The 134,528-nt window shown below is 42.5% G+C and overlaps 6 protein-coding genes and 2 long non-coding RNA genes across 10 annotated transcripts in view; 3 read left to right on the plus strand and 5 right to left on the minus strand.

Moving 5' to 3' along the window:
• Window positions 1-7,941, plus strand: part of RIMS3 (regulating synaptic membrane exocytosis 3) — a gene marked incomplete at its 3' end in the record, with an annotated part of 34,253 nt that extends 26,312 nt beyond the window's left edge. The window contains exons 4-8 of the mRNA XM_082677576.1: window positions 422-563; window positions 3,787-3,899; window positions 6,435-6,536; window positions 6,874-7,013; window positions 7,729-7,941. Of these exons, the coding sequence (XP_082533702.1) occupies window positions 422-563; window positions 3,787-3,899; window positions 6,435-6,536; window positions 6,874-7,013; window positions 7,729-7,941 (710 nt within the window). The remainder of the gene's footprint in view (window positions 1-421; window positions 564-3,786; window positions 3,900-6,434; window positions 6,537-6,873; window positions 7,014-7,728) is intronic.
• Window positions 7,942-35,127: 27,186 nt separating this feature from the next.
• On the plus strand, window positions 35,128-35,955 carry LOC309829441 (general transcription factor IIF subunit 2-like; the record flags this gene model as incomplete). Its single annotated transcript, XM_082665333.1, has 1 exon — window positions 35,128-35,955. One exon carries the CDS (start codon window positions 35,128-35,130, stop codon window positions 35,953-35,955), a length of 828 nt encoding a protein of 275 aa, XP_082521459.1.
• Window positions 35,956-47,912: 11,957 nt separating this feature from the next.
• Window positions 47,913-50,295, plus strand: LOC309832941 (metal-response element-binding transcription factor 2-like). The gene has a single exon (XM_082671002.1). It carries the CDS (start codon window positions 48,368-48,370, stop codon window positions 49,841-49,843), a length of 1,476 nt encoding a protein of 491 aa, XP_082527128.1. The 5' UTR covers window positions 47,913-48,367; the 3' UTR covers window positions 49,844-50,295.
• A 3,375-nt stretch (window positions 50,296-53,670) lies between these two features.
• LOC309832754 lies at window positions 53,671-73,525 on the minus strand. Its single transcript, XR_014297710.1, has 3 exons — window positions 73,414-73,525; window positions 72,348-72,403; window positions 53,671-53,827 (listed from the first exon to the last, which is right to left on the minus strand). It is a non-coding gene; the product is annotated as an uncharacterized lncRNA (long non-coding RNA).
• Window positions 73,526-84,776: 11,251 nt separating this feature from the next.
• LOC309832742 (uncharacterized protein) lies at window positions 84,777-90,558 on the minus strand. The gene is made up of 2 exons (XM_082670719.1): window positions 90,345-90,558; window positions 84,777-86,196 (listed from the first exon to the last, which is right to left on the minus strand). Exons 1-2 carry the CDS (start codon window positions 90,379-90,381, stop codon window positions 85,271-85,273), a joined length of 963 nt encoding a protein of 320 aa, XP_082526845.1. The 5' UTR covers window positions 90,382-90,558; the 3' UTR covers window positions 84,777-85,270.
• Window positions 90,559-90,790: 232 nt separating this feature from the next.
• LOC309832762 lies at window positions 90,791-96,066 on the minus strand. The gene is made up of 3 exons (XR_014297711.1): window positions 95,963-96,066; window positions 95,311-95,419; window positions 90,791-91,252 (listed from the first exon to the last, which is right to left on the minus strand). It is a non-coding gene; the product is annotated as an uncharacterized lncRNA (long non-coding RNA).
• Window positions 96,067-103,871: 7,805 nt separating this feature from the next.
• LOC309832725 (uncharacterized protein) lies at window positions 103,872-116,565 on the minus strand. 2 transcript variants are annotated; one of them, XM_082670709.1, is made up of 5 exons: window positions 116,441-116,565; window positions 115,004-115,041; window positions 109,610-109,736; window positions 109,190-109,285; window positions 103,872-105,026 (listed from the first exon to the last, which is right to left on the minus strand). In XM_082670709.1, the coding sequence occupies exons 2-5, from the start codon at window positions 115,016-115,018 to the stop codon at window positions 104,122-104,124; spliced, it is 1,143 nt and encodes a 380-aa protein (XP_082526835.1). In that variant the 5' UTR covers window positions 115,019-115,041; window positions 116,441-116,565; the 3' UTR covers window positions 103,872-104,121. The 2 variants fall into 2 exon arrangements, with proteins under 2 accessions (XP_082526835.1, XP_082526836.1); XM_082670710.1 differs by lacking the exon at window positions 109,610-109,736.
• Window positions 116,566-122,974: 6,409 nt separating this feature from the next.
• EXO5 (exonuclease 5) lies at window positions 122,975-130,120 on the minus strand. Of its 2 annotated transcripts, XM_082676040.1 has the most exons (4): window positions 129,987-130,120; window positions 129,267-129,437; window positions 129,106-129,162; window positions 122,975-124,426 (listed from the first exon to the last, which is right to left on the minus strand). In XM_082676040.1, exon 4 carries the CDS (start codon window positions 124,415-124,417, stop codon window positions 123,305-123,307), a length of 1,113 nt encoding a protein of 370 aa, XP_082532166.1. In that variant the 5' UTR covers window positions 124,418-124,426; window positions 129,106-129,162; window positions 129,267-129,437; window positions 129,987-130,120; the 3' UTR covers window positions 122,975-123,304. The 2 variants fall into 2 exon arrangements, with proteins under 2 accessions (XP_082532166.1, XP_082532167.1); XM_082676041.1 differs by lacking the exon at window positions 129,267-129,437.
• Window positions 130,121-134,528: the final 4,408 nt, after the last annotated feature.

The following is a 134,528-nucleotide window of genomic DNA, read 5'->3' on the forward strand; positions in this document are numbered from 1 at the left end:
ATTCCAGAGAAGGCAAACTTTCCAGAAGAAGAAACTTAACCCTTTGGGGCAAGGGCTGAAATTGAGTGGCAAGGTGTGGGTCAGGGGAGCCTGGCAGGAAGGAGACCGAGGGTGGAGGGCTGCAGGGCTGAGCGCTGCCTGCTGACTCCCCACCCGTAGCCCCACCATCTCCACTCTGCCTCCAGCCATCCTTCTAGTCTGCTTTGTCTGCGTCACTGCCCTGAGCAGGGCCAGGGGTCAGGCTGCAGACCGGCTCTAGAGGTCATCGCAGCAGTGGCCCTGCCTCCAGTCAGGGCCCTGCCTCCAGTCAGGGCCCTGCCTATCCTGCCCCCTCCCAAGAGGATGACTTTAGCAGTGATCTCGGAGAAGCCTCCTCAGTGATCTGACCTGTTCCTTCTCTGTGCTTCTGGGGGTGTCACAGAAGGGGCCACCAAGAAACTGCGCAGCAACATCCGGCGGAGCACGGAGACGGGTGTTGCCGTGGAGATGCGGAGTCGGATCCCTCGCCAGGGCAGCCGGGAGTCCACGGACGGGAGCACCAACAGCAATAGCTCCGATGGCACGTGCGTTCAGCCCACCCCCACCGTGTACCCACCCTCCACCGGGGTCCTCTGGTCACAGGCACAGGGCTGGAAAATCTGCTTGGGTTTCCAGCCCAGTTATCTGAGTTCCTCTGTATCCCCGCCTCCCTCTGTCCCCCTCCCCTGGACACCCGCTGTCTGGACCCCAGTCTTCCTATTGCTCTGGGCCTCTGTCTCCCATCAGGATACCCCAGTGGCCCAGGAGCAGTTCATCCCATCGGTATGTTTCATGCCTCCCACCTCCCAAGACCTCCATACCATCCTGCTCCAGAGGAAAGGGTTGGAAAAGAAAATGGGATCCTAAAATCTTTTAAATCTGAAACAGTTGTTACAGCTCAGCTGAATGGAGTTCTCACAGGTGGACTTGCTTGGAGCTTAGGGCAGGAGTTTGGACTAGATCACTTTTTCAAACTGGATGATGACTTACAGGCAGGAAGTAAAATCTGTTGAGTGGGTCAAAACCAGCATTAGAAAAGGAAATAGGAAATTCAAGTGTATCCCATGGAGGAAGGAAAAATTACCTTGTGAACTTTTCAACAGATAGATAGATAGATAGATGCACGTAGGTCTATGACGTTAAGTGTATTTCTTACATATGCATATGTGTTGCAGCCGAAAACTGGAAAGTCTCTGGGTTAGATATCCCCTTGGATCTCTTCTAAATCTATGAAATGATGGTTATATGATTAAGATTTTCTGAATCAGCTTCATCAAGGCCCAGTGATCTCAGGATTCTGTGGCTCTATTATTTAAATTCTATGATCACGTGTCTTGCTACTGAGCCTGCTCCTATGAATGTGAGTAGCTGCTAGGATTTACCGTATGCAGAATGGCACTTCAGATCAGTGCCTCTTACCCTGGGGTCTACCAGCCACTATCAGGCCAAAACCAGTGTCTCATTTAATACAACAACCCTGAGGGATGTTGGTACTACCATTATTTCCATTTTACAAGTGGAGAAACTGAGGCACAGGAAGAGGGTATGGTACCTTTCCAAGGTCACAGCTATTAAGTGGTGGTGGAGTTAGGATTTGAATTAAGGACATTTGACCCTAAAACCTTTTTTCACAATCTCCACACTCTCTATACTAAGCTCCTGAAATTCTGTGACCTCAAGAGTCTACGTTTCTTTTTGTTATAGTTGTTATCCTTTCTCTCTCTCTTTTTTTAATTGAAGTATAGCTGATTTACAATATTATGTTAGTTTCAGGTGTACAGGAAAGTGATTCGGTTATACGTATATATGTGTGTATATATATATTCTTTTGATTCTTTTCTATTAGAGTTTATTACAGGATATTGAATGTAGTTGCCTGTGCTATACAGTAGGTCCTTGTTGTTTATTTTTTAATATAGTAATACGTATCTATTAATCCCATATTCCCAATTTATCCCTCCTTTCCTCTCCTTTGGTAACCATAAGTTTGTTTTCTGTGTCTGTGAGTCTGTTTCTGTTTTGTAAATAAGTTTATTTGTACTATTTTTTAGATTCCACATATAAGTAATATGATATCATATTTGTCTTTCTCTGTCTGACTTACTTCACTTAGTATGATAATCTCCAGGTCCATCCATGTTGTGCTGCAAATGGCATTATTTCATTCTTTTTTATGGCTGAGTAATATTCCGTCATATTCATTCATATATATATATATAATGTCACATCTATATATATATGATATATATATATGTATCACATCTTCTTTATTGATTCATCTGTTGATAGACACTTAGTTTGCTTCCATATCTTGGCTATTCATTTAACCTTTTCAGATCCCATTATCCTAAAAATGTGATATTAGGCTATTGCAGACTGTGGCCAATAAAAATGGATGGGCCTTGAAGCCCCTTCCTGGGGTGTGAAGGTTGAGGCTGGTAGAGGAGAGACACATGTCCTTTCCAATAAGTGTATGTAGCCTGTCTCCCCTTCCTGCCTGTCTCTGGCCAAGAGGGACTCAGGCCAAATGGTCCAACAGGGGATTCGTTCTGGGACAACATTTTCTCTCTCTAGGCAGGAGCCTGGACTATTCTAGGAGATCTTAGAACTTTCTTTGGTCCATTGTAGCCTCTGGGCAGTTCTGGGCCAGCCCTCCCTCACCTGTCCTTTCTCTGCTGGCCTCCCCAGAACATAGGCTTGAGGACATGCAAAAGTAGCACATTTCCCGTGATGATCACACCAACAGCCGCAGTAACTACCGCTGATTGTTTCCTGTTTGTCTGGAGCTGCTCCTGCGCCATCTGCCCGAATCCTCACCATCACCCTGTATGAGTTGGGTTTTATCTCTGTTTTTGTTTTTTTTTTTTTTTTGGCGGTACGCGGGCCTCTCACTGTTGTGGCCTCTCCCGTTGCGGAGCACAGGCTCCGGACGCGCAGGTTCAGCGGCCATGGCTCACGGGCCCAGCCGCTCCGCGGCATGTGGGATCTTCCCGGACCGGGGCACGAACCCGTGTCCCCTGCATCGGCAGGCGGACTCTCAAACACTGCACCACCAGGGAAGCCCCCTCATCTCTGTTTTGTAGGCAAGGCAAGCCTCTTACCATTTGGAGCCTCTGTTGTCTCATCTGTAAAACTGGATAATAGCTCCTGCCACCACAGTGGTGGTAAGGGTTAAATGATACAGTGGAGCATTTAGTGTGCTGTTGGCATCTGGCCAAATTTCAATCACTGTCAGTTTTTCCTGTTACTATTTCCAGGCTCCCCACAGCCATGGGCCACCCACCATTGCTTGTCATTAATCTCAAACCTGTAATTGTGTTATTTTGGTCTCAGTTGCTGTTTGGGATACCACCTCACATTGTTGACTTGGATTTCAAACTTATAGTCAACTAAAACTCAGCTCTTAGAACTTGTTCCAGGCATTGAAATTTCTGGCCTTTGTCTCTGGTTCTTGGCATTAACACCCCCTGGTGAGGAGGCAAGTGTCCAGCAAGCCCTGCCTTTTCAGGGTCGCCTTAGAAATTCTGGCGCTTGAGGATTAAATACCATGATTATGTATGTTTATTAGTCTCTTTTCTCAAGTGGCATCAGAGTATTTTTCTTTAATGTGCAGAGATGAACAGTTCTGTTTGACCCCAGCCATAGTAGTACACTCGCACGTTGTAGAGGGGAGGTTGAGGCACAGAGGGAGTGCCCAGTGCCCCAGGGGCAGAACCACTGCGTCCCGCCATCCAGATGCCCTCAAGCATCTCATGCCTCCTTCTCCAGGTTCATATTCCCCACCACCCGGCTTGGAGGTGAAAGCCAGTTCAGCGATTTCCTGGATGGCCTGGGACCAGCCCAGATTGTTGGGCGACAGACGCTGGCAACGCCACCAATGGGTGAGTCTTCTCAAGGGCAGGGTGAGTGGGGCAACAGCAGCCATGCAGCAGGAAGGGTGAGCTCAGCGGGGGCCCTGCGTGATGCGATGCAAGCAGCAGAAAGGGGTCCTCGCTCAGGCTTTTGTGCCAGTGAGGAGGAGTCAGTATGCACACTCCTCAATCCCTCCCGCAACAGAGAGGAAAGGGTTCCAGCCTTTCTCCGCCAGCCGCCCTGCAGCAGCTTTTCCAGCACATTCCCTCCCTCGCATCACCACACACTCACCCACTCTCTCACCGCCTACTGTGTGCCCAGCTGTGCTAAGTGCCAGGCATAAAATGGTGAACAAAAATCATCATGGCATTAACATCCATGGAGTCTGCTCCATCACTGATTACCTGTGGGACCTTGGCCAAGTCACATCCCTTCTCTGAGCCTCAGTTTCCTCATCTGTAAGATGGGAATAATAATGCCTGCCATAGTTCTGCGATCTAAAGACAATGTATTGAGTCCCTATTTGATGCTTCGCATGAAATATTTCATTTACGCCTTAGGAACCGTGTCTGATTTGACTTGTTACTTCTAACAGTGCCTGGCACCTAGAAGACTTTTAGTAATTTTCTCATCCTTCTTCTCGGCAGCTAGGAAGTACTCCCTACAGTCTATTCTTGGTCCTTTTAGCTGCAGTTCTGGCTCCCTCCCTTTCTCTCTCCCTTAGATCCTGGCTGTGTTGGCTTCAAGCAGCAACTCCCAGGCTAGCTTCCCCAGAGATGCCTCCTCACCTCCACCCTTCCTTCCCCATCAGTCTGACCTCAGGATAGACAGTGTCTAACCTTTGACCTCACAGCAAATGAGGAAGTTGAGTGCAGACAGTGCCCTGCTGTGAACCATGCAGTGGAGCTGGCATTCCATTCCAAGCCAGGACTCCTCCCACTGTACTGCCCTGTCTTCCTCTAAACTGCTTACACAGGAGCCTTTGTCTGCTGGAAGAGGGGTCCACAGGGACCCTCATAGGGTGAATGTCAGCTCCCACTGGGCTCTTGGGTGGGATTTGGCTAATCCCCAGCCCTTGCTTTCAGACTTTTTTTTTTAATTAATTAATTTATTTATTTATTTTTGGCTGGGTCTTGGTTGCTGTGAAGGGGCTTTCTTCATTGTGGTGCGCAGGCTCCTCATTGTGGTGGCTTCTCTTGTTGCAGAGCACAGGCTCTAGGCACACGGGCTTCAGTAGTTGCAGCACGCAGTCTCAGTAGTTGTGTCTCATGGGCTCTAGAACGCAGGCTCCGTAGTTGTGGCACACGGGCTTAGTTGCTCCACGGCATGTGGAATCTTCCCGGACCAGGGCTCGAACCTGTGTACCCTGCACTGGCAGGCGGATTCTTAACCACTGCGCCACCAGGGAAGTCCGCTTTCAGGCTTTCAAGGGCTTGGATAGTCTGCTTTGGGCCAAGGGCTGGGAGGCAGTGAGAGGAACCAGCCGCTTCCACAAGGCTAATACGCCATCACAGCCTAGAACACTTGTGTGTGGTGCCCCCTGGTGTCCTAAACTGGGAAGGACAGGTTTGCCTTGGCTCACCTTGTTAGAGATGTTACAGTGAGACGTGGAGATTAATTCCTGAGACCTCCCCCTCCCTATTCCCCATGGGGAGCTCAGGAATAGCTAGAGGGAGAGGGATGAATTCCAGGATGTCTCCTGCAAGTCATAATTCTCCATCTTCCAAAGTGTGCAAATACAAACAGTTGCTGTTGCATGACGGCTCAGAGAATCTAAAACGGGTGGCTAAACCCAAAGTCTGGCCCATTTTAGTTTTTCTGCATCAGGCTTATGATTCTGCACCCCTTTGAAGGACGTCCCAAGTGACTAGTGCAGAATTGCAAATTCTGCTAACCTGTGTCAAACAAAGCCAAGAGTTCTAGAAGTCAGACGACTGATATGACTCCACACACAGAACTTGCCCCAGCTGGATAATCCATTTTGTGGGGCACAGAGAGGAGTTCTCACTCTGTGCTCCCGGGACATCTGCTGCCTTCCCCCCATCCTTTATCAAGGGTACGAGCAGGCCCTCATTTCCAGGACGTGCCTCATGTCCTGGGCAGGCTTGTATCTCAGCGTCTCTCCAAACTGATATCCTTTAAATATTTGTTTGATGTTTATTGAGGGGAGTGGCTGATGACCACTGTGCAGGAGGTGAAGAAGAGCTACTGAGCCCACAGCCTCCCCTCTGTCTTCCTGACACAGGAAGCTCTGTCCCCAAACTTGCTATTCTGCTCGGTGAAGCAGAACACCCCTCCACCGCCCATGACCAGGCTTACATTTGTTGTTCCCCAAACAGGCCCCTTGAGGGTCATGCCCCCATCCCACCGTAAGGGCCCTGTCAAAGCATTTCTCAGCTGCTTTAACGTGGTCTCCCGAGAGCAGCTCCGGCACGTACAGTTTTGTCCATCTTGTGCCCTTTCCAGCGCTGGAACATCCTCTGCAGACTGGCATGCTGCATGGTGGCTGGCCGGCCTGCCCCTTGGTCTGGCTCTGCCTGAACTGTCCCTCTTCTCCCTTGCAGGGGATGTGCACATTGCCATCATGGACCGGAGCAGCCAGCTGGAGGTGGAAGTGATTGAGGCTCGGGGCCTGACCCCCAAACCAGGCTCCAAATCGCTCCCAGGTGAAGCAGATCAGCTGGGAGAGGGATTTTGGAAACGAGGTCCTGCCAGGGAGGGATGTACAGCTGAGTTCTGGGTCTAGAGAGTCCCAGCTCCCCACTGGCCTAACCAGTATTCTCAACACTGGAGTCACGGATTGCCTGGAAGGCCAGTGAGTGGGGGGAGGGGGAGGGGAGGATGGAAGAGTCGGTGTTGAGCCCATCTCTCCACCTGCTGTCTGCTGGTCAGCTCAGCCAGCTCACCCTGCTCCCCTCCAGGATCACATGGAGGTTAGGGGATGGGCAGGCCACAGCAGTCTCCCCTGGACACCTCCCCATCCTGCTCTCTTCCATCCCTCAGCCACCTATATCAAGGTTTACCTACTTGAGAACGGGGCCTGCTTGGCCAAGAAGAAGACAAAGGTGGCCAAGAAGACCTGTGATCCCCTGTACCAGCAGGCTCTGCTCTTTGACGAGGGGCCCCAGGGCAAGGTGCTGCAGGTGAGTGTCATGGGGCCAGTGGGGCGGGGCAACTCTCAAAGACTGTAATTTAAAATTTGTCTTATTTATGATTTATCTTGTGCCAGACGCATTAAATATGCTTTACCCATTTTTTGTTACAACCTGGTGAAGGTGTTTTTCTCCCTGTCGATTCATAAGGACACCAAGGTTCGAGGGAATAACTCGGTTGCCCCCAGGTTGCACAGCTGGTAGGTAGAAGCAGGGTTTGACCACCATCTTCTTCCACCTGGTGCTAATGTTGATTGTCCCACTGTGATCCAGCAGCAGAGCGGGAGCTGTGATCCAGGTCCTGGACTCTCAGTCTGCTCCCCACTCAGGAAGGTTGTCATCTGGGATGCTGAGAAGCTCTGGAAGTCAGACCCAGGTTCTAATCCCAGCTATGCCACCAATTACTGTGTATCTTTGGGTTAGTTAATTAACCTCTCTGAGATACATTTCCTTTTTGTAGAAATAATAATACCTAGCACGTCTACCTAGATGGTTGTAACAGCTGAGATAACGTATATAAAGCCTGTAGGGTCGAGCCTGGCACATCTTAAGTGCTCGGTAAGTTGCTGCCCAAAGTCAGTGTGAGTTCTGCCTCTCTCTGTCCCATCTGTGCCCTGGCAAAACTTCTACATGGTTCCTGGACCCACTGCCCAGCCCTGGAGCTGGAGATGTGGCTCAGCTCCTCTCTCTTCCTCCCCACTGGCAGGTGATTGTCTGGGGAGACTATGGCCGCATGGACCACAAGTGCTTCATGGGCATGGCCCAGATCATGCTGGACGAGCTGGACCTGAGTGCCGCGGTCACCGGCTGGTACAAACTCTTCCCCACGTCCTCAGTGGCAGACTCTACGCTCGGCTCCCTCACCAGGCGCCTGTCCCAGTCCTCCCTGGAGAGTGCCACGAGCCCCTCAGGCTCCTAAGGGCCTCAGGAAGAGGCCTGGATGCAGTGTGGGAAGGGGTGCTGCCACCCCCCGTCTCCTCCCCTGTACATAGTCTTCACGTCTTTCTGGACCCCTTGCCTTGCTGCATGCCTGTTGGCTACTGGGCCTGTCCCAGCTGGCAGTGGAGACTCTAGTATGTGTGCGTGTGTGTCTGTGTGTGTGTCTGTGTGTGACCATGTTAGATCTGTTCATTTGTCTGGGTGTATTTGGTCTTAGTGACTATATGGGCTGAAATCCACGTCTCTCTGTGTCTCGTTGTGAAGAAACCCAAAGGAGAGTTGCGTGGACGGGACTCCATTTGAGTCCAGGGGTGGAAGTGGGAGACGCAGCCATTGGTCCATCCCACCTGGTCCTAGGCTCAGGGCAGAGCCTGCGTGTCCCCGCCTGTGCCTGTTCTTGGTGGTCCCTGCTTAGTTTTCTGTCTTGTTCTTTGTTCCACCTCTGCCTCTCCCAGCGCCTCTGCTCTTTTTTGAGGAATGTAGCGTCCACTGCAGCTGGCCACAGCGAGGCCCCTCTGGGAACCCTGACACCCCTCCTCTTCGCTGGGCACTCCGGCTGCTCTTCCCACCGAATGCATCCACAGCACGTAGCATCTCACCTAGCGCCCTGGCCAGGGCTCCGGGAGGCAGACGATGCCGGGGAGCTGAGGGCTTAAAGACCGCTTTCTCCCTCGGGCCGGCGCCACCTCCTTCCTACAAGTGAGATTGAAGGAGGTGTCAGTTCCCAGGGTTGCAGGCCAGGTACCTTGGAGGAAAGTGCTGGTACCTCCCTTAGAATTGTTCACCTCCTGTTTCCCTCCAAGCCTCCTCACTTGCGACATGCCAAAGGAGCTCTCCCAGCGGACCCCAGGTGGTGTGGAGTGGACGGTCTTGACATGCAAGAGGTTGGCCTCATAGGGACGTTACCTGCCAAAGTGGGCAGCCCCTGGCGGCACCTGTGTCCATCCCAGTTCCTGAGGGTGGCCCTGTGCCCCTCTGGGCTCGTCCTGGAGGGGCCTGGCTTGTTGAGGATGTGCCCAGGGCAGGGCTGCTGGCAGGAATGAGGAGGGCTGGGGCTGACTTGCTCTGTGAAGCCTGTCCGACCTTTGGGGATTAGCTGCATGAAGTTGATTATTGGGGGCTCTATTTTTTTTTTTTTTTTTTCTCTTTTCCAGACCAGGGTCCATGTCTGGGAGCTCAGATTCACTGAGGCTTCAGCCTCCTGGCTCCACGGACAGCTTGGCTGTAGACTCTAGACCATCACGGTCACCAGCTCTGTATAAGCAATACTCCCCCCTCTCGGCCTCCCTGCCCCCTGCCCTCTGCCGCTGCCCTCTGGAGGGTAGCCTGGCCTGCTCTAGACACCGCGCCTGCCTCTGCTTTCTTTCCACCCTTGTCTGGTTGGAGCTTCCCAAAGCCACTCAAACCCTGACCTGATTGGACAGCTGGGCCCTGGGGGTGGGCACCAGGGCCTGGACTGGACCTTGTGAGATGTCTGCTGGGAATCCTGAAGTCTGGCTCGGGAGTGCCCAAATCTGTCCCTCTCCTTCCTCAGGTCTAGCGTGAAAGGCAAGAGGTTGCCCAGGAGGTGGACACAGCAGCCCTTGGGTTCATGTCTGGTGGGGTGGAAAGAGGCAGCAGGAGGGGTCAAGGCCTGGGACAGGCTCGCGCTCTGCCTCTTCCCCAGATATCACCCCTGAGAGCTACACTGACTCTAACCTGCATACGTGGGGATCCGTGGAGAGGTGCTTGGACTCCATCCATAAGCGAAGCCAGACGGGCCTGGAGGTGGATTCCGGGGCAGGCAGGTGGAGACAGAGGCTGAGACAGAGCCATCCCCACCGAGGGGTCCTTTCTGGCAGGACCCACATTAGGCTGAAGCCAGGGCCTGGCCACCTCCCTCCCGTGAAAACCAGGGGGAGAAGCCGGGTCCCCACTGGTCCTGCCCACAGACAAAAAGTGGGTGAGGGCAGTAAGGACAAGATAAGCTGCTGGGCTCCTGACTCCTGCTGGAGACTCCATTCCTGTATTATCATGGCGGGAACGCTTGTGTGTGTGGAGAGAGAGACAGCTAGGCTGAGTTTTCTCTTTCTGCAGAGATTCTCTCCTAGGGTCAGACTGGGTAACGCATGCATTTCTCATGTTTCTAAAATAAGGCAAAGGGCTCTGTGCTCTTAGATCCTAGGGTGGGGAGTGGGGGTGGGAACTCGCTTGCTAAAGCGTGTTTCTGTGTCCTGTGGGTGACGCAGAGCAGCCACCCTCAGGATGGGTGAAAACCCTTGACGCCTTCGGGGTGGTGGGATGATTAGTGACCACAGGACGGCGTAGACATTTGCCGATGTGGCACTGAGTGGGCATACGCGGACCGTGCGGTTACCCCCAGGGAACGGGGGTATCAGTGAGGGGTGTCGCCCTCATTCCTCTAGAGGCGCAGGAAGACAGAAGGAGCTACCAGCAGAGGCTGCTGCTGGGGAGCTGAAGGCGGCTGGCCTCTTGCCTCTGAGGAAGGTTGGCTGGCACAGGGAAGGTTCTAGCCAGAGGTGGGGCCTGACCTGTCGGTGACTTGGGCTGACCTGCCTACGGCCCCCAGCTGCCAAGACTGCCCAAGAGCTGGGCCACGCCACTGTTGCACCTCGATAGTGGGAAGTCATGCCCCACACAAGTTGATGTCGGGGAATTATTTTTAACCCTTTGTACCAAATTAAGTTACTAATCCCCACCTGGATTTTTCTCCCATGAGGGTCAAGTCGAGTGAGACTCCACGTATGGGTGGTGGTGAGTGGCTGGATTTAAGGGTCTGTCTCTCAGCCTCGTGGATGCAGGGGCTTGTTTGAAAAGCTGTTCTGGAGCTAGCCTGTCCCAGGAGAGGAGGGAGCACACGTGTGACTGCTGCCCTTCCCTGGAGGGGGCAGCCTCTGTCCCTTGAAGAAGGCATGGCAGGGAGGGAAGGAACATGATCCCCCCAGACACTGTTAGATGCAGTGTCCTGACTCCACATGCCCTCTCCTCACCCCAGGGGACCCTGGGGCTGATGACAGGGTGGGCTCTTTGTCATTCCATCTTCCTCTGCTCAGGCAGGATTCGTGGAAGATGTGGCAGAGACAGCAGTGGTCCTGCAGCGATGCTGGGCTGAGGGCAGGAACCGTGACAGATGATTCAGAACATCTGTCTTCACGTTTCTGCTCTGTTCAATCTGTCCCACTTCCTTCATAGACTCCTTCCCTAAAGGGAAGTCTGTGATGGGCCTTTGGTATGAATCGGGCTCCAGCAAATGGGGCCAAGTCTTGGTTCTTCCCTGAAGAATCATATCCCCTTTGTCAAGCCATCTCCTAAACTACTCCCCACCCAGTCTCTCCCCCGACCCAGCACTCCTAGGAAAGGAGCCCTCAGGAGGCTGTCAGTATGCAGCAAGCCCAGGCACTGCCAGCATTTCAGGGGGCCGAGAGAGAGGGTGTCCCTCTAGCTCACCACTCGTGGGATCACTGGTTCTCCCAGGGGCCTGACCCCCACCAGGGCAAGCATGCCTGAGCTCTTCTTTACTGCCAGCCTTGAGGAGAGCAGAAGCCTCACACCCCTTTCAAAGACGCTAGAGCCCTCCAAGGGTACTCTTTTGGAGATGAAATGTAGCACAATCTTAGACTGCGTTACCAGGAGCCCTGGCACGCAACCAGGGTTCTTGCTCCACACCCTGCTGTCCAGGAGATGCTGTGCTCCTCCCCCGCCAGGGCTCCAGAGCTCCTGATACCTCCGGTTCCCCATCTTCAGCCCAGAAAGCATCAGGGCTTCAGGAAAGCTGCTCTTCCGCTTCTTTGATTACTTCCTGCACTGTGCGAAGCCCGTGCAAGCAGTTGCCGCCTTTGCTTGGTGGCGGAGACAGGTGGCGTGTTCTTCAGGGCCAGGCGGTGGTCCAGCAGGGTTTCTGCAGTGGCTGCAAGGAGAGGGAAAAGAAGAGGCCTGCTGCCCTGCCGACTGCTCCCTTTCTCTTCCTCTCCCCGGAGTTTTCTTCTCCAATATCCTGACACAGAAAGAGGTTCTCTAAAATGCTGCTTCCTATACTGGATTACCGTTCACTGAATGATCAGGAAGGAGATAGGAATGTAGACTCATCCCTTGCCTTCTCCTTCAAGTCTGCTTTTCACTCAGGTCAGAAGAAATTGGGTCAAAACAAAACAATCATGACTGAAGGGCAGGGGAACCCCGCCCGATCCAGTGAGGCCTGATGGGGGCTGGATAAGCCTAGTCTGGCTGGGAAAGGGTTATTTTGAAAGAGTGCCTGAGCATCTCAGAGCGACGTCAGTGATGCCAAAGAGAGCAACTTGGCCTCCTCGGGCACCAGCTCTGCCAGCTGAGCCGCACACGTGCAGCTCAGGTGTCAGCATGCCCGATGGTGGGACCTTGTTCTCTGACAAAGGGCTTAATCTTTCCATGTAGCAAAGCAACTTCCCCTCCCCCAAACCCTGAGCTCAGGCTTTTGTGGGCCCAGCAAGGCTGTGCCTGTGAAGGAAACTGGCATTCCCGCAGAGGCCCAGACTGGCTTGGGGAGGATGCTCGTCAAAAAGCGTGAGTGTTACTGCTCTGGGAAAACCTTCCCGGGCTCTGATTGGAAACTTGGCCAGTAAGGACAGGAGCCTTCGCCCTCCCTGGGAGCTCACACTGATGCCAGGAAGGGTCCTTGGGACTGGGTTCCAGAGAGCTTGGCAAAGAGAAATGGGCCCTGGGAATTCCAAAGGCAACAGAGCATCCGCCCCAATGGTCAGTGGCCTGGACAGCTGGCTACGGAGAATCAAAGGCTATTATATGCAGGCAAGACTTGTGCAAGACTCCTCACTTTTCTGGGCCTCAGCTTCCTCATGTGCAAAACCAGAGCATTTGCTAGTTACTCCACGTTTCCCTCCAGGTTTTAAGTCTAATCTGGAGTTGATGAGGGTCGTGAGCCTGGTGCACCCGGCACCTGGCTCCACAGGCTGGTTCCTTCCAGACCCGGGTGCCCAGGCTGGGTGCAGGTCCTCACCCGTCCATGCCCAGATGCTGCTTCTGACAAGAACTCTGGGAATCCTAACAGACTCTTCTTCCACCTCTTCCGGGTTTGTTGTTGTTTTCTTACGTAACGAGATAATTAAGGCTTGTCTACAATGGACTTTTCCCAAGGTGCTGATGTGATGTCACAACCTCAGATGCATCCTGCGTAGGTCAGTATCCCCACCAGCAGATGAGGCTGGGTTGGTCCTCATTTCTGCTTCTAGAATGAGACAACGGGAGAATTTTAAAGGGAGATGCTCTCTGATGGGAGGAGAGAGGTAACTTATTTCCCTTCAAAGTATTTTGCTTCTTGAAACAAAAAATGACTCTTCTCCAGAATGTCTTTTACCAGACACCATCTCAGCAGGCAGAGTGGCTGCTGCTTTCTTAGGAAAAGTTGGCCTGATTATTCCATCCACTCCTTTAGAATGTAAATTCATAGGAGGCAAGGACCCCTTTTTTAGAATTTCTAAATGCATCCTGCAAAGAGAGAGAGCAGATAGGGACTGAGAAGCACACTGTTTAGATAAGAAGCAATTAGCCTTTTCTATCTGTGCTCTATACATTTTCTATGCGCAGCATCTTTCCAAACTCGTTGTGGCTCCCAGGTGGCAGGTGGATGGATGGGAAGGACTGCCGGCTGTTTCTTACAACACTCTTGCCAATTCCCTTGAGGAGAAAATTCTTCACATGGCTTCTGCATGTACAGTATTTGGGCAGCAAAAAATGATTAAAGTCCGTTTGAAAATGGTTTCATGTGTTGCTTTCTGCAGATGGTTCTTAATTCTAGGAGAGAGAAAACAGGGTTCCAGGCTACTAAACAAGGAGGAAGAAGATGCCTTGTCTGAGAGGCAGAGAGAAGTACATTTCAGAAAAAGGCTGACCTGGGCTTCTGACTTCTGTTTGGGAAATCTGTTGCCGCAATGATGTCATTGGGCCACGGAATCTGACTGTTCCAGGCAGCTTCCTGGCTCTGTCTCCCAGGATCCCTGCTTACAAGCCCTCAAAGCCTTCTATTCCCACAGATTCCACAGAGGATGCCCAGAGCCAAATAGAGGGAAGGATAAGATGGAGCTAAGGCCACTGCTTTTGACCCACTGCTGCTTTCTGAGCTCTTGGGTCCAGTAGCTCTTCTCAGGCATGTGGCTGGGGTACCCTTGCTTATTTCAGCCACGCCTGATACAAGCAGTAAACACAGCTGTTGACCTCCAGTGCTGTGACACCTGGAACACCCCTTCCTCTCCCTCGAGGAGGGACACAGCCACTTCTGGGCAGTGCCATTGTCCTCCTAGGACTGGGTCTGGGAGTACAGAAGATGGACAAAGTATAGTAACGTCATAGCACATGCTTGCCGGGGGAAAGGCTGACATCTGCCATCCCAAGAGCCCTTCCGAGTGACCTCCACTGCTTTGGCTCTGGCCCTTGGCCTTGCAGTTCCAGTGGGCCCCACCTCTAGATGTAAGGCCCGTGAGACCTATATGTAAGCTCTGGTGCTCCCCAGGGTTCTGTCTTTACTTCTTTCCCACTTCTGCTCTCGGAGACATCTCATGCACTGTCATGAATTTAAGAACTTCTGTGCTTCTAGCCAGTAAAATTTTCAAAAAAAGGAAGAAAAGACAAGAGGGACAGACAACAAAAACTGAGATCCAGAGAAATTCTTCAAACAGAAGGAATATTGTACATACCGCATAGGGTTTTGGGGGGATTCAAGTGAGGTAATATGTTTAAGGTGCTCAGAAGATGCCTGGCACATAGCATTTATTATGTTTGCTATTATAAAGGAAATGGTGGAAAGGCTGAGATGTAAGAAAGAAAAGTGAGCAAAGAAATAAGATTAGTAAATATTAATATATACATTATAAAACTATAATAATGCTTACTTTTTAAAATTAAATATACTAAAATATTGGAGAATAGTAGCACATAAATTGGTCCTTGGAACGTTCTTGGAGGCTAAACACATTGAATAACTTCAATCTTCCTTAAGTATCCATTCTAAAATCTAGAGTAAGTACTGAGAAAATAGAAATAGAACCAAGTAGATTCAAAAATCCTAAATACAAACTATGAAGTCCAAGAGTGTACTAAAAAATGATACATCATGATCAACTGGTGTTAATCCCAGAAAACAGGGGTGGTTCATTAGAAAAATTCACTGTAATTCACCACGTCAATAGACTAAAGGAGAAAAATAATTATCCTAATGCAGAAAAAGCATTTTATAAGGTTTAATCCTATTTGTAATAAAACTACTGGCAAATAGAAGGTCACTTTCTTGATTCTATAAGAGACATGTACCAAAAAACCTGTAGTAAATATTATGTTAATGAAAACACTTAACATATTATAAGACCAATGCAAGGAGAATCAATGATGTTTCTTGGACCTGTCAGAGAACTGATGTTGCAAGGCAAACTGCTACCTTGAAATCTGGAAAGACAAGCATATACAGAGAATTAGAGCTAGTATATGCTTACCAGGAGAACCCACTGGAGCGAAACACTGATGGAACACTTAAATGTTAATATTAACTAATTGCTGGAGGCTGAGTGTGGACGAGTTTGAGAATGACAAACAACTGGAGGCTGGGAAGGGGTGCATATGTTGATGGACTTTTTCTCTAGGCACCTACAGTAAAGACCTGAGAAAGATCTAGTGGTTTTATCAGGGGGAGGGGAAAAGAAAAGTTCTGAAAAACATTCAGCGCCTCCTCCATGACAAAAGCCTCCTCTCCAGGGAAAACACTTAACCAGAGCCCACCCTACCGTGGAGAAGGGCATTTTCCCCATTCTAGGGCCCTCTAGATTTCCTGTCTCACCTAAGGGGAGAAGAAAAGCTAAGAAACACTTGTGAAAAAAATCACAACACAGGGAAATAGACCCATTAAAAGAGTGAGGTGCGGGCTTCCCTGGTGGCGCAGCGGTTGAGAGTCCGCCTGCCGATGCAGGGGACACGGGTTCGTGCCCTGGTCCGGGAAGAATCCCACATGTCGCGGAGCGGCTGGACCCGTGAGCCATGGCTGCTGAGCCTGCGCGTCCGGAGCCTGTGCTCTGCAACGGGAGAGGCCACAACAGTGAGAGGCCCGCCTACCGCAAAAAAAAAAAATAAATAAAAAATAAAAAAAAAAATTGAGGTGCAATCATATTATAGAATGCTTCCTCTGCCCCACAGCTTATCCCCATATGAACAGGGACCTAGTGGCTTACAGTTGAAATAGCTGTAAGACACAGCCTCTGAGAGAAGCCCCAGACACAGCCTCTGAGGGAAGCCCCAAATCAAGAGGTGGAAATAAAGGGGCTTCCCTGGTGGCACAGTGGTTAAGAATCTGCCTATCAATGCTGGGGACACGGGTTCGAGCCCTGATCTGGGAAGATCCTGCACGCCGCGGAGCAACTAATCCTGTGTGCCACAACTACTGAGCCTGTGCTCTAGAGCCCTCGAGCCACAACTACTGAAGCCCGAGTGCCTAGAGCCCCTGCTCCGCAACAAGAGAAGCCACCGCAATGAGAAGCCCATGCATCGCAACAAAGAGTAGCCCCTGCTTGCCGCAGCTAGAGAAAACCCACGTGTGGCAACAAAGACCCAACACAGCCAAAAATAAATAAAATAAAAATAAATAAATTTATTTTAAAAAAAGAGGGGAGATAAAAATAAGGTCACCAGAGGAATTTGAAATCTATGACATATATAGTTACACTAAATACAGCCCAGCTCCTAGCCAGACTAAAATAAAATCACACATTAAGGCCTATTTACTTTGGTTCCTGTTACCAATATCCTGTTACCCAATACATGATGTCCAGCTTTCAACAAAATATTAGACATACTAAAGGCAAGGAAAAAACCCAGCCTGAAAAGAAAAAGCTGCAGAACCAGAGTCAAATATTATACACAATGGGGAGTTGTCAGGCAGAGAATTTAAAATAGCTACGGTTAATAGCTATTGTTAATATATTAAGGGATCTAATGAAAAAGACAGCATGCAAGAACAGGTGAGTAATGCAAGCACAGAGAGGAAACCTCTAAAAACAAAAGACATGGTAAAAATAAAAATAAACTAGCAGAAATGAAGAACTCCCTTGATAGTCTCAAATGGGACGTGGTCAAGGAAAGAACTAGTGAGCTTGAAGATAAGGCAATAGAAACTTCCCATACTGGGAAAAAAAAAAAAGTGAAAATAACAGACTGGAACGTCCAAGAACTATTGGGGATTTCTAAAAAGTGTACCACGTACATATTGGGAATACCAGAAGGAGAAAAAGTGGAGCAGAAATATTTGAAATTTGTAATGGCCAAGAATTTTCCAAAATTAGTGACACCAAACCATAGATCTAGGAAGCTCAGAGAATATCAATTAGGATAAATACCAATAAGCCTATACCTAGGCATATCATATTTAGGGGGAAAAAAAGATCAATACAAGGAGGCCCATTATCATTATTACCATTTAAAATAGTTCTAGGAATCCTGTACAAAGCCACAAAGACAAAAAAAAGAGGCAAAGGATTGAAAAAGGGATGAAGCTATCATGTATAGGTAATTTGATTTCTACCTAAGTAAGAAAAAATTTTTAGAACTAATGAGAGCATTCAGCAAAGTTGCTGGATACAAGATCACTCTACAAAAATAAGTTGCATTTTTCTGTAACATCTATAACCAGCAAATATGAGATATTATCCACAAAAGCAATTTAAATTATTAAGTAATGATTACTTAAGAATATGTAAGACCTCTATGGAGAGAATTTTCAAACTCTAAGAGTTGATTATCTGAATAAATGAAGAGACATTCCCTATTCTTGGATAAGGCAGTTTAATATAAAGATATTAACTCTCCAAGTTAATCTGTAAGTTCAACATAATCTAAAAATTTCAGCTGGTATGTTAACTAAACTTACTCTACAACTTATGTGCAATAATATGAGTCTATGAATGGTTGGATCAACTTCTGTTCAAAGAAGAGAAAACTCTGAGATTGGCATGTGTATACCTAGGAAATTAACATATGACAAGAGGGGCACCTTAAAACAATGGGGAAAAGTGGATTGTTTAAAATATGTATTAGGAAAACTGGTTCACTATCCGGACAAAAAAAATCCCTACTGTTGGGCTGCACCCCACAGACTTTCAAGCCTTGTAGTTGCCTAGCCTTCAGAGGGAAGAAGAGCCTGGAGACAGTGCCAGAGGCCTCAACAGTTTATTGGACAGGGGATCTTACATGTCCAAAACAAAAGGTCCTGGAGTGACACCCCACTGTATATGACAGGCAGGACATGGCAGCAATCTTTGCTACTCGGGAGGAGACGGAGGCTACCATTTACGGGGGAATTGATGTCAGGTTGGCTCATCAGTTACCAGGGAAACCAGTGGCTGGGGCAGGAGGCAAGCACGTGGGCAGTTACTGACTAAGCCCTATAATTAAGAGGACTGGATAGTTATGTGAGTGAAGCAGGTCCTGGTTGAGCAGGGGATGTACAGAGAGCAAGACAACAGCCGTGGGTGGCCTGACTATACACTCCACCCCTATATACCCTGTACAATCCTTACAATCTTGGTCCACCCCTCTTCCATGATATCCCTGGGTATGTAGAGGCCAGGTATGTAGAGGTGCACTGCAACCAGATACCACAAATGCAATACAGCAGCAGCTAGAGAGTATCAGGTGTAAGATACCTACTACACCAAAAACAGGGATTTGCAGGACTTCCCTGGTGGTCCAGTGGTTAAGACTCTGTGCTTCCACTGCAGAGGGACACAGGTTCAATCCCTGGTCAGGGAGCTAAGATCTCACATGCCATGCGGTGGTTCATGTGGCCATAAAATAAAAGGGATTTGCCAAGAGGTGGGCGATTTTGGAGCCAGGCACTTGGTATGCAAGACAGGAGGAAGGCGAGAGTCTTCAGTTGCCCCTACGTGGGTTGTCACCCAGTCCGTGAACTGATTCCCTCCACTCGGGCTAGGATGAAATGTGAGATGTTTAACAGGCACCATGGGAGATCATGACCATCATGCAAAATCAAAGCAGTAAGAGCATTCTGAGCTAATACCACCCCTGCCTGTGGTTTTTGTCCTGGTCTGCCATATCACCTGTCCACCCTCTGTCCCCAAAGCCAGTGCCGAATACTGGAGAGGTGGTATAACAACGAACCACAGCGTTAGTATAATGATGTCTTTCTCTAGTATGGGGCCTGGGTTAATTACCTTAGTGGTCTTAGGTGGGGCTGGGTAGAAGACAGGTGAAATCTGTAAGTCCCTTTCTAATCCTGTTCCCCACGGGGCAGCAACCCCAAACCACCAGGGGCTTACCTGCCAGTCCCAGGGCCATTTTATAACATATTCCCCCACTATGGGTAGATCCTGTGATAAGGGCAAAAGTGACTGGGTCAGTTATTGTCCTGAGCAACAGTTGGCAATGGTCCTTCAGTCCTTCAGTGGTCAACAGTTGAACTCAGATGGTGTTGACTAGTTCCCTCTGGGTTAACGTGGCTTGGGCACTAGAATGATTGCTCCTGGGTTGTTAAGATCGTAGGACTTGAGTTAGCCTCCTGGTCCACATGTTGAGAGCAGGAATCCCGTCTCAATTGTTGTTTTAAGTAGTCAATTAGCCTGGCAGCAGTGGGCTTGTAGGGTAGGTGGAAATGCTAGCGTATGTCATTTTTATTGGCCCATTCCTGAACTTCATGGCCAGGAAAATGGGATCTTTGGTTGCTATCGATGTCACACACAGCTGTTCTAGACCCGGAACAGGTTGTTTTGCATCATTCAAAGACTTGGGTAGGCTTTTTATGATGTCCTCCACCTGTTGTAACACGCTGTAGACTGAACATAGCTGCTGTCTCATCACACTATACGGTGGCTCTGCACCCTTCCACAGCTGGGACCAGCAGTCCAAGGGTACTCTCATTATTTTGCCGTTGCCACAGGCCTTTACCAAACTCTTCTGAGTAACTGGCCACGTCCAATTCGCAAGCTTGTTCCTGAGTTAATATCCCTAAAGCCTGTGTCTGTAGTTGTTTAGGGGTGGTGGGTCAGGGTTATGCTTGTATTTTGTAGATAATCCAGGTCCTTGTGTTTTGTCTGTATTCACCAGCCGTCCCTGTGAAGTCAGATGAGTCACAAGCACGGGGCTGCTACTTTTAAACTGGAAAGAGACTCTGAGGTTAACAGAATATCATCAACATAATGGAAGAAAAAGACATCTCTCGTGGTAGTCAGCTGCCACAGGGCCCCACATGCTAGTGGACTGCCACCAGGATCACCCCCACAATGTTCCATTCCCCACCCTTATCTCCCGACATCCTGGCACTCACGGGTTTCATCAGCTTCCTGACTGGTTCACCAATTGTTGGGCTACGCCTCGCAGGCCTGTAAGCCTTGTAATTGTTTAGCCTTGAGATGGAAGAAGAGCCTGGGGACAGCGACAGAGACATCAATAGCTTATTGGAGGGGAATCTTACACGTCCGAAGCAAAAAGTCCTGGAGCAACACCCCACTATGGCAGGTACGCAGGCAGGCCATGACAGCAAACTTCGCTTCTCAGGGAAGAGGGAGGCTACCATTTACAGGGGAAATTGATGTCAGGTTGGCTCATCAGTTACCAGGGAAACCGGCGGCTGGAGCAAGGGACAAGCAGGTAGGCAGTTACTGATTAAGCCCTACTATTAAGTGGATTGGATAGTCACGTGAGTGAACAGGGACTGGTCGAGCAGGGGATTTACAGAGAGCAAGAGAACAGCCATCTTGAGGGAATTCCCTGGCGGTCCAGTGGTTAGGACTCTGCGCTTTCACTGCCAAGGGCGCAGTTTCAATCCCTGGTAGGGGAACTAAAATCCCCCAAGCCGTGTAGTGCGGCCAAAAAAATAAAAGAGAGAGAGAACAGCCATCTTGAGTGGCCTGATCATACACTCTCCTACACCAAGATGCAAAGATAAGCCCTAGATAGTTTATCTTAGACCCAAGATTGAAAGGTAAATGTAAAGTTTTTTTTAAGGAATAAGGCATAGAAGTTTTTCATTTGTTTTTTAATATTTATTTATTTGGTTGCACGGGGTCTTAGTTGCAGCAGGCAGGCTCCTTAGTTGCGGCTCATGGGGTCCTTGGTGGCGGCTTGTGGCTCCTTAGTTGCGGCACGTGGGCTCCCCATTTGTGGCATGTGAACTCTTAGTTGCGGCATGCATGTGGAATCTAGTTCCCTGACCAGGGATTGAACCTGGGCCCCCTGCCTTGGAGCACAGAGTCCTATCCACTGCACCACCAGTGAAGTCCCTAAAATATAAAGTTAATAAGAGAAAAATGTAGGGACTTCCCTGGCGGTCCAGTGGTTAAGACTCCAAGCTCCCAATGCAGGGGGTATGGGTTCAATACCTGGTCCGGGAACTAAGATCCTGCATGCTGAGAGGTGCAGCCATAAATAAATAAAAGAAAAATTTTAAAGAAATAGTTTTGTGAACTAAGGACAAGGAAGAACTTTTAGTATTTCAAAAGCACAAATCATACATTACAAACTGTGTAATGTGATTACATTAAAAGTAAGGATTTCTATTTAATGAATGGCATTATGGACAGAAGTGAATAACCAGATTACAGAATAGTGATTTACAATGTCAAAAATGGCAAGGAGGGCTTCCCTGGTGGCGCAGTGGTTGAGAGTCCGCCTGCCGATGCAGGGGACACGGGTTCGTGCCGCGGTCTGGGAGGATCCCACGTGCCGCAGAGCGGCTGGGCCCGTGAGCCATGGCCGCTGAGCCTGCGCGTCCGGAGCCCGTGCTTCGCGGCGGGAGAGGCCACGACAGTGAGAGGCCCACGTACCGCACAAAAAAAAAAAAAAAAAAAAAAGGACATGTACAAGGGATATTCATCGTAGCATTATTTGCGGTGAAGTGTGGCAGGCAGAATAACGAAGCCCCTGAAGATGCCCACACCCTAATGCCCAGAACATGTGAATATGTTAATACACGGCAAAAGAGACTTTGCAGATATGACTAAATTAAGGGCTTTGAGATAGGGAGATTATCCTGCATTATGTGAGCGGGCCCAATCTAATGATCTGGGTCTTTAAAAGTGGAAAACTTCCCAGCCGTGGTCAAAGGGAGATGTAATTGCAGAAGGATGGGCAGAGAGATGCAGTGTGACAGAAATTAAGGACCTGAACGTATGGAGATTTAATCATACCGGGCTCATGGATTGGAGGGCACACTATTGTTAAGATGTCAGTTCTTTCCAAATTTACCTTTAGACTCAATGCACTTTCAGTAAAAATCCCAGCAGGCTTCTTGAAGAAATTGGCATCTGATACTAAAATTTATTTGGAAATGCAAAGAACATTGAATAGCTAAAGCAATGTTGAAAAGGAAGAACCAAGTTGAAAGACTTATATTACCTGATTGCAAAACTGACTATAAAGTAACAATGGTATTGGCATAAGGATAGATCAGTGGAACAGAACACTGCAGAAATAATTAATTTTTGACAAAGGTGCCAAAGTCATTCAATAATCTTTTCAACAAGTGGTGCTGCAACAACTGGATATTTCAGTGGAAAAATATGAACCGTGACCCTTACTTCACATTATACAAAAAAATTAACTCAAAATGGATCATAGGCCTAAATATAAAAGTTAAAAACTTCTACAAGAAAATAGAAAAAAATCTTCACAACATTATGGTAGGCAGTGATTTCTTAGAACATAAAAATCACTAGCCCAGGGCTTCTCTGGTGGCGCAGTGGTTGAGAGTCCGCCTGCCGACGCAGGGGACACAGGTTCGTGCCCCGGTCCGGGAGGATCCCACATGCCGCGGAGCGGCTGGGCCTGTGAGCCATGGCCGCTGAGCCTGCGCGTCCGGAGCCTGTGCTCCGCAACGGGAGAGGCCCCAACAGTGAGAGGCCCGCGTATCGCAAAAAAAAAAAAAAAAAAAAAGCGCTAGCCCAAAAATAAAAAGATAAATTGAATTTCATCAAAGTTAAAATTTCTTCTCTCTGAAAGATACCATTATGACTCATAATAAGATGACAACTTAATAGGACAAAGAAAAAATGGGCAAAAGACTTAAACAGATGTGTCACGAAAGAAGATACACAATTGCCAATTTGATGGAAATGTAAAATAGTCTAATCACCTTGGAAAACTGTTTGGCAAGTTCTCATACACTTACCCCAAGACCCAGCAACTCCACTTCTAGCTGTTTATCAGGAAAAATGAAGGCCTATGTCCACCCAAAGACAAAAATGCTCATGGCAGCTTTATTCATAATAGCCCCAAATTGGAAACAATACAAATGTCTAATGCATCTGTGAGGGGTCAATCAAAATATAGAAACCACACAGTAATTTGAACAAGGAAATTTTTTTTTTACAATGGTGTGTTAGTTTCTGCTTTATAACAAAGTGAATCAGCTATACATATACATATATCCCCATATCTCCTCCCTCTTGCGTCTGCCTCCCTCCCACCCTCCCTATCCACCCTTCTAGGTGGTCACAAAGCACCGAACTGATCTCCCTGTGCTATGCGGCTGCTTCCCACTAGCTATCTATTTTACATTTGGTAGTGTATATATGTCCATGCCACTTTCTCACTTCGTCCTAGCTTACCCTTCCCACTCCCTGTGTCCTCAGGTCCATTCTCTACATCTGCGTCTTTATTCCTGTCCTGCCCCTACGTTCTTCAGAACCATCTTTTTTTTTAGATTCCTTATATATGTGTTAGCATATGGTATTTGTTTTTCTCTTTCTGACTTACTTCACTCTGCATGACAGTCTCTAGGTCCATCCACCTCACTACAAATAACTCAATTTTGTTTCTTTTTATGGCTAATATTCCATTTTATATATGTACCACATCTTCTTTATCCATTCATCTGTCAATGGACACTTAGGTTGCTTCCATGTCCTGGCTAAATAGAGCTGCAATGAACATTGTGGTACATGACTCTTTTTGAATTATGGTTTTCTCAGGGCATATGCCCAGTAGTGGGATTGCTGGGTCATAAGGTAGTTCTATGTTTAGTTTTTTTTTTTTTTTTTTTTTTGCGGTACGCGGGCCTCTCACCGTCGTGGTCTCTCCCGTTGCGGAGCACAGGCTCCGGACGCGCAGGCTCAGCGGCCATGGCTCACGGGCCCAGCCGCTCCGCGGCATGTGGGATCTTCCCGGACCGGGGCACGAACCCGTGTCCCCTGCATCGGCAGGCGGACTCCCAACCACTGCGCCACCAGGGAGGCCCTATGTTTAGTTTTTTAAGGAACCTGCATACTGTTCTCCATAGTGGCTGTATCAATTTACATCCCCACCAACAGTGCAAGAGGGTTCCCTTTCCTCCACACCCTCTCTGGCATTTATTATTTGTAGATGTTTTGATGATGCCCATTCTAACTGGTGTGAGGTGATACCTCATTGTAGTTTTGATTTGCATTTCTCTAATGATTAGTGATGTTGAGCACCCTTTCATGTGTTTGTTGGCAGTCTGTATATCTTCTTTGGAGAAATGTCTATCTAGGTCTTCTGCCCATTGTTGGATTGGGTTGTTTGTTTTTTTGATATGGAGCTGCATGAGCTGCTTGTAAATTATGGAGATTAATTCTTTGTCTGTTGCTTCATTGGCAAACATTTTCTCCCATTCTGAGGGTTGTCTTTTGGTCTTGTTTACGTTTTTCTTTGCTGTGCAAAAGCTTTTAAGCTTCATTAGGTCCCATTTGTTAATTTTTGTTTTTATTTCCATTTCTCTAGGAGGTGGGTCAAAAAGGATCTTGCTGTGATTTATGTCATAGAGTGTTCTGCCTATGTTTTCCTCTAAGAGTTTTATAGTGTCTGGCCTTATATTTAGGTCTTTAATCCATTTTGAGTTTATTTTTGTGTATGGTGTTAGGGAGTGTTCTAATTTCATTCTTTTACATGTAGCTGTCCAGTGAACAAGGAAATTTTAATGTTAAAAATTATCAACTCTATCACTGTAGAAGCTTTAAAGAGAAATCTACAGAATATTCTAAAGCTGAGGGAGTGTCCAAGGAAAGAACAGACTGGAAGGGGCCCTCTCCTTCAATCAGGAAATCAAACCTTGTTGAAAAATTTGTAATGCGATGTGAGGTGTGCCGGGAGCCCAAGCCAGGCCTGGTCCATAGCCTCCAGGCAATTAGGAAACATCCCTCTGTGGTACTGGCTGGCAGGGAGCACCTTGGGAGAGTCTGAGTCAGGAACCTACTTGCAGGCTGAATGATGAAGTCCTAGGATGTGTGTGCCCATGTCTGGAGGGTCACTGGAAACAGCCTTCCAGGGAGCTGGTGGTGGAGGCTGGCAGGTTGGTGCATAGGGAAATCAGAGGTCTGCTCACCAGCAGGACGGTGCCCGAGGTGCACAGAGTCCACCATGGGAAGCTCCAGCGAGGAGGACACGGGGCTAGGCCTGGGGCTGTGAGCTCACAGGCATGTTCTGAACACACAGCTGGGACATAACATTAATGGATGCTCCCATGGACATGCCTCTGGCAGCAGTGCAGGTGGAGGTAGAGAAGCAAACAGAAGCACACTTGATCCAGGAAAAGTTTCTTCTTCCTGCAGTGTCCCTCCACAGCGCCATCTACTGACACAGCTTAATATTGTACTCACTGAAAAGGAGAAACGCGAAAAGGGGGATATCCAACTATCCCAGAGCAGGTATTGGCGGGTAGGTTTGGAGTTGACAGGCAACAAATTGATAACTGTTGCAACAGGTGCAATGGAAAAGTAATTTGTGGAAGATTAGTGTAATGGGATACCACTCAGCACTAAATAGAAAGAACTACTGATATAGGCAACAGCACAGATGTATGGCAAAAATGGCACGTTGAACGAAAGAAACCAGACACAAGAGTAAATACTGTTGTATGAAATTCTAGACCACATGAGACTCATTTATAGGGAAAAATGTCAATCAGTGTTGCCTGAGGATTTGGGGTGGATGGTATTGACTGCAAAGGATCACAGAGGAATTTGGGGGAGATGATGGAAACATTCTAAATACATCTGGATTGTGGCAGTGGTTACATAGGTGTATGTGTTTATCAAAATACATCCAACTGTACCCTTAAAATGGATGCTTTTTTTTTGATTACCACAGTAAGTTTAATGAACATTCATCATCTCATATAGATACAAAAATAAAAGAAGAAGAAAAAAAATTTTTCCTTGTGATGAGAACTCAGGATTTGCTCTTGTAACAACTTTTATATGTAACATACACCAGTGTTGATTATATTAATCATGTTGAGGATGCATTTTATTTTATGAAAATTATACCTCAGTAGTGTCTATTTTTAAAATATCATCTATAAATCAGATACCTGTGCTTGTGTAGGATGTAGAATACCATTGCCTTCCAAACCCTGCTACCTTGTCAATTCCAGGATAAAGGCCTTTTGAGAAAATCACAGCTTTGATCCAAACACTGGAAACCTCCCTCTTCCTGCAGGAGGTGGATTCTCAGAGCGGAAAAGCCTTAGAGGTCATAGAGGATTATTCTGGATTATTCCTGGGAAACAGACGAGATGGTGGGCCTGGAAGGAAGTTGCCCAGGAAAGTCCAATCATGTTCTCTCTGGGGGTAGGCCCCCGCATTCTTCTCTAGCTCAGCCACCACTGGTCCTGCATCTTTCATGGTTTGGTCATAAGCACAGGTGGTGTGAGGGGACAATGACAAAGGGAGATGCCCTTCAAGACTGGCCAACCCACCAGGCAGGGATAAGGGATGCAGGAGGAGCAACTTGCCTAAAGAAAAGGAAACTCCCTAAAGATCCTGACAGCCTCTGACAGTGGGAGGCATCACGGATTGACATATAACAGTAACAACTGTGAATAGTAATACTGACAATTATGAGAACAAATTGTAGAGAAGTTGCAGAAGTCTGGCATGCAGCTCCTTTGTAAATGAGGCCTAATGATGGGTAGTGACCCAGTAGCTAATGTTTGCTGGTGCTGGTGGGCGAGTGGAGAGCCCACAGTCTTGATCTGTATGTGTGTACTTGCCTCAAAACTCCACAAATCTGTAAAATATGGACTGGTTATAAAAGCCTTCACCTCAGCAAAACCAAAAGAAATCTTGTGAGTTTGAGAATTTCAATTCCTAGGTCTCAGGCATATCAATGGCCCAGAGGGCGTGTACTGAACTTGCCTTATGAATATATGTATACAATGAACTATTTCTCCTCCTAACAAGAACACAATGTGAATAACGGAAGATTGACTAGAGCACCTTTTAACTCAGTGCTCCGAGTGCTGGGCACCCATCTCAGCGAGCTCCCACATGGTATCAAAGTTGGGCATGACCCCAATGTTCATAGCAGCACTATTCACAATAGCCAAGACATGGAAACAACCTAAACGTCCATTGACAGATGAATGGATAAAGAAGATGTGGTACATATATACAATGGAATATTACTCAGCCATAAAAAAGAATGAAATAATGCCACTTGTAGCAACATGGATGGACCTAAAGATTATCATACTAAGTGAAGTAAGAAAGACAAATATCATATGATATCACTTATATGTGGAAGTTAAAATATGACACAAATGAACTTATCTATGAAACAGAAACAGACTCACAGACATAGAGAACAGACATGTGGTTGCCAAGGGGGAGGAGAGGTGGGGGAGGGATGGAGTGGGGGTTGGGGGTTAGCAGATGCAAACTAGTATATATAGAATGCATAAATAACAAGGTCCTACTGTGTAGCACAGGGAACTATATTCAATATCCTGAGATAAACCATAATGGAAAAGAACATAAAAATGAATGTAGGGCTTCCCTGGTGGCGCAGTGGTTGAGAGTCCGCCTGCCGATACAGGGGACACTGGTTCGTGCCCCGGTCCGGGAACATCCCACATGCCGCGGAGCGGCTGGGCCCGTGAGCCATGGCCGCTGAGCCTGCGCGTCCGGAGCCTGTGCTCCGCAACGGAAGAGGCCACAACAGTGAGAGGCCCGCGTACCGCAAAAAAAAAAAAAAAAAAAAAAATGAATGTATATATATGTATAACTGAATCACTTTGCTGTACAGCGGAAATTAACACTACATTGTAAATCAACTATACTTCAATAAAAAAAGAAAGAAAAAAGTGAGCATGTGTAAGGATGGTCGTTTTGGAATTGTCCGCCATGGTGGAGAGTTGGAGGTAATCTAGGTAGCCATCTGTCTGGGGAAGTGGATGAGTATAACATGGAGGAGACACTCAGTGGGATACAGTGCAGAAGTTAGAAGCACAGATGACATAACACACACAGATAGATCTTAAAAATAGAGTGCTGGGTGAAAAGGCAGTCAACAGACTGAAGTCCAGCATATAATACCATGTATGAAAATTAAAAGTACAGCTCACAGGGACTTCCCTGGCGGTCCAGTGGTTAAGACTTCGCCTTCCAATGCAGGGGGTATGGTTTCGATCCCTGGTTGCGGAGCTAAGATCCCACATGCCTCCGGCCAAATACCCAAGACAAAACAGAAGCAATATTGTAACAAATTCAATAAAGACTTTAAAAAATGGTCTGCATCAAAAAAATCTTTAAAAACAAGTACAGCTCACAAAATAATACCACATATTTTGCAAGAATACATACACGTCAAAATATTTTGAGAGTTTTTTTTTTTAATAAGGGGAGTAGAAGTGAGAAATGGGCATAAAAGAGAGTATCTAAATGAACAAGAAAGGGACCTTGCCCAGGCAGATGATAAAAGCATGTTATGAACTGTGGCCAGATGGACCTCAACTGATTGACATGTTATAGAAGCAAACCGAGAGCTCCAAACCAAGAGTTTTGGACTGTATAAAAGGGCCGGGAGAACAGAATGTCTCAGGAGAATTCCACTCACACCATCCTCAGGCCAAAGCTGCCTCGTGCTACTGAGCTGATCTCCGTACAGGGTTAGGGCGACTGGGAACTGTTAGCGCAGGACAGCGTGTGTCTGCGTGTGTATCAGTGTCCATGACATCAGTGTTGAGATGCACATGGGTTAGAATTCAGAGTCCACTTGCAGTTTTCCCTAAGCTTTACTCCCTGTGGAGTCTTTTATATAAAAATAATACGATCTCTATTTATATTTGATGTAAGGAATGGGAATGGACACATGTGCTAAACTCAGGCAGCAAGATAACCAGGACATGGGAGTAGCTGAGAACCCCATCTTGAGAAAGAGACCCTTACCTGAGGGAGGTGCCCCTCCAGGTTGTATGCCTGCTGGTCACCATCCAGTACCCCCCATGTCCACCAAGTCACGAGGATGCTGCGTACCACATTCTCGGGAGTTCTGGGATGGGCCAGGTGCCCCACTGGTAGGGACACAAGGCCCCATAATGGAGGGTGGGAATCATCAGGCCTGGTGAGGACTGGTTGGGGCAGATGTCCTAGCAGGAGCAGGGGCGACTTATCTGGGCCCAAGGCCCGTGCAGGTTGGGGAAGAAGCAGGGTGAGGAGGAGGGGCAGGGGGACAGGCCAGGGTAGAGGTGACCCAGGCAGGGAGGTGGGAAGGGGCAAAACTGGTAAGAGGAGGGAGACAGTCTGGGCATGTGGTAGGAAGAGGACCAGTTTGGTCTGAGTTGCTGGTGACTGAGGCAGGCACAGGGTGAACAGACAGGGAAGTCATAGGGACAAGATGCAGGACAGGAGGAAGAAAGTGAGCTGAAAGCTGAGCTGGGGCAAGGGGAGAAGTATGACGAAGAGGAGGTTGGACAGGAATGAGACAGGGCAGCTTCTTCTTCATGGCTCTCCGTTGAGAAGTGATGGCCTCAGTGTTCTGCATTCTTTCTTTGCTTGATGCCATTATGACTCAGATTCCATCAATAGAGAGTCCAAAATTCTCCGACATTTTGACTTGGAAGATACCTTTGAGATCCATGAGTACAGCTTTCTCCATCTTATAAATTAAGAAACAAAGGCCCAGAGGATTGTCCAAAGTCACCCAATGGTCAGTTAGGGGCATAGTTTGGGTAGAATCCAATCCAGAGCTCATAAAAACAATCCCAGGCTGACCAGGGAGTGGGTCAAAGTGCAGGGCTCTCCAGCATGTAGAGGGGGCTCCTCTGCTCATTAGGGCCCACCCTGGATAGAGGCAATGGAGATGCCCACCCTCCATCCTTGAAAGGCACCTTCTATCCCTGTCTAGCCGTCGTCAGAACCTGCAAGAAGCCTCTTATCTTCCCACCATTGAAAAGCCCGCTGCATATGCACAGAAAAGGGACTGAACATGAAGGAAACACTAATGCTGACCGGTTCACCAAGCAATAACTGAGCTCAAACGGCCCTGGGGTATGGGCACTGGGGGAAGAAGGACCTGGAGCAGGGGGATGGGGATGGGTCAAGGAGAATTTAGAGCCTCCCTCTAGTCATTGCATTAGACGCTCCCACACGTTTCTCAATGTCTCATTAGACATTCACCAGACAGGGATGTTACCTCCATTTTAAGGAAGAAGAAACTATGCCCAGAGAGGCAAAGACACTTGCCCAGGGCACACAGCCTTGAGTAACAATACCAAGACCAGAATCCTGGCACCTGGTTCTGTGCTCTTTCCATTAAATGACTACACTGGGAAGTGGGATGGGAACACAAGGGGACAAGCCCCCGCACCAGAATGAGAATTTGGTTGAGTTTAGAATTTTAGGTTCCATGTTATTTTCTCTCAGAAATTTGAAGCTATTGCTTCACTGTATTTTTAGAATGAGTATTGTAAATTTTCATCTGAACTCTGAAGTCAACATGATGCACACTCCATTGATAGGGAATCTGTTTTCTTTGTGCTTTTAAGATTTTTTTCTTAATCCTTGGTTTCTGAAATTTCATTACAATCTCCCTTTTTCAGTTTATTCTGCCAAGTCCTTGGTGAGGTCTTTCCATTGAGGGTTTCACCAGTTCTGGGAAATCCCTTTGAGAATTGCTTGAGCGGTCTCTCTTCTCCAGTATCTTCTCTTCTTCTGGAACTCTTATTTGATGGATGTTGAAACTTCTGGACCTGTCTCTTAACTTTCCTTTAAAACATTTTCTATCTTTGTGTTTGGGGGATATCTTTTTTTTTTTTTTAATTTTTTTTTTCTTTCTGCGGTACGTGGGCCTCTCACTGTTGTGGCCTCTCCCGTTGCGGAGCACAGGCTCCGGACGCGCAGGCTCAGCGGCCATGGCTCACGGGGCCAGCCGCTCCGCGGCATGTGGGATCTTCCCGGACCGGGGCACGAACCCGCGTCCCCTGCATTGGCAGGCAGACTCTCAACCACTGCGCCACCAGGGAAGCCCAACAAATATCTTTTAAGCACGTATTTGATGCCAGACACTGTTTATATAATACAGCAGTAAACAAAACAAAACCCCTTACCATTATGGAACTGACACTCTAGTGGATAACAAGCTAACATTTACTGAGTCCTCACTATGTCACTCACTTTACTAAATCATTTAATCCTCGTAACAACCTTATAAGGTAGGTACTATACTATTATTATTCCCATTTTTCCGATGAGGAAGAGGAGGCATGGAGAGGTTAAGTGACACCTCCCCACCCCCAACCCAAGGCCACACAACCAGTAAGTGGCAGGGTCAGGGTTTGAACTTGGGCGTCCCATCTCCAGAGCATGTGCTTCAAGCCCTCACTACACTATGCTGTCTTCTTCCGTTGTCCAGAGGCGACATCTGTGAGGGTTCGGCTCTAGTTTCATACGGCCAAATAGTTTTCCAAAAAGGCAGTGCCAGTTTAGGATTCCATCAATCCTTCACTCATGCTACCAAGTTTTATTTAGCAACTCCTATGCTGACATTCATGAGGGACAAGACAGACACGATCTGTTGTCACAAAGTGATTACCATATAATGGGGACACAAATAAACAAAGGGTCCTTAGGAAAGATGTGCCCAGTGCTGACAGAGGAGACACTGTCAAGCACTAGGAGCGTACCTGTGTCAGACTTGGTGGTTCAGGAAAGAGAGAGCAAACTTCTCAGGTGACCTTCTAAGAAGAATGGCGTCGCGCGGGTCACGTGGCTGGGGAGGAACCTGTGCGGGAGTAGGGGTTGGGAAGAAGAATTAGCTGAGCCAGTGGGGTGGGGTTACTACGGCAGCAATGTCGGTGAAAGGAAATAATAACGAACACCTGGTGGCGAGAGAGAGCAATGAAGGTTTAATTGAGTTTACAAGCTCCTTACAAGCGGAGTTTTAGGGTGTTTCTGCAAGAGATTAAACTGAGCATCAGTCCCTTCTAGAAAGGCTTGGTAAGCCACCTGAAAGAGAATGGACTTCATTCTATGAAAGGTGGGGAGGCTCCGAAGGCTATTAAGAAAGAGAAAGAAATTTCTTTTTTAAAATTTTATTTATTTATTTATTTTTGGCTGTGTTGGGTCTTTGTTGCTGTGCGCGGGCTCTCTAATTGCGGCGAGCGGGGGCTGCTCTTCGTTGCGGAGTGCGGGCTTCTCATTGCAGTGGCTTCTGTTGTTGCGGAGCACGGGCTCTAGGCATGCGGGCTTCAGTAGTTGTGGCGCACGGGCTCAGTTGCTCCACGGCATGTGGGATCCTCCCGGACTAGGGCTCGGACCGGTGTCCCCTGCCTTGGCAGGAGGCTTCTTAAGCACTGCACCACCAGGGAAGGCAGAGAAAGACATATTTAGAATCACGTTTTAGGGACTTCCCTGGCGGTCCAGTGGTTAAGAATCTGCCTTCCAATGCAGGGGACGTGGGTTCGATCCCTGGTCAGGGAACTAAGATCCCACATGCCACAGGGCAACTAAGCCCGCGCGCTGCAACTACTGAGCCTGCACACTCTAGAGCCCACACGCCACAACTAGAGAGAAGCCTGCACGCTGCAACGAAAGATCCCTCATGCCTCAACGAAGATCCTATGTGCCTCAACTAAGATCCGATGCAGCCAAAATAAAATTTAAAAAAAAAAACACACCAGAATCATGTTTTAGAAACACTACTCTGACTCCAGTGTGTGCAATATAGCGACCAAGGAAGCAAATTCAGTGAAGAAGCTATTGCACTGAATCACGAGAGAAAAGTAGAGTGGCCTCAACTGGGCCAGGGATAGTGGGAGCAATTTGAGATGAATTAAGGAGGCAGAATGGGCAGAACTTGCTGGCTCATTGGAGCGAGATATGGGGAGAAGTAAGCTTAACACTCAAGTTTCTGGTTTAGGAAACAGGGTGGATGGGGAATACTGGAAGAGCAGGTTTGTTCGGGGGGAGAAGGCGTGAGAAGGTGATGGGTCCCGGTTTTGACCTATTAGGAATTGTGTGCATTGCAGGACATCAGTTGGCATTTGGGTGGTCTGCCAGAAGCTCAGGAGAGAGATCTGAACTATGGTTGCCCTTTTGAGAGGATTCTGCAGAAATATAATCTTCAAAAGGTGTGTAGAGTGAGAAGGGACAGCACCTGGGACCAAGGAACAGCAGTTATGGCCCAAGACACACTGAGGTGCCCACAAAGGAGACTGGAAATGGCAGTTCGAGAGGCAGGAGGAAACCCAGGAGCAGGGGGCATCATGGAACCCACGGGAAGAGAATGTTTCAAGATGAAGGGAGCAATCAGGAGGGGAAAAGAGGACTTTCTGCATTTAACCAGAAGATGGTGAGAGCAATTTTAATTCAGAGTCAAAGTGGCTGGTCAGGGACTAGGAATAACTCTTTAGAGTACCTGCATCTCCAGCCTTTCTAAAGATGCTGAAGCAAGCTGCCTTCCCTCGAACCCACCCTACACTGGAGAATTAAGGGAAGTGGGTTCAGTGGAGGAAATAATCCATTAAGCTATCTACCCTCAGGGGTATGCTTTAGGAGATTTGGGGAAAAACCCATAACTGAATCAAGGTGATTGGCTTTCCAGGGTGGTTGTAACCCAATCCCATCAAGGAACTCCCTAAAGGTGGCAATAAATAGAGCTGTGTAGAGGGAGTGGGTCCTTCCTTCCAGGCAGAGGCAGCCTGGGGCCTGAGTGAGCCCTTGCTCATCAGGGAGCACCCTTCCTTGTAAGCCTTGCTCAGCACAGCTTTCTGCCTGCTCTGGTGAGTCTCAGCCTGGTAGAAGGGGCTTCCTAACTGGCTTCCTTTTGTAAAATTATGCTCACTCTTTGCTCTCTATGCCTTAGGCATGAGGGCACCCAGAGAGGTTATCTTAAGAAATACAGCCTCTCGGCTCCTTCTCATTTAAATGGATTTGGATTGGAAGTTTTCCCCACTTAGGTCAGAGAGAATATGGCAGAGCAGAGGTTGTTGAAGCCACAGTGGTGGTGGTTGATACACGGTGGGCTTTAGGAGCTGTGAGGCAGGATTGCTCTGCCTGCAAGTCAGTTGCAGACGCCTGTGCTCTGGACCTCAAAATGCAGGTCTGGGGAAAAAAAAGAAGAAGAAGAAACAAAATATAGACCTGGAACCTGCTAACCTCTGTGGCCTCGATGTCTCTGCCAACAGCTGGTGTCAGGGTTTCTCCCTGTGCTCAGGCCAGGTTGGCAGGGAGGACGTGCCCCCAAGTCAAGGCCCTCCATGCCTCTTATTTTGTGTGGAGGCAGGAGGGCAAAGCAGGATATCTGAATTCTGGGTGGTGGGACCTGGGCGGGGCGCAGGGCGTGGTGTCCACCTCCACTCCATTTTTTCACAACAAACAAACCAATCAAATAAGACCTTTCATTCCTTCAAAAAAATAAAATAAAATTATTAAATGCCTACAGCACTGAAAGCCACAAACTCTACCCTCATGGTGCTTACAGTCTAGTAGGGAAGAGATACGATAATATAATAAATATACAAAATACAAATTATCTAGGATATTTCACGTTGACTGGTGCTCTGGAGAAAAATAAAGCAGGGGAGAGGGACAGGGAGAAACAGGGTGGTAGGGAAGGCGTTTAGGAGATGACTGTGTCTTAGAAAACTCTTCACATCAGTAGATAGGAGCTCCTGTAATTTTAATTGCTGAAGTACTTCATTTTCAGGATGTGCCACACTTGTTTATCAAACTCCCCACTTTTATGATGGTTTCCCATCTTCCCTTACTCTGAATCATTTGACAGTTGTTGTATAGCACTCATTAGATTCTAACAAGGATAACATTTCTGAAGTCAGCATGTGTTTTTTATTTCCTTGCTAGGTTCCTGGACTCCAGCAGCTGGTTCTGGTGTCCTGCTTTCCTCTTCATCCCTAGCTGGCCCACCCTCTGCACCCTCAGCTCAGGTGCACATGGCCTCCAGAGGCAGCAGACCCAAGCCCCAGAGCATTCCACTCAGCTTGGAGGGAATCCAACAGAACCAGCGGATGTGGTTGGTGAAGCTTCCTAAATACCTGTCACAGCAGTGGTCTGAAGCTTCTGGAAGCGGTGAAGTAGGGAAGCTGCAGATTGCCAAAAATCGGGGAAAGTCTGAAATCTCATTTATCTTGAATAAGGAACTTACAGACATTCGGGGTACAGATGGACAACCTGCCCCGGTCATTGCTCCCAGGGAGCATCAGCTTGTCTTGCAGGGGGTCAGAGGCCAGGTCCTCACAGTGCTGACTGAGCGTGCACCGGATCAGCTCTCCCTGGAAGGAACGGTGGTACATCGGGGAGAATGCAGACCTGCTCTGAGTGAAAACTACACGAGGCTGAAGAGAAAGCAAATAGAGGAGTCTTCCAAACCTGCCAGAACCGTGCAGAAACTGGAGAAGGTAGTCACGACCAATTATAAACCTGTTGCCAATCATCAGTACAATATTGAATATGAGAAGAAAAAGAAAGAAAATGGAAAGAGAGTGAAGGCTGATAAAGACCAAGTTTTAACCTTGCTATTTGCTGCCTTTGAGAAACACCAGTATTATAACATAAAGGACTTGGTTGGTATCACTATGCAACCTGTGGCGTACCTGAAGGAAATCTTGAATGAAATCGGTGTTCAGAATGTAAAAGGGCCCCACAAAAACACATGGGAGCTAAAAGCAGAGTACCGGTATTGTCCGGCAGCAGCTAAGAGTGAGCGAGACAGCCCTTTGTCAAGAAGCGTCAACATGAGCGGGACAATCTTCCGATGCTAAAAGTGATGTGAGGCTGTGTTATTGCTAAGAGATAGGGCGATTAAATATCTTTTTAAGTATTCACATTTAGATTGTAAAACAGGGAAATAAAAAAAGATGTAAACGGAGAAAATGTTGTCTGAGGACTGCCCGTCTTTGCTGCATCCCCAAAGAGCTCAGCTCCTCTCAGTCTAAAGAGAAGTGTCATCAGAAACTGGACAGGGGTGGGACCGGGGGTGGGCCTGGAGTGGAGGGCAGGGTTGGCTGGGGTAGGCGTGGAGGCCAGCAAATTCTACATTCTAAAATTACCGAAGAACACAGTTGTTTTTGAAATGTTTAAAACGTATGGTCCTTTCATATGCAGAAACATCAATGAAAAACTATTTAGAGTAAGAGAGTGAGATAATTAAAACTGGCAGTTGCAGGTAGAGGAGGATGGACTCCGACTGATGGAGTGGAAACGGGCTGCATTAGAGATCCTTTCCTTACTTCAAGGGAGTTGTGAGTTGTATCTTAAATTCGGATCCCTGATCGTTGCCTGAAACATCTTTTCAAGAGATTCCACTCCGGCAGCAAGCGCTGAAATGAAAATTGACAAGGATAATGGCAACAATGACAATAATAATGGCTAACATTTATGCACTTGGTGTAGGCTAGGTGCTGTGCTCAGGACTTGGTGTCATTTATTAGATAATTTTTTTCTTTCAGCAGCTCCACGAGGGAGATGTGGAGTCTCTCTTCTGCTCTCCCACCCCATCCTTCAAAGGCTGCTGAGGGACGTGGGGTTGAGGAATGGTTTTTTAATTTTTATTTATTTTGGCTGCGCCAGGTCTTAGTTAGACGTGGAAGTCTGGAGGCCAGAGGAGGTCTGTTTCACTGCGTTGTTCAGGGTGTTCTGCTGCACGGGGACCGGTCTCATTCTTGGAATGTGCCGCGACAAGGGGTACAAATGTTTCCTCTGGGCCGGGAGCTAGAGAGGGAGTTGGCGTGCTGTTATCCAGGGTCCAACGGGGCTGTCTGGAGGGGTGGAGAGACCTTGGTCGATGTAGGCTGAGAAGTGGCATCTGATGCCAGGGCTGCGGAAGGAATCATAAGCAGACACGTAGAGCAGAGGTGCCTTCCTCTGCGTCAGGCTTACTGAAGGAGAGACGTGTCAGTGATGGGAAACCTCCCAATAACCAGCTCGGCACCTGTGAGAGCACTGGCCTTCTTCATCCACCAGAGCCAACCAGAGCTGGCTTCCACCAGAGGGCTTGAAATCAGATCTCAGGAGTACCAGTTCACATTCTCCTTTCCTTTCTCCTCCATCCTTACACGTTGGCGGGTCCCAAACAGTGGTTCATGAATAGGTGAGGAGATAGCAGGAAGCGAGGAGGGAGCAGAGTGATGAAGCTGTTCCTACGTGGGGAAGGTGAGAGGGCTCAACACTGAGCCATGTCTGGGCATCCTTATCACTGTATCAAGACTGTTTGGGACCTAAAGTGACTGTAGGGCTATTTATTTCCTAGAGAAGAAAAGGCGGGTTTGCCAGAGTCTCTTCCAGGGAAGGAGGTTACTCCATAAATGAATGTTAAAGAGATGGTAAGAGGCAAAAAGAAAATTAGTTTGATTAAGTCTTGAATATTGCTTATTCAACTGGTGGGGGGAGTAACTCTAGTCAGGGGAGTAAGGTGAAGGCAGCCAATGTTGTGTGACTTTATTCCAACAACAATCAGCTGCTGAGTACAGGCCCAGAGTCAGAGTTGGGGTTATCAAGGGTTGGAGGTTTTCTAGATTAGTATGATGGGTGGAGAGAGGGGAGAGAGTTGAAGCTGTTTACAAAGATTTGTAATGATGGAAAGGTAGAAAGTGGAGACAGGAGGGGAGAGACAGATAGTGGAAAGTAAATAGCATCAAGTCCTGGGAGACCCCAGTGGGGTTGAAGAATTACTGGAATGTAGGTACCAGAGAACCTGAACAGGAAAGACGGGAGGTGGTGGTCAGTGATGTTAAGTAACTTCTGTGAAGTCATATAGCCACCAAGAGGGGAAATGGTGGCCTTCCATCAGTTAGACTGGTAGTCCCCAACTCATGCTCATTGTTTCTGTTCTATTACGAACGCTTGGAATAAATCTGACCTTTCCATCTTCATAACGTTCCCTCCTGGAAACCATGGTGTCAGCTTGAATGAATACTATATTTTCTACCATCAATTTTCTCCTTGTTTTCTATAGTTTTTCTAGGAAATAGCTCTTAGGTCCTCCCATATTCTCCCTTCCCATTTATGCTGAGCTAGGTCTCCATTTGTCACATACTTTCTTTTTTTTTTTTTTTCGGTACGCGGGCCTCTCACTGTTGTGGCCTCTCCCGTTGCGGAGCACAGGCTGCGACGCGCAGGCTCAGCAGCCATGGCTCATGGGCCCAGCCACTCCGCGGCATGTGGGATCTTCCCGGACCGGGTCACGAACCTGTGTCCCCTGCACTGGCAGGCGGACTCTCAACCACTGCACCACCAGGGAAGCCCTGTCACATTCTTTCTAAATAATGTCTCTGCCTGAAACAACCAGTTTTGTTTATTCCACACCTGGTATAAAACCTTAAGTGATTCCTTATTCACTGCTTCACGTCATAGATGTCTACCTAATTTTCTAGGCCATCCACACTTTCTCCTGCTATTACTGAGAGCCTTCCATGAAATCTGAGTTCCAGTTACTCATAGAAGATGAATAAAGGGAATCATGCTCTATGTGATCTCATCGATGTCCTCAAAAGTAACAATCCTTGGGCCTTCCCTGGTGGCGCAGTGGTTGAGAGTCTGCCTGCCGATGCAGGGGACACAGGTTCGTGACCCGGTCCGGGAAGATCCCACATGCTGCGGAGCGGCTGGGCCCGTGAGCCATGGCCGCTGAGCCTGCGCGTCCGGAGCCTGTGCTCCGCAACGGGAGAGGCCACAACAGTGAGAGGCCCGCGTACCACACACACACAAAAAAAGTAACAATTCTTATTGAAGTTCCAGAATGCTCTGAGTGACGCATGTAGTGCTAGCCAACCTGGGCTAGCTCCCAGAGAGGACACACGTTTTCAGTCCAACACAGAGGAGCACATGGAGGAGGAATGAGCAGACCAGCCTTTCCCATCAGATCTCGTGGCACAGGACTTGCACTCAATGCATTCTCCCTAAATGAGTGAATGGCTTTCAATGCACGAACATTTACTAAATCTATCCATCCAATTAGACTGCTAAGGACAATTCATGGTTGAATTTAAGTCAATTTGAATAGGAAGTGAAGCTCTGGAAATTTTAAAAGCAAGTGAGGAAAGCGGCTTCAAGGACTTTATGGCTATAGAAGGTTAACAGTATTTGGAATGAAATGAATATCAAAATCATACAAATTCATTTTGAGGATTGCAATTCATTTAACCAGAACAATATGACTAAATTAAGCAAAGCGTGGCTCTGTATCCCAGATGTAGAGAGGCGCTAACAATTATATTCAGAACTGGTAGAGAAGCAATTATACTCCAATAAAGATGTTAAAAAAAAAGGAAAGAAAAAACTGGTAGAGAGGGAGATTGAGAGACAGGGAGAGAGTACCAGCTACCTGGTACTACCAAAGCTACCTGCTTTGTACTAAATTCCTCTACTTATACCATTAAAATAAGAACTTATTTGATATATAAAATAGATAAACAACAAGGACCTACTGGGTAGTGCAGGGTAATAACCTAAAATGGAAAAGAATCTGAAAATGAATATATATATTATATAATCATACAAGTATTATATATATAATCAGTTTGCCGTACATCTGAAACTATAAAACATTGTAAACGAACTATACTTCAATTTAAGAAAAGAACTTATTCAATGCTTATTGATTTTTGTCTCCACTGAGAGTCTTTTAAATAAGTCATAGTCATACTTTCTTTTATTGAGGTATAATTGACATATATCATTATATTAATTTTAGGTATACAACATAATGATTCAATATTTGTATATACCGTAATATGATTATCACGGTAAGTCTAGTTAACATCTGTCACCATACATAGTTACAAAAACAGTTTTTTCTTGTGATGAAAACTTTTAAGATTTACGGTCTTAGTAACTTTCAAATGTGCAATAGAGTATCATTAACTGTAGTCACCATGCTGTACGTTATATCTCCAGGACTTATTCACTTTATGACTGGAAGTTGTGCCTTTTGATTCCCTTCACCCATTTCGCCCCCTACCCCTCTGGCAATTACCAATCTGTTCTCTATGGTATGAACCTGTTGTTGTTGTTTTTTTAAAAAATATTCCACACATAAGTGAGACCATAACGTATCTTTCTCTGTCTGACTTATTTCAATTAGCAAAATGCCCTCAAGGTCCATCCATATTGTCACAAACAACAAGATTTCCTTCTCTTATGGCTGAATAATATTCCCTTGTGTGTGTGTGTGCATGCGTGGGCATGCATGCATCACATTTTCTTTATCCATTTATCTATGGATGGACATTTAGGTTGTTTCCATATCTTGGCTATTGTAAATAATGCTGCAATAAACATGGGGGTGCAGACATCTTTTTGAATTAGTGTTTTCCTTTTCCTCAGATAAACACCTAAAAGTGGAATTGCTGGATCATATGATAGTTCTATTTTTAATTTTTTGAGGAAACTCCATACTGTTTTCCACTGTGGCTGTACCAGTTAAGCCATGGTCGTCCTTGATGTCTGAGTGAAAGAACTTGCAATCAGAATTCTGGGTGGTGAAGGGACTACACACAAGAAGCCCATCAAGGATTACCAAGAACTACACTCTTTAGAGATTATTTAGCAGCAGGATAGCCCTGGCCTAAGAGATGTTACTCCTTTCCAATTCTGAAGCTCAGCATGAAGGCAAAGGGCAGATGAGAAAGAGATCAAAAGTAAAGATGACAATCGTAGTCACCTGAGGGTAACATTTCCAAGATTTGGGGAATAGGGACAATGCGAGAGGAGAAAAGTAACTCCCTAAGTGAAACCTGATAGCCATTCCAGGACTTAGGCATTAATTTAACAAAGCTTAACACAAACCAAAACTTTAACGAAAATAACTATTTCCTATTTAAGAGGAAATTTTAAGTTGGGAGAAAGGCTTGACAAAGAAGTTGATTTAGCTGCTTATGGGTGAATTTGCCAAGGATGCTTTGGTGTTCCAGATAGCCCAGGTTAGCTGGAGGAATCAGAGGAGGTTAAGGGGAATGGTTTGTCTTTATCCTCCATAACGCACCCATGTAGACTGATCATATTAGTTGCTTAATAGTAGATTATTAAAATAAAGGCTTGAGCTGCAAGGCTATATTGTACAGCACATGGAATATAGCCAATATTTTATAATAACTTTAGAGTATAATTTATAAAAATATCGAATCACTATTTTGTACACCTGAAACTAACATAATATTGTAAATCAACTACACTTCAATTAAAAATAATAATAAAGCTAAATAACTCTCCTAAAGGGACTTCCCTGGTGGTCCAGTGGTAAAGAATCCACCTTCCAATGCAGGGAATGCGGGTTCCATCCCTGGTTGGGGAACTAAGATCCCACATGCCATGGGGCAACTAAGCCTGCGCACCACAACTACTGAGCTCACGCGCCTCAACTAGAGAGCCCGTGTGCTGCAAACTACAGAGCCCACGCTCTCTGGAGCCTGCACGCCACAACTAGAAAGAAGCCCACACACCACAACAAAGAGCCCCCTCGCCGCAACGAAAGATCCCACATGCCACAAGGAAGATCCCGTGTGTCACAACCAAGACCCGACATAGCCAAAAAACAAAACAAAACAAAAAAACCCCAAAACTCTCCTAAAAATAAATTTTAAAAAATAAAATAAAGGCTTATTTGTTAGGGTGCAGTGAACCCTCCAAAACATTGATTCCCCTCTATCTCTGCCCCCAAATTTCTCACCTTTAGTTCCAGATGAGTGTGCTGGCAAAGCACTTGGTGAGGAGGCTTCTCCTGACCATGGCTGGTCTCCTGAAGGGACCTCATCCTTAGCTGTTTGTTGATTTCAGGGAAGCCAAGGTGTTAAATGTCTTAAAATTTCATCAAAATAGGATGGACAGGGACTTCCCTGGTGGTGCAGTGGTTAAGAATCTGCCTGCCAATGCCGGGGACATGGGTTTGAGCCCTGGTCTGGGAAGATCCCATATGCCACAGAGCGACTAAGCCCATGCGTCACAACTACTGAGCCTGTGCTCTAGAGCCCAAGAGCCACAACTACTGAGTCCTCATGCCACAATTACTGAAGCCCACGCACCTAGAGCCCATGCTCCGCAACAAGAGAAGCTACCGCAATGAGAAGCCCATGCACTGCAACGAAGAGTAGCCCAAGCTCGCCACAACTAGAGAAAGCCTGCACATAGCAATGAAGACCCAATGCAGCCAAAAATAAATAAATAAAATATATAAATTAAAAATAAAAACAGGATGGACAGCACAGTAGCCCTGCCCTGACAACTGTTCAATCTTTTTTTATCTCTTTGCCCTTCCTCAGCCTGTTTTCAGAAGTAGATACCTGCTCCTTATTTAATGCTATGGAATGTCTCTGAAAAAGTATCAGAGCCCCATCTTAAGGTTTCTGTAGAGAACCTGGGAGTGGGTGCTTGGAGCTTATTGGTTCACTCACTCGTATGTACCATGTCAAAAAAGGGGGCTTATTTATTATAGGACTAACCGCTTCTTACTTATAGAGCAAAGTGTTCCAGTACCAGAAACATTTTTCAGTGAGGAATTGCTGATAAGTGCAAAATTATTTTTATACTCTTTAAACAGTACTTGAGGAACATATTCATTGGCCCTAAGGGTGGTCAGAGATTGCTTTGACAACTCGAATTGTGAAGCCCTCTTCCTGTGTGGTTCCTTTACTTCCCTGGATCATGACCCCAGTGAACTCTGTCAGCATCAGTACTTTAACAGGATGTTCCAGACCCCACCTTAGTTGCCACGACCAAGATTCTGAACCAGCCATCCTCTAGGAAGCCCATATTCCGTTTAGAAAAGGAGTATAAAGCAGCAGTTCCAAAACCTGGAACTTAGATGCTCAGTCAAACCATCTCACAGAAATGCTGAATCTCAGCCTCCTGGGGTGGAACCCAAGATAACTATATTTTTAACAAGCTGCAGTTGGTTCTGATGCCCAGGCACATTTGGGAACCACTGATACAGAATCAGATTAGGCTATAAATTGCATATTTATGCCACTCCATATGACTAATTACAGTAAATAGGCTGATGCCAGAGACAGCACAAATTATTTCAGTGACAGACTGACTTTATGCTGATGTGTCTAATTTAATCATCATTGTGCTAAAGATAATTTAACCGTTATCCTACTTGACTATAGGAATTTCTCAATCTGTTTATTTTTTTATATATAATAGACTCATACCAGATTCCCCTTATCAAGTTGTATGTTCCCACAGCAAACCATGTTTAACGCTCTTTGAAGCTTTAGAAATAACATCATTTAAAAGCCGAGTTGTGGCTGCTTGTCCCCATAAGTTTTCATTTACGGTCATCACCCATCTCATCATGGGTGATGTCAGAGAACCCTTTGTTAATATTTCCTTGGGCAGCCAATGAGCATTTTCAAGTCTCCTGAATTTTACCTCCTACTTCGATCAATTTATTGGTAGAAATTTCTGTATTCAGTAGGTTTAGCACACTAGTAAAATGCCACCTAAGATTTTGTTTCTTTTTTTAACTTTATGCAAACATCCCATAGAGCAGTAATTCTCCAACTTTGGTATACGTAATAATCACCTATAAGGGAAGGAGGAGCCTTTACAAATGCAAATCCTTGGTCCCCACACCTGTAGACTGATTAAGAAGGCATGGGTGAGGCCCAGGAATCTGCATTTTAACAAGTGCCCCCCCCCGCAAGATAATTATGTACACTGAAGTTTTTGTGCACTAAATACTAAGGTATTATCTACACTGTAGTACTCACCTTGAGTAATTCTGATATAGGTGATCTGCAAACCACACTGTGAGAAAAGAGGATACTCACATAAGAAATGGGAAAGTGGAAAATTTCACCTACCTCAAGACAAGATTTTAGACAATGCATAGGACATCATCACCCAGGAAGAGCAGCATTGTGGACCTACTTCCATGATTACTTACATTCTTGGCAGAATCTTGTACCACTGGACAAGTCATGGTATGAACCCAACTCTTCGTGAGGTTTTTTCAGTCTCATTATGGGTCCAGGATGTTCCATAATTTTTTTTCAACATTTTTTTATTGCTTCTTCATAAACAGAACCTTAAGGTGATTGCTTCTATATCTTGTAACATTAAAACACTTGACAGATAATATTTTCACTTAAGTTTCACTTAGGCTATTGGTATGGTTTATTTCTTATGTGTAACGTCATTATGAGTTTTAAAGTTCTAGGTGAACTTTCTTCCCCCCACGATTGTAATATTTGTAATAGGTGTCTCTGCTGCATGTCTGTAACTTACAGTTTTGACCGTCCTTATTATCACATCGATTATAGAGGATTTCTCTTCCACGTGGATTCTACTAAAGGTGAATATTTCCTTTCTGACTGAAGTCCGTATCACACTTGTTCATATCAATTTTTCTCTTGTGTGGATTCTCAGATGAATGTGAAGTGTTGAAGCCTGAGAGGAGCCTTACCACACTCATCACATTTATACGGTCTCTCTCCCCATGGGCTGTCTTATGAATGCCAAGTTTCACACTCAGAAAAATGCTTACCACACGTACCACACTGATATATTCCTCTCCCGAATGGGAATGGGGTGTATAATGGAGAGGAGTGGAGCACCTGGTGAAGCCCTTACTGTGCTCTTCATGTGGATCTGGTTTCTCTCCCATGTGGACTCTGATGACCTCTAAGATCAGCAGCTCTGTAATAACTCTCACCACCATTACCTCCTTTATAGGGTTTCTCTCCTGCATAGATGCTTTCATGATTGCAAATGTTTTTGTACTGGCTGATACCCTCAACCCACTCGGCACATTTGCAAGGCCCTTCTACTGTGTGAACTCCAAGGTTGTTAGAAGTTTTTATTTTAGCTCATCTAAAAAGGGTGTGTGCTGGACTTCCCTGGGGGCACAGTGGTTGAGAATCCGCCTGCCAATGCAGGCGACACCGGTTTGAGCCCTGGTCCGGGAAGATCCCACATGCTGCGGAGCAACTAAGCCCGTGCGCCACAACTATTGAGCCCACGCACAACTACTGAAGCCCGTGCGCCTAGAGCCTATGCTCCACAAGAGAGGCCACCACAATGAGAAGCCCGCGCACCACAACGTAGAGTAGCCCCCGCTTACTGCAACTAGAGAGAAGCCCATGTGCAGCAATGAAGACCCAATGCAGCCAAAAATAAATAAACAAATATGAATCTCATGCAAATAAATAAATAAATAAATAAATAAAAAGGGTGTGTGGTAGGAAGCTTCTGATATGGCTCCCATGATATTCATGCCTTCAGGTAATCACAGCCTCGGATAATTCCTTCCTCTTGAGTTCAGGCTGGACTTAACAACTTGCTTCTAACAAATAGAATAAGAAAAACTAACAATATTAATCTCCCTTTCATTTTCTTAAACTGAAATGATATGGTAATTGTGATGGGGATGCTACTTCTGTGATGAGGTTACGGATGACTGTGACTCTGTCTTGCTCGTCATCTCTTTCTGGCTCTTCTTGCATGTTTGCCTGATGGAGAGAGCTACCTGGCAAGGGACTAAGGGCAGTCTGCAGCCAACAGCAAGTAAGGAACTGAGGCACAAAATCCAACAGCCTCAAGTAACTGAGTCCTGCTAATAACCATGCTTGGAAGTGGATCCTTCCCCTGTTGAACCTTCACTTGGGACTGCTGCCCCAGCCAACACCTTGACTGAAGCCTTGTGAGAGACTGAAACAGATGACCCAGTGTAGCTGTGCCTGGACCCCTGACCCACAGAAACTGAGATAATAAGTCTATGTTGTCTTAAGCCACTAAGTTTTGGGGTAATTTGTTACGGAGCAATAGATAAATAATACAGCGTGTAGTGATATCTCATTGTAGGTTTTATTTATTTATTTATTTATTTTTGGCTGTGTCAGGTCTTAGTTGCAGCACACGGGATCTTTCGTTGCAGTGCGTGGGCTTCTCTCTAGTTGTGCCGCTTGGGGTCCAGAGCTTGCAGGCTCAGTAGTTGCGGCACACGGGCTTAGTTGCCCCCCGGCATGTGGGATCTTAGTTCCCCAACCAGGGATTGAACCAGCGTCCCCTGCACTGGAAGGCAGATTCTTAACCACTGGACCACCAGGGAAGTCCCTCTCAGTGTGGTTTTAATTTGCATTTCCTTAATGACTAATAATGTCGAGCATCTCTTCAGGTGCTTATTTACCATCTGTGTACCTTCTCTGGTGGACTATCCATTCATATCTTCTTTTAAATCGGGTTGTTTTCTTTCTTATTGTTGAATTTTGAGAGATTTTTAAAAGATATATTCTGGCATACTCCTTTGTCATACAAGTGTTTTCTCCTAGTCTGTGGTTTGTCTTTTTATTCCCTTAACAGAGTGCTTCACAAAGCAAAAGTTTTAAATTCCGATGAAATCAATTTTTTTTTCATGGATTTTGCTTTTGCTATCTTATCTAAGAACTCTGCTTAACTAGAAGTCATGAACATTTTCTCTTATGTTTTCTTCTAAGAGTTTTATAATCTTATGTTTTACATTTAGATCTCTGATCCACTTTTTTGAAAAACAGCTTTATTAAAGTATAATTCACATACCATACAATTCACCCATTTAATGTGTAAATTAAATGTTTTTTTAGCATATTCAGAGTTGTGCAACCATCACCACACCTAATTTTAGGACATCTTTATCCACACCCCCCCCCAAAAAAAACCCCATACCCATAAGCAATAAATCCCCTTTTCCACTTTCTACCTTTAGCCCCGAGCAACCATTAATCTACATTCCATCTCTTCAATCTTGCTTATTTTAAGCATTTTATATAACTTGAATCATACAATATGTAATATTTTGTGACTTCTTTCACTTAGCATATTTTCAAGGTCCATCCATGTTCTAACATGCATCAGTACTTCATTTATTATAGCTGAATAATAGTCCACTGTATGAATATACTATATTTTATTTACCCACTCACCAGTTGATGGACATTTGTTTCAGCTTTTTAGTTATTATGAACACTGCTGCTATGAACATTTGTGCACACATTTTTGTGTGGACAAATGTTTTCGTTTCTCTTGGGTGTACCCAGGAATAGAACTGCTGGGTCTTTTGGCAACTCTATGTTTAACTTTTTGGGGAACTGCCGAATTGTTTTCCAAAGTGGTTGCACCATTTTACAATTCCACCAGTAATATATGACAGTTCCAACCATCACTGCTTGTTACTGTCTTTTTGATTAGTGACATGCTAGTGAATGTGAAGTGGTATCTCACTGTGGTCTAGCTATGATCCATTTTGAGTTAATTTTTAACAGTGTAAATTGTAAATCAAGGTTCGTATTTCTGCATATAGACATCCAGTTCTAGCACCATTCATTGAAGACTTTCCTTTCTCTACTGAATTTCTATCGCACCTTGGTCAAAAATCAGTTCATCATATTTGTGAGTCTGTTTCTGGGATTTCTATTATGTCTCATTATTCTCTGTTATCCTTTTGCCCAGATTACACTGCCTTGACCACTGTAGATTTACAGTATGTCTTAAAATCAGGTATGAGTCCTCCAGACTTTGTTCTTCTTTTTCAAAATTGCCTTGGCTAGTCTAGTTCCTTTACCTTTCTATATAAATTTTTGTTTGGGATTGAAATAAATCTATAGGTCAATTTGGGCAGAACGGCCATCTTAACTATACTGAGTCTTCTAACCCATATGCGTATGTCTCTTCACTTTAGTTCTTTTTTTCACCTCTTTCCTTAGCACATAAAACCTCACATAGGGCAGTCCGCGGGAAACCAAAATGGCGAAGGGTTGTAGTGAAGTGGGCTGTGTTTGAGGCCGGTGTAAGAACGCTCACTCTCTCCCCCCCCAACCTTCGTCCCCAGGTCCTCGGTTTGTGCGTGTGTATGTGCGGGGTGCCTGGTGGGGCGGGTGCCCGGTAAGTGCTCGGACTCGCAGGGGAAGCGCCCACGGGGTCGTGATTGGTTGTTTTTTCCTGTATGAAGCGGTTGGCACCACTGAAGTGACCGAATGAGAGACTCTACAGGGGCAGGATGGACATAAAGTCAAAAAGCCAGCATGTAAATTTGAAGAGGGTCAGGATGTCCTAGCTAGATGGTCAGATGGCTTGTTTTATCTTGGAACTATCAAAAAGATAAACATATTGAAACAGAGCTGCTTCATCATATTTGAAGACAGTTCTAAATCCTGGGTTCTCTGGAAGGACATTCAAACAGGAGCCACTGGAAGTGGGGAAATGGTCTGTACAATATGTCAAGAAGAGTATTCAGAAGCTCCCAATGAAATGGTTATATGTGATAAGTGTGGCCAAGGATATCATCAGTTGTGTCACACACCTCATATTGATTCCAGTGTGATTGATTCAGATGAAAAATGGCTCTGTCGACAGTGTGTTTTTGCAACAACAACAAAGAGGGGTGGTGCGCTTAAGAAAGGACCAAATGCCAAAGCATTGCAAGTCATGAAGCAAACATTACCCTATAGTGTGGCAGACCTTGAATGGGATGCAGGTCATAAAACCAATGTCCAGCAATGTTACTGCTATTGTGGAGGCCCTGGAGACTGGTATTTAAAGATGCTACAGTGCTGCAAATGTAAACAGTGGTTTCATGAAGCTTGTGTGCAATGCCTTCAAAAGCCAATGCTATTTGGAGACAGGTTTTATACATTTATTTGCTCTGTCTGCAGTTCTGGACCAGAATACCTCAAACGTCTACCATTACAATGGGTAGATATAGCACACCTATGCCTTTACAACCTAAGTGTTATTCACAAGAAGAAATACTTTGATTCTGAACTTGAGCTTATGACATACATTAATGAAAACTGGGATAGATTGCACCCTGGAGAGCTGGCAGACACACCAAAATCTGAAAGATATGAGCATGTTCTGGAGGCATTAAATGATTACAAGACCATGTTTATGTCTGGGAAAGAAATAAAGAAGAAGAAGCATTTGTTTGGGTTGCGAATTCGTGTTCCTCCTGTGCCACCAAATGTGGCTTTCAAAGCAGAGAAAGAACCTGAAGGAACTTCCCATGAATTTAAAATTAAAGGCAGAAAGGCATCCAAACCTATATCTGATTCAAGGGAAGTAAGCAATGGCATAGAAAAAAAAGGAAAGAAAAAGTCTGTAGGTCGTCCACCTGGCCCATATACAAGAAAAATGATTCAGAAGACTGCTGAGCCACCTTTGGATAAGGAATCAATTTCAGAGAATCCTACTTTGGATTTACCTTGTTCTATAGGGAGAACTGAGGGAACTGCACATTCATCCAATACCTCAGATGTGGATTTCACGGGTGCTTCCAGTGCAAAAGAAACTACCTCGTCTAGTATTTCCAGGCATTATGGATTATCTGACTCCAGAAAAAGAACTCGTACAGGAAGATCTTGGCCTGCTGCAATACCACATTTACGGAGGAGAAGGGGTCGTCTTCCAAGAAGAGCACTCCAGACTCAGAACTCAGAAATTGTAAAGGATGATGAAGGCAAAGAAGATTACCAATTTGATGAACTCAACACAGAGATTTTGAATAACTTAGCAGATCAGGAGTTACAACTCAATCATCTAAAAAACTCCATTACCAGTTATTTTGGTGCTGCAGGTAGAATAGCATGTGGTGAAAAATACCGAGTATTGGCTCGTCGGGTGACACTTGATGGAAAGGTGCAGTATCTTGTGGAATGGGAAGGAGCAACTGCATCCTGACTGTAGGACTGAACATTATGTTCACTGCACTCTCATTTTCTGTAGGTACAGTTCAAAGCCCTAAAGGAGTCTGGCTTTTACTATCTTTCTTAAAAAAAAAAAAGGTAAAAAAAAAAAAGTCACTTAAGGAGATAATACTAGCCTTAACATGTACTTGTCAATGTTATGGATATTGTCATAAAAAGATATCTTTTAAAAATCAGAACAGAGACTTAATTTTTTAAATCTTAAGATTTGTAGAATGTTTCTAGGATAGGATATTAAAAATGATTCAAACCGATGCATGGTGTTAGATAATTTTTCTAATTATTCCATTGAGTCAGTTTTTGTGGTTAGTGGTTATCAGAGCAAACTTATCATGTAGATACATAGCACAAGTATTTGGAGAAACATTGTCTGTTTTGTTACCAAAATGTTGGAAAAAATTTATTTCAATACCTTTTAGAATTCATAAAGTGCAGTGTATATAATGCCTACTAAAAGACTGTAAAATATTGAAATTTTCTTTCAAAGTGTAAAAAATATATTGAGCCTGTAAATTGCTCTGTGACTAGAAAAAAAAAAAAAAAAAAAAAAAACCTCACATAATTTGTTATATTTATACTTAAGCATTTCTTTCTCCTTTGGAACTAATACAAATGGTACTGTTTTTTAAATTTGTGTTTCCAGTTGTTCATTGCTAATATATAGAAATACAACGGATTTTTGTATATTGATCTTGTATTCTGCAACCTTGCTAAACCTTTTAATTCTAAGAGCTTTTTAATAGATTCTTTGGGATATTTTACATAGACAATCATAACATCTGTGAATAGTTTTATTTCTTCCTTTTCAACTAGAATGCCTTTAGTTTTCTCCAGACTTATTGCATTTGCTAAGACTTCCACAGCAATATTCAATAGGAGTAATGACAGTAGACATTCTTGCATTAATTTCCAGTCTTAGGAGGAAAGCATTCCATCTTTCACCATTAAGTATGATGTTAGCTGTAGTTTTATTGCAGATGACCTTTACCAGACTGAAGAATTTCCCTTCTATTCCTAGTTTGCTGAATTTTAATTATGAATGAATGTTAATTTTTTTAAACTGCTTTTTCTGGACCTATTTATATGATCATGTAGTTTTTCTTAAATCTGTTAATGTGGAGAATTACATTGATTTTCAAGTGTTGAATCAGTCTTGTATTCCTGGAATGAACACCATTTGGTTATCTTTTTTATATTTTGCTGAATTTCACTTTCTAATATTTTGCTGAGGAATTTTTGCTTCTATATACGGAGGGCAGGGATATTGGTTTGTAGTTTTCTTGGATCTTTGCCTCGTTTCGATATGAGGTTACTGCTGGCTTTATTAAAATGAGCTGGGAAGTACTGCCTCTTTATCTTCTGGAAGAGATTGTGAAAAATTGTTGTTGTTTCTTCCTTAAATGTTTAGTAGAATTCACCAGTGAAATCATCTGGACCTAGAGTTTTCTTTTTTGGAAGCCATGAATTAGATTTCTTTAATAGGTATAGGACTATCCACTTTATTTCTCCTTGAATGAGTTTTGGTAATTTGTGTCTTTCAAGAAATTGGTCCATTTCATTTAAGTTGCTGCATATATGTGCACAGAGTTGTTCATGGTATTTCCTTATTATACTTTTAATATTTGTAGGGAGACTAGCGATGTCCCCTCCTTCATTCTTTATGTCAGGACTTTGTGCCTTCCCTCTTTTTATCTTGGTCAGTCTGGCTAGATATTTATCAACTTTACTGATTTTTTTCTTTAAGAATCAGCTTTTGGTTTCATTGATTTTCTCTATTTTTCTGTTTTTGATTTTATTAATTTCTGCTCTTATCTTTATTATCCCCTTCTGCTTGTTTTGAGTTTATTTTGCTCTTCTTTTTCTAGGTTATTTAGTGAATTACCCACTTTAGAGACTCCAGAACCATAGTAACAAATCCTGATTAAAATAGGCCAAAAAAAAAAAAAAAAAAAAAGGAAATCAGACAAATCTATAGATGCAAAAATTACACAGAAAACATTTTATTAAGATAATTAATCATAAAATAATTAATAGAGAAACCAATATTATGATATCAATAAATGCCAAAACGACATTGGATCTCATTCAGCATTATTTTAAAAATAGGTAGAATGTTCAGATCAAAACTACATTAAGGGGCTTCCCTGGTTGTGCAGTGGTTAAGAATCCACTTGTCAATGCAGGGAACATGGGGTCAAGCCCTGGTCTGGGAAGATCCCACATGCCGCGGAACAACTAAGCACATGTGCCACAACTACTGAGCCTGCGTGCCACAACTACTGAAGCCTGCACACCTAGAGCCTGGCTCTACAACAAGAGAAGCCACCACAATAAGAAGCCCGTGCACCGCAATGAAGAGTAGCCTCCACTTGTTGCAACTAGAGAAAGCCCACATGCAGCAACGAAGACCCAATGCAACCAAAAATAAATATTTTAAAAAACTACATTAAGAATACAAAAAGAAAAAAAGTACAGAAAATCCTCACCCTCACTCCTATCCCCCCAATTATTTTATTAGTCCCTTGTTTATCCTTCCAGTGTGACATTATGCAAATATAAGCAAATATGGATATATAGTCTCATTCTCCTCCTTACATAAAATTCATTATATATATATTTCTATAAAATATATATTTATATACACACATTGTTCTTCACCTTGCATTTTTCATTTAATAATATATCTTGGAGGTATTTCCATTTCAACAATTTTCCTTATTTTTTATTACAGCTGCATACCATTCCACTGTGTGGATATAGTTTATTAAACCAGTTCTCTGTTGGTGAACATTTGTGTTGTTTTCTACTTTTTACTATTGGAAACAATGCCAGATATTTGCAAAGCACATGTACAAGTGTATCTGTGGGATAGAGTCTCAGAAATAGAATATCTGGATCAAAAGGCAAATGTATCTACAGTGTCGGTAGATATTGTCAAATTCTTCTCCATAGGAGTTGTTCTATTTTGCAAGCCCCACGGCAATGTATGAAAATGCCTACTTCTGTATGCCTCATTAACAAGTTTTTTTTTTAATTTTCAATTTTTTGCTAATCTCATAGGTGAGAAATGGTATCTCAGCATGGTTTTGATATGCATTTCTCATATTATGAGAAAAGTCTGTCATCCTTCCATACATTTAAGGGTCACTTGTATTATGTCTGAACAGTCTCTTCACATTTTTTTGTGTGCTTTTTCTTCTTAATTAATTTATTTTTGGCTGCGTTGGGTCTTTGTTGCTGCATGCGGGCTTTCTCTAGTTGTGGCGAGTGGGGACTACTCTTCGTTGCGGTGCGCGGGCTTCTCATTGCGGTGGCTTCTCTTGTGGCGGAGCACGGGCTCTAGGTACACGGGCTTCAGTAGTTGTGGCCTGCAGGCTCTAGAGCGCAGGATCAGTAGTTGTGGCGCACGGGCTTAGTTGCTCCGCAGCATATGGGATCTTCCTGGACCAGGGCTCAAACCCGTGTCCCCTGCATTGGCAGGCGGATTCTTAACCACTGTACCACCAGGGAAGTCCCTGTGCTTTTTCTTCTTGATTTCTAAGAGCTCTTGATAAATAGGCAGATGAATCTCTTTGTCTGTGATATGGACTGGAAATATTTTCACCAGTTGTAATCTTTTATACAGTTTGTATTCTTCCTCAGGGAACTGGTGAGGAAAAGCCTTCCTTTCCTAAAGCCCTCCCTCAGTGTCTCTTTCCCACTCAGTACTCACTCATTCATTCATTCATTCATTCATGGGGATTCAACAGAATGGATGAAGGCAGAGCCTGGGGGGAAAAAGAACCATTTCATGATCTTATATACCCCACTGAGTTGACACTCCATGATTAAACCAGTTACACTTACTTTTGTTTCATAATGTTTTCATATTTTACAATAGGCACGTATCATTTTGTAATTAGAAGAGTTAATGCTGTTGTCAACAGGGATTGGGAAGCATTAGACTGCTTGCAAAATCCTGAAAAACATAAAATAGAAAATAAAAATCATCCATTGACACTATTAATATATTAGTATATTTCTTTCCAGTTTTTTCCTCTATGTATGTGTCTTTATATCTGCTATATTATGCAAATTTTCCTAAGTCATTAAAAATGATTCAAAAACATCACTTTTCTTGTTGGAGAATACTGCATCATAGAGATATACTATGATACATTATGACATCCTCTGGATTGTGAAGTAATCCTTTCCTTCTTTTAAAAAATGTAGGGCTTCCTTGGTGGTGCAGTTGTTAAGAGTCCGCCTGCCGATGTGGGGGACACGGGTTCGTACCCCGGTCTGGGAAGATCCCACATGCCACGGAGCAGTTAGGCCCGTGAGCCATGGCCGCTGAGCCTGCATGTCTGGAGCCTGTGCTCCGCAATGGGAGAGGCCACAACAGTGAGAGGCCCACGTATCACAAAAAAAAAAAAAAAAAAAAAAAAAGTAGAAATAACACATGCTAATGTATACCTTTTACACATAATTTATTTGATTATTCCCTTAACATAGATTCTTAGATGTAAAATATCTCAGTCAACTGGCATAAACATTTTAAAGCCTTTTGATACATACTGCCAAATTGCATACTGCAAGGGATGCTGCCAAAGTATTCAAGGGAAATTTAATTTCTAATAAATGCACTGAAATGCATTTATTAGAAAACAAGAAAGGCTAAAAATAAACTCTAACCATGTAACTCAAGACGCTAGGAAAAAAAAAAGATACACCCAATAGAAGTAGAAGGATATAATAAAGAATGAAAAATTAGCAAAAGAGAAAATAGCATGTAAAAGCTATTTTACATGCTACTGTCTTGATTAGGGAAAATACAAGTAAACCCACTCCTATATACATTTAGTAAAATGGCAGAACATGCTTCTGCTTTTCAGGATTTTGCAAATCCTAATTTTAAAACTAACCAGAGAGAAAAGTCAGGCTGTCTCAAAAGAAACAATAATTAGACTAATAACAGACTTTTAATAGCAGCACTAGAGGTTAAGGAATTACTGAGAAAAATTAAATTCCAATTTAGAATTCTATATCCAGCTATGCTATAATTCACAAGTAAGGGAGAAACAAAGAATTTACTACTCTCAGACATATCTGCTGAAAAACTACTGAAGGATTCATTTATTTTATTTACAAAAGAAATACTTTTACAAGACTTAGTATGTGCCTGGCACTATTTTAATCATTCTACAAATATTAATTCATTTGATCCTAATAACAACCCCATGAAGTAAATAATACTATCATCTCTCTTTTACAGATGGAGAAATTGAAGCACAAAGAAATTAAGTACTCTGCCCAGGGTCACATAGCTAGAGATCTAGAGAGCCAGATATCAAACCCAGGCAGGCTGACTGCAGAGCTGGTGCTTTTAACCACGATACAAGCTGCAACTGCTCTGGGAGGCTGAGGAAATGGAACTCAGAAGGAAGGAGGAAATGCAAGAACCAGTGGTAAGAAACTGGTAAATGTTCCGGTTAATTGAAACTTGGGTTGGCTATTTACAACATATAATAATAGTGATAAATCTGCGGTGTGTTAAAAACGTGATGAGGGCTTCCCTGGTGGTGCAGTGGTTGAGAGTCCGCCTGCCAATGCAGGGGACACGGGTTCGTACCCTGGTCCGGGAAGATCCCACATGCTGCAGAGCGGCCAGGCCCGTGAGCCATGGCCGCTGAGCCTGCGCGTCCGGAGCCTGTGCTCCGCAACAGGAGAGGCCACAACAGTGAGAGGTCTGCGTACCGCAAACCCCCCCCCCCAAAAAAAATGATGAAGTTAAAACCATGTATTGATACAACAATAACATGTAACATGAGAGGAGGAGTAGAGTTAGTGTTCTGTTCTATCTTGTTAAGGAGGGGCTTAATTTAACAGTTATGTAAGTTAACATAAAACAAAAGGAGATAAAATGTAAATACTAATCTTGTAGAGGTAAATAAAGGGAGAAGAAAACATAATCCAATGGAAAGAACAAAATGAGAGAAAATGAAACAAAACTCCCAAAATCCCAATCCAACAGATTTTTTCAAAAATTTTAGCAAGCTGATCCTACAATTTATATGAAAAAATAAAGGGTTTTAAATAGCTAAGACAGTTACTATAAAGCTATATTACTCAAAAATGTGTTACTGGCACAGGGATATACAAATAATCTATTGAAAAGAATACCTGTCTGATAGCTTAGAACACGATAGAAGTTAAAATCCATGACTTTGTTCTAAAACATTAGCATAAAAAAAATATCAGGGCTTCCCTGGTGGCGCAGTGGTTGAGAGTCCACCTGCCGATGCAGGGGACGGGGGTTCGTGCCCCAGTCCGGGAGGATTCCACATGCCGCAGAGCGGCTGGGCCCGTGAGCCATGGCCGCTGCTGAGCCTGCGTGTCCGGAGCCTGTGCTCCGCAACAGCAGAGGCCACGACAATGAGAGGCCCGTGTACCGCAAAAAAAAAAAAAAAAAAAAAAAAAAAAAAAAAAAATCAAAACTGTAATGTTTGGTGAATCAAGCAAATTGCAAAAAGATAACATACAAGATGATGTTATCTATGTAAAAATTTAAGATACCATGGACATACGGGTAATAAAAAAACCAAAAACATACAGAGGAACAACACATAGTAACTAAAGCATAATGGTTACCTCTGAGCAGAATTGAGAGAATAGAGCATGAGGCTTTAGTTGTATCTGTTGCTTTTTTTTTTTTCCATACCAAAAAAAAAAAAAACCCTGAAGCTCTTATGGCAAAAAATTTAACATCTACTTAATCTCAGTTGAGAAAATAGCTGTTACATTTTCTGAACTTTTCTGTATGTCTGAAATATTTTGTACTTCAAATATTTTTTAAATCTAAAAACAGAGAGAAAGAAAATAAAAGGGAAGAGACAGAGAGGAAAAAGAAAGAGGAAGAAGGAAAAGACACTAATATAAAACCTCAGTGTTGTGAGAATTTTATTAACATAACCTGCATTCAGTGGTATTTGGGTGCCATCACAGTCCTCAGGGATACCATCCCCTTTCCCAACTTAGGCCAGTGGTCCCTGGACAGCTCAACTGGCAGTCCTCCTAAAGAGCCCCAAAGCCTTTCTAACCCCCAAATGGCTGTTTAGTGGGGATGCAGAAAAATACATTGCTCTTAGGTGAAGGACTCAGTGGAAATGTTGACCAACTTTCTCTGTTCCCTACCCAGATTTAGAGATGACACTGGGTCACTGACCTTTTCATAACCTCCACTGGTCCAGGTCTTCCCTTTTCATTGCCAGACCCCCAGGCTGTTCTCTAGTTAATTTATGCCTCCTGAAGGGGGTCAAGCTTATTATTGCCTGCATATATGATCCTTCCTTCTATTGGAGGGATAATGGTCCCGCCTGACTTGGGCCACGTGGGGAAGTGATGGGGCATAGAGTTGCCTTCCAAGGGCCCTCACAGCAGCTCTTCCACCTCTGGCCCCAACTGGCCCTGATGCTACTGGGGTCCATCTCTACCCACTACAGACCACACTCTGGTTAGCATAGATCTCCAAGGAGAGCCCTGTACTGGAGGTTGAGACACTTGCTGGAGACTTAGGAGAAGCCTTGGGGCTTCCCACCCCTATGACCCCTCCCAACTACCTCCCAGGCACTGTTCTTTTCCTATTTCTTCTAATTATTCCCTACCATTTCAGACTTGCTTTCCTCTCCTCTAACTCCCCTCTGTAAACCCTGACCCAGCCCCCTTTTTTTTAGCTATCTCTTCTATAGACACTTACCCTGAACATGCCTCACCTGGGAATTTCTACAATCCATGGTGCAAAGCTCCCAGCAGCCTGATGACATGATGGGCAGGGAGACATTCAATCAGGGCCAGGAGGCTTCCAGCCTAGAAGGGCACTTTGCCAGGTAAGGGGCGTCTCTCCCAAAAGGAAGGCCTTGTTAATCCTTGGCCCTGGATAACTCATTGGTTATGTCTAACATAAACCTCTTTGAGATGAAATATAAAACAAAAGAAGAGCTACTGCTACCAGATTCTGGTGGAGTCCCCCTTACGCGGAGGTGGTCAGTCCAGAGCCTGACACATGACTTCATTAGGGTGTACACAGGATTTTTTTTTCCTGAATAGATACACATTTTAATGTATGAGTTTTGACTAAAGTATTTTCACAGCTGATACAGTTTTGGGGGTGTGGATTCTTATGCTGAAGACATGTATTTTTAAATTTACTACACTGATTTAATAATTTGATAATTTTTCTCTAAGTCCATTAGTATAATCATCAGGTTCACAGGATTTCTCTCCTGCAGGGATTAACTCATGACAAAACCCATGATCTGACTGTGAACACACTTTCTAAAAAGGCTTCAACATGTTGACCTTGAAGTCCTTACGCCACTATCACACAAACAGGGGTTCCCTCCCACATGGATTCTCATTCAACAAATATTTACTCGGTGGCTACTCCTGCCAGGCACTGTGCCAGGAGCTGGGGACACAACGGCGAGCAAAGCACACGCAGCTGCCCTCTCTTGGAGCTGCCAGAATCGTGGTAGAAACAGGCTCTCTGGGGAAGGGGGAGATATGCACATACCTACACCTGCATGGTTTTCTCCCACGTGGAGTCAAATGGATGTGAAGGCCTGACTCGCTTCTCACGCACACAGGGTCTCTACCGCGCATGGACTCTGATGTGCATGAAGGTTTGTGCTGTAACGGAAGCCCCAACCACAGACACTGAAATCAATGGTTTCTCCCCTGAGTAGACGCTCTGCAGAGAAGCTCTGTGCTCTCAAGAAACCCTTTACCACACTTGCACATTTGTAACATTGCTCTCCTGTGGGGACTTATGGAACTCAAGGTTAGTGCTCTTTCCAAAGCCCTTACTACACTTAGCACATATAAATGGGTTTTCTCCTGTATTAATTCTTAGATAAACTCGAAGATCTAAGCTCTAACTGAAGAAACCCTTATCACACACCCATCACATCTGCAGTTTCATTCTCTGGAGAATGTGAAGATTCACTGTGATCTAAATCCTTTCCACACTCCTCACACCTACAGGTTTCTCTCCTGTGTGGACTTTCTGATGAGCACGGAAGCTTGTGCTTTAAGGGTTTCACCATTGAAATGGTTTCCCTTGTGTGGACCCTCTGATGCTCTTGGAGGTCTACGTTCTGTCTGAAGCTCTCACAACACTTCTCACATTTGTACGGTTTTGCTCCAGCGTGGACTCTCCAGTGGATGCGAAGGTTGGGGCTCTGATGGAAGCCCTTGCCACACTCCTCGCACTTAAAAGGTTTCTCTCCTGTGTGGACCCTCTGATGCACGTGAAGATTCCTGTTATAACTGAAGGCTTTGCCACATGTATCACACACGAAAGGTTTCTTTCTCGTGTGGACTCTCTGGTGGATGTGAAGGTCTGTGCTCTGACTGAAGCTCTTGCCACACTCGGCACAGTCATAAAGTTTCTTTCCTGTGTGGGAAAGGGGATGATTTAAGAATGAGAAAATGTTTACAATGATGAAAAAATATGACCGTCAAGTTAAAAGACCTCAAGGGAGGTTGTAAGCAATAGAATATCAGACTGGAGAATGTAAGAAACTATGTTAGTGGATTAAAAGATCAACTTGAAGATGGGACTTCCTGGTGGCACAGTGGTTAAGAATCCACCTGCCAATGCAGGGGACACGGGTTCAAGCCCTGGTCTGGGAAGATCCCACATGCTGCAGAGCAACTAAGCCGGTACACCACAACTACTGATCCTGCACTCTAGAGCCTGCAACTACTGAGCCCACGCTGCACAACTACTGAAGCCTGCGTGCCCCAGAGCCTGTGCACTGCAACTACTGAGCCCGCGTGCTGCAACTACTGAAGCCCGCGAATCTAGAGTCCGTGCTCTGCAACAAGAGAAGCCACTGCAATGAGAAGCCTACACTGCAAGAAAGAGTAGCCCTTGCTCACCACAACTAGAGAATGCCTGTGTGTAGCAATGAAGATCCAATGCAGACAAAACTAAATAAAATTTTAATAAATAAATAAATACAAGTTCTTTAAAAAGAAAAAAGATCAACTTGAAGAGTTCTACTAGGACTCAGAGGAAAGGATTTTAAAAATGGAATTATGATCTCGAAGCTCCTATATATTACATGTATAAGAGATTCAGAAGGAGAGAAGAAAGGATATGAAATAATAATAATAATAATAATAAATAATGAGAATGTACTTAGTCTGAAAGAGAACTTGATTCTCTTAGATTGAAACTATTTTCCCAGGACCACTTAGGAGTGCTAAAAAAAAAAAGACAAACTAACATATACACCTACCAGGATGAAATTTATGAATTTCAAGGATCAAGAAAACATAAGCATACAAAACATTAAAAAAGCAAAACAAGTTACTCCTTTGAAAAGAGACTGAGACTGACCAAAGACAACAGTACAATATTTTCAGAGTCTTGAGGGAAAAAAGACTATCAGCAAGCAAGCTAAACCTAAACCAATGATTCCCCTACAAGGACAAAAGAAAGGAAAAAAAGGAGGGACAAAGATGTCCAAAATTTGTCAAAATAAAAACTCGTGAAAAGGGAAGACATGGAATATAAAAAGTAGAAATGAATAAATTAAAGCTTTTCCTCTTTTTCCCTCAACAAAATCTCATGAAATATCAAGGGAAAACTCCCCATGAGCTGAAGGCTTCAGAGATGAATGGGCTCAATGACAGGCAAATATAATTACGGGGTTGGGGGGTGGCGGGGAGGACTGCCTAGCTAGGCACATCTTGGTAAAACTCCTAAATTCCAAAGAAGGGAGGGACGAGAAAAACAGGTTAAACAAACAAAAATAAGATAAAATAAGACAGAGAAAATTACTAAACGAATGAATCAGATCAGACTCAGCAGTATCCGAGGCTTAAAAACAAAGATACAATGGCTAGAACATTCTCAGGGAAAATGATTTTGAATCTAAAGGTCTCTACTCAGTCAAACTACTATGAAAGGGACTTCCCTGGTGGTATAGTGCTTAAGAATTCGCCTGCCAACGCAGGGGACACAGGTTCAAGCCCTGGTCCGGGAGATCCCAAATGCCGCGGAGCAACTAAGCCCATGCGCCACAACTACTGAGCCTGCGCTCTAGAGCCCATGAGCCACAAATACTGAGCCCGCATGCCACAACTACTGAAGCCCGCGTGCCTAGAGCCTGTGCTCCGCAACAAGAGAAGCCACCGCAATGAGAAGCCCGTGCACTGCAACAAAGAGTAGCCCCTGCTCACTAGAGAAAGCCCACGTGCAGCAACAAAGACCCAACTCAGACAAAAATAAATAAATTAAAAAAAAATTAATTTCAGTATATCAATATATCATACAATGGAATATGATATAGCCAGTTAAAAGACTGAGATAGGTCTAAATATTTTGACATGTAAAGATATCTAACATATGTTACTAACTAAAAGGAAAGTTGCAGAACTAATTTTTATAACATAAACAGATAAATACACAAATAGAAACAAAACAAATATGTATCTGTGAGCTTATATATTTTCTGTCTGCTTATATGTAATATAAATAGAAAATAGTCTGAAAGATACTTTTTACTTTATATGCAATATATTTTGTTTTAATACCTTTCTAATTAAATAAGTAATTACAGGGAGGGGGGCATGGGGAGTGACTGCTTAATGGGTATGGGGTTTTCTTTTAGGGTGATGAAAATGTTCTGGAACTTGATAGAGGAGTTAGTTACACAACATTGTGATGTACTAAGTGCCACTGAATTGTACACTTTCAAATCGTTAATTTTATGTGAACTTCACCTCAAAAAAAAAAAAAGAAATATAAATGGCGGAGGGGGAACTCAAGTTTTTACTTAGTAGCAACATTTTTCTTTCTTCAATAGTGATTTGGACACTCTGATATTTGAATCTCAAGCCCTCACCTAGTTAAACACTTTAAGAGCTCACAGCTTTAAACAACCAAGGGAACAAAAATTCTCCAAAGAGCAGTTGTCCTCACCCACTAAGACCAGGTTGCCATAGATCTCCAGCATCACCTCTTTGTACAGGGCCCTCTGTGCGGAGTCCAGCTGCCCCCACTCCTCCTCGGTGAAGTCCACGGCCACATCCTTGAACGTAACGTGTTCTTAAGACACCAATGACCAGTAATTCCTCTTCAGTGAGCAAACATCTACACCAGCTTCCGTGGTACAAAGGGTACAAACTTGGCAACACTGAGAAAGGTAGACAGTATAAAGGGGACTTCAGAATTTTGTCCTAAGCTGTAAGAATAATTTAAAGAACAATAAAAAAATTTTAAAGATATGTATATCTTTTGCAGAGGCTCACCAACCCTAATAATATGAGGAGCTCTTAAAAATCAATTAAAAAAAAATAAAATGCTCCCGGTAAAAATGGACAAATGGTAAATAATCTGAGTGAGTAATTTCAAGAAGAAAAAAAAATTACCAATAAACACATAAAAAGACATGCTGCCTCACAAATTATCAAAGAAATGGGTATTCAGATAACGAGGCATTATTTTCCCCTATCCTTGGGGCAAAGATTAAGACTTATAATACCCACTACCAGTGACAGTATGAGAACACACATACCCCCATATACTGTTGGAAGGAGTATAAATTGGTATGAACTTTTTTGGAGAACAATTTGGCAGTATTTATCAAACATATCTTTTGATCCAGCATTTCCTATTCTAGAAATTCATCCTCATAAGATAACTAATGACTTCCCTGCTGATAAACCCAATGGAAAGTTTTCAATCCTTTTTATGCTTGACTCCTTGGCATTATTTGGCCCTGTTGACCACATGGTGTTCCTCAAAACTCCTCCGAGAGTCTGGATATCATAGTATCCTAACTCTCCTAACACTCTGGTCAATCTTTCTCAATTTCCTTCTCTCCAGGTCAATGTGCGGGTTTCCTGGGTTGGATCCTAGGCCTTCTTCTCACTCTCCCTATGTGATCTCATATATTCTGATAGCTTCAAATGCCAACTGAATGCTGACAACTCTCAAATGTACTTTGGCAGCCAAGACCTCAAGCTATACCTAGAGTTCCAGACCCAAATATCTCCTTGGTGAACATCCAGCGTGAAGCATAGTGCCTGATCTACAGTAGGTAATCAATCAATTTCTACCAAGTGAAAGAAATATCTATTTGGATGTCTTCCAAGACATCTAAATCAACATGCTCAGTTCTGACTTTATCTTCCTTTCCAAAACTGCTTCTCTCCCAGTGCTCTCTAACTCAGGAAACCCCACCTCCAACCACCCAGATGTTTAGGTCAGAAAAAAAGAGGTCATCCTTGACTTCCTCTCTCCCATCCCTCACATGATCCGTCACTAAATCTTTTTTTTTTTTTTTTTTTTTGCAGTTCGCGGGCCTCTCACTGTTGTGGCCTCTCCCGTTGCGGAGCACAGGCTCCGGACGCGCAGGCTCAGCGGCCATGGCTCACGGGCCCAGCTGCTCCGCGGCATAAGGGATCTTCCCAGACCGGGGCACGAACCCGTGTCCCCAGCATCGGCAGGCAAACTCTCAACCACTGCGCCACCAGGGAAGCCCACTAAATCTTTTAAAATCTCTCTTTTACCTCCACTGCCCCCACTTTATTCTGAGCCACCATGACCTCACCTCTGCCTCCTAATTGGTCTATACCATCCTGCCTTCCTGCAACATGATCTCTACTCTGGCTCCTCTTTTTGTGCCCATTCCTTAAATATTAATATTTGTGTTCCTCAAGATTCTTCTCTGGTTATCTTCGTTTTCTTCTCTTCTCACGTATCAGCTGGATGATCTCAACCAAGCCCATGACTTTAATGACCATATACATGGTGACAACTCATAAATTTGTATCTTTCACCTGGATCTGTCTCAGACCTTGATATCTACCTTCTAGACTTCTTTAATTGGATGTCCGACAGGTGCTTCAAACTGTCTTCTAACTCCCCTCTGCACACACAAACACACACAGAAACACAGAGGCTCCATCTCCTCTGTTCCTTATCTCAGTGAAGACTATCACCTTTCACCCAGTTGCCCAAAACTTGCATTTCAGCCTTAACTACTCCTGTTCCCTCACTCTCCACCAACATATACAGACCCACAGTGTTATGTATGTTTTAGATACGTACTTGGAAATGTCCATATTCTTTATATACTTATTTATCTACAAAGCCAAGTTCTATTCCATTTCATTTCAAAGTTATATTTCAACATAAAGTTCATCTGACGCTGGCTAATTAGCCAGGCTAACTGATACCTTTATTATTAAACAAATCCAAGGATTCTTTGATCTATCATTCTTTTTGGAAGCCCAGCACCTTTAAACATTTAATTAGGAAGATATCATTTCTATTTTCAAGCAAGCTTGTAGATTCTTAGACTATCTTAAAGACTAACCACCAAGTGTAAATATAGCTGCATCCACACCTGAACAGTGGCTAGGTATTAAAATGCCCTTGATAAGAATTGGCAGTTTTGGGAATAGACAGGAAGGTGTCCTATGAACTGAAAATGATTTTATGAGATTACTTAAAAGCTAGTGCTTTCCTTTCCAATCACTGCACTGTAAAGAAGTCTAATATGGGTACAGCCACTGTGGAAAACAGTGGTTCCTCAAAAAACTAAAAATAAAACTACCATATGATCCAGCAATCCCACTCCTGGGAATATATATCCAAAGAAAAGGAAAACACTAATTTGAAAAGATACATGCTCCCCAATGTTTATAGCAGCACTATTTACAATAGCCAAGATATGGAAGCAACCCAAGTATCCATCAACAGATGAATGGCTAAAGAAGATGTCACACAGACACACACACACACACACACACACACACACACACACAAAATGGAATATTACTCGGCCATAAAAAAGAATGCAATTTTGCCATTTGCAACAACATGGATGGACCTAGAGGGTATTACGCTTAGTGAAATAGTCAAACAGAGAAAGACAAGTACTGTATGTTACCACTTATATGTGGAATCTGAAAAAAAAAAACACAAACAAAAGCAAATGAATGAATATAACAAAACAGAAACAGACTCACAGATATAGAGAATCAACTAGTAGTTACCAGCAGGGAGAGGGAAGGGGGTAGGAGCAAAATAGGGGTAGGGGAGTAAGAGGCGCAAACTACTATGAATAAAATAAATAAGCTACAAGGATATATTGTACAGCACAGGGATATACCCAATATTTTATAACTTTAAATGGAATATAATCTATAAAAATTTTGAATCACTATGTTGTACACCTAAAACTAATACAATATTGTAATTCAACTATACCTCAACTTAAAAAAAAGTCTAATATGAATGAGGATGTGATAGATCTTTTAGTGTGGTTATTTGTATTTATTATGGTTCTAAGAAGAAAGATTAAGTTGTATTGTGGGAAAACTCTAAGAATGAAATTCAATGTCTTTTATAAAGCTTTGAAATAGTTTACTAGTGATCTGTCAGTATTGAAATTCAAACATCAACATCATTAATGCTTAGTCTACAATAACTGTAACTTATTTTCTAAGACTATATATTATGTGACTCAAAGGCACACTTAAGACTTATGTTCTGGATATCTATCCACTGTCTTAATTCCGTTTCTCAATCATCACAAACTTATTTCCTAGAGAGAGCATTCACTGCAATGCAGTCAAGTAACAGAAAATTTCTAAGTCTAGAAATACAGCAACTTCAGAAACAAAGTTGATGAAAATAAATTCCCAGTAATTAGGCATGTTCACACTGTAGTACTAATTTTCAATTCTTAATTATGAGAAGCTTTTGGGAACTGGCTGTAAAGGTGAAATATTCAAGTTGGTCTTGAATAAAGAGACACTGCTAATGTTTTGTTTATTTGACCCTAAGAATTTAGCCTGATAACAGCTGGCATTAGAAAATCTATTAACATACATAATCATAACAAGTAAAAAAGGAAAATCCATATGACCATCTCACAGGATGGCAAAACAGCATTTAATAAAATAAATCAAATTCTAATTTAAAAACACTTTTTTTTTTTTGGCTGCACCACGCGGCATGCGGGATCTCAGTTCCCCAGCCAGGGATTGAACCCGCGCCCCCTGCACTGGAAGCATGGGTTCTTAATCACTGGACCACCAGGGAAGTCCCTAAAAACACTTTTAAAGGACATTGGTCTAGGTAGTGAAATAAACAGACAAAACATAAACCCAGATGAGAATAACAGATTATCAATATGCAATGATAATATTTTGACTTGGTCTTAAATATTGGGAGATTGAAAATATTTGTAAAGGAGTCTGTTTTACAAATTTAACCAGATATGAATAATGAATGATCACATCAATTAAATTTTGTCATTTTTAAAAATTTATTCTTAAATACAGTAGAAATGTGTCATTATAAATGCCTAAAACCACAGTTTTTAATGCCCAACCCCAGGTTTTATTTCAGCTATTAAAGAAGCAATATCAAGTGTATTTAAGGCTGTATCACTACAGATTGTGCTGAAAAATCACTTGTAGTGTTGCAACGTCTCACATCTATAATGATCCTACACACGGTGAGTAAGTAGTACAGGCACACATAAATTAGCTGCTGATATAAATGAAACCTCTAAGCCTATGATCTATTTGATCTCATGTAAAGAAATACATTTTTTGGTTCTTCCTCATATTCCTTGTTTGTAAAATGTCTGCAATATGGCTGTACTATTTATCCACTTGGCTGAGGATTTTTTCTAAACAGTGCATACTCTTTTTATATAATATAAAAAATGCAGTGGCAACTTTGAGTCTCTAATCTAGCCCACTAGTTTGACGAAGTGCTGGCTTGTATGTCTAGGCTAGACACTTAAATTATAACTTTTTCCTAGGGTATGTACTGACATAATTAACCTTCATCTATGGAAAGAAAACTTGATGATAAAACAACACACATTTCAAATAACCCCCTCCCTCCCACTCTCGCAATGAGAATCACATTTCATTTGCTATTTTTTTCTGATAACAAAAGTGCTATTATGGAAGATAAGAGAAAACTACAAAAAAAATACAAAATATATAATCATATTGCCCCCAAATAACTACTATTTACATTTTGGCATATATATGTAAGTTTTAAAACTTGGGGATATTCTTTACAACTTTTTAAAACATTTTTCAATTAAAATATCATGAACATTTTCCCCTATTAGTAAATATTCTTCTATACCTTGTTAATGGCTATATAGTGGCTCTTCTCATGGTTATATCATAATTTAACAATCTCCCAGGACTTCCCTGGTGGCCCAGTGGTAAAGAATCTGCCTTCCAATGCAGGGGATGCGGGTTCGATCCCTAGTCAGAGAAGCAACTAAGCCCATGTGTCACAACTACTGAGCTCGTGGGCCTCAATTAGAGAGCCACAACTAAAGAGAAAACCTGCATGCCACAACTAGAGAGGAGCCCGCACGTCACAGCAAAGAGCCCACGCATTGCAACGAAAGATCCCGTGTGCCGCAACTAAGATCCAACACAGCCAAATAAATAAATAAATATTAAAAACAAAACAACAGGGGCTTCCCTAGTGGCGCAGTGGTTGAGAGTCCGCCTGCCGATGCAGGGGATACGGGTTCGTGCCCCGGTCCGGGAAGATCCCACATGCCGCGTAGTGGCTGGGCCCGTGAGCCATGGCCGCTGAGCCTGCGCGTCCGGAGCCTGTGCTCCGCAACGGGAGAGGCCACAACAGTGAGAGGCCCGCGTACCGCAAAAAACAAACAAATAAACAAACAAAAACCAACAACAACAAAATGTCCCTATATTGGACACTAAAGTTACTTACCACTTTTCATTATCATAATGATACTGCAAGTTATATCACTGTATTTAAATTATATGCACTTATCCACTCTTTTTCTCAGGGTAAATTCCTAAAAGTAGAATTGTTAGCTAAAAGACTTTTGTTAGGTTTGTTAGGTAAAGACTTCTGACACATATTTCCAAAGCCCTCCAAAAAGTTTGTAGCAAGATGACATTTAGTTTAAAAGTATTTGAGTGTCCTGGTTTTGCCAGTAAGTATTTTTAAAAAACACATCTCTGACAATTTGATAGGTGGCAAAAATGCCATTTCATTATATTATAACATTTCTTGGATTACTAGTTAAGTTGAAAAATAGTAAACCAGATGCTACAAATATTTATAAGATTTACAGGTCAATAATATCATGTCACAAAAATAAGGAATTTCACCTAACCGGAAACAAAGAAAAAGGACTACTCCTTTCCCCACAACTGAAAAGTTAAAATAAGACAAAACAACCCAGTGAGCTGAGAGCAGAGTGGCAGGCAGTTGGAAAGGACGGGCTGCCCTGCAGAGATGCCAATAGCAGCGCTGCTGTGGTATATGGAACCTTATGCCAGCTGCAGGGTGGGAAGCTTAGCCTGACCTGGGACCTCTGAGGAACTGGGACCATCCCATGTTAGTACCATCCTCTAAGCTCTGGCAGAAACAGAAGCATATTTCCCCTGGAGAAAAATTTCCCATAGGACTCAAATAAAGATCAATCAATGAGCTCATAATTAAACTCATCAAAGGGGAGAGTGAGCATAAAACAGATTTACACTACCAACAACTACAGATATTTAAACTATCAGATACAGAACCAGAACAGCAATACATGAATTATTTGAAAAAATAAAAGATGCAATTATAAGATGATAAAGCAAAGAAATTATCTGAAAATAACATGTAGTTGTGAAAAAAATAACAAATGGAATGTCTAAAGATGCATTAAAAAGGAACTTCTAGGAAGAATGTATTTCAGGAAAAAGAAAAGTGATCCCAGAAGGAAAGCCTGAGACAGAAGAAAGAATGGCAAGCAAATAAATGATAAACATATATGTAAATCCAAACAAACATTGTCTGTATAAAATAATAATTCTATAATATCTAATTTATTAAGAGGACAGAATTAAAATGCAAAAAACAGGGACTTCCCTGGCGGTCCAGTGGTTAGGGCTCTGCACTTCCAATGCAGGGGGCACAGGTTCGATCCCTGGTCGGGGAACTAAGATCCTGCAAGCTGCTCAGCAAGTCCGAAAAAATAAAAAATAAATAAAATGCAGAAAACAATAGCTTTTAAGTCAATGGGGGATGTGATCAGTAGTTCCTAAGTCCTTGCATTATTCTGAAAGAGGTTAACATATTGTTTAAACCTAGGCTTGCAAGTATGCACGATAAAATTTCAAGGGTAACCACCAAACGAATGTATATAAGTTATAAATTTCAAACATGTAAAGAGGAAAAAGAAAAAAAAGAAAAAAACCCTCTCCACTTAAAAAACAAACAAAAAAAAGAAAGGAGGGGAAAATACAGGAAAAATGGACAAATAAAATTAAAGTGCAAGACAGTACAAACACATCAAATATATCAATAACTACACTAAATGCAAACAGACTAAACTTGCTAGTTAAAAAGGTGCTGATTATCAGATTGAGGGGGGAGGAGACAGAATTCAGCTATAAGCAGTTAATGAGAGACATACCTAAAGCATAAGGCCCTGAAAAGGTTGAAATAATGGAAAAAGGTAAACCAGGTAAATAATAAACAAAAGAAAGCAGGAATAGCTATACTAATGTTGAACAAAATAGATTTCTAGACACAAAGTGATATAAAAGGTCACTACATAGGGATAAAAACTTTAATTCTCCATGAAGATATAACAACTCAACTTGTATGTACCTCATAAAACATCCTCAAAGTAATATATTTTTTTTAAAATGGAAGTACTACAGAGAGAAATTGACATATCTACTACTCAAAGAGATTCCACACACTTTTTTTCTCAATTCTTGATGGGTTAAGCAAACAAAAATAAATCAATAAAGATACAAAAATTTTAAACAAGTCAGATCTTATGGACACCTATAGACAGTTTTAAAAATTGTATAGAAGTATTAAAAATTAGGGGATGGGCTTCTCTGGTGGCGCAGTGGTTGAGAGTCCGCCTGCCGATGCAGGGGACACAGGTTCATGACCCGGTCCGGGAAGATCCCACATGCAGCGGAGCGGCTGGGCCCATGAGCCATGGCCGCTGACCCTGCGCGTCTGGAGCCTGTGCTCTGCAGCGGGAGAGGCCACAGCAGTAAGAGACCCGCGTACGGCAAAAAAAAAAAAAATAAATTAAAAAATAAATAAAATAAAAATTAGGGGAAAATGCTGTTTAGTAATTTCCAATCAACATTATCTATGACCTAGGCTGCTTAGCACCAGATTTCTGTTGGTAACAAGAAAGTTGAGATGCTCCTTTACCATGCTGACGAAAAGCCCTCAGACCCTCTCTGGTAGAAGAAAAAGAACACCCATAGCCCAGCCCAAGGGCCATCCTTGGATTTTAAAGAACACAAACCCTGGTCAATGAATAAATACACTCACTTTATTTGGGAGAATCCTGAGGCTTCAAGATATTTCTGAAGATAAGTGTTCCGTTATGGATATGGAAAGAGCACTACATATGAGGAGTAATAGGTGGGGGTTTAAGTTTTGTTTTTTCCAAAAGTAACCATCTGACATTGGATGAAGGTAAGGAGGATAAGGATGATAAAGATTTATTCAATAGATATTTATTGTACCTACAATGCATCAGATATTGTTCCTGACTCTGGGGATACATTAGTGAATAAAACAGACAAACACTGCCCCGGTGGAACTAGCTTACATTCTATCAGTATGTGACAGGGAAGAAACATAATACATAAGTATACTATATAGTAGGTTAGAGGGTGATATGAAGGTTAATTTTATATGTCAACTTGGCTGGGCCACATTGCCTAGATATTTGGTCAAACATTATTCTGGATGTTCCTGTGAGGGTTTTTTAGATGAGATGAACATTTAAATGGGTGGACTTTGAGTAAAGCAGATTACCCTCCTTAATGTGGGTTGTCCACATCCAATAAATTGAAGGTCTTAATGGAATAAAGACTAACCTCTCTAAAATGAGAATGAATTGTGCCAGCAGAAAGTCTAAAAAAAAAAAGTTGAGGGGCTTCCCTGGTGACACAGTGGTTGAGAGTCTGCCTGCCGATGCAGGGGACACGGGTTCGTGCCCTGGTCTGGGAAGATCCCACATGCCGCGGAGCGGCTGGGCCCGTGAGCCATGGCCGCTGAGCCTGCGCGTCCGGAGCCTGTGCTCCGCAACAGGAGAGGCCACAACAGTGAGAGGCCCACGTATCGCAAAAAAAAAAAAAAAAAAAAAAGTTGGTACCTACCCACTTACCTTTAGAGAATATACATTCTACTCAAGCACACATGAAACACTGTAAAAATTGATCATAAACTAGGCCATAAGGCAATTATAAACAACACAAAACGGTAAAGACTTGAAAGAGGTATGGAAGTTCATATACAGGTATCCTTGCTATCTGCCACTTCGCTTTCATGAAAGACCTACATTAAGACCTACATTAGCACCTGTTTTCGCTAACAGAAAGAAATCTGAAAAGCATTTTCACTTTCATGAAGAAAAACAAAAATCAAAAAAATCATTCAACACTTGTTTTGCAGAGTCATTACAGAGGCAGCACATACCCAGGGCTGCTAGAGTGGCACTGCCAAACTTCTTCCCCAGGAACTTCACTCAGCATCAAGTTTCCATAGCTTTGAACTGTGTCTGTGAGCATCTGTGCTTTATCTCGATTTATTTTGTGCGTCCATTAGCAAGATGTGTCCTAAAGTAATTGCTTCTTTCCACCATTTTGGCTTCAGAAAGGTTTCCTAGGAACACCCTACTTTCAGATAGCGGAGGAAACCTGTAGTACTCAAATTTTCTCTAGCTCACCTCCTTCAGTCTTCCTCAATCACCCCAGTGCACACTGATTTTTTTCCCTCCTCTAGCACTGTTATCACTGAGTGCAGTCTTCAAAGTGACACTTAAGAGTGGCTTCTTTTCATATTACTCATTGTATATGTGAGTAATAATCACTATTTTATACATGTACATATTAATCTCCCCCAAAGAAACCACACACTTTGAAGTAAGAATTGTATCTAAGTCAGTTTGTTTTGCTCTTACAAATAAATGAGCACAGAGCAGCCATGACAAAGTAGATAAATGAATGAGCAACATGTTAGGGAGAGAAGAGACCTAACCTAAAGAAGGGCACCAGGCAAGAAAGTGCATTCCTTTCAGAGTCCTTCATTTCACAGATTAGGCCCAGCCCTCAAGGTGTGCACAATTCAGGCTCAGTCCCTGGATGAGAAGACTTGTCCACTGACAACATGTACAGCATAGGCAATGGGCCTAAAGACAAATCTGGCTCCACCATTTCATAGCTTGGTGAACTTGACAGGTCTCTAAACCTCACTGAGCCAGCTGCTACATCTGCAAAATGGAAATAATGTCCACTTCTCACAACTGTTGTGAGTGTCAAAAGAAAAAGTCAATGTTGAGCATATCCAGCACATCCAAAATGTGTTTCCTTCTCCTTTTCTTCAAGAGTATGTATACCGGGACCGAGAAAGGAAATATGCATCTCACCTGGGAACCGGTCATCTCTTCTTCCTCAGCAAGGTCAAGGAGTTAAGGAGGAAAAGCTGGAAAAGAAAGGAGCCATGAGACAAGCCTGCCTTGCAGCCCCCAGAGTGGCCAGCCTCGCCTGAACCATTCCCTCAACCAGCCTGCCCTCCGTTGCCTTCTCCTCTCCACACTACAGACTGTTCACCACCTCAGGCAAGAGATGGGGAACAGTCTGTTCTAAGTTCACGGTCTCTCCCTGTTCTCTGAAGGTGTCACCTGACCCAAGCCTTGCTGAGGAACGTCCACAGCCTCAGCAGCTCCAGAACCACTTCCTCCTCCAGACCCTGGTCTTGGCTAGTAGTTTTGGCAGGAAGCCTCAGGTCACAGGTGTATCCTCTCAGGGGTCCAGCCGCCTGAAGAGTTGCGGTCTTCTTTCCTACCAGCATGGCTTGTTCCTGTGGGCTCAAGAACAGCAAGAGTGCCACAGTCGGAAATCCAGCCGGGCTCAAAGTTACACTAAGCGTCTCCCAGGATACATACGGAGGAACTCCGGCTAGGAACCTCTGGCCACCGGGACAGCAAAGCCGGCGGCCAAACACTTGAAGGAGAAACCCGAGACATCAGAGGGTGGAAGCGCCCGCACACACTGCTCTGGGAGAGATACGCGGCTGACCCGCCCCGCCGATATGCTGCGATCGTAGCCCCGACCTGGGGGCGCCCACAGCCGGGAGCAGCGGGGCACAGGGGGCTAAGCCAAGGCTGGAGTCTGAAGGAGAAGGGGATCCTGGAGCCACGGGGCGGAGGGGAGGAGGGTTCCACGAACGCTCCTGTCTGCGGTGAGCAGAGCCGGTGACTGTGCCTGCTTTAGAGAACCTGGTAGGATCTGACCCTCCACAGCCAAATCGCGGGTGACACACTCTTTCGGGGACCATCGCTCCCGGGGCCCCAGACTTGGGGCTTCAAGTCCCTCAAACCCACCCCTACTCTGGCCCTCTGATATCTATCTTCCCTTTGAACCTGAGTGCCCCTCTGAACCCCAGTCTTGCCGGAAGTAGCTCCTGCCGCTGCCAAGAGCCGCCGGACTCACCTGGCTCAAGCCGGGTCCCGCGTCTCTGGTTTCCCGGCTCGGGGCCAAGCCCGCTGAGGCTGTACTGCGCCTGCGCAGAGAGAGCCCGGCGTCTCCCACAAGACCCCGCGGCGCGCCGCCTCGGTCCCTGCCGCCGCTGTCTCCATCGCCTGTTCCCCTGGCTGTGGCGTGTGGAGGGTTCTCCTTCAGCCTTGCCAAGGGCTAGAAACGCCACTTTTTAGTTTCAGTTCCTGGGATCCTACAGTGGCAGTGCCATGTAGAAGCTTGCGACCTACTACGGAGGTTTGAGTGGGGAGGGGAGGGTGTGCAGGCTGGGTGAGACTGCGCGCTGGGACTTCTCCCCCTCACGCTTGGGAGCCTGGCTTTGTTGTCAAACCCAAGTTCATGTGCCCAGTCAATGCCCAGTGAGACCAGGGTTTGGAGCCAAGAAAACAGGCTGAGCAAGGAGAACAGGGCAACAGGGTGGCTCATGATCAAAAGACCTGCGATCCCTGATGACTTGGAGGAAGAGTGTTTATACGCAAACTTTCGGGGGGGGGAGGGGGAGTGCTTGCAGAGTGTGTGACCTTCCTCTGATTGGTTGGTGGGAGGTGTTCCAGGAATCTCAGTCATCAGCCTTCTGGTTCCAACCAGTTTGGGGTCTATGTGCTTATGCTTAGCATAAAGTTACCATCCTCTACCTGAGTGGAGCCCTTAGTTCCTGTAGAACTAAGAGATACAAGCTGCATTATTGTTTCTGTATTCCCTCACTCCCCTTATTAGTAACTGTTTGAATCTGCCCTTTGGAACTCAGGGAAGGTCTAAGAGGCTGCAACCTTTTTCCTACAAACAAAAAATGGGGGACACAGAAAGGCTTTCATGCTTGGGAGGGCCCCACGGGGTCCTGCTCAGTTTCAATCGCCCCTTTTCTTTGCTACTCCTCAATCATGAGGGGACCCAGGTGTTGGACAAAAAAGGGAATAACATTTTGGATAAAGAGATTAATCATAAACTCAGCAGAGGAACGTGTTTTTAGGGGGACTCAGTTTCAGTTTCTTGGGGTTGGGGGCTGAGAAGGGGAAAGAGACTGGCATCTTTCATTTGGCCAGTGGTCCTTTCCAGAATGTCACCTCATATGCACCTCTGGGCAGACAGGTGTTCTAAGGCAGGGTGGCGAGGGACCCCTCAGTGCGGCCCGCCCTCCTGCACGGTTCTCAGACGGGGAGGCCTGGCCCAGTGTGACATCTTCCTATCCTCTGCGTCCGTCCCCTATCCCCGGCTAATGTACTCAATATGGTGTTCTCTTGACGGCCCCTCTGCCCTGCTGTTTCTATACGGGCTTCACTCCTTGCAAGCAGCCCCAATCTACATGGGGGAATCTCTTGCAACCCTCTTCATGGTACCAACTCGGGTCCTTGGGCTCTTTAATTAATAGAAATGGATAAGAGGCCAGATGAGAAAATCAGGCAAGGCTTTATTGAGACTTGTGCTGCAGCATGAGGGAGGGAAAACAAGTGAAAGATTCCCTTGCTCGCTACCGGAGGAAGGGGGTGAGGCTGGGGGCAGATGGGGGGGTCGGCAGGAGGGGTGGCGGAGGTAATCTGCCCACCTCCTGGTGGTACTGAGCGCAGGGGGCATGCGCAGTGCCCTGCTTTTGCTCTCAGCACCTCAGGAGTGGCAGTTGGTTTTTGGCCTTTTTGTATCTTACTGTTCATAATTTGCCCCAACTGCGCATGCATGCAGTTATTTTTAGTCCCTTACAGTTTCTTTGTACCTTGTTGCTCAAGGAGACCTTTGTCCAGGTGCAAGCACTCCAGTAAAGTGTCCTGGGTCCCAGGTCCCAGCCTATCTCACTCACTTGATTTTTGTAGAGAAATGCCAGGGCAGTCTCTGTCAGGGCTGACTCATGACTCTGCTGACTCCCATCCCCACCCTCTGACCAATCTTCTGGTTACATGAGGTTGTAGGGGTTATGGGGCAGGTCTGAGAAGATGGTTGAGGATGGAAAAGTCGGTTTGGTCACCCTTTAAGTCCTGGAAGCAGAGAAGTTGTCTGACCCCCAATTATTTGTGCCTCTTTTTACAATGTGGGGTACTTGATGCCTCACCTGTAAATCCTAGTTTCTATCCTAGGCTAAAGGGCAAATCCCACTTAACATCTGTTAGAGTTACATAACATCCTGCACATGGTTGTATCAAAAATTTAAACTAGGGCTTCCCTGGTGGCGCAGTGGTTGGGAGTCCGCCTGCCGATGCAGGGGACGCGGGTTCGTGCCTCTGTCCGGGAGGATCCCACATGCTGCGGAGCAGCTGGGCCCGTGGGCCATGGCCGCTGGGCCTGCACGTCCGGAGCCTGTGCTCCGTGGTGGGAGAGGCTGCAGAGGTGAGAGGCCCGCATACCGCAAAAAAAAAAAAAAAAAAATTTAAACTATTCTCCCATTGTTGAACCTGAAGCTATGGTAGTCAGCCCTATTCACAAATATTCTGGGTTCCCTCTTCTTTCCAGTACATGGTAGGATTGCAATTTCCCATCCCTTGGAAGTTAGTGGTGACAATGTAACTTGTTTGGCTGCAAAATACGAGTAGAAGTAATGTGTGCCACCTCCAAAAGGAACCTCTGAAGAGCCAGCGCACAAATTGTCATGTTTCTTTTCCCTCTGCCCCAGAAATTGTAACGTTCATTGTGGCAAGCAGCCTCTAAAATGGCTCCCAATGATCCCCTTCTCCTGGTATTCAAGCCCTCATAATCCCCTCTCCTTGAATGTGCACTGAACCTGGTGACTTGCTTCTAATGAATAGAATATGACAAAAGTGATGGGATATCACTTCCAAGATTAGGTTACAAAAAGACTCTGGCTTCCATCACGCTTGGCCTCTACCCTCCACTGCTCCCTTAATCACTTTAAGAGCAGCCAGCTGCTTTGCTGTGAGATGTCCACGTGGTGCCTGCAGAGGGCTGTGTGGTAAAGAGCTGATGTATCCCGCCTGGTAGGACCTGAGGCCTGCCAGCAGCCACATGAGTTAAGTTTGGAAATGGATTTTCTGAGGCCTGCCAATCATCACATAAGTGAACTTGGAAGCACGTCCTTCCCCTGTTGAGGCTTGAGATGACTGTAGCCCCAGCAGACACCTTGACTGCAGTCTTTTTTCTGTGTTTAATGAAGTTTATTTATTTATCTAGGCCATGTAGCATGGCTTACAGGATTTTAGTTCCCCAACCAGAGATTGAACCTGAGCCCTCGGCGGTGAAAGCGTAGAGTCCTAACCACTGGACCGCCAGGGAATTCCCAATTGCAGTCTTAAACGCCAGAGGATCCAGTGAAGCTACGCCCAGATTCCTGACCCACAGAAATTGCGACAAAATAAATGTTTCTTGTTTTAAGCCACTAAGTTCTGGAGTAATTTGCTATGCAGCAGCAGATAACAAATACATTCAAAATGGTTCCAGAGTGGGGCAACATGGAGCTGAGGCCCCAGCCTTTCCAGCCTGGGCAGGTAATATGGCTGAGAAACAAATCTTTGTACTTACAAGCCACTAAGTAGATTGGGGGGTTGGTTTAGTACTACACTAACCTTTGCAAATGTAAATAACACAATGATAAACATCTTTGTACTGAAGTCATTTACTAAATTTCTAATCATTTGCTTAGGACAAATTCATAGAAATGGAATTGCTCATTTAAATGGTATGACAGGGACTTCCCTCGTGGCGCAGTGGTTAAGAATCTGCCTGCCAATGCAGGGGACACGGGTTCGGTCCCTGGTCCAGGAAGATCTCACATGCCGAGGAGCAACTAAGCCCGTGCGCCACGACTACTGAGCCTGTGCTCTAGAGCCTGCGAGCTACAACTACTGAGCCTGCATGCCACAACTACTGAAGCCTGCACACCTAGAGCCCATGCTCCGCAACAAGAGAAGCCACCACAATGAGAAGCCCGTGCACCACAACGAAGAGTAGCTCCCGCTCACCACAACTAGAGAAAGACCGCGCACAGCAACGAAGACCCAAGGCAGCTAAAAATAATAAATAAATTTATTAAGTAAATAAAAAAATAAGTAAACGGTTTGACATTTTAAGACTTTTAATGTACATTACGAACTAATGGTCCAAAAAGTTATGTTGATTTACATTTCCACCACTGAGGGGTAGTTTGATTCACCAAACCCTGACCAGTTTATTTACCTTTCAGTCATAACTTATGTGTCAATGAAAAAAAACCTGTTCATTACCTCCGCCAAATTATCTTTTAAATATAATAGTTTCTAGCTCCCGGTACCACAGTCTTGGTTCGGGCCTTCATCATTCCTTATGTGGCCTACTGCAGTATTCTACTCAATGGCCTTGCTTTCTGCAATCAGTGTGCCACTCAGCTTGCCTAAGTTATCCTTCAAAAAAATAGTAACCTGGTCATTAGTCTCCTTAAACTACTTCAATGCCAACCCGTGTATTAGTTATAATAGACTAAACTGCTATAACAAATAGATCTTACAGTGCACTGGCTCAGGAAAATAGAAGTCTGTCTCTTCCTCATTTCACAGTCTGGGTAGCTGGTCCATGTTGGTGGGTAGCTCTTTTCTGTGTGGTCAGTCAGCGACTGTCTTAGTCCATTCTGGCTGCTATAAAAAAATACCACAGACTAGGAGGCTTATAAACAAGAGAAATTTATTTCTCACAGTTCTGGGGGCTGGAAGTCTGAGATCAGGATGCCAGCATGGTCGGGTGAGGGCCCTCTTCAGGGTGGCAGACTCCTCCTTACATGGTGGAAGGGGCTAGTAAGCTCTGTGGGGCCTCTTTTTCTTTTTAAGGAAACATAAATAAGTGCACTGACATACCATATTCACAATGGAAAGTACCAATATTATAAAGATGGCAGCTGTGCCCACGTTAACTCCTAAATTCAGTTCTAATCAATAACTGAACAATGAAAACATTTTTCATCGCAGACATTTTCAAACTTCACAAAAAAGAATAGTGTAATGAACTCCATGTACCCATCAACCAGCTTTGACAGTTATCAACATTTTGGCAATCTTGTTATAATTACAGGGATTTAAGGGGAAATGTGTGTTATTTTCCTGGAGAATTTTAAATCAGGACCAGAAATCATCATGTCATTTTGCCTGTAATTACTATAGTTTGCATCACTAAGTACTTATTTATTAAAACCATAACCACTATTATCATACCTACACAAATGAATACTTATTCCTTAATATCATCTAACTTTCCATCCACATTCAGATTTCTCAGGTTGTATCCAAAGATGGCTTTTTACAGTTGGTGTATTTGAATCAGGATGTAAACAGTCCTTACGTTGCTTTTGTCCTTTAAGCCTCTTTGGCTGTGTAACAGCTTCCCTTCTTTTTATTTCCTGCAGTCTGTTTGTGCATGTGAAGGAAGGGATGTGGGTGGGTGCGTGTTCCAGTGGTATGTGTGTGGGGCCTCTTTTAAAAAGGCATTAATCCCAGTCATGAGGGCTCTACCCTTATGACCTAATCCATTCCCAAAGGCCACACCTTCTACTACTATCACCTTGGTTATTAGGTTTTCAACATATGAATTTGGGGGCGGTGGGACACAAACGTTCAGACCATAGCAGTGACCCAGACTGACAGTGGCTCTGCCCTTTTCAACACATTGCTTCCAAAGTTGACACATTCCAGCCCCTAGAAGAGCACCTCCACTACTAAAACACCATCCTCTGTGGTCTGGACTCCAAGGCAATTGCCTCTTAACTGGTCTCCCTATTTGCCCTGTTGCCATCTCTACTATCCATTTCCCACACACAGAACTTTCCAAAAATAAACCAGACTATACTACTCTTCTGCTAAAAATGTTCAAAATCTTCAAAACCTTCCCATCACATTCAGAAGGAAATTTCACATAATCTGGCACCTAATGCACAAAACTCACCTTCACTGTTCTGCTCCAGCCACACTGGACTTCTTGCTGATTCTCCACAGGCCAGGCCCACTCTTGCCTCTGGACCCGTGCACAATCTTTCCAAGGCTCCCTCCTTTGCTGCATTCAGGTCTCTATTTAAAAGTCTCCTCTTCTCAGAGGACTTCCTTGGCCACTCCACCTTAGTTTCCTATGAATTCAATCACCTGACAGGTGTTTGTTTTTTTTTAATGTTTTACTTATCAATACCTGGGGTTATTATATATTTGTTTGATTATTGTTGTTTGAGTTGAGTGCTGGCATCATGCCTTTTTTTGCTCACTGCTATATAATCAGTATACAGTCAGAACAGTGGTCAGCTCTGGTTTGCTGCCTGTTTTTTTCTTTTTTTTTGGCCGCACTGCACAGCATGAGGAATCTTATTTCCCCAATCAGGGATGGAACCCGTGCCCCTTGCAGTGGAAGCATGGAGTCTTGACCACTGGACTGCCAGGGAAGTCCCCTGCTCACTGTTTTTGTAAATAGTTTTATTAGAACACAACCACACTCGTTCATTTACGTGTCTATGGCTGCTTTCATGCTATAGCAAAGTAGTTGTAACAGAGACTGTATTGCCCACAAAAGCCTAAAATATTTAATATTTAGCCCTTTACAGAAAAAGTTTGCCAACTCCTGATCTATAGCAATTAATAAGGACGTATCAGCTTTCTATTATTTGCTCAGTGGATCTTGTTCCATTCCTTTATTTTCCATCCTTTCTGTATGATTCTGCTTCAGTCTTCTTGTATGCAGTTTATACCTGGATTTTAAAAAACAATCTGGTGGTCTCTGAAAAAGTATGGATTTTTAAGGCCTTTCTGGTTAAAAGAAGGAGGAATGAAGAGTATTTCTTTTACCATCTTGATTAAAATATAATGAAGACAGAGAACCCTGATGCAAGAGAAACAGCTACTCTGATCTTAAAGATAACTTTCTACTGCTGCTGTGCTCTACGAAACGTCTTGCTCAAAAATCAGACTAAATCCCATCTCTGTCCAAAAGAAAGCAGTAACTGTTATACTGATTAAACACATTTACTACCTTCCTAGCTAATTTCTAGACTTGAAAAAATTATTTGAAGAAATTTTTTTTTTTTTTTGCGGTACGCGGGCCTCTCACCGCTGTGGCCTCTCCCGTTGCGGAGCACAGGCTCCGGACGCGCAGGCTCAGCGGCCATGGCTCACGGGCCCAGCCGCTCCGCCGCATGTGGGATCTTCCCAGACCGGGGCACGAACCCGTGTCCCCTGCATCGGCAGGTGGACTCTCAACCACTGCGCCACCAGGGAAGCCCCATGAAGAAAACATTTTTTATAAGAGATAGTATTAGTTCATGAAATAATTTGACAATATCACCAATTTATCTTCTTTCTTCCTTCCTTTCTCCAGAAAGGCACCAGCTCTTTTGATTTGGGGTTAGGGATAGCACCTGATTATCTACCTTTTGCAATGTAAGTTATAAGGTGCTTCTGACATATTTATAAAAAAAAAAAAAAAGAACGTTATTATTCCTTAGGAAAGGTGATTTAATCCATTTGCATTTATTGTGATTAGTGATATACTTTGACACATTCCTGCTGTTTTATTTTTGCTTTCCATTTACCATGCCTTTCCTTCATTGCTTTGGTTTTTCTTTCCTGTTTTCTGTTGGAATTACAGCTCTCTTTTTCTCTCTAGTGATTTGCGGCCTAGTCTATTTCTTTCAGTGGTTAACCTTCAATTTTTAACATGCATATTCAACAAGGTATAAAGTTAGTATCTCTATCCTTTCCCAGATCAAGGATTTTATAACACTTTAGCCCTGATTCCTCCCACTTTTCCAACTTTATTCTCTAGAATATTCATTTTACCTTATTTCTAGCCCTCTCCCAAAGCAGTCATCATTTAAATTACTTACACCCAACATAAACTCAGCTTTACCAACTTGTTTACAACTTGTTTGTTCATCGATATTTCTTGCATCCTACTCTTCTCAGGTGGCTGATGTTAATGATGGTTTCTGAGGAAAATGAGATTTCAGGTGATATTTTCGTTGAGAGTTTTTTGGCCTTCTATATACATATACATATATATATATATTAATAAGCAGGTATTATAAAAGCATTAAAAAATAAACCTATCTTCAAACTGGAAAAAAATCAACCTAATGTCCGTGTATAAACACTTAAACAGAGAAAAAATAGCATATTTCAGTGTTCCTGTTAAAAGGAAAAAAGTCAAAGTAAAAATATCTCAAAGTGTAACATTCTTGAGGGAAGGTGGGTGTGAAAAAGGATAATCTGCTTACATTATGTATGACTATTTTCAAACATTTCGGACTAGACAAAGGCACAGGCTTCCAACGAAGAAAAATGGGCTTCTGGGGATTTGAGATCATATTTGACCTGAGTGTAAATAACATTTTGGTTTTCTTCCTGCCAAAATCATGTTCTGGGGTTGAGGTCACACAGGAAAAGAATGAAGTCAATGGTAGAAAGCTCCCCATGTAGCAATTTTTATGTGTCCAGTACTAGAGTCCAGGTGTCAAAGAAGTCTGGAAATGTGAGAAAATAACTTTTTATTGTTGTTTTTTCAGATAAATGGTCATATCTCTAGCTTTAAATATAGAAGTACTTTGCCCACAAACATGTCTGAGGTTGAAAGAAAACATGTTAAACATATTATTTGAAAACATAACTAGTTATTGTTTGAAATTTTTTCTTGCAGCATTATTTACGATAGCCAAGACATGGAAGTAACCTAAGTGTCAATTGATGGATGAATGGATAAAGAAAATGTGGTATATACACAATGGAATATTACTCAGCCATAAAAAAGAAGGAAATCCTGCCATTTGCAACTACATGGATAGACCTGGAGGGCATTTTGCTAAGTTAAATAAGTCAGACAGAGAAAGACAAATACCATGTAATCTCACTTATATGTAAAATAAACAAAACAAAACCCAAACCCACAGATTACAGAGAACAAATTGGTGGCTGCCAAGGGCTGGGAGTGGGGGCTGGGCAAAGTGGGAGAAGGGGGTCAAAAGGTACAAACTTTAAACTTTCAGTTATAAAATAAGTAATAGGGATGTAATGCACAGCATGGTTAATAATTAATAATACTGTGTTGCATATTTGAAAGTTGCTGAGAGAGTAGATCTTAAAAGTTGTCATCACAAGAAAAAAATTTTAGTAACTGTGTGTGGTGATGGATTTTAACTAGACTTGTGCAGAACATTTTGCAATGTATACAAATATTGACTCATGTTGTACACCTGAGGCAAACATGATGTTACATGTCAGTTATATCTCAACTTTTTAAAAAAGATAGGGAATTCCCTGGTGGTCCAGTGGTCAGGACTCTGCACTTTCACTTCTGAGGGCATGGGTTCGATCCCTGGTCGGGGAACTAAGATCCCACAAGCCACACACACACACCCCACAAAAAAAAAAAAAAAAGAAAGATAAATTGAGCAATATATTAAATATGTTCAAGAAAGTAAAACACTACAATAACTTGTGATCACAACAATCACCAACAACAGGGTCTTGGCAGATATAAGAGTCTTCCAATTATATGTAAATGTCTAGTACCCCTTATCCTATTTTATTCAATAAAAATATATATGTTTTATTAAAAGAACTTCAAATTCACTTGACTTTACATAAAAATAATTTGTATATTTGATTATTATTAGACATGAGTTTCTGCACATCTCACAAATGTGAGCTCTAGACCCATGAAATGCATTAGAATTAGTGAGATTCGTGATTTTGTTTTATTGCCTGACAATGACTTGGTTTAAATAGAAGAAAAAAATTTTTTCTTTGTTTCAACTTTTTAAACACCTATTTAATTTTGTTTCATTATGGTTCATACTTAGCTAATTATTTTACTCTATTAATTAAGAAAGGGAACAAATAGTTTAATTCAGAGCTCAGATCATAATACCAAATACTCATTCTAGCAGCAATGAGGCAGTTCCCACCCTTCAAGGGTGTCTGTCTTCTTGCTGCCTTAGACTTTACATTTGCTTAGATACTAACATTACTGCTAAAGTCAGGAGCTGAGAAAGAGCTAGGAGGGGAAGAGAAAATGTTAAATAAGGCAACGTGACAGCTTTAAAGGGAAGTGAGAGAAAAGGCAGTCAAAATTGAAAAAAGATCCCTGAGTTTATAATTAATTTACATATATACTTCTGTGGTTTGCCAAGTGATTTGGTGTGACTACCTAAGTTTAATTAGCATACAGTCTCAGAATGAAAACTCTGTAAGACAAGGCTTCACTTAGATTTGATGGATATTCAGAAAATCACTCTCATTAACGTCTTTGTCATCATCACCCTGCAAAAATGTTAATGAGGGAAAACAATTCCAAGTTCACACATATAATCCCAAAACTTATGCTTACAGGAGAAAACCTGATTTTGTGAATATAGGTTCAAGCTCAATGCAGTACCTAAGCTTCAACCAAGTCTGAAGAAAGGGTTTAAAGACTCATATTAGCAAGCAACACTTAAAGTGAAATACAGACTTTTCACTTAAATCATTGTGAGTTCATGTGTCTTTAAAGGGAATACACAGAATTTATGTAATGTCAAATTATAAAAGAACTGCTAAGAAGTTCAAGGAAGCAGAAACACTTTTCAATATAGCTTGATATGATACCTATGGTAGTCACCTGGAAATTTCCAAACAAGCCTGAGATATCTCTGAATTGATTTCCTAAACAAAAAGGTAATAATTGATTTTAATAATAATATAGACAATTTAATTTTATTTTAATCAACAATATTGATTTTAATAATTTCCTTCCAGAGGTCTCACAAAGTATTATGACACCTAATTTTTCTAAACTAAGTACCCCAGTTATATACTGCTTTAGGTTCACTCCTACTTATGTAGCCACTCCAGTAAAATAGGATGGATTTTATTTATGACTATTTATCTGGAGAAATGCCTCTTTCCCTATACTAAGTGCTTAGAGTAATACAGAACACAGCTGTTTTCTTTCTTCAGTGTCCAGTTAATCAGGATTAAATACACACACGCACATACACACACATGCACACACACACATTGTGCACAGAGAAGAAAACATATTACACAATGTCTTCAGCTGAGCAGAGCAGACGACTTCATAACTGTCCCTGACTATTATTTAAGAGGAGGCTCAAGAAGGCTCAGTAACAACTGCCGTAACTATTCATAAGTGCCACGAAATGGTTAGAGATCAAGTTCATAGCACTGACCTTCATCCTACATAATAAACCGTATTATTTCATTTATATTTGGCAATCTGGTTACGGTGATTTTAGGCTTTGAAGAGACAATGATGGTGTTTCCCAGAGATCTTAATAGATATAATTTTAGAAGGGGTTCAAGTTTTATTTATACATTTTTTATTGTATCAAAATATACAGAACATAAAATGTACTATCTAAACCATTTTTAAGTGTACAATTCATTGGCATTAAGTACGTTCACAATGTTATGCAACCATCGTTACAACAGATAAAATTTTGTATAATGTGCATAGCATATATTTCAAACCCATGGTTATACAAATTTCTTAAGCAATGCAGACATTTGTATAAATTGTGTAAAAATCATAAATCAGGGGCAGTGTACACATGCAATTATAGTCAGTCTGATGCCTTAATTATTCAATTTTTTCACAACTTCCTCAGTTTTACTGTAAAGTTGTCTGTAGCTCAAAATTTTCTGCAATCTTTTCAATAAAATTAGTAATATCACTTACAGAACATGAATTTCAGAACATGCTTTTCCACATTTATTCAACTGATAGGGTTTTTCTCATGATGAATTCTTTGCTGCTTCAGTAAAAGGCTAATTTTAAGTTTTCCCACATTTACAAAGCTCCCTTGTTTTTATGACTTCTTTGATGGAGAATAAGATGTGTCTTCTAGTTAAAAGATTTCGCACATGTGTTGCATTTATTTTGTTGCTCTGCTGTGAGTTGAGTAATGTTTAAGGAGATGTGATCTCTTGATGAAGGCTTTGCCACATTCAGTGCACCCGTGGGGTTTCTCGCCTGTATGAATTCTCTGATGCATGACCAACACTGATGAGTCTGCAAAGGCTTTGCCACATTCTCTGCATCGGTACGGTTTCTCGCCTGTATGGATTCTGGAGTGTTTATAAAGGGATGAACTGTACCTGAAGCTTTTCCCACACTCCTTACATTCAAATGAATTCTCGGGTGTGTGCGATTTCACATGCTGAGTAAAGGAAGAGTTCCAGGTGAATGATTTCCCACATTGACCACATTCATAAGGCTTCTCTCCAGTGTGGAGTCTCTGATGGACCACGAGTTGTGCTTTATGCGTAAAAGCTTTCCCACAATCACTGCACACAAAGGGTCTCTCTCCACTATGAATTTTTTGATGAGCTGTAAGGTGTCCCTTACTGTTAAAGGCTTTCCCACAGTCACTGCATTCAAAGGTTATTTTTTTCCTTGTATGCTTTTTTTCATGTCTAATGAGATGAGACTTCTTTTGGAAGGCTTTCCCACATTCACTGCACCCAAAGGTTTTTTTCCTTCTGTGCTTTTTTTCATGTCTAATAAGACACAACTTGTTTTTGAAGGCTTTTCCACATTCCTTGTATTCATGAGAGTTTTCTCTGATATAACTTTTATTATAACTAAGAAAGTATAAGTTAGGTTGCAAACACTTTCCATTTGATTCACATTTATGCTGTTTTTCTCTTGAAGAAATAAAATTTATATTCAGATTACAATTTTGGACTGTCTCATTGGTCAGTGTTTTCTTGAAGGTGAACATACCTTGGTTCAAAAAACTGTCTTTGCTTCCTTCTCCTTCCTGTCCCTCTAGCTCATCATCAAGTAAGCAGATAACTTCTAAAAAGGAGTAAAATGAAACATTCTCAGTTACTCCTTCCAATATCATGTAATAGAAAGAAATTTTTAAAGTCTATGTTTTAGGGCAAGGATGCCTATTCTGACCACTTCTAGTCAACATAGTACTAAAGTCCTAGCTAGACCAATTAGGTAAGAAAAAGAAAAAAAACATCCAAATGGGGAAGGAAGAAGTAAAAGAATCTCTGTTCATTGATGACATGATCTTGTATTCAGAAAACCCTAAAGATTCCATGAAAAAACTGTTAGAACTAATAAATTCACCAAAGTTGTAGGATACAAAATCAACATACAAAAATCAGTTGTCTTTCTATACCCTAAAAGCAAACAATCTGAAAAGGAAATTAAGAAAACAATCCATTTACAATAGCATCAAAAAGAATAAAATAAACTTAACCAAGGAGATGAAAGACCTGTACACTGACAACTACAAAACACTTCTGAAAGAGATTAAAGAAAACACAAATAAATGGAAAGACATTTTCCATTTTCTGTGTTCATGGACTATTGTTAAAATGTCCCAAATGTACCCAAATGTATCTACAGATTCAGTGCAAGCCCAGTGGAATTTTTTGCAGAATTTGAAAAAGCAATTCTAGGGGCCTTCCCTGGTGGTGCAATGGTTAAGAATCCGCCTGCCAACGCAGGGGACATGGGTTCAAACCCTGGTCTGGGAAGATCCCACATGCTGCGGAGCAACTAAGCCTGTGTGCCACAATTACTGAGCCTGCACTCTGGAGCCTGCGAGCCACAACTACTGAGCCCATGTGCCACAACTACTGAAGCCCATGTGCCTAGAGCCCATGCTCTGCAACAAGAGGAGACACCCCAATAAGAAGCCCGTGCACTGCAACGAAGAGTAGCCCCCGCTTGCCACAACTTGAGAAAGCCCGTGCACAGCAATGAAGACCCAATGCAGCCAAAAATCAATAAATAAAATAAATAAATTTATATATATATAAAAAAGAAGAATTCACCTGCCAATGCAGGGGACAAGGGTTCGAGCCCTTGTCTGGGCTCGCACAGCAACAAAGACCCAATGCAGCCAAAAATAAATTTAAAAATAAATTAATTAACTAAAAAAAAAAAAAAAAAGAAAGAAAAAGCAATTCTAAAATTCATATGGAACCATGAAGGACTCCCAAGAGCCAAAACAATCTTGAGAAAGAAAAATGCAGCAGGCCTCACATTTCCTGTCTTGAAACCACATCACAAAGTTACAGTAATCAAAACTGTACTTTATGGTACTGGCATAAAGACAGACATATAGACCAACAGAAAAGAATAGAGATCCCAGAAGTAAGCCCACACATATATGTTCTTCAAGAAGTGTGCCAAGACAACACAATGGGGAAAGAATAGTTTCTTCAACAAATAGTGCTGGGAAAACCAGATACCCACATGTAAAAGAGTGAAATTGGACCCCAATCTTACACGACAAACAAGAATCAACTCAAAATGTATTAACGACTTAAACATAAGATCTGAAACTATAAAACTCCTAGAAGAAAAGATAGGGGAAAACTTCAGAATATTGGTGCTCACAATGATTTCTTGGATAGGGAACCAAAAGCACTGACAACAAGAGCAAAAATAGACAAGTGGTACTACAGTAAACTAAAAAGTTTCCATCAAGAAAAGGAAACAATTAATAGAGTGAAAAGGCAACCTACAGAATGGGAAAAATTATTTTAAAAACATATATTGGATAAGTCGTTAATATCCAAAATATATAAGGAACACTTACAACTCAATAGCAAAAAACGGGCAAAGAACTTTAATGGACATTTCTCCAAAGGAGACATACAAATGGTCAACAGGTATATGAAAAGATGCTCAACATCACTAATCATCAGGAAATTGCAATTCAAAACCACAATAAGATATCACCTCACACCTGTTAGGATGTCCATTATTAAAAAAATAATAATAACAAGTGTTGGCAAGAATGTGGAGAAATTAGAACTCTGGTACACTGTTGGTGTGCATGTAAAATGGTACAGCCACTATGGAAAATGGTATGGAGTTTCCTCAAAATATCAAAAATTGAACCACCATATGATCCAGCAATCCCACTTCTGGGTATTTATCAAAAAAATTGAAAACAGGATTTCCTAGAGATATTAGCACTCCTGTGCTCACTGCAGCATTATTTGCAATAGCCAAGAGTTGGAAACAATCTAAATGTCCACTGACAGATGAATGGATAAAGGAAATATGGTATATACATACTTTAAAAAAGAAGGAAATCCTTCATATGATACAACATGGATGAACCTCAAGGACATTAAGCTAAGTGAAATCAGCTAGTCACAGAAGGACAAAAACTGCATGATAGCACTTACATAAGGTATTTAAAATAGTCAAACCTATATAAGCAGAAAGTAGAGTAGTGGTTGCCAGGGGCAGCGAGGAGTGGGAAATGGCGAGTTGTTCAATGGGTTTAGAATTTCAGTCCTGCAAGATGAGGAAGTTCTAGAGATCCCCTGTACACCAATGTGCATACAGTTAACCATATTGTACTATACACTTAAAAGTTTGCCAATGAGGGTAAGTTTCATATTATGCATTTTTTTCTACCACACACATGCAAAAAGTCTCTGGTTTCAGGTCTAGTCTCCCATTCTGGACTACAAAACGAAAAAGAGATCTGTATTTGTCCTGCCCTGGGCATTAAGAAGAAACTGCTGAAATGGAGGCTTCTGGAAAACAATAATGAGAACAAGTAGCTTTTTCTATTTATAAATATGACTTTCCATTCTGTGAAAAATGGTAAAACAGGTACAAAGTAATGTTATAACAGTGACAAAGAAAGTTAAAAAGGGCTCTTAACAAGGATGCAGAGTAGCTCTGAGAATGGGGAGAGCCATTTCAGAGGAATGAATGAGGAGGGTAACCAGGGGAACAAGGAGATAAAGGCATTCTGAGAAATGAGAAGAGCTAGACTGGGTTGGGGAAATTTGACCAAGTCAAAATCTACAACATCTAAGAATTAAGTTATCCTGTTAGGATGCTCCCGAGTCTCCTTCACACACTTCTCCTTCTCCTTCCTCATCCTGCACACAACCACCAAAGAACTGTCAAGCCATTAACTCCCTTTTACCTATAGGCACTTTCCTATATCCTCTCTAGCCACCCAAGCCACAGTTGAGGACTATTTGTAGAAAGTTCTCCAACTCCACTTCTAGCTAGGATTCATTCTCCAATGCCTACACATACCCAGGAACACAGAGGCTCAGCAGAACGTTGAAAAGAGACCAGATGTCAATTCTTTTGCTTCTATCATCAGTTATTTCTACTACTTGATAAGAATTTTTCCTGAAAAATAATCCTATTTTTTTTATAACCTCTTTCAACCTTCCAGATGTACTAGCCTCCAAAACTCTGCTTTGCCCCTGACACCACACTCTTTAACTCAAATTTCACATTTTGGTTTCCACACATACAGATTCCATTATTTCTGGGGATCTGAACCATAAGACTGCTAGGCTTTACCAACTTTTGCCTTTATATACTGTGTGGTTAAGAAAGTTAACTCTGACTACTGTTACCATGGTGCCACACCGTGTCCAAAACAACATAATCACTGCTCAAAACCCTACAAATGCTAAGTCCACTGATATAATAATGTTAGGGAAAATGGAGGAGAAGGCAATTCTTCACTGTTTCTGAGATTGCCTTCCATCAAGGGAGAACCTTATTAGTGTAACAATTGGACTCTTACCTCATTCCTTATTTCTCAAATAAACACAATCTGATTACATTATTAGAAACAGATGTATGGAAAGATCTGCCACCATGTTGAGGAGGGAAGAAGAATGAGGATTCTAGGGACTGAGAGAACCAACAAGCACTTCGATGGAACAGGCAGCGCGAGGAGCCAGAGCGGAGAGGAAGGACATCCTCCCACACAAGAGCTGAGAAACAGAAAGAGCGGCCACGTGGAAGAGTGGAAGTGAAAGTGTCACCTGGGGATCTGAGGATGTTGTGTCAGGTGTACCCAGTCACTTTCAAAGGTGTGTGGTTTTAAGACGTGCTTCCTGAAAAGTATTTCAGAGGTGCCTGTCCCTCACTCACCAACTGGGATCTCAGTTCCAGAGACTCCCATCTACCTGCTTTCTCTGACTCACCTGGAGAGCGCCAACGTGGGTTCTCTCCCTCCACCATCCATGGCTCTTGTCCTTGCTCCACCTTGAAGATCACTTTTGTTTTGGTGACTGGACACCCTGTTCATGGGAAACAACACAGAACTGGGGACAAAGTGCTAGGAACAAACGACTACCTCACAATTTGGGTTTGCCTCCTGGAGTCTTAGGGCCTGTGAAGATAACATGCTTTAGAACAGAAAAGACCCTTCTTCATTTGGGAGGCAGAAACATTAAACATACTACCTGATCCCCAAAGGGGATTATGAATCTTTGACCGGACTAAGCTGATGGCGCAGTGGTTAAGAATCCGCCTGCCAATGCAGGGGACAAGGGTTCGAGCCCCAGTCCGGGAAGATCCCACATGCCGAGAAGCAATGAGGCCCGTGCACCACAACTACCAAGCCTGCTCTCTAGAGCTCGCAGCCGTAACTACTGAGCCCATGTGCCACAACTACTGAAGCCCACGCGCCTAGAGTCCGTGCTCCGCAACAAGAGAAGCCACCACAATGAGAAGCCCACGCACGGCAACGAAGAGAAGCCCCTGCTCGCCACACTAGAGAAATGGAAAGCCCGCACGCAGCAAAGAAGACCCAACACGGCCATAAATAGACAAACAGAAATAGCAAAAACAAAGAAAAAGATTCTTTGACCACTAAATTCAGGGTCAAACTTACTAATGCTTCAGAATGTTCACAGGTTTCTCAAGTCTTAAAGGAAGGGTACTATTAGTATATCCTGAGTTACACAGGGAAGTTGTCCTTACCCACTGAGATGAGGTTTCTAAAGTTCTCCAGCAACACATCCCAATACAGCTTCCTCTGAGAATATCCCAGCAGCTGCCACTCCTCCAGGGTGAAGTCCACGGCCACATCCTGGAATGTCACTGATCCCTGTAATAGTACATTCATCTTCGACCTGAAGTGAGCACCACTGGGGCACGTGGAGGAGATTCTGACCAATTCCTCTAATTATGTTCATATGTTCAGAGTTTGCAGTAAGTTACCTAGAATAACTAAAAACTATGTACTTGATTTAGAATTAAAATTTGTGATAGAAGAAAATCATATTAAAACTGTCCCACTGGGCTTCCCTGGTGGCGCAGTGGTTGAGAGTCCGCCTGCCGATGCAGGGGACACAGGTTCGTGCCCCGGTCTGGGAAGATCCCGCGTGCCGCAGAGCAGCTGGGCCTGTGAGCCATGGCCGCTGAGCCTGCGCGTCCGGAGCCTGTGCTCCGCAACGGGAGAGGCCACAACAGTGAGAGGCCCGCGTACCGCAAAAAAAAAAAAAAAAACTGTCCCACTATATACATATACACACATACGTATATATACATACGTATACGTACATATATATGGAGAGAGGGAGAGGAAGAGAAGGAATAAGATAATACTAAGTTCACTGAGCATTGTCTTGGCCTCATGTATTCTGCTTATACAAAGGGACACTGAAAAACAGTCATATGAAAACGGCTACTCATTTATGATAAATCATCAAATTTTTTTCTTTCACGATAAGTTCCAAGAAAATCTTTATCTATGGAATTGTTATACCTTATTCTCTAGGTCATGGCCAATAACTTCACTGATTGGGTATCCTGTTTTTATGAGTGCCAAGATTAAGCATAAATTTGCATCTCAACATTACAAAGTATGTGCAGACCCTATGGCCTCTATATCAATTTTCTAATTTTTCTTCAATTTAAATTTCAATCTATATTTTTCCCATTTATATTCTTACCTATTAATACTTTTCCACTTTAATATATGGAGCTTTACAAGTCACTTCAAATTCACCAGAAAGCAAAGTGGAATTTGAATGAATAAATGGATGGATAGACGTATGGATGGATGGATATCTTGCCTGGAAGTAGGTCGCTTTCTGTGGCTCATGAGAAAGGACACCGATCTACGAAAACAAAACAGGGGGAGTCCCCTGCCTTTCCAGCCTATAAATAAGTACCTATGTGCCAGCTACAAAAAAGGCTACTGGGGGAAGAATGACCTGTCAAACAAGCAGGGAAGTCCATGTTATATAGAAAGACCAACTTGTCCACTTTTAATCCTGATATGATCACAGGAAACTTGGATAAGGATGGTCTCTCTTGGGTAGATGTATACATTTCTGCCCATTGATCTATTACAATTTATTGTTAATTTCTGATCTAGTGATTTCTTTTCTCCCAGAAACTTATCCCAAAGAAATAAAAATTGATGGATATGAAGATTAAAAGCCTGAGTTCTAGAGCCAGGCAACCGAGTTCAAATTCAGCTACTCCACTTACTAGCAGCAATGACCCTCAGAAAGTCACTTAACTACTCTATACCTCAGTTTTCTTATCCGCAAAATGCTGATGATAATAGTACACACATCATAGGATTTTTATGAGGATTAAATAAGTGAATACATGGAAACCACTCAGAACAATATGTGGTAAGCACTCAATAAGACTGTGACTATTTTTAAAAATAAAAAAGGGGAGAAAGGGAGAGATGAAAAATGTTTTTATATCATTGCTTATAATATGAAAACACAGACAATAGCTTAAATGTCCATTAACAGTATTGATTAAAAAAAAAGATGCTGTAGAAAGATATTGCTTTGGAAAGAGGTTCCATTTATATTTGTAGGTGAAAAAAGTACGTTAAAATATATAACATGGGGGCTTCCCTGGTGGCGCAGTGGTTGAGAGTCCGCCTGCCAATGCAGGGGACACGGGTTCGTGCCCCGGTCCGGGAAGATCCCACATGCCGCAGAGCAGCTGGGCCCGTGAGCCATGGCCGCTGAGCCTGCATGTCTGGAGCCTGTGCTCCGCAATGGGAGAGGCCACAACAGTGAGAGGCCTGCGTATCGCAAAAAAAAAAAAAAAAAAAAATATATATATATATATATATATATATATAACATGATCCTCCCCTCCCCTTTTAAAAGAATATGTATGCAGATACAGAGACACACAAGCTTGGTGGTCTCTGCAAATAAATAATAGCTATTTACCAAAATGTAAATAATTGTTATTTAGGGTTGTAAAGACAGCAGAATCATATGTAACTTCTATTTTATTTTTTTACATATTTGTACTTTCTAAGTGTTTACACTGTATTATTTTTTCAAATACATACATATACACATACATGTAAATATATACAGTTTAAAAATATACATGTAAAATTTAAACAAAGGTCTATAATGCCCTACAACATCTTGGTTCCACCTCCTCTAACCTCATCTGCTTCAATCCTTCAAGCACCCTCCTATAGTCACTCTGATCAGACATTCAGCTTTCTTGCTCTTCCTCCAAAATACCAAGGATGATTACTCAGGATTTCTGCACATCTCTTCTGCCTGGGCTGTTCTCCCACAGGGAAAAATCGAGATACTGCACAGCTCACTCTCTAAATTCCTTCAGGTCTCTGCTTACAGGTCACTTAGCAGTGAGGCTTTTCTTGACAACCTCAGATAAAAGAGCTTCCTTGCTCATGGTCACCACCACTCTGTACACCCTTACTCTGTCTTTTTCTCCATTGCACCTACTATCAAATGACAGATTGTGTATCTGTTTGATTTTTGTTTCTCTACCTCCATGAAAAACATAGATTCTATTTTGCTCACTGTGGAGCACCAAGTAGCAGAATGGTGTTTGGTCCACAACAGACACTCAGCAAACATTTGCTGAATGACTCAAACTCCTTGTTACATGTTTTCAAAAGAAACTTATTAAGCAACTTTGGCCCAGCTGAACTGTGATGCAGAGGACTTCCCTGGCAGGCGAGTGGTTAAGACTCCACACTTCCACTTCAGGGGGCACCCGTTCAATCCCTGGGCAGGGAACTAAGATCCTGCATGCCGCTGCGGTGCGGCAAAACTTTTAAAAATTTTTATTATTTTTATTTTTGGCTGCACTAGGTCTTTGTTGCTGCCCGTGGGCTTTCTCTAGTTGTGGCAAGTGGGGGCTACTCTTCATTGCAGTGCACGGGCTTCTCATTGCGGTGGCTTTTCTTGTTGCAGAGCACGGGCTCTAGGCACGCAGGCTTCAGTAGTTGTGGCACAGGGACTCAGTAGTTGTGGCACACGGGTTTAGTTGCTCCGCGGCATGTGGGATCTTCCCGGACCAGGGCTCGAACCCGTGTACCCTGTATTGGCAGGCGGATTCTTAACCACTGCACCACCAGGTAAGACCCGTGGCAAAACTTCTGAACTGTGATGCAGGAAAAAGAACAGTCTGGGAATTGAAGACTGGATTTCAGGCCTGACTCAGCCACTAACAAGCTGTGGGACTCTAGCACTCAATTGCCATCTCCTTAAAATGAAGAAGCAGAACCAGAAGACTCCGAAAAGTCCTTCTAGCATCTTGAGGCTGTCATTACTCTGTAAACTAGTTCTGCATTTAGGTAAGGGGAGAAAGGGAATCAGCATAACCCCAAAGGGCAAATATGACAACTAAAATAGTTAAGGAGCCAGCTTAATTGTGAAGGAAGCAATGAGGAAGGAAACGCACTGGTGTGAATGTGTGTTTGTGAGAGCCTGAGAGAGAGAGAAAGAGAGAGGGGGACTGAATAAATGTGTTTAGGAAAGCAGCAGAATTTCTTCTGTAGTAGCTCTTGATTCTTCTTTCCCTTGACCATACCCTCATTCTCCTCCTGTGAGTTTCATTTTCCTGTGGAGCCTGACCACATAAAGCCATACTTCATTTTCTGTAATTCTCACCTCTTTCCTCAAACATTTGGGACAACACCTCCATAAACACAGTCCTTGATGGTACTTACATGTAATGCCATGAGTCAAGCCCTACTCTCACTAGATAGTAGAGACAGAAGTTGATTCTTGTCTCAACTGAAATGGGGTAAAAATGTCACAGGTCAGGAGAGCCTCTTCCCGGGGTTAATCTGATGGAGAAGCAACACTCCTTCAACAGGAACCTTCACGTTGGGCCGCGATTCTTTAAACTCACCATCCTGTGGCCCTAGGTTGGCTTTTTGTAGATTTTAACCAGGGCCGCTGGAAACTGAAACAGGCAGGAATACGCAAGAGGGACCCTCAGGTTCAATTACACAGTCTTCCTGCAGAGACACCAAGAGTTCTCTCAATAACAATGATCACAAGTTGAAGTTCATTTAGCATTCACTCCTCAAGAAGAATACAAACTAACTCTTTGTTTTAGGCAAAGTACTATGTTGCAAAAATAATGAAATTTGGGTAAAATGGCACTGAGTTTGAATACTCGCTCCTCCACTAACTAGCTGTGTGATTTGAAGCAGCTTCATACCTCCCTGTAAAACGATGAGTACACTTACAAAGTCATCGTGATAAACAAATGCCAATACTTTAAAATAATGTGCTTAACAGTGTCTGGCACTGGCTGTATTGATTCTCTTCCCCGCCGCTTTGAAGGGGTCTACCGCCTTCGGCGAGTCAAAAATCTTGTGGAATGAGATGAGTTACGGTTCAACGCACAGGCGGGGGCTCCCTACGCGGGCCGCACTACCTACAGCACAGCAACGCAGATTGGCCCGCCACGCCCCAGCCAGACCTGAGCAGAAAGGAGCCCAGCCCTTACTCGGCTTCCTCTGAGCCAAATGCCCCCGCGCATAGGAGTTACCTACAATTTTGCTTTCTTCACATGAACTGAGAAGCCGGTCTCTGCTCTCCACCTGTCCCTCAAGCCCTTCTAGCTCACCCGCCGCTCAGTACTGAAACACATGGAGGAACGAAAACACTTCCTGAGGTCCCCACTGCGCGTGTGCGGAAGTAGCGACCCACCCAGACCCTCCCCCCAGGGTTCTCTGAGGAAATCCACCAGAGACTACATTTCCCATAAGGCTCCTGGAGTTTATGTCCGTAAGGCCTCAGGGACTTCCTCTTCATCTAGCGGAGATTTCTAGTTTGATGTAGTTTGGGCTTCATGGAGAATCATATTGAAAGGAAAAGTGTACGTAATTTTTACTGATTAATATAAACGTGACATATAGAAAACATATGCCATATAGACGTGGTAAATAGAAAACAGTAATTTATTTAAAGGAAGAGTTTCTTCTTTCATTTTATTTTTAAAAAGAATTAAACTTAGTAACACTGTAATGACATATCATCTGTAAATAGTTTTAAAATCTAAACTATGTAAATTAATATATTAGATCCCTGTTAAAAAGGTTTTTAGTTTCAGACAGCTTAGTTATGAGTATATTTCAAAGCTTTATTACAATCTAGCTGTAAGGGAACAGCAAGACGGCAATTTCAAGTTTCACTCAGGGAAAAGAGTTTATATAGGAAAAGAGAAGGGTTACATAATCGTTGGCGAGCTATAAAAATGAGAGTGTATCTAACAGGCATCAGGTTGGGTGGATAACTAGTTTCTATAACAAGTCTTAATTCCATTAAAGTCATTTAGAAATTGCTTATCAGGAATGATCATTTTTTCCCAGAAGGAAGTAATGAATTATAGTATGCAAAAAAAAAAAAACCCTTTCCCCAGACGAGGTTTGGGACAATTTCTCTTCTATAGGTTTCTTCAGACCTCTCTCCTCCACCCCTCAGCTCTCTCTCTCTCTTTTTTTAAAAAATTATTTATTAATTTATTTATGGCTGCATAGGGTCTTAGTTGCGGCACATGCGATCTTTCGTTGCGGCATTCGGGCTTCTCTCTAGTTGTGGCCCACAGGCTCAGTAGTTGTGGCACATGGGCTTAGTGGCCCTGTGGCATGTGGGATCTTAGTTCCCTGACCAGGGATCGAACTCACGTCCCCTGCATTGGAAGGCAGATTTTTAACCACTGGACCACCAGAGAAGTCCCTTTTTTTTCTTTTTTTTTTTTAATGTGTGTATACTGTCAGGCCTTATCGTAAGCATATATCTAATATTCATTCAACAAAAACATGTTGCCTGAGTTCCTGTTATATACCAGACATTGATCTGGGTATGGAGTAGTGAGCAAAACAGACAAAAATGCCTGCCTTGTGGACCTAATGTTCTATTTTATTAGATATTGATAAATGCTATGGAGAAAAATAGTGCAATGAAAGGGGATAGGCAGCAGTGGAGGGCTGCAGTTTTAAACAGAGTAGTCCAGGAAGGCCCCTCTTAGGAGATATTTGAGCAAAGACCTGAAGGAAATGAAGTTGCAAACTCATGCCAGATGAAAAAGGGTTTTAGGTAGAGAAAACAGCAAGAGCAAAGACCTGAAGCAGGAAGTGCCAAACACATTTAAGGAACAGCAAGGAGGGCCATGTACCTGGAGAAGGGAGAATAATAAAGAGGTAAGGAGGGGTGAGGGCCCAGACTGTGGAGGGACTTGTAATCAATGTAAGCACTTTAGCTTTTCCTCTGAGTGAAAATAGAGGCTTCTGGAGAATTTTGAGCAGAGGAGTGGCATGGTCTGACTCAAGTTTTAATATGATCACTCTGGCTGCTGTGTGGAGAATAAACTGGAGGAAAGCCAGGGTACAACCAGTTAGGAGGTCATTAGAATAATCAAGAAGTGAGATGATGGTGGATCAGACCAAGTAGTAGCAGAAGAGCTAGTGAGAAGTAGTTGCATTCAAGGTCTAGTTTGAAGGCAGACTCAATATTGATTTACTGTAGATCATATATAAGTTATGAGAGAAAAAGGAAACTCAAGGATGATTCCCACGTTCCAGATGTGAGCAAGTGAAAGGACGGAATTGCCATCAGATGAGATGGAGAAGGCTGCAAGAGGAGCATATCTAGGGAGAAGGAGAGAGAGCAGGACCTGTTTTGAACGTGTTTAGTTTGAGATGCCGATTAGAGAAAACCAGGTGGTGAAGTTGGACAAATACGCTTGAATTCAGGAGAGATGTCTATAAGAAATACATTTGGGAGATATCATTATATAGATAGACTTTGAAACCATCAGACAAATGGGGCTACCAATGAAGAGCATATAGAGAGAGAAGAGAAGAGGTCTGAGGATAGAGCCCTGGGATATTCCCAAGTTGAGAGTTTGTAGAGATGAGAAGGACTCAGCAGGGAGACTGAGAAGGAAAAATCAGTGAAGCAGGAGGAGAACCAGGAGAATGTGGCTGCTGTAAGCAACGTGGAAATAAATGCTTCACAGAGAACCGAGAGCTACATCGCGTCCTAAGCTGTTAATAATTAAGGCCGACGACTTGGTCATTGGATACAGCAAGTAGAATTTTATCGGTGACCTTTACCAGAACAGTTTCAGCAGAGTGGTGTAGGGGAAAGCCTATTTGGAATGAGTTTAAGAGAACATGACCTGAAAAGTCTAGATTGGGGAAATTTCAGTGAGACAAAGAGATGGTTTCTGTGGAAAAAAAAAAAATTCAAGAAGGAAAAGCAAAAGACGGAAGGGGAATGGGTAGCTTAACAGAGTGCTAAAACTAGCACTTTGGTGAAAGTTTGATGAGGAACAGGATATTATTTCCCCTGAAAATTACTTAATTACCATTTTTCCCTTTGTAATTAAGTAATTAATTAAGGGAAAAATGGTAATTTTACAATGTAGAAATGTGGTGGATGCCACCCTAACCAAGTAATTAAAGTGACCAGTAATGGGAATTCCCTGGTGGCGCAGTGGTTAAGAATCCACCTGCCAATGCAGGGGACACGGGTTTGAGCCCTGGTCCGGGAAGATGCCACGAAGCAACTAAGCCTGTGGGCCACAACTACTGAGCCTGCGCTCTAGAGCCCGTGAGCCACAACCACTGAGCCCGCATACCACAACTACTGAAGCCTGTGCACCTAGAGCCTGTGCTCCTCAACAAGAGGAGCCACCACGATGAGAGGCCTGTGCACCGCAATGAAGAGTAGCCCCTGTTCTCCACAACTAGAGAAAGCCTGCGTGCAACAGCGAAGACCCACCTCAGCCAAATAAGTAAATAAATAAATAAAATTTTAAAATAAAATTTAAAAAAAGTAAGATCACCAGTAATAAGTTTGACATTGTGCCTCCTGACATGAAATACTAAGAATATCACTTACATGATATACTTGCCCAAATGCATAACTTGAATCTAATCATGAGGAATCATCAGACCAACCAAAACTGAGGGGCACTCTACAAAATAACTGGCCTGTACTCTCCAAAAATATCAATGTCATGAAAGACGTTGAAAGGCTGAGGAATTGTTCCAGATTAAAGGAGTCTGAAGACATATGACAACTAAATACAATGGGTAATCCTGGTTTGGATCCTGGAGCAGAAAAAAAAAATTAAGAAAAACATTATTGGTTTAAATGCAATGTGGTATCTTGGATTGGATCCTAGATCAGAAAAAGGACATTTATTGAAAAACTAGTGAAATATGAATAAAATCTGGAATTTAGTTAATTGTGATAAACTGGTGTTGGCTTCTTAGTTGTGCTCTGGTAATAAAAGTTGTTAACTTTAGGGGCAATAGGTGAAGGATATATGGGAACTCTCGGTACTAGATTTGAAACTTTTCTGTAAACCTAAAATTATTCCAAAATTAAAAATTTCTTTAAAAAAGAACAGTATTGAGACAATTGGGGAATTTTATGGATGATAGATTATAGTATTATACCAGTGGTAAATTTTTTTTTATTTTGATCATTGAACTGTGGTCATATAACAGAATGTCCATGTTCAAAGGGGTGAAATGTTACTGGACATCTTCTCAGCCTCACTTCTTCCTTTTTTTTTTTTCTGCCCACAGCATGCAGCTTGCAGGATCTCAGTTCTCCAACCAGGGATTGAACCCAGGCCACTGCAGTGAAAGCCCAGAATCCTAACCACTAGGCACCAGGGAACTTCCTCTTCTTCCTTCTTTTGGTAACAGTCCCTATTTTTCTTTTGGGGGACTACTCTGCTCCTATTACATGAGATCTTGGTGGTAATGTAAATCAAGGTTTTCTGTGGTATCAATCTGTCTTTTCAGTGGTATGCACTAGCTCACTAGAAATAATACGCTTTTAGTTTTGCAAAGGAAATTACTAAAAGACTAAAGTGCTTCTAAAAAAATAAGAGACCATTGTTTCTTCCTCATCATAGGTGAGTTTAACACATTTGCAATTAATATTATTATTGATATGCTTTTATTTATTTCTACTTTTTTTTTTTGCTTTCTATTTATTATATCGTTTTCTGCAACTTTCACCTTTCCTGCTCTGTTGGATTTATGAAGTTTTCATTATTGCCCTCTTCAGATTTTTAAGTTACACATTATATTTCTAAGCTTTTCTAGTTACCCTTACTTTTTTTACACCTTTATAAAGCCTAACTCTCTTTTTCCAGAACTCAAGGACTCCTAAACTTAGATCTGCCTTTCTCACTTTTTCTGTTTCTTCTTTTCATTATACTTTTTGTATTTCATTCTTAAAAATTAGCATATATGATATAATCAGAAAAAAATGAAGTTTCATTGGGGGAGAAAACGCCCTATCTTCCATCTGTGTATAAATAAAAGAGAAAGAAGGTATTTTTCAGTGATCTTTTTATAAAGTAAAAAAGGAAAGAAAATCTCAAGGTATGACAGACTCAGAGGTGGGAAAAATCGAGGGAGTTCTCGTTTAGATTGTGTATGGCTGTTTCAGCCACAGAATACAAACAGACTAGGGAGTTCTGGGAATCTGAGATGTTTGGATGGAACTAAGCACAGTTTTGGTTTTCTTCTTGCCAAAATCTCGTATGGCCTAAGCCAATGAGCTCAGTGACAAAAACTCTCAAGGTGGCAGTTTATATTTGTCCAGTAAGGAAGTATATATATATATATATATATATATATATATATATATATATATTTTTTTTTAATTTTTGGCTGCATTGGGTCTTTGTTCCTGAGCGTGGGCTTTCTCTAGTTGCAGCAAGTGGAGGTTATTCTTCGTTGTGAACAGGCTTCTCATTGCGGTGGCTTCTCTTGCTGCAGAGCACAGGCTCTAGGCGCGTGGGCTTCAGTAGTTGTGGCACATGGGCTCAGTAATTGTGGCTTGTGGGCTCTAGAGCGCAGGTTCGGCAGTTATGGTGCATGGGCTTAGTTGCTACGCGGCATGTGGGATCTTCCTGGACCAGGGCTTGAACCCGTGTCCCCTGCATTGGCAGGTGGATTCTTAACCACTGCGCCACCAGGGAAGCCCAAGGAAGTATATTTTAACTTGCTCTACTGTATTCCTTCTTCCACTTAAGGGAGTGAATTAATTTATGGAACCTAGATAACATACTTCCTGACATATTACAATTAAAATTCCCTTGTTTTATTCGCAGACCATCGCACACCTCTTGCCACCTCGACCTACACAGCTGCTCTTCCAAGGGGACCTCACATAATGCCGACAACAGTAGAGCTCCCTACTGCCTCCTAATATGTGTCCTCTTCCTGTAGCCTTACATAGTTTTGAGTTTCTCAGATGAGAAGCATGGGCATGGGAAGGGGAGATAGGATGGCAATGGAAAGCACTGAGTAGGGTAAAACAAGGATTTCATGTAGGAAATGAGAGAAAACTGTTGGGCTGCAAAAAAAAAAGGCAAGTCCCGTGACTATACATACCTAAAGAATTCCCTGTGTGGCTGACAAATGGATTCTGAAGACAATTCCAAAAGAAAGAAGGTAACAGAAAATTTTGAAACTGCAAGAGTGTAACTAGTATGCCACCTCCTAAAACAACTGGGAAAGTGTTAAAGAAAAAAGGTATTCAGTGACATTTGTTAAAGATGACAAATGACAAGACAGACTTTACTCAGAACCAGTGTGATAGGTATAGGGACCACTGCCATGGGATTTTAGTTGGGGAGAGACTGCGCTCAACTCTGAATACACCATACACAAGTAGGAATTTATAGCTAAGGAGTAGGGTAGGGGGTCAGTGGTGGAAAATTACTAAGAGAAAACGGGTAAGGAGGGTTCTGGCTGAATCCGCCTAACAAGATTCCTGCTGAAGACAGGCCAGGGTGATCAGACATCACCTGAAGGATGATGGAGGATGAGGAACCTGATCAGATATTGAGGGTGGAGGGTTCTGGTTAAAATGACTTAGCAGGGTTCTTGCTAAAACTAGATTTTACAAGTAAGTGTGCAAGTGGGCCTTGGAAAGGTTCAGGAGCCTGACTAAGGTTTGGTTAAGCAACAAAGTCAGTAAATAATTTAGATCCTTAAGTGCTAGTATGCTTGTTCAAAAAAAAGCACTGTCATTCATTTATAATCATTACTCAGCATTACTCTTCAAAAAATGGACAATGAGGGCTTCCCTGGTGGCACAATGGTTGGGAGTCCGCCTGCCGATGCAGGGGACGCGGGTTCGTGCCCCGGTCTGGGAGGATCCCACATGCCACGGAGCGGCTGGGCCCGTGAGCCATGGCTGCTGAGCCTGTGCATCCAGAGCCTGTGCTCCGCAACAGGAGAGGCCGCAGCGGTGAGAGGCCGGCGTACCGCAAAAAAAAAAAAAAAAGGCCAATGAGAGAAAAACAATGTAATATAGTTGTAACTGAGCTTAAACTTGAAAAGGCTTGATTTCTGAATTTAGGTTCAAGCTGTTTTGTCACAACTCAAGAAAAGGCATAAAAGTTTTTTGACATTATCAAAGAATATTGTGAACAGCAGTAAAAACTGTAGCTTAAATAATGGTTGGGGCTTCCCTAGTGGCACAGTGGTTGAGAGTCCGCCTGCCGATGTAGGGGACATGGGCTCGTGCCCCGGTCCGGGAGGATCCCACATGCCGCGGAGTGGCTGGGCCCGTGAGCCATGACTGCTGAGCGTGCGCGTCTGGAGCCTGTGCAACGGGAGAGGCCACAACAGTGAGAGGCCAGCGTACCACAAAAAACAAAAAAAAAAAGGTTGCTTCATCCTTTTAAGGGAATATGTGGAACTTATAAAATGTCACGTTCCAAAGTGAAGTTGCTGAGCAAAAAAAAAGTGCTCTTTTCAACTCGATTAATGCTGCCTGTGCTGTCACATGGTAAATTCCAGGCACCCCTAGGAGCAAAACCTGTATCAATTTCTTACAAGAAAACAAAAAATAGACCCCAAAGCTCACTCCCTGAAAGTTGCAAAGTATCATGACACTCTAGTTTATTAAAATGAAATGTAGATGATACCCTAGTTAACTACTACTTGAGCTATACTTATACCTTAGGTAAATACATCAATGAAAAAGAACAGGAATATTTGAAGGGCAAATGTTTTATTTACACACTTATTTAAATACTTCTTTTCCTCAACTGAGTACTTACTGTAATACAGAATACAACTGCTTTCCCCCTCTCAATTGGTATCTTGTTAAATTATACATATGTGTAATTCTATACATCTTTATAACAAGTTTGAGAATGAGATTCAGTAACACTGCCATACCCCTCAAAAGTGCCAGCAAATGGGTGCAAATATTACTGAAATTCATACTACATATTAAACCACATGTTTTCACTTGCATGTTACTGTTAGGATTGGAAGAAAAAAATGGTGAAATTTACTGCAGAAACTCTTAATAGATATAATTTAATATAATATAAACATTTTTTACTCACACTTGCATAATTGTATAATTTGTTATAAGAATTAAAAATCAGAGATGGTAAATGTAGTTTTCACTGATTCCTTGATTGTTTAATTTATGCTTACTTTCCAAGCTCTATGTGCATTTATAAATTAACTTTTTCTGTGATCTTTTCTCTAAAAACTTTATTATCACTTGCAGAACATGATTGGCATTGTTTTTTTTAATGGGAATTTATTCTTCCAATTCATTCAGATTGGTGGATTTCTCCTCACCATAAATTCTCTACTTAATAAGGTTTATCAAATATTTAAAGTTTTCTCAGATTCATAAGTGAATATTACATATGAATTTTCTGATGTAAAATAAGATTTGACTTCTGGGAAAATGCTTTCCTACATTTGCTACATTCATAGGGCTTTTCTCCTGTATGAATTATCTGATGTCTGAGGAGGTGACACTTCTTGATGAAGGCTTTGCCACATTCAATACATCCATAAGGTTTCTCTCCTGTGTGAATTCTTTGATGAGTAACAAGCACAGAAGTGTTGCCAAAGGCTTTGCCACACACGATGCATCGATAGGGTTTCTCTCCTGTATGAAATCTAGAGTGTTTATAAAGGGATGAACTATACCTGAAGGTTTTCCCACATTCCTTACATTCAAATGAGTTCTCAAGTGTATGTGATTTCACGTGTTGAGTAAAGGAGGAGTTCCAGGTGAATGATTTTCCGCATTGACCGCATTCATAAGGTTTCTCTCCAGTGTGGAGTCTCTGATGGACCATGAGTTGTGCTTTATGTGTAAATGCTTTCCCACAATCACTGCACACAAAGGGTCTCTCTCCATTATGTATTTTCTGATGAGTTGCAAGGTGAGCCTTCCTGCTATAGGCTCTCCCACAGTCGTTGCATTCAAAGGGTTTTTTTCTTGTATGATTTTTTTCATGTCTAATAAAATGAAACTTCGTTTTGAAGGCTTTCCCACATTCACTGCATTCATAAGAGTTTTCTCCAGTATAACACCTATTACAATTAAGTAAGTCTGAAGTAGGTTGCAAACTCTTCCTATATGACTTACATTTATGTGATATTTTTCTTGTAGGATTAAGACTTGTGCTCATATTATAGCCATGAAGTCTCTTCACAGTCAGAATTTTATTGAACATGAACAAAACTGAATTCAAAAAATTGTCTTTGCTTTCCTGGTGCTTGTCTGATTCATCAATAAGTGGGCAGTCAGCTTCTAAAAAGGAGTACAGTGAAACATTCCTAGTTAATCTTTGCCATCAATGGTTATAGAAACATATATGACTCCAAATCTAGTCTCTCATTCTGAAACAAATCTGTATTTGCCTTGATCCTGAGCTTTAAGAATAAAACTGCTAAAGAGGAAATGGGAGCATAGAATGACAATGAGAACAGATGGCTTAACTTGTGACCTGAGGAAAGATAGTAAAATAGCACAAGGTACAGTAAGGAGGGTACAAAGGAAATCAAAAAGTTGCTCAATTGCTCAACAAGGGCATATGGTTAGCTCACAGAATGATGAGAGCCCACTGTGGAGATGTGATCAATGGACCAGGTAGCCAGGGGAACAAGAGACAAGGGAGTTAAGGGAAAATATCAGAGGGAAAACTAGATTTGGAGAAGGGAGATCAGAATCAGTGTCCTTACTACCTAATTCCTAGATTACCCAGGTAGAATAGCTCCTTATTTCCCTCATTCATATCTCTTTTTCCTATTGATCATCTGGCACAATGTCATTTCCCTTCAGGAACATTTTTCTATCTCCAACCCTCTAACCTCATCCAAACCATGGCTGAGACATATCTGTAGACAGGGCTCCAACACTACTACAGCTGGGATTCATTCTTACACGTACTTGTAGGCCCAGGAACACAAAGGTCTAGCAGGTCATTCGAGGGTGTGCTATTCTTAGCCCAAGCACAGATTCTATCTGCTTGTTACCATTTTTATTCAGGCTAAGTTTTGATATATGACAAGTACTGCTTTTACATCCTCTTTCAATCTGCCTAACAAACTAGTCCCCAGAAAGCCTCTTTGCCCCTGAAGTCACATTTTTAACTCCTAATCTCAAAACCCTATAAATCCCCAATCCACTGTTCCATTAAAAACAAAAAAAAAAAAAAATTAGGGAGGGGGTTATAATTCCCCACTCGTGAATTTCCTTCCATGTGAAGTTACTACAATACCCCTAGCCTTTTGCTTCATGCCTTATCCTCTGTGGAGCTGGCTGAGTAGTGGGCTATAGCCATTAATACACATTTCTTTATTGAGTGGTTCTAAATGTGGGGACTCGGTTCCTGTCTTCTTTCCTCTCTACTTCAACCAATGAGAAGCAGCATCCTGTGTTACCTTGGCCAACAATAACCAACTGAAAAATCCAGGGTAATCAGCCTGGTGAACAAAAATATGCAATACAATGAATTCACTCATGGTATCTAAGCATGCACTACTCTAGCCCTCAACAAATACCTACTTCTGTTCCAAGGATTCTAGATTCTAAATAGCTACAATCATTTGCTCATGTTCCTTCCCCACCTTAACTTGCCCTCCTTCATCCTCTCTCATCCTATGTAGTATTTAGATATCCTTTAGGGAGGAGCCATTGTTCCATGATCTTAAAAAAAAGGCTCCTCCAGTCTTTGCCTACTTTAAACTTTAGGCTCCATTTTCTCTGAACTTCTAAGACAGTCATCACTGCTGCCTAAACCATTTATTTTGACAACTAACTAGATTAAAACCACAATGTTACTGTGCATTGAACAAATGTTCCACATTCATCAAATTTTAAAATATATGGCTATGTTTTGCCTTTTCAACTACAATTTACACACCTGGAAAAACAATTTTTTTTTCTTTATTTGAATCCTTCTCAGGAAACATTAAAAAGCCTTGTTGAATGAAAGGATGAGAAACATCCCTACAATCCCTGACTTTACAAAAATGAATTAATTAAATATTCATTGAATGTCCATGATGTGCTCAGCTATGGTGTGAAGAAAAAAAATGATATTGGACTTTCTCTTCAGGGAGTAATCATGAGAAAACATGCCTTAAAGCCACAGGTTTGTTTTTTTTTTAAAAAAAAGTCTTAAAAGCCACAGGATTAAAAAAAATCTAAGATAGTATATGTCAAGTTTTCGTTGACAGAGCCATAGTAGAGTTGGGATGGGAATTCAAAGAAGGCAGAGATCAATGTAGGCTAAAGTTACCATGAAAGAGGAGAAAACTGAACTTAGACTTCATAGCATGCTGGTTTTGAAACCGAGTGGGGTCTTGAGGGGCTCCCAGGCACTGAAACCATGAGGCCTGAGCGCTGAGGCCTCCTTTTGTCCACCATTTCTTCCAGGCAAGACTCCAGCCTCCATGACCATCCCTGAGTTCCAAAGGGTGGATTTGAACAGTTGCTAATCAAGGGAGGAGCAGCTAAGAAACCACCTGAGGAAGGATTAAAGGGACCAGAGAAGCTCAACAAGATTAAGAGAAGACAATCTGAGACTGAGGGAGTGCAAGCCCTGTTCACACCCTAATCTTGTCAGGACCCCACCTTTGAACCCCTGTTATAAAGCCCTTAATCAAATCCTCTGGGGGAGAGACACATAGTTTTTCAAGGCTGAAGCCCAGTGTGTCTCCCTTTGCCTGGCAAAGCAATAAAGCTATCCTCTTCTACTTCACCCAAAACTCTGTGATTTGATTCAGCATTGCTGTACAGAGAGGCCGAGCTTTCGGTAACGGTTTTAGTTAGATGGAGCACATCAGAATCAAAAGGACTAAGGCAGAAAAGAAAACTGTGTACAGAGGATGCTAAAGAGTCTAATTGCATGGAATAGGGAAAAGATGGACAATTCTGGATAAACATGGGATCACATACAGAGGGATAAGCCATTTAAATACCATAATACAGGTGATACAGGAATAACATGTTTGTCAGAAGAGTGACAAGCAAAATGAAATAATTCAGATAAATCTTGCAAGAACATCTAAGATAAACCAGAAAGTAGGCTGGAATTGGCAATATAAGTATTTACATAAACAGCCAAGATACCATATCAGGAGTTAAAATTCATTTGTTTTATGCCAGTAGTAATTGGGGTTCCAGGGAATCTAAAACACATTTAATTGGTATCTTAATCATTTGAAACATACTTCTTTTATGGACTCTGTGCAAAGGGAAGATTTTATTTTGAGTCAGTCTTGGATAAACTAATAGTTGAAATTATAGGTAATAAGTCCCAATAGTATTTAAGGAGAAATTCTTAAGAGAAAAAGCCAAATTGCTTACCACAGTGATTTTGTGACTACAGACCAGGAGACCAGTCACTACCTTTTATTGTAAGGATAAAGGTAAAGTGTTGAAGAATATTAAAAATTGGTTCCTATGATAAAACAGACAATAAGGCCAGGTAGGGTAAAATTAAGGGAATGGAAAGCTGGTGAGGCAAAGATGCTGGAGATGGCACAAAAGAAATAACTGTAGTCTTTAGAGTGATGAAGTTTCTGAGGGAGTTCCTGTGGACAGAATTTCAGAAGATGGAAGAGAAGTCAAACAGCAAAGGGTGAATAAGCTGTGAGAAAGGGTGAGGGCAGATTAGTGAGGAATTAATTCAAATAAAGTTGGAGGACAATTTCCGAAAGATATCAATATTATCAAGTGAAGCAGAAAGACGCACTAGAAGGTAGATACCCCAAGTTAGCCGTAAGACTAAAGATGAGCAAGGTAGGGTACACAGGGGGAGTATATGCTGCAAGAAAAGGAACGAGTTTTTTTAAAAAAGGAAAAAAAATTAGGAAGAACATGTTACGAAAGTTTTGAAATAAAAACAACTAACATATGCTGAACACTTACTGTCTGCCACTATATGAAGGGTTTTGCTTGTATTAACTCATATAATCTTTACAAAAACCTGAGGTAAAGTCATATTATCCCTATTTTATAAATAAAGTTGTGCTACAAAATAATTAGGTTAGACAGAGGTTGGTGGAATAAGACTTCAAATCCACATAATCTGACTACATTATTAGAAACAGATGTATGGAAAGATCTGCCACCATGTTGAGGAGGGAAGAAGAATGAGGATTCTAGGGACTGAGAGAACCAACAAGCACCTCGATGGAACAGGCAGCGCAAGGAGCCAGAGCGGAGAGGAAGGACATCCTCCCACACAAGAGCTGAGAAACAGAAAGAGCGGCCACGTGGAAGAGTGGAAGTGAAGGTGTCACCTGGGGATCTGAGGATGTTGTGTCAGGTGTACCCAGTCACTTTCAAAGGTGTGTGGTTTTAAGACGTGCTTCCTGAAAAGTATTTCAGAGGTGCCTGTCCCTCACTCACCAACTGGGATCTCAGTTCCAGAGACTCCCATCTACCTGCTTTCTCTGACTCACCTGGAGAGCGCCAACGTGGGTTCTCTCCCTCCACCATCCATGGCTCTTGTCCTTGCTCCACCTTGAAGATCACTATTGTTTTGGTGACTGGACACCCTGTTCATGGGAAACAACACAGAACTGGGGACAAAGTGCTAGGAACAAACGACTACCTCACAATTCGGGTTTGCCTCCTGGAGTCTTAGGGCCTGTGAAGATGACAGACAAGCTTTAGACAGAAAAGACCCTTCTTCATTTGGGAGGCAGAAACATTAAACAAATTATCTGATCCCCAAAGGGGATTAAGAATCTTTGACCACTAAAATTCAGAGACAAACTTACTAATGCTTCAGAATGTTCACAGCTTTCGCAGGTCTTAAAGGAAGGGCACTATTAAAACATAATGAGTTACACTGAAAAGTTACCACCCACTGTCCTTACCCATTGAGATGAGGTTTCTAAAGTTCTCCAACATCACATCCCAATACAAGGTTCTCTGATCACAGTCAAGCAGCTGCCACTCCTCTGGGGTGAATTCCACAGCCACATCCTGGAGTGTCACTGATCCCTGTAATAGTACATGGATCTTCAAACTAAAGTGTGCATCATTTGGGGACTTGTAAGAGAATCATGGCAGCCTCTTAGGATCATATCATTTTCATTGCTGAGTTTTCAGAAAGTAATGTATGATAACTACTGTACACCTGATTCAGAAATATACTTTGTGATAGAAACAAAAATTATATTAAAAATATTCAACTAGTGCCAGGATAATTCAATGGGGGAAAGAATGGTCTTTTAAACAAATGGTGTTGGACCAACTGGATCTCCACACGCAAAAAAATGAAGTTGGACTCCCCTCAACACACACACCTCACATCATATATAAAAATGAACTAAAAATGGATCAGAGACCTATGTGTAAGAGTTAAAACTAGAGGTGACCCTTGAACAACTTGGGGGTTAGGGGTGCCAACCTCTCCACAGTTAAAAATCCACATAACTTTACAGCCCTCCATATCCGTGGTTCCACAACCACGAATTCAACGAACCACAGGTCATGTAGTACTGTAGTATGTATGTATTGAAAAAAATCTACACATAAGTGGACCCACACGGTTCAAACCCGTGTTGCTCAAGGGTCAACTGTATATAATTCTTAGATGAAAACAAGGGAGTAAATCTTTATGACCTGGGATTAGGCAATGGTTTCTTACACATGACAGAAAAAGTGTAAGTGACAAAAGAAAAAAAATAGATAAATTGGAATTCACCAAAATTAAACATTTTTAAGCTTCAAAGGATACCATGAAGAAAGTGAAAAAGACAATTCACAAAATAGGAGGAAATATTTGTAAATCATATATCTAAAAAGAAATTTGCATCTAAATTATAAAAAGAATTCTTACAACACACAATAAAAAGAAAACCCAATTTAAAAATGGACAAAGGATTTGAACAGACATTTTTCCAAAAACAGATATGGTCCATAAGCACATGAAAAGATGTTCAACATCATTAGTAAATACAAATTAAAACCACAATGAGGTATCACTTTATACCCACTAGGATGGCTAAAATCAAAGGCAGACAATGATAAGTGTTAATAAGGATAGGGAGAAACTGGAACTCTCATACATTGATGGTAGAACTGTAAAATGGTGCAGCAACTATGGAAAACAGTTCAGGAGTTCCTCAAAATGTCAAACATAGAGTCACCATATGACCCAGCAATTTTTCCTAGGTATATACGCAAAAGAATTGAAATCATACATCCCCCCGCCAAAGAAAAAACCATACACAAATGCCCATAGCAGAATTATTCATAATAGGCAAAAGTGGCAATATGGGTATCCATCAACTAATAAATAGATAAACAAAATGAGGTACATCCATATGATCCAATATTATTCAGCAATAAAAAGGACTCTACAACATAGATGATCCTTGAAAATTTTGTGCTGGGTGAGAGAAGCCAGTCACAAGAAATCACATATTGTATGGTTCCATTTGTATGAAATGCTCAGAATAGGCAAATACATATAAACATAAAGTAATTCAGGGCTGGGGGAAGGAAGGAATGGGGAGTGACTGCTAATGGATATGGGGTTTCTTTTGAGAGTAATGAAAATGTTCTGAGATTAGTGGTGATGGTTTCACAATTACGATAATATACTAAAAAACCCCCCACTAAATTGTATACATTTTAAAGGGGTCAATTTGTAATATGTGAATTATGTCTAAAAATTATTTTAAAATATTACTTATATGTTCTTCATTCATCCACTCATACAATATTCAATGAGGACATACCAAGTACAGTACTAGAGATAACAAAAAATAAAATTATTACTGCCCTCAGAGATCTTACAATCTATTAGACACTGCAAAACAAACATGTAAAGGTAATAAGATGTTAGAGGGGCTATAAGGTTAATACGCCAGACTCACATAAGCATAATAAAATAGAAAAATACAGACTTTTTTTTTTCTGCAGTACGCGGGCCTCTCACTGTTGTGGCCTCTCCTGTTGCAGAGCACAGGCTCCAGATGCACACGCTCAGCGGCCATGGCTCACGGGCCTAGCCGCTCCGCAGCATGTGGGATCTTCCCGGACCAGGGCACGAACCCGTGTCCCCTGCATCAGCAGGGGGACTCTCAACCACTGCGCCACCAGGGAAGCCCCCAGATTTTTTAATATGATAAAATACATCCTCTCAACCATAAAGTCAAAATCATGTTTAACTTAAACTGAAATTAAAAAGGCATGTGGTAACATGCCTACTGCAAAGAGATAGTTAAGACCATATAAAGCAGGTGTCAGCAAACTACCACCCACAGGTTGACCGCCTGTGTTTGTAAATAAAATGTAACTGGAACATAGTTATGTCCATTTGTTTACTTCAACTACAAGAGCAGAGTTGAGTAGTTGCCACAGAGATTATATGGCCTTCAAGCCTAAAATATTTACTATCTGTCCCTTTAAAAAGTTAAGAGAGGGACTTCCCTGGTGGTCCAGTGGTTAAGACTCCTTGCTCCCTAAGCAGGGGGCCTGGGTTCAGTCCCTGGTCAGGGAACTAGATTCACATGCTGCAACTAAAAAAGCCTGCATGACACAGCTAAAGATCCTGCACACGGCAACAAAGATACCACATGCCACAACTAAGACCTGGTGCAGCCAAATAAATAAATAAATATTAAAAAATAATAAAGTTAAGAGACTAGGCAGGGTTTACCCCAGGAATGCACAGATAGTTCAATATTGGGAAATGTATTAGAAATTCTTTAAACTGTTATATTAAAGAAAAAATATATTATTTTATTGACAGGTATAAAAAAAAATGATATGAGAAAAAAAGTTCCCAATTTATGAAAACAATCTCAACAAGCTAAAAATCCTTAACTTGATTTAAAAAACAAAACAAAACAAAAAAACAACTATCGACCAGATTACAAGAGGAAACAGTATGACACTGGAAGCATTCCCACTAAAACTGGAACAAAAAAGATTTTGGTTAGAAATTACATTCAAAATTATAGTTACTAGAAGTCCTGTCCATTGACATAAGACAAGGAAAAAATATGGAGCCTACATATTAGGCAATAAGGGACAAAACTCCATTTGAAGAGTATATGATGGTCTATCTAGAAAATCTAAGAATCAACTAAAAAACTCTTGGACTTAGTAAGAGTTCTGTAAGTTGACATAAAGTCAATTAGATAAATCCATACTTTCCTCTACACCAGAATAGCCGATTAGAAAATATAATGAAAAAAGATCCATTCCATTCTCAATAGCAACTTAAACCATATGTAAGAATAAACATCATAAGAAATGTAAAAGAATTACCATAATAAACCTATAAAACTGTAATGAAGGACCAAAAAACAATGAATAAAATGAAGAACTCACAAATAACAAATGCTGGAGAGGGTGTGGAGAAAAGGGAACCCTCCTACACTGTTGGTGGGAATGTAAGTTGGTACAGCCACTATGGAGAACAGTATAGAGGTCCCTCAGAAAACTAAAAATAGAATTACCATATGATCCAGCAATCCCACTCCTGGGAATGTACCCAGACAAAACTATAATTCAAAAAGATACATGCACCCCTATGTTCACAGCAGCACTATTCACAATAGCCAAAACATGGAAACAACCTAAATGTCCATCGACAGATGAAAGGATAAAGAAGATGTGGTACATATATACAATGGAATATTACTCAGCCATAAAAAAGAATGAAATAATGCCATTGGCATCAACATGGATGCAACTAGAGATCATACTAAGTGAAGTAAGTCAGAAAGAGAAAGACTAATACTATATGGTATCACTTATATGTGGAATCTAAAATATGGCACAAATGAACCTATCTACAAATCAGAAACTGACTCACAGACATAGAGAACAGACATGTGGTTGCCAACAGGGAGGAGGGGAGGGAGAGGGATGGACTGGTAGTTTGTGGTTGATAGATGCAAACTATTACATTTAGAATGGATACACAACAAGGTCCTAACGTATAGCACAGGGAACTATATTCAATATCCTGTGATAAACCAAAATGGAAAAGAATATGAAAAAAGCATGTCTCTATGTGTATAACTGAGTCACTGTGCTGTACAGCAGACATTAGCACAACATGGTAAATCAACCTACTTCAATTTTAAAAAATGGAGAACTCACTATTGAAAAGTTATGAATTCTCTCCAAATTAATCTAAAAGCATAATGCAATCACAATAAAAATACGTAACATACCCCCTTATGGACCTTGACAAGCTGATTTTTAAATTCACATGGAAGAGAAAATGCTCAAGAATTGCTGAAGACTCTGGAAAAGGAGCAAGGTTTACTTATGGATCCAGGTGAATATTAAAAAGGATATGTACCTGGACTTACAAATTGAGTTCATATAGCACTTCTTGGCACTATGTTCTCTGCTTATTCTAGGGAACACTCTAAGAAAGTCACAGGAGGGACTTCCCTGGTGGCACACTGGTTAGGACTCCACGCTCCCAGTGCAGGGAGCCTGGATTCAATCCCCAGTCAGGGAACTAGATCCCAAATGCATGCCTCAACTAAGAGCTTGCATGCCACAACTAAGGAGCCCGCCAGCTGCAACTAAGACCTGGTGCAACGAAATAAATAAATAAATAAAAATTTATAAAAAGAAAGTCATAGGAAAACTGATGTTATATTCATCACAGGATTGTTACTGTCAATATTGTTTCCAACACTATCTCTATGAAAACCCATTGTGGGAATCCCCTGGTGGGCCAGTGGTTAGGACTCGGCACTCTCACTGCTGGGTCGTGGGTTCAATCCCTGGTTGGGGAAGTAAGATTCCACAAGCCTCGGGGTGCGGCAAAAAAAAAAAAAGAAAAAAGAAAAGAAAACCCATTGTAAGATATTTTCTTTGGAGAATTGTGCCAAGAAAAAATTTACTTATCCGGGGAATTGTTCTGCTTTATTCTCAAGGACAAAGCCAGTATTTTAAAAGGTTGGCTATCCATTTTCTATGATCACCAGAAAGACTGGGTATACATATGCAGCTCCAGCTAAGTGCAGACCCTATAATCTGGATATCAACTTAGCACTTGTGGACCTGATCTATTCAATTTACGTTTTCCCTGACTATACATTTCCTTTTTATTATGTGGATTTTTTTTTTTTTTGGCTGCGCCGCACGACATGCAGGATCTTAGTTCCTCGATGGAACCCGCGTCCCCCCCCTGCAGTGGAAGCACGGAGTCTTAACCACTGGACCGCCAGGGAAGTCCTTATATGGATTTTTTAAGAGATTTAAATAGCAATAAATGGATGCCTTACCTCTAAGTTGACCATTTTTGCAGCTCTTACACAGAGATCTATGAAAGTAGAAATGGGGAAGAGAGTAAAGACATGAGAAACACCAGGACTGCAGTGTAGAACCCTGCTCTGTGAAAACAGAAGCACACATACTGCAGTCTCAGAAAATGCCACCCAGTGGGAGAACGACATTTCTAGCAAGTCAGAAAAGTCTATATTTTATAAGCAATGATCTCTGTGTTATTAATATATGGAGCTTAGATAAGTATCTTGTACATTTCTGTCCTACAGACCTAACAGCAAGTCGTTAACCTTTAAACCAGTGACTTTTTTTTTCTCCCAGAAACGTATCCTAAGTAAATACAAATACTTGTATCCTAAGTAAATAATGAATGAGTTAAAAGGATAACTAAAAGCCTGACCTCCGAAGCTCATTATCTTTAGAAGTCATTCCTTCCTGTGATTCTCTGGTCTCTGTTCTGTAGCTGGAGTAAGAGATCTCAAATAGGTTTCTTGAGAAGGCCGGATCCAGGGACCAGGCGGGGAGAGGGGGGAGGTGAGGATTTTTTTTAAGCTGGAGTCTTCAGTTTAGACTCTAAATCTGTCTCTCCCTCTCCCTCCTCCTCCCCCTCGGAATTCACCATCTCCTATGAGCCCAGTCTAGGCTTTTGAAATTCCAACCAGCACTGCTAGGGCCCTAGAAAGGCTAAAATGTGCAAGATGGACCGCCAGCTTTATTTCGTCTTCACTGGAAAAATCTGAAGATTCACCAAGAGATCCTTAAAAAAAAAAAAAAAAAAAGACACACCGAATTTTACTCAGCATACATTACTCAAATATTTCAAAAGGAAAATATGTCCAACGCTTTGTTTTGCAGGTTGTTTTCATCTTGCGAAAAAAATGAAATTTGAAGAAAACTCATCTGGATTTGAATCTCAGATCTTCTATTATACTAAACTGTTTGAGTCTAGGCAAGTTAACTTCACCTCTCTCAGCTTCAGTTAATTCATATGCAAAATTCGGATGATTGTTGTGATAATACCCTAAGAGTGCATCGAAGTTTCTCTAGAATCACTTTATTCCTAGATCCCTTAACATGGTTTAATTTTAAACCATTGTAAATGGTTTTAAATGGTTCTGGTAGGACCAACTGTGCTCCTGTAATCAGGGAAGGTGTAGTTTGATGCACAGACTTCTACATAGTGTCCTTTACTTACAAGGGCAGGAATGCAAACTGAGCTTGCTCTAGCCCCACCCGGGATCTAGGAATCCTCTGAGTGGCGGTCGGGCCCTTCTCTTGCTTTCTCTGAACTACTCCAGAATTGGACAGGACCCACACACCCAAACACGAAGTCACCGCACGTGAGAGTTTTAAGGTTTTTCAGTTCAGTAAGCCAATAAACCGGTCCCTTTCTTCCCGCCCTTCCCTTATGTCCCCCAAGTTCTGCAGAGTCATACCTGCCAGTCTTTCACTGCCACACTCCCAGCTCCGACTCTAAGCTGGAGATCAGTTTACAGAGATCTCCCAGATCTGGGCGAAACCCCGACTCTCACTTCATACAGTGCTGGTTGGAAAATTACAGACTACAGGCTACTGCCCCACTGCGCGTGTGCGGAAGTAACTGCCCACCCAGAGATTCCCAAGTTCCCCCGCGGTGCAGGCTATTCATCGGGCACTACATTTCCCATAAGGCCCATGGAGCTCGTTTCCGGAATGCGTCACGTGCTCCTGCCTCTTTAGGGGGAGATTCCTGGGTTAGTATCTCTGGGGCCGTTTGGAGAGACAGGGTCATTTATAAAAGGGAGATGTATATATCCTTTTTGTTTAAAATGAAAGACATCAGCTTTTTTTTTGGAAATTTTATTGTTTTATACAGTAGGTTCTTATTACTTATCTATTTTATACATATTAGTGTGTATATGTCAATCCCAATCTCCCAATTCATCCCACCACCACTCCCCACCTCCCGCTTTCCCCCCTTGGTGTCCATACGTTTGTTCTCTACATCTCTGTCTCTATTTCTGCCATGCAAACCGGTTAATCTGTACCATTTTTCTAGGTTCCACATATATGTGTTAATACATGATATTTGTTCTTCGCTTTCTGACTTACTTCACTCTGTATGACAGTCTCTAGATCCATCCACGTCTCTACAAATGACCCAATTTCGTTCCTTTTTTATGGCTGAGTAATATTCCATTGTATATATGTACCACATCTTCTTTATCCATTCATCTGTTGATGGGCATTTAGGTTGCTTCCATGACCTGGATATTGTAATCAGAGCTGCAATGAACATTGGGGTGCATGTGTCTTTTTGAATGATGGTTTTCTCATGGTATATGCCCAGTAGTGGGATTGCTGGGTCATATGGTAATTCTATTTTTAGTTTTTTAAGGAACCTCTACACTGTTCTCCATAGTGGCTGTATCAATTTACATTCCCACCAACAGTGCAAGAGGGTTCCCTTTTCTCCACACCCTCTCCAGCATTTGTTGTTTTTAGATTTTCTGATGATGCCCATTCTAACTGGTGTGAGGTGATACCTCATTGTAGTTTTGATTTGCATTTCTCTAATAATTAGTGATGTTGAGCAGCTTTTCATGTACCTCTTGGCCATCTGTATAGACACCAGAATTTTAAAATACTGGAAAATCTAAATCAGCAGTATGCTAAAGAGAATAATTTACCCTTAGTTCAGTTTCTTCTAGCCATACACTAGCTTAGGTCAGGGAGATGAAAAGAACCCAACAAAGTAGACTGAGATGGAATAATCCGTGAGACAGGTGGAAAAGAAGGAGGGTTTGAATCTGCAAAATCAAGGGAAGAAAATGTTCCAAGAAGGAAGGAGTGATCCACTGCATTAAATGCTGCTGATAGGTCAGGTAGGATGTGAACTAATAATTGGCTAGTGGATTGAGCAGTGTGGGAGTTGTTGAAACATGCCCTTTTGGTGTAGTGATGGAAGTTTGATAAAGTCTGATAAGAGTTAGGTAAGGGTGGGATGAAACAATGGGAGAAAGCAAATACATATAGACAACTTCTTCAGTTTTGCTTTTTTAAGATGAGTAGAAAAATAAAGCTGTCCTCTGCATATGGAATTGGGGTCCAGAATTTTTTTTTAAGATGGAAGAAATTAGTGTTTGTATCCTAATTAAAATGATACAGTGGAGAGGGGGAAATGGACAATACAGGAAAGACGACAGTTGCAGGAGGAAAGTCCTTGAGGAAAGAAGGGATGTAATCCAGCACATAATCGGGGGGATCAGTTCTAAGCAAGAGTATGGACAATTTATTAATTGAAATAAAAGGGGAGGCATACAGGGAGGAGGAAGGGTAAGCTGGGACAAAGTGAGAGAGTGGCATGGACATATATACACTACCAAATGTAAAACAGATAGCTAGTGGGAAGCAGCTGCATAGCACAGGGAGGTCAGCTTGGTGCTCTGTGACCACCTAGAGGGGTGGGATAGGGAGGGTGGGAGGGAGACGCAAGAGGGAGGAGATATGGGGATATATGTATACATATAGCTGATTCATTTTGTTATACAGCAGAAACTAACACAGCATTGTAAAGCAATTATACTCCAATAAAGATGTTTATAAAAAGGGGGGGGAGAGGCAGAGTCGATAGGTACAGATGCAGACACGTGGACAGATTTGGTGGTGGGAGAATGAGGATATCCTCACCTGAGTGCTTCTATTTTCTCAGTGAAATAGGAAGCTCAAAGTGAAGATAGGGAGAAGGTATTACAGGTTTGAGGAAAGAAAATAGTGTATTACATTTATTCTAATACTTTTTCATATTTCAACATCTGTGAAATTGCTCTTACAAATGATGGCATGCCATAGTTGAATTGGCAGCATATTTTTTCTTTCTTAGTAATATGTAAAATAATGATGTATCTTATAATCAATGGCATCTGAGATCCTAATGTTATTTAGGAATGGTGAGAGTGAATGGATTACAGAAATGTGGTACTATTGCCTGGCATCATTAAGAGCCCGCTTGATATTAGTAGCCCTTAACTTTACTGGCATTTTCAATGTCATAAAGACATATTTTTATATCTAATCTTTAAAAAGTCCTTTCTTGACATGTAGCTCACTTGAGCAATTGCTCTATTTCCTAGCTTTCTTTCATAGAATAATTTTCTCTGAGTTGTTTCTTGTTGCTGTCTATATTTTCTCACTTCCAACTGTCTCCTCAGTCCATTCTAATTGGCTTCTTGACCATAACTACACTCCTAAAACTGCTCTTGTCAAGTTACCAATGAAATTTCAGTTGAAAAATTAAATGGACTTTCTTAGTCCTCATCATATTTGACCTCAACGGCATTTAAGAAAATTGAAATACTTCCTTATTTTGGCTTCTAGAACATCTCACAAAAGATCATTTCTCCCACCTCACTAACACTACTTCTTTATTTTCTTTACTGAATACTCTCCCTCTGTCCTGCCTCCAAATGTTGGAATATTCAAGGGTTTGGCCTTGGGCCTTTTCTTTCTGAAGTTTTCCTCAAATGGTCTCATTCAGTCTCATGGCTTTAAATACCATTTATTTGACGTTGACTGAGCAATCTATATCTCCAGCCCTCATCTCTCCCCTGAATTTCTGACCCCTAATTCCTTATGCCTACCTGAAATCTCCCCTTCGAGAGGCTTAAAAGCCACCTCCAACTTCACATGTTCAAATCAAATATTTAGGAGCCATCCTTGATTTCTCTTCTTCCTTTTTCCTGTCTTTCTCTCATAGTATATATGTTCTATGAGGGCATATATTTTATTCGTTTTTGTGATATTGTGATTTATAAGAAGAAATATGTATTTGGCCTTCATCCCCAATTCTGGCTCAGAGCTCCTAAAACTCTTGGAATTCCCTAAGTGATGAGAATGAGCATGGTGTCTTTTGTTATGTTAATGAGGCGACTTTTGGACTGCACCTAAGGATGGGGGCTGATTGCCAGGAAAACCAAATCATGTGATTAGAGGGTTGGAACTTTCAGTCCCATGCCTCCTAACCTCTGGGGAGGCGAGAGAGGCTGGAGGTTGAATCAATAGCCAATGGCCAATGATTTAATCAATCATGGCTATGCAATGAATGATTTAATCAATCATGGCTATGTAATAAACCCCCAAAAATATGGGGTTCAGAGAGCTTCTGGCTTGGTGAACATGTGGAGGTATGGGGAGAGTGATGTGCCCAGAGAGGGCACAGAAGATCTGCGCCCTTTTTCCATACCTTGCCTTATGCATCTCTTCCATATAGCTGTCCCTGAGTTATATCCTTTAATAATAAACCGGTAGTCTAGTAAGTAAAATGTTTCTCTGAGTTCTGTGAGCCACTCTAGTAAACTAATCAAACCCAAGGAGGGGGTTGTTGGAACCTCCAGTCTATAGCAAGTAGGTCAGAAGCACAGGTAGACAACCAGGACTTGCAATTGGCATCTGAAGTGGGGCCAGACAGGCAGTCTGAGAGGACTGAACCCTTAATGTGTGAGACCTGACATTATTGCCAGGTAGATAGTGGCAGAATTGAGTTGAACTATATGACACTCAGCTGATGTCTGAGAATTGCTTGGTGATGGGGGAAAAAAAACACACGTTGGAATTGGTGTGAGTAGAATTTTAGTTTTGTCTATGACTATATCTCCAGAGGCTGACACAAAATAGGTGCTAAATAAAGATTTATGAATACTGAATAAATGTGAAACTGTCTATAGTTTCATGTCCATAAGTGCAACCTGTCTGGTTAGGGTCTTGAATCTATAGGTCAATTTGGGGAAAATTGATATCTTAACAATATTAAGTTTTCCAATCCATGAGCATGGTATATCTCATCATTTATTTAAGTTTACTTTAATTTCTCTCAGCAGTGTTTTCTAGTTTTCAGTGTACAACTCTTGCATATTTTTTGGTCAGATTTATCCCTAAATATTTCATAATTTTGATATTATAAATTGTATTTTTGAATTTCCATTACCAACTGTTTGTTGTGACTATGTAGAAATACAATTTATTTGTGAATGTCGATCTGTTAGCTTTTCAAAGTTTCCATGGGATTTCTTACATAGATAATCATGTTATCTGCAAATAAAGTTTTATTTCTTCCTCCTCAATCTGGATGCCTTTTATCAATTTTCCTTTACTTATTGCATTGGAAGTAAGTTATCCACCACTACAATGATGACTAGAAATGGTGACAGATGACATAACTGCCTTTTTTCTGAACTAAGGGGAAAAACATTGTCTTTCACCATTAAGTATAATGTTAACTGTAGGTTTCTTGTAGATGCCCTTCATGAGATTGAGGAAGTTCCCTTTTAGTTTTAGGTTTCCAAGAGTTTTTCTGAAGAACAGATGCTGTATTTTCTCAAAAAAATTTTTGCATCTATTGAGATTATCATGTTTTTTTCATGTTTAGTATATTAATATGGTGAATTACATTGATACTTTTAATGTTAAACCAATCTTGCATTCCTGGCATAAACCTCATTTGGTCATGTCCTTTTTCTGTATTGCTGGATTCTGTTTGCTAAAATTTTGTTTAAAATTTTTGCATTTATGTTCATAGGGTATACTGGTCTACCAGTAATATGTGGTCTGGGTATTAGAGTAATGCTGGCATCATTGAATGAGTAGGGAAGTTCCCCTCCTCTTCCATTTTCTGGAAGTTTGTGTAGACTTTAGTATTATTTCTTCTTTAAATATTGGGTAGAATTCAGCAGTAAAGTCATCTGGACCTGGAGTTTTCTTTCTGGGAAGGTTTTAAACTACAAAGTCAATCTCTTTATTAGATATAGGGCTATTCGGGTTACAGATTTTCTTCTTGAGAGAGCTTTGGTAGTTTGTATCTTTCAAGGAATTTTTCTGTATCATCTAAGCTGTCAAATGTATTGGCATAAAGTTGTTCATTATATTCTCTTATTATTCTTTTATTTTATTTATTTATTTATTTTTTTTGCGGTACGCGGGTCTCTCACTGTTGTGGCCTCTCCCATTGCGGAGCACAGGCTGTGGATGCGCAGGCTCAGCGGCCATGGCTCACGGGCCCAGCCGCTCCGCGGCATGTGGGATCTTCCCGGACCGGTGCACGAACCCATGTTCCCTGCATCGGCAGGCGGACTCTCAACCACTGAGCCACCAGGAAAGCCCTAGAGTCTCAGTTTTGACCTATAGTAAATATCATTGATAAAACCAATATAAACAATATGTCTTTGGTATCGTCAATAATTTTTAAGCATGCAAAGGATCTGAGACCAAAATATTTGAGAATGTTGCTCAATGGAAAAAGAGATGAATGAAACAAAGGACTAGAAACAACTTACACTATCATCAACATTATCTTCATTATTATCAGCTGCAGCAGCAGTAGCAGCAGCGCCATCCATATACTGAATCATCGAATGATTCTGCTGTGCTGAGTACTGTCCTAAGCTCTTTGCATGCATCATCTCATTTAATCCTCATAATAACTCTATGAGGTGAGTATAATTACCATCACTCCATTTTCCATATTGGAAAACTGAGGCTCAGAAAAGGCTTAGAAACTTTCCCAAGGTCCCAAGCTAGTAAAGAATAGAGTCCAGGTCTGTCTAATTCCAGGGCATCACTTATGCTCTGGTCTTAGAGTAGGAGATGATGATGGGTACCTGTGGGGTTGAAGATAATACAAACTTCCACTCACGTATACATTCTTTTGTAAATATTAATATCATTTTTACTATTTTCATTTTTTATGACTTCCTGTTCCTGCTTCATTTTTCCTTATTTCTTTGAGCATATGTATTAGGCTTCTTTTAAATTCCTGCTCTGCTCATTTCACTACTTCAGAAATATGTTTATGTATGTACTTAAAGGCTTGGAATAACATGCACACACAACTATTCTGGTGGTCCTCTTTGAAGGGTTGAGATTATGAAAAAATCCAGTTCAACCAACCTGGACAGTGTTTCATTTTATTTCATTATATAAAATGTAGAAACCCTGATTGAGAAAAAATAGGGAAGAGACTTAAAAGAAACTGAAGAATCTTCTTAGGAAAGCAATGATTGCTGAAGGATACCTTGCTCCAGCCATGATAAGCATCTGTCTTCTTGGCAATCTACGGCAAAGCTCCAGGGACAGTATAATCCCAGATCTCTCCCACTCACCCCTGAGCCTTGGTCCTGGATTTGTGTGGTAAGAGGCTGAGGAAATATGAAAAGAACCAAAATAAGAACACTCTCCATGGAAGTGAAGCTCAGAGATTGGTCCTCTTTCACTCTGCTGAGTACATTAGGAGCAGGAAAGATCAAAGTTCCTGAAAGTCTATCTTCCGTTCATTTGGCTTTTTCGGTTTGTGGCTCTAGCATGGAGTTGGGCAACCCACCGCTCTTCCTCCACTCACAGATATCTGCATAGCTGCATGTCCGGCATTTCCAAGCCTCCTCCACATCAACACCTTGAGGCTCTCGGTGTCCCATCCAGTAGGCCATATAGTGCTGCACTTTGTTTCTCACCTCCGTCTCTTCAAAGGCCACTATCTCTGTACCCAGCACAGTGGCAGTCTCTTGGTGGATATACTCAATCTTCAGCATATCAATAACTGGGAGGTCAGACAGTGTTAGAGACAGGAAGACCAGCTCCATGAGGTCACCCAAGGACTTCACAGAGAAGCCTCCCTGCCGGGCATGCCTCAGCACTGAAGGTCCCAATGGCTTTTCTGGACACAATTTTGTGTGGTGGATTAGGCTAGCAGTGGTCACTTTCCCTTGTACCATGGCATCAAAGATATATTTGTACAGGCTGACCTGAAAACAGTCTTTTTTTCTCTGAGCGTCTGGAGGGAGCACAGGGTGCCTGCGTGTCTTGAGTTCAGCCAGTTCCAGTTCCCCCCTGGCTGTATAGTGCAGCTCATCAATCACTCCAACAAGGAGCACACCCTCCACTTCTCCAAACACTGGAAACTCTCTGATGCGCCCTTCTGACTGCAGGGTAGGAATCATCGATAATATGTTCAGAAACTTAATTGCCCAAGCATCTTCTTTAGAGGTGATGGGGACAGTCACAAGATCATGAACTTCTAGTTCTCTAGCTAGGTGGATGCTGGCACCAGTGTCCAAAACAGATGACTTCTCAGGTGTCAAGAAACCAGGAAGCTCCTTCCCATATACCATTTGCTGTTCACACCAGTTCTGAGTAGACAGGTCAGTGACATACAAATATTTAAGATGGAATTGTTCCATAGGTGACAAGACATCCAATCCCCTTTTCCACTTTGGTAAGCTTATGAGCTTGCCATCCTTCCCAGGGAGTTCAGAAGAAGGGCCAGGCTTGTTATGTGACGTACTTGACTCTTGTGTATCGTCCAGGTCCAGAAACTCTGAGTCACTCAAGTCTGAGAACCCTGAGGCCTCTGCTGACACCGTCTCCTCTTCCCTAGTCTCTGCCATGGCACAGCTCTGGATTGGGCAAAGGCCGTGCATATCATGTTAAAGAAATGCATTACCCAAATGAAAAATTTCTCAAAAGCACTTTCAAATTCCAATGAGGTAAAAAAGAATCACGACTAATTATTTATATACAGTCTTTAAAGATGCTTATTTATTTATGACCAATTAGTAATGCTATAGAGTTGTACTACGGGTACAATTTACAACAATAAGACTCATTGTATCATCCATATATGAATACTTGGCAAAAATTTTTAAGGGCAAAATAAAACTTAAGTTTTATTACTGAATCTGGTACTAACATACCATATGTGACTTTAAGCAAATCACCTACTTTGTCCTCAGTTTCTTCATTTAAAAGGAAATTTGAGGTTTGCCTTTTTTCCTTCAAAATTCTACTGCCTTGGGACATTATTTCATTTTTTAAGTGAATGTAGATCATTGTAAATGTTGGAGCAATGTTTGCCAGTTTACCATGGACCACTTCTACAATTCTTTTGATACAAAGTCCTTGACTAGGAAAATAAATCTCAATAACAAACTGTTCCTTGAGAAAAATCAGCTCTACAATGACTGCTTTTTTTTTTTTTTTTTTTTTGCGTTATGCGGGCCTCTCACTGTTGTGGCCTCTCCCGTTGTGGAGCACAGGCTCTGGACGCGCAGGCTCAGCGGCCATGGCTCACGGGCCCAGCCGCTCCAACGGCATGTGGGATCTTCCTGGACCAGGGCACGAACCCATGTCCCCTGCATTGGCAGGCAGACTCTCAACCACTGCGCCACCAGGGAAGCCCTACAATGACTGCTTTTAAATGTAGTTCTCAGAAACATAGTGTGGCAAAATTCAAAGACTAACTACAGATAAATACAAATAGATCTACTCATGAAGTAATAGCATGAAGTAACGAGAGAGGATATTCACAGCAACTTGTGGAAATCAGTTTTTTTTGTGTTTGAGATATATTAAGAAAATGACAAGAAGAAAAAGCTCTTGGTGGGTTTTACTTTACTGACTGTATAAATTCCTCCTAACACTATAGAAATTGGTGTTTCCCACTAAGTTTATTTTCTCCCTCCACAAGAAATTAGCTTATGATGGAAAATATGTAAGTGAAAACTCTTAAAATATTACTGTATTTTGCTATAAATAATAGTGAATATTTATTGCACAGTTGTTGTGTGCTAGACACTGAGCCAGGTGCTTCACACCCAATATCTCAGTGCTCTACTGAGGGACAAATACTCTCCCTTTTTACAGCAAACAATTTCACAAGCACAGGAGACAGAATAGAACAATGAACACAATCTAGATAAATAACTGTTGACATGTTGCTGTGTTTGCTTCTTTCAGGTGTTTTTTTTTAGCCTAACTACTTTAAAATAAATTACAGAAATCATCATGCTTCAAATACAAATGCTTCACATACTTTTCCAAAGAAGCCTCCTACATTAACTACAATATTATCATATCTACCAAAATTAATAATTCCCTAATACTCCAGTCCATATTCAAATTTCCTCAGCTGCCCTAAAAACCATTTGGATAGCTTTTCGTTAAACCAGGAAACAAAGACCATACATTATGTTTGATTGTTTTGTCTCTCAAGTATTTTTAATCTTAAGAAACTAGGGGAGTTCCCTGGTGGCCTAGCGGTTAGGACTCCGGGCTTTCACTACCATGGGCCAGGTTCAATCCCTGTTCAGAAAAAAAGAAACTAGTAGAGGGGAGGGATAAATCAGGAGCTTGGGGTGAGCACATGTACACTACTATATATAAGATATTTAGATAACCAACAAGGACCTACTGTATAGCACAGGGAACTCTACCCAATATTCTGTGATAACCTATATGAAAAAAGAATCTAAAAAAGAATGAATATATGTATATGTATATGAATTACTTTACTGTACAACTGAAACTAACATAACATTGTAAATCAGCTATACTCCAATAAAGGGACTTCCCTGATGGTGCAGTGGTTAAGACTCCGTGCTCCCAATGTAGGGGGCCCAGGTTCAATCTCTGGTCAGGAAACTAGGTCCCATATGCATGCTGCAACTAAGAGTTTGTATGCCACAACTAAGGAGCTGGTGAGCCACAACTAAGGAGCCCACCTGCTGCAACTAAGACCTAGTGCAACCAAATAAATAAATGTAAAATAAAAAACTATACTCCAATAAAATTAAAATATGAAAAAAAAAGAAACTAGGCAAATTATCTTGTGAAGATACTCTTTTTAAGCCTTCCTTCTTACTTCACATATCTAACCCTGCATACAAAAAAAACTCCAAAAAACAAAACAAGGTATGAGTAGCCCATGAGTAGTATTTTGACTTTGGGTGACAAGAAAATAACTTGACACAGAATGTAAGCTGATTGAGGTAAAAACTGTGAGCAAAGCTTCCTCCTTGCTACTCTAAGGAGCAATGAAAGAGCAGTATGTACCAACTCCCATGTTAAAAACTTAACAACTGATACTTTGAAAATGGTATTAATATTAGTTATCATTGTACTTAACTAATTTTTAAATAGTCTAAATGTCCCTAATGAAGGAAAACACAGATAGCTGGAAAACAAGTTATTTGCAATGAACGAAAGTAATATAATGCTAAGACTTCTGGGTATATCCTATAAAGTTATTGCTTTATAGGATATTTCAACAGTAATAAAACACAGAAGCTGCACGTTTACACAAGTGTCTTAAACTATAAATGTGCCTTAGATGATGATAGTTTCAAAATTAGTAATGTTGGACTTCCCTGGTGGCACAGTGGTTAAGAATCTGCCTGCCAATTCAGAGGACACGGGTTCGAGCCCTGGTCCGGGAAGATCCCACATGCTGTGGAGCAACTAAGCCCGTAGGGCACAACTATGAGCCTGCTCTCTAGAGCCCACGAGCCACAACTACTGAGCCCACGCACCACAACTACTGAAGCCTGTGCGTCTAGAGCCCGTGCTCTGCAACAAGAGAAGCCACTGCAATGAGAAGCCCGTGCACCACAACAAAGAGCAGCCCCCGCTCGCCACAACTAGAGAAAGCCCGTGTACAGCAACGAAGACCCAAGACAGCCAAAAACAAATAAATAAATAAATTTATACAAAATGAGTAATGCTATTTGGACTATGAAGTCCCTGAAACTGGGAGAGAATCTTTACCCTCCACCAAGAAACAAAAGTTAAATGGCAATTAACACGTATACTTCGGGTTGCCCCCTACCCCCACCCCGCTGCAGAGGAGGGCACTAAATCCAAATCAACTGACCTTGAAAATAGTTTACTTCAAATATCCAGTCCTGGGCTATCCAATATGTAGCCACCAGTCACATGCAGCTATTTAAATTTAATTAAAATTAAATAAAATTAGACACATTTCAAGTGCTCAGTAGCTACATGTGGTTGGTGGGTACCACATTATAAGGCACAGATATAGAACACTTCCCTGTCACACAAAGTTCTATTGGACAGTACTGGTTTCAATTATTTCGTATGTATCTATTAACTCCCCAAAGAGAGCGTAAGCTCCTGAAATGCATGGACTTCCTACTTGTTTTACATACAACACTCAAAACAGGGTAGCTCTTAACAGGTAAGTGAAATGTTTGTAAAGAAGACACAAGGGACTTCCCTGGTGGCGCAGTGACGAAGAATCCCCCTGCCAATGCAAGGGACACGGGTTTGAGCCCTGGTCCAGGAAGATCCCACAGGCCGCGGAGCAACTAAGCCCGTGCGCCACAACTACTGAGCCTGCGCTCTAGAGCCGGCCAGCCACAACTACTGAGCTCACAGGCTGCATCTACTGAAGCCCGCGCACCTAGAGCCTGTGCTCTGCAACAAGAGAAGCCACTGCAACGAGAAGCCCACACACCGCAACGAAGAGTAGCCCCGCTCACCGCACTTAAAGCCTGCGCACAGCAACAAGACCCAACACAGCCAAAAATAAATACGTAAATAAATTTATATTAAAAAAAAAAAGAAGAAGACACAAAAGGAGAGCATTCTTTGTGGAATTATTTACCTAAAAGGAAAAAACAATACACTGGGGATGGACAATTTAGACTCAATGTGTTGCTTGGACTTTCCTATGCAGAAAAAATCCAGGCAAGGGCATGATGCAGTGTGCACTTTGTCCCCAAATTCAGTTTGTATCTTTTTGACAGGAGATGATTTACGTGGCACATGGATCAACATCTTAGAATAAATATAAAGCTTAGAGTGTTCTTCAAAGGCATAATTTCATATGTAGTGTTTCTAAGCACAAGTTTGATTTTTTAAATAAATGTAAGTAAAAAATTAAAAATATGAGACTAACAATATATGTGGTACATAGGTATGGTAGAAATAGGTGGTAAGTGAATGAGATGTTTGGGAAACACCAGCATGCTGCCAAGAGTCTGGGGGTCCTAGAGATCTGGATTCTGAACCTGAGTAGGTCAATAGTATTTAGTATGCTACTTGCCTTATGAGTATTCTTGGGCAAGTTTGCAGTTTTCCTGAGGCTACTGACACATCTTTAAAATTAGAGTACTCCTTCCAACCATACTCAGCTACCCAAACAACTGAGTGATGGCAAAGTACACACACTGGCACTCAACAAATGTGGATCTCCTTCTCCTTCTCAAGGGAGAGATGAGATAGTACACCTATTCCCTCTCACAAATTAAATTTTAGGAGAGAAGAAACTTCTACTCACCTGGGACTTGGCTGATCTTCCTCCTCACAGGAAAGGTAAAATGCTGAAATGACAAGGCTGGGGGGGGAGGAAAGAGCTCTGAAAGACCAGGTCTGCAATCGGAGAATCCAGTTAAGCAACTCTGGGCCTTGCTAGAACAGAGACTTTTGGTCCTTTCTCACCTGACCAGTCCCTCACATTGCGGCGTTTCCTCCTCTCTGATTCACACTGCACAGACTGTTGCTCACCCCAGATCCTACGTAAAGCTTGCCTGGCTCCGAAGGCAAATTCTCCGTGACTTGTTCGTTTTTGCCCCTACCCTGGATGCCGTTACTTGATCCAATCCCCGCTCCCTGCAAGTAAAAGGGTCAGCAATAACGAAGGTCCCCCAGGAGCTCCGAGAGCAGTTTCCTCTTCCAGCCCCAACTTCGGCCCAGAAGCTCGGGCAGAGACCTCAGATCAGATGTTTTTCCCCTCTAATGGGTTCCTGCTGCCTGCGGAACTGCCTCTGCCTTCACGCTCAACATCCTGACTTGCTCGGTGCAGCCCGGCCTTGTGGGCTCCAAGAAAGCCTTAAGCGGAGACCTTCCCACCGGCCCCAAAACCACTGTCTCCCTGGGAATTCCATGCATGTCCGAAAGTTTACTGAGCACCTCCCTACAGTGTACTGGAGGAGCGAGCAAAGGATTGCTGGACTTGGGAAGGGGTCCCAGCCGACAGCAGGGTCTTCCAAGTTCGAAAGGTCCTGAACCCACAGGAGCAGACGCGATAAGCCGCTGCCCCGGAGCCGTTCCCACCCAGAAAGGGGGTTGGGGGGACGCGGTACCCGCGGAGACAGATCCCCTGAGTTCCAAAACGCAGCCCCTCAGCCCGCCACCGGCATTCGCCGGCCTTCCCCTAACCTGGGATATGCCTCGCAACCCCGGACTCCACCGGCTCCGCCGCGGCCTCGTAACGGCTCCCGGACCCTTTCCCCAAACACGCAAGTGCAAGACAGGCAGAGGACCCCTGGTTTCGCGCTTCGCACAGAAGCCTCCTGGACACCAGGCCCAGAATGCCCAGCGGCTGCCCAAGGTCCGCCCCCTCCCGGAGGCCTCAGCTGCGCCGCTTAGTCTTCGCGCGTCTGCGGCTCAGACGCGAATCCCGCTAGCTGCGGGGCGGAGGAGGGTCCTTCCGCCTCTGCGGAGGTCATCCTTGTGGGTCGCTGGCTGTGCGTGTGGTTTCATTCGGGACGGAACTGCGCCGTCACCTGACCAAGAAGCTCCCACCCTGGCGGCTCCCGGCTACTGCCAAGCCAGTGTAGGGGAAAGGTCTAGGGCATGTCCCTTTCCGCGGTGCACTTGGCCTCCGCCCGTTAGCGCTGCGTCTGCGCTTTGCCACCTTGTACGCCTTTCTTTGCACCTCGCACCAACTTTCCCAGCTGAGAGAACAGCCACGAACTCACTTTTCGAAGATGCTGACGCTCGTCTCATCAATGTATTTCTTTTTTCTATTTGCTTGCTTTTTAATTAACCGTTTTATTGGGAAATATAACACAATTATATTCTGAAATAGAAAGGTCAGTATAATAATTATTGAACAGACATATCATGTAGAGCAAAAATAGTGTCGTGCCATTCCCAAATACACTCCCATGCCTCCTTCCTGAGAAAACCAGTTGTCTGACTTTTATGACAATCATCGCTTTTTTTTTTTTAACAGCCATCACATATTTGGAAACAATTTGTGACAAAGGTGGCATCGCATAGCAACGGAGAAAAAAAGATGGCCTTTTCGATGAAGGTTCTGAGACAATAGGGTATCCTTATGAAAAAAAATATAAAATGAGACCCCTTGTCTCACTTCATCACAAATATCAATTCCAGGAGGATTAAAAACCTAAATACATTTTGGACTTCAGAATAGGGAAAGATTTTTTTTAAAATCTATTTATTTACTTACTTATTTTTGGGCCTCGCAGCTTGCGGATCTTAGTTCCCCCACTAGGGATTGAACCCCAGCACCAGCAGTGAAAGCGTGTCCTAACTACCGGACTGCCAGGGAATTCCCCGATTTCTTTTTAAAAAATACAAAAATGTTGGGAGTTCCCTGGTGGTCCAGTGCTTTCACTGCCCTCGCCTGGGTTCAATCGCTGGTCAGGGAACTAAGATTCCGCAAGCAGCACGGCCAAAAAAAAAAAAAAAAGTTAAATAAAAAAGAAAACTACAAAGGAGATTTTGGGTCAGTTGGGGGAATTTAAATGTGACATATATTAGATAATAGTATCAATTATCAATATCCTGAGTGTGAAAATGATTTTGTGGTTGTGTAGGAAAACGTCCTTGTTCTTGGAAATATGAAAGTTGAGGAGAATCTTACACATCAAGTGAAATATGGGTGGGCACTGCTGTATTGAGGCTGGAGGTTTCTACCTCCTCCCAAGTATAACTTTCCTTCACCAGGATGCAATTCTGGTGCACAGAAGCCTCTCCTCAACCCTCTCACACATGGACCTGTTATCTTCAAACGGAGTTTGAGGGGGCAATGCTGATTGGTGGAGTGAAGCAGAAGCGATTCAGAAATGATCACGCTGTGGGGAAAAGAAATTTCCAAGATAGCAAGACGATGTTCCCCAAAACTTTCATTCTCAAATTTCAGAAAATGTTACCCTTTCCCCAAAAGGCTATCATAAGAAGTCAGGGCATTTAAGGTCCATCTGTATACAAAAGCCTTTGATTTAGTTCCTCCACCTCCAGGGATATCTGTAATATGGGAAATAATGTTAGACACAAGTTGTCTGTTTTCCTCTTTCCATCTTACTTTCCTTACTCTTTCAGAGGGTAGAATTTGTATCTCTAAATCACACTGATTACAGTCTTCCACTGAAGTGTTTATATGATAAAAGTAAGTGTTTATCTATATGAATGCTCTCGAGAGCTTCACTGTCCAACACAGTAGCCACTAGGTACGTGTGGCTCTTAAGCATTTGAAATGTGGCTAGTCCAAAATGACATCTGCTGTAACTATAAAATATTGTATTTTGAAGATTTAGTAAAAAAAAAAAAAAAGTTAACTCACTAATAACTTTTATATTGATTACATGTTGAAATAGTAATATTTGGATATATTGTATCAAATGGAATATATTTTTAAAATTAATTTTACTTACTGCTTTTTATTGCATTAATGTGGCTGGTAGACATTTTAAAATTATTTATGTGGTTCGCATTTGTGTTGTGGCTCACATTATATTTCTCTTAGACAGTGCTGCTCTTGAGCATCAGACCTAAGGGCGGGGAATTTATCTTGCTCAAGTTTGGGTTCCTTACAGGTGCTAGAACAATTATTGACATAATTTTTATATGCTTAAGAGAAACCCACTGACAATATTCTGTATTTGAGAGCCTTCTCTTCCCAGTATTAAGGTCAGCCTCTCTTTAGCCAAACACCAGTTTCTGGTAATTGAAAAGGGCATTGCTTAGTTGGAGAAAGCCAGAAAAGGTAGCCCTAAGCTAGGAAGTTGGGGGAGCTGGGAATGAGTTAAGGATGTAAGACTGGGCCATGCTTCTGCTAAAACAGGCAGCCTCAGATGTAGGACATTTGAACTCTTGAATCTATTAGGGTTTATTCATTTATCAGTTTGAAAACCCAAGAGCTCTAGCTTCAGGTGAGGCTTGATCCAGATGTCAAACAGTGAGACCAGAACTGAGTTTTCTCTCTCCATTTCTTGGATCTATTTCCTCTGTGTTTTTGCATTTATAGGCAGTCTTTCTCCTCTTCCACTGCCAGTAGCTTCCAGGGCCACAGTCTTCCAGATTTGTGTCCAGTGGAAAAAAAGGAAGCCCATTCCCTAATACCTCAAAGGTAAGTCCAGAAATTGTCCAATTGGCCCTGATTACTCAAACTGGGGCTGTGTGCTTGTCTTAACCAGAGTCTTCAAGAAAACAGAGCCTGAGGCAAGGATTCGATGATTTTTTTTTTTTTTTTTTTTTTTTTTTTTTTTTAGGTGCAAACCCATGGTAGCAAGGGTAAGAAAATAAGGAAGTGTAGCAAGCAACAGTGTGAAGCAAATTGAAGTTGAATAGCCCTGGCTATTGCTTCATGTTGAGCCATGGTCCTCCATAGTGATTCCAGAGTAATTTTATAAAATTAAAATCCCTTGCTATCACTCTCTAGTCAAAAATCCTGTAGGATAAGGCCTAGATATTTATTTAGTAAATTCAGCCAAGACTTCAATTGTTCATCCAAAACTTCATAGATTTTGTGTAGTATTCCCTGAAGATGTAACACAAACTAAATCTAGGAGGATGAGTAGGAGATAAAAAAGAAGTTAGGCAGAAGGAGGAAAAAATAGCATAGTTGATCACCAGAAACCATGAAATAGCATGGAATATTTGGAGGACCATAATATGTTTATGGCTGGAGAGAAGTACGCTTGGGGGGAAATTTGGGAGCCACTACTAGAAAAAAAGGCAGTGCTCTATACCAAGTATTCTATTAAGGAATCTGACATTTAGCTTCAAGTTATAAGAAACCATTGAGGGATTTCAAGCAATAATTTGATTAGTTATATGTTTTAGTGTGACCACTCTAGCAGCAGTGGGGATGACAGAGAGATGAGTCCAGATTAGATATATAAAAAATATTTAGGAATCTATTTAAGCAGTTAGGAAATGCTAAGAGCCTGATTAAAGTACTGACAATGGGAATAGAGCAGAGGATATAAACTGAAGAGATCCTGAACAGAATGTATAGGACCTGGTGACTGATTGGGAAAGGTGACAGATGAGAGGGAGAAGTTTAAACTGGAGAATTGGATGAGTGGTGATACCACTTCCTGGATTAAGGAATACAGATTTTATTGAAAAAATTGAGTTGAGTTTTGGACACACTTTGAGGTGACTATGAGTTACCCAAGTGGAGATATCCAGTGGGATATTGAACATAATGTTTTCTCCTGGAACTCAGGAGAGATTTGTAAGATATAGATGTAGATGTAAGAGGCGTTCGGATGTTAACAAGATCAGACAAAATGTCTAGCTTGAGAAGAGAATTATGCCTAAGCACACAGTTCTGGGGAAGAACATTCACATAACCAACAGAAGGAGAAGTTCCTGTGGGATAAATCGAATGAATGAATAAGCACTGATAAAAGGCAAAGCCAGTGGGTAGGCTCTGAAGCATAATTTATGAAAGACTTCCTTGGGGCAATAGATCTGAGAAGTAAAAGTCTTACAATGGCGAAAAGCAGCTATGTTCAGCCATTAAGGGCAAGTGTTTGGAAAGCCAGGCTAACAAACTTAGAGGAAAAAATACTCAAAAATATGACTTAGGTGAAAAGATGTGAGTAATTAAAGAAGGGGAGTCTCCATTTCTTTATCTATAAAGAGAGAAGTTTCAATTAGGTGAGTTCCTAGATCCTTTCCAGTTCTAAAGTTCTGATCTGATAAGCCAGCATTGAAGAG

The sequence above is a fragment of the Grampus griseus genome (genome assembly GCF_964374135.1).
Source record: "Grampus griseus genome assembly, chromosome: 1".
In the NCBI taxonomy this organism is placed as follows: domain Eukaryota; kingdom Metazoa; phylum Chordata; class Mammalia; order Artiodactyla; family Delphinidae; genus Grampus; species Grampus griseus.

Bases quoted from the DNA above. Each gene is read 5' to 3' on its own strand.
- LOC309832941 (XM_082671002.1), top strand. From the start codon at position 48,368: ATGGTCTGTACAATATGTCAAGAAGAGTATTCAGAAGCTCCCAATGAA.
- LOC309832742 (XM_082670719.1), bottom strand. From the start codon at position 90,381: ATGGTGGAGGGAGAGAACCCACGTTGGCGCTCTCCAG. The intron at 86,197-90,344 runs GTGAGTCAGAGA...ACTCCTTTTTAG, and splicing joins CCCACGTTGGCGCTCTCCAG to AAGTTATCTGCTTACTTGAT.
- LOC309832725 (XM_082670709.1), bottom strand. The intron at 109,286-109,609 runs GTAAGGACAGTG...TCCCATGAACAG, and splicing joins TAGAAACCTCATCTCAATGG to GGTGTCCAGTCACCAAAACA. The intron at 105,027-109,189 runs GTGAGTCAGAGA...ACTCCTTTTTAG, and splicing joins CCCACGTTGGCGCTCTCCAG to AAGCTGACTGCCCACTTATT.
- EXO5 (XM_082676041.1), bottom strand. From the start codon at position 124,417: ATGGCAGAGACTAGGGAAGAGGAGACGGTGTCAGCAGAGGCCTCAGGG.